At 43.0% G+C, this 144,179-nt stretch overlaps 1 protein-coding gene across 1 annotated transcript; it reads left to right on the top strand.

Moving 5' to 3' along the window:
• The first annotated feature begins 47,761 nt into the window (after positions 1 to 47,761).
• Positions 47,762 to 117,746, top strand: CCND2 (cyclin D2). Its single transcript, XM_063928474.1, has 5 exons — positions 47,762 to 48,216; positions 50,267 to 50,482; positions 62,590 to 62,749; positions 87,841 to 87,989; positions 111,656 to 117,746. The coding sequence occupies exons 1-5, from the start codon at positions 48,022 to 48,024 to the stop codon at positions 111,809 to 111,811; spliced, it is 876 nt and encodes a 291-aa protein (XP_063784544.1). The 5' UTR covers positions 47,762 to 48,021; the 3' UTR covers positions 111,812 to 117,746.
• Positions 117,747 to 144,179: the final 26,433 nt, after the last annotated feature.

Consider the following 144,179-nt stretch of genomic DNA (forward strand, 5'->3'; position numbering starts at 1 on the left):
CACAGCAGGTATACAAATGCCCCCACAGCAGTGCTGCAGCTGCTTACCGCTCATGCTGCATCTCTGGCCGGCGCTGAGGGTGTCAGGAGGAGAGCGCAGCTATGTCTGGCGCTGGTGGCGGCGGCGTGTAGGACTTCAAACTAGCCGCCGGTTCGTGAGCCAATCGGAGCTCGCGGACCGGCGGCTCCTGATTGGCTACCGGTCCGCGAGCTCTGATTGGCTCACGAACCGGCGGCTGGTTTGAAGTCCGCTACACGCCGCCATATAGCCGCGCTATCCTCCTGACAGCTGAGATACGCTGCCGCCGGACTGAGCGGCAGTGTGTCTCAGTGACACAAGCGGGGGGGAACGGACGGGGCCACAAATGACAGGGGGGGCATGGGCCCGAGTGCCCCCCCCCCCTGGATCCGCCACTGTTGGCCTGCATGCATAAGCGACGGGGCACCAACGATTAACGAGCACGGGGCCGCGCATTATTAATCGTTGGTGCCTACACACTGCAGGATATGAACAAGTTCTCGTTCATTAATGAACGAGAATGTTCATATCGTGTAGTATTATCTGCCAGTGTATAGGGCCCTTAACTCTTTCTGCAAATGTTATGCAGTATCTGCCACACCTGCAGTGCACATGGTTTTGCCCAAAGCAAAAGTGGTTCACAGCTAATTTGTTCAATTTACTATAAATATGTAATTCATTTTTAAGTCAAATTTTTTTATTTTTTTATTCAGTTAGTCAGAAAATCTCAGGACCAGGGCTGTTTCTAGACAATTCGGATCCCAGTGCGAACAGTAAAATAAAAAGCATTCCCGGCGAGGGGGTGTGGCCTCACTAAATGACTACATAGGTGTGGTCTCACTATGTAAATGATCGTGGCCTCACAGGAAAAGACAAACTTACACCCCAGTTTTTGACAATGCACCAACAGACCTTGGCTACTACAGGAAAGAAAAAATTCCACCATATTAAGCCCAACACAGTAATGCACCATATTATGCCCCCTGCACCATATTATGCCACACCGCAATGCACGTGATGCATTATACCCTACAGTTAGGCTTCTAATTACTTTTAAATTACCTGCTCTTTGCCAGGGGTTTCATGCTTTGGCCCTGGGTGCCATGCTCATTCCCAGAGGTTAGTAATGCTCGTTGCCAGGGGTTCCATGCTTGTTACTACGGGTTTCATGCTCTGGCTCTGGGTGTCATGCTTGTTCCCAGAGGTTAGTAATGCTCTTTGCCAGGGGTTCCATGCTTGTTGCTAGGGGTTTCATGCTCTGGCTCTGGGTGTCATGCTTGTTCCCAGAGGTTAGTAATGCTCTTTGCCAGGGGTTCCATGCTTGTTGCTAGGGGTTTCATGCTCTGGCTCTGGGTGTCATGCTTGTTCCCAGGGGTGTATAATGCTCTTTGCCAGGGGTTCCATGCTTGTTGCTAGGGGTTTCATGCTCTGGCTCTGGGTGTCATGCTTGTTCCCAGAGGTTAGTAATGCTCTTTGCCAGGGGTTCCATGCTTGTTGCTAGGGGTTTCATGCTCTGGCTCTGGGTGTCATGCTTGTTCCCAGGGGTGTATAATGCTCTTTGCCAGGGGTTCCATGCTTGTTGCTACGGGTTTCATGCTCTGGCTCTGGGTGTCATGCTCGTTCCCAGGGGTGTGTAATGCTCGTTCCAGGGGTTTTTATCCTGTGAGTGTAATGCCCGTTGCCAGGGGTTTCATAGTATGGGAATCATGCTCGTTGCTAGGGGTGTATAGTTGCTGGCGCCAGGCCACTAGCACTACTCTCCTGCTCCCCCTCCTGCTGCCCATAGTAGTCTGGTCGGGGGGGGGGGCGGAATTTAGCGAAATTACTTACTATGGGAGGATGGGGAGCAAGATAGGAGCCAGCAGGTGCCGCGGTGGGCGCCCTGTGTGATCGCAATGCTCGCCCGCTGTTAGAAACGGCACTGCTCAGAACATATACAGTATGATTTTGCAGTACTCGAACGTATTACTGACATGATGGCAAAGACCTGGTGGCATGTAGATGTGGTGACAGCCAAGGTCTCTGGGAGGGCCACTGTGATACCAGTAATCATAGGGGGCTTCAGTGCTGCTTGTTTCTTTTGTACGTTTTGTGATCGTGAAGCCTCCAGCACTGCCTCTTTAGCAGTTCTAAGAAGTTTTCTAAACCTGGAGGACAGTGATGCCAGTACAGGCTAGGCACTGGGGAGGGGCATGCACAGGTACGGGCTGCAAGTTAAACTACCTCATGGAGTGGGGAGCTAGAGTAAGAAGTCAAGGGAATGAAAGTTAGACAACTACACTTCAAGAGATGAGCTTGGACGAAGCGAGGAGATAAGTTCCAGACACTTCTATGAGCAGCAAGTATGATATGAGAGAGGCTAATGAAGACCTGGAGGAATGCAGTCAGCAACTGTAATACCTAATTTGACATCCAAGAGAGTGGTAAAAGACTAAGATGTTTCTTATGTAAGTTCAAGTTTTGAGTTAGCAGTGACCTGGCAGGATCGTTGATCGTAGGGATGAGTTAAAGGAGAGCTGATGACCAATGGGCAGAAGTTCAGTTGCCCAGGCAAAGCTGCCAGGAGGCTAAACTATACACGCAATATAATTATCTGGCAGACCATCTGTCCAATCTGACTGGTTGGAATGAAAATCTGCTAATTTATGAGAGAAAATAATAATTGACCATTTGCTCCCAAACACTGGAAAATGGAAAACGGTCAAATTGTCTAAATCACAAACTTAACTCTTTTATTTAAACAACCATTTCTGTCCATTTGACAGTGTTTGGGAGCAAATGGTCGATTATCATTTGCTCCCATACATTACCAGATTTTCATTTCAACCAGCCATATTGGACAGACGTAATTGTATAGCATGTACCCAGCTTAAGTGACTGTTAGTGTGGGCACAGAGACTTTGGGCTTGATCCAGAGTTAACAGCAATATTAACCCAAAGGCATTTCGGATGCAGTGGCTTTGAGCTTTGGTACATTTAGCAAGCAAATGCAGTGACGCTCTCTCCACGATCCTGGTGTGTGTGTGTGTGTGTGTGTGTGTGTGTGTGTGTGTGTGTGTGTGTGTGTGTGTGTGTGTGTTAACAGACAAACGGGCATATTTATCGATATTATTTTTACTAAAATAGTGTGAAAAGGGCTGTTTTTTACAACCTTTTCACATTATTTTTTTTAATATCACCTAAATGTACTAGAGGGCAATTGGTGCAGTAGCCGGCAGCGATGCATGTGCGGTTACACTCTCATGGTATTTTTCTTGAAAAATACCATGAGAAGTTCAGGGAGAGATTCGTAGAGTCAAAGCTTTTTCCCAAGCTCTGTCTCTGCATGTGATATTGCAATGTATTAAATTATCGCAATTTGAATTTGAACAAATTTATCACATTCCATCCTCATCTGAGATGCAGATTGTGATAAATATGCCCCAGAGAGTATTAATAACTGGTAACAATTAGTAGATGAATATGTAATAAATGTGCATACCAAAAACAAAACAGGCTAATGATCTGTTTGTATGGTGACTATATCCACAGACTGAGTCAGGATACGGTCCTATTACTTCCAAGTACCTTATAAATGCTGAAACAATCGGAAAAGTCGATATAGTGTAGTATTATTATAAGATGTGAAACTGTAGTTGTATACTGCGCACCAGTTTATGGACATTCAAACACATAGCAACATAATCATTCTTATGTACCCTCTGGTGATCATTGGTAGAAGTAACCTTGGTCCCGTATGAGGGAAAGAAATAATTCCCCATCCGTGATATCTGCAGACAGAGATTTTTACTCCAAACGATACAATACAGAACACAATAAACAAAAAGGAATATAAAAAAGCTTCTCTCAGTGTAATGGCTGAGCAGTCCATGCATATAAGAGTCGACTTTAAGAGAAACCAGGATGAGGGCTAACGCATTTCGTCTTTGAAGAAGTCTGCTCCCGGTTTCTCTTAAAGTGGACTCTTATTTGCATGGACTGCCATCATACTGTTATAAGCCTTTCTTTTATATTCCAGGCTAGTTCTTGCTTTGCTTGAAATGGGCAATTCATGGTGGGAGCTAGATGGCAACAAAATGATTGCACTGAACCAGGAGCGTTTTAACAGAGGTGTACTCTATGGGGCAGTAGACTCTGGCATTGTGTTACATCTACTGTGCATGTGCAGGTCTCCAGAAATATGGTGGCCGCCATATTCCACCCAGTAATTATTACTGCGCATGCGCAGCGGCTGTTTTGCCAGTGATTTTTGCCATGGCTGTAGCACTGCTGTGGGACTCCTGGAAGGGAATTAGACATGGGTGTAATGTGGGTCACCCTGGACACCACACACACTGCGCACATTATAGATACAATGCACTGAACTCTTATCATGTGGAAGTGTCCTGGTACTATTGATGATGGCTGCGGCTGTGAATGGAAAAATCAGTGGATGGTTGGCATTAGCCCAACAGAAACTCGCATCAGCTTCAAGCAGACACAGCCACCTTGTATCCAACTGAAAATCAGCCAATACAGTATGTGTGAGATTAAATATTCAGCTTATGACAAAAATATTAATGGGTCCTATTTAGCCTTGGTGCCTACTGGTGGATCCAAGCCTGGCTTTAAGTTTAATGCTGTTTAAATTCAAGAAAAAGAAAAAAAAATCCAGCCCCATGAGTTGTAGAATGGTTGGTTAGAGAAAGTTGGTTATTTCTTTTCCAGGAAAAAAAACAACTCTTTGCTTACCTTTATTTTGCAATTTGAACTTTCCTGCACCCACGCAGTTGGTGTCAGTTGCAGGCGCCATCTAATCTGGGTTCCTTCTAGTCCAAAATGTACAGTGTGATCATACCCTTCTGAAAATCAAAGTTTGGTTTCATGTAGCAAACTCTTAGCCGTGTGATTAAAGCGGAATCTCACTGATGTTGCAGTCACAAGGATGTCACTGGTTTGTTTTTGATGTTTACAGACCTTTAAACTATACCTAGTTTCACAATAATCTGAGGAAGGGTTATAGTAAAATAGCAATAATATAGGACAGCTAATTCCATTTTGTATTGCCCTTCTTGTGTGTGTGTGTGTGTGTGTGTGTGTGTGTGTGTGTGTGTATAGATAGATAGATAGATATAGATATATATATATATATATATACATACATACAGGATGGTCCATAAGTGTGAAAACTAATATTAATCCAGTGTCTACACATATGGTATGAGTGGGGTAGACTTTTTAGGGTATGTCACCAGTATGGCTTGCTCATTTCCTTTTTAAAAGGGTGTTTTCACATTCTAGGACCACCCTGTATATATAAAATCACACTTTACTGCTCATTTCTGTAGAACCTGCTATCTCCTGTAGTGAACATGTAAAGAAAATATTACAAGATAGACCGGACTCACTCACCGAATGAAACTTAAATAATGAAATAGCCACCTGGTCCTTTCTTTCTCCATTTTATTACGTACTCATCCCTTGGGAAATGTTCTCTTCCATCCATCCTGATACCTGGCAAATAAAAAACCCTGATAAATGTCACTGTACTGCTTCCAATATAATGGGAGTGCTCCCTCACTCTGACCAATCAGAGTGCTGTGACTCCTTTCAGTGGCAGAGTGAGAGAGACACCTGTCATTTACGACAGGCCAAAGCATCACTGGCGATTGATGGTAATTTCTAAGGTGTGGTTTCTCAGCAGGATTGTGGCAGTCTTACCTTTGGTAAATTGGGCTTATTGCAACCCCGCAGGGAAATCACCAGATTTTCAATCCTGCCACTTAGTAAATTGCCCTCCCTGAGTAGAATATCTGATTGTATGTGAACCAACAACAAACACTTTTTACACAGTGACAAAGTGGAAAATAAGCCACATCCCTTTCTGTTTTGTGACATCATACGCTTGTTTTTGAGATTTCATACTGCAACTTATCATGCAGCCCATCTGAACAAATGGTGGCTATGCCCCTAGGTGCAAGGTAAAATTGCGCAATTGCGTTTTTTTTTTTAATTGGTTCCCAGTTTCAGTTATACCAATCATGTTAACCACGTAACAAAAGTGGGGGTTTAGAAGATAAAAAAAAAGGCAGCGGGGAGCTGGAAGTCAGAATCCAAATCCATGCGATACATAGAGATAATGAGCATCACAGACATCCACTCCCCCCACCCCCCTGAATAATATTAAACACAAATACAGTAATTAGCATGGCAGTCAGTACATATATGACAAAGAGCTGACAACGCTCTCTGTACAATCAATCAGTTTCAAGGAGTAACATTGCACCCTCCCCAATTGTAGTGAACTCATGCCAACTAAACCATTTGGTAAGGAGGGAGCATACATTAAAAAAATAGGGTATTCCCAGAGTCTTCATTTGGTAAGTATAGTGGATTTTGTGGATAATTTTATGGCGGATAGGAGGAGAGGAACATTTCTAGTTTTGCTCAACGGCCGCCCTAGTTGCAATAAATTTTAGACCGAATACATAACCATCTGGCTTTGAGAGATCTGTTGGGTATATATGGAATAGGGCTAATGAGGGAGGCTCTTGAAATCTAATTCTAAAAACATTGGATCAAATGCATTAAGCCTTAAAAAGTGATAAGGTGGAGACGGATAAAGTGTGATAAATAGCCAGCCAATCAGCTCCTGTCATTTTTCAAACAGCCTGCGACATGGCAGTGAGGAAGCTGATTGGCTGGTACTTTATCACTCTTTATCCGTCTCCACTTCATCACTTTTTAAGGCTTAATACATTTGGGCAAACTGGGAGCAAGGTCAAAGGACTTCCCTCCATAACATGCGAATCACAGTCCAGAACACATGAGCAATGTCATCGATCTCCAGACAGTTCCTCCAACAAGATTTCAATTATGTGGGCCAAATTTTATGAAGTTTGGCAGGTGTGCTATAAAGCCTATGTGGTAATTAAAATTGCATTTCTAAATGGTTGTTGCATTTAGATAAACTATGGGCCCTATTCAGCTTCAGTGGCAGTTTTGCTATTTTATCATCGCGTTTCTGATGGCACGCACCCGCAATGCCGACTCGATGTCCCAGCAATGCTGTGTTGCCGCCCCTCGAATGCCTCTACCTGTCAATTAGGCAGAGGCGCTCGCTTAAGTGAGATGCAATCGCATCTCACTGTGCGCACGCGCAGTACGGCTCCTGCACACTCGGCATATAGACTTCAGTATGCGATCGCCGTACTGAATAAGGCCTTATGTGCTGTAAGGTAATTTGACTCCCATTGCTGATGTGTAAATGTAAGCTGTAAATCTGCCGGCCACTGTAACTGCACGGGTAACTTACCCCCCATCTCATTACCGTGAGCCAAGATATACGAAAACTTTATAGAACCTCTGGCATTACCAAACGATATCTTTCCTTGTGAAAATGAAGTATTCTGGCAGCCGCAAGAAATCTCCCCCATGTAAAAAGTATTGCAGTTGACGCATAATCCCATCCTCACAGCGTCCAAAGTAAGAACGTGTGTGGTTTAATACACGGTTCCTGGCGCCACTTCCGTTAATTTATTACAAAATCTTTGACACAGCAAGTAGCTGATATAAAGGCTCAATTCAATGTGTCAAACACCATCACGCTAAAAAACAAAGGTCAGCCATGCAGAGCCGGCTGGGATGTACAGCTTCCTTTTCTGGTCGGAAAACGGGTCGCCGCAGTTATGTGCCCATTTGCTTGTTTAGAAACCCCCCCCCAGAAAAAATAGCAGATAGTAGGAAGTGTGGGCAAGGCGCTGTTGGCTGTCTCATAATGAGTAACATGGTGTTAAGTAGCACTTAGCAGATTTCCCTATACTAGGGCCAGCAAATAGAGTGTAACTTGTGAGAATTCTGTGGCTGATTTGCAACTAAAAGCTTGTGAATCTAGTTAATAAAAGCCCCTTTGTGCGAAAAGAAAAAATATAATAAAACCCGAGTCCATTACGCCAAAGTCTACAAAGGTGATGTAAATCTCAAATGATTAGGTGCATATGTGCTGGCCGCATAAATCATATAAGCCTCAGAGCAAATATATGTGTAGATTTTTATTGTCTGTAGGGTTAAGTGTGCCCCCATAATGAAAATATGCTTGTTTCAGCGCAAATCGAACACCTCCCTGAGACCACGTGTCTGTGCCATTCAGCCTTTTAAACCATAAACTTGTTTTTTTTTGCTGACAGAAACGTATTAGTAACAATCACTGTACTTGCTTCTCACATCCTATAGCGCAGCGGTTCTCTACACTCGGTTCACAGGACGCCACACAATTCATGTTTTCCATGTCACTTAGCTGGGTACAGGTGTATGACCAACTGTCACTTTTCAAAGATCCACAGGTGACCTGGAAAACATGATCTGTGCGGGTTCCTAAGGACCTAGTTTGAGGGAAGTGCAGGATGCCGGACAATTTTGGATGGCTTTTTAAAGGGTCAATCACTTACAAGGCAAAACCATGCCTTGTAAAAAATTGCCCCTTTTAAAAAAACATCCGAGATCGGCTGGCATTCCGCACCTCTGGCGATCTTGGACTACGTTACATCCCAACGATTATTGCTGATGTCAGATGTGTAGTAATGGCTGATGATGTCAAAAACTGATGTTAAAGGAAATTATGGCTAAAAAGCTCAGGACGGAAAACAAACAAAACTATTCCTAATATTTACAAATACTGATCCTGATTAGGATGTGAAGCAGCAGCAGTGCCTTGTGCTAATGCTACTAATTTAGGGTCTATTTATTAAATATTTCTCTATTGCAGCTGAACATTTTGGCCCACATTTATCAAGCCTTGGAGAGTGATAAATAGCACGGTGATAAAGTACCAACCAATCAGCTCCTAACTGTCATGTCACAGGCTGTGTTTGAATAATGACAGTTAGGAGCTAGTTGGCTGGTACATTATCACCGTGTAATTTATCACTCTCCGAGACTTAATAAATCTGGACCATTATTTGGTATCGCAGTGATACAGAATGAAGAGCCGCTGTAATTTCTCTCATACATACACTTTGTGGTGTCTCCACATGTCCTGCACAAACCTGGTCCCCTGCAAAGTTCTCACAGGCCCACGTTGGCAGTGTAATGCTCCTGTTTAGGGTTTTTCTCCCATCCTGGAGTATATTCCTATATAGCGCATGCACAGGCCAGAGAAACCGTGCATGTACAATAAACATAAGCTGCACTTGTCTCCGTACTGGGCACGTGTAAGCTGATAAGGTCTTGCATGTCCTGTAAATATTGAATCTTTCATCTGTACGTTGCATGCACAAAACGTAAATTGCATGTGCACAGTACTATTTCTGATAGGGTTAGGCTGCAGGGAGGGAAAGTAAGGGTTAGGCAACCACTGGGAGGGTTAGGTTTAGGCTGCCGGGAGGGGGGGTTAGGTTTAGGCACCCCCGCAGGGAGGTTAGGGTTAGGCACTATAGGGGGGAGGTTAGGGTTACGCTGCGGAAGGGAGGGTTAGGGAACAGGGGATAACAGCCCCAAATCACCCCTTTCGGCACATACACCATCGGGATCCCGGTGTCGGTATTCTGACCGCCGGGATCCCAGCTGCCGGCATTTCATACTGATTCCCAGTGCAGGGATGCTGGAATCATTGTGCTTTGCAAGTAATCACAGGTCTCTCTGGATGTAAGTGAAATACGTGTGTCTTCCACTGTGATGCTCTGATACAGTAAAAAAGACAAGATGGGCCCTGCACATGCTCAGTAGTGACCTCAGTGGCCATCTTGGGTTTAAAGCCTCCCTGGGGGACAGAAAGACTGGAATCCACACAGTAGCGAACTCCCCAAAATTTTTGACATGTGAAAAGCTCAGCTTACTGCAGTGTCATAAATTGACAATAGTAATGTGATTACAGGAGCCATTCCAGAAATCAATAACTTCGCTGTGGTAAATTGCAGTGTGAAAATATGACACACTGGATAGTAAATGTATAGTATTTTTAATAGTTTTATATGCAAATGGCAAACTAGAGATTCAAACTGAAATACAGCAATGTTTCTATTCGAATAAAATAAAAAAAGAAAATTCTTTCAAATGCAGCCTTTAAATCTTGATGGCAACATTTCATAGCTTATTTTCACATCTTTTATTTTTTTAACTTCATGAACTGAAACTTTGCATAATGAACGTCACACAATGTCAGTTCAAATCAATACTGTTCTTTGAGCACATTTGAGTCCCTTAAACCAGCTACATTTCATATAATCTGTGGCTCTGATAAGATCCCGTCCTCACACCTCCCAACTTTGAAAACTCCAGAGGAAGGACATATGCGCGTGCTTGGAATTAGGGGGCGGCTATTCACCGCTACTCTGCTAAGTGAGTAACAGGGGGTCTCCCAACTGCCCCCCCCCCCCCCCCCCCCACTGCGGGAAACTGTGGCTCGCAAGTGGGACAGCGGGACTGTGCCCAAATAACTGGACTGTCCCTCCAAAATTGGGACAGTTGGGAGGTATGCGTCCTGGCGAAGAGCTGGAAACAGTGTCATAGCGCAATCACACTGCATCCTGATGTGGGTTTCCTGTATTAAAGCATCTTTATAGTGATTTTTAAAGAGTGTATCTCCAAGTTTGTAAAAAGTTTGAAAAAAAAAAACACTTGCAAATTTCCTGCCAATACAACACCTTAACATACATGCCCCACATCATTACACCCGTTTCCTGCAACTACCACACCTCAATATACATGTCCCACATCATTACACCCGTTTCCTGCAACTACCACACCTCAATATACATGTCCCACATCATTACACCCGTTTCCTGCAACTACCACACCTCAATATACATGTCCCACATCATTACACCCATTTCCTGCAACTACCACACCTCAATATACATGTCCCACATCATTACACCCGTTTCCTGCAACTACCACACCTCAATATACATGTTCCACATCATTACACCCGTTTCCTGCAACTGCCACACCTCAATATACATGTCCCACATCATTCAAACCTCAACATACATGTCAAACATCATTCAAACCTCAACATACATGTCCCACATCATTACACCTGTTTCCTGCAACTACCATACCTCAATATACATGTCCCACATCATTACACCCATTTCCTGCAACTACCACACCTTAACATACATGTCCCACATCATTACACCCGTTTCCTGCAACTACCACTCCTCAATATACATGTGTCACATCATTACCCCCATTTCCTGCAACTGCCACACCTCAACATACATGTCCCACATCATTACACCCGTTTCCTGCAACTACCACACCTCAATATACATGTCCCACATCATTACACCCGTTTCCTGCAACTACCACACCTTAACATACATGTCCCACATCATTACACCCATTTCCTGCAACTGCCACACCTCAACATACATGTCCCACATCATTATACCCATTTCCTGCCAATACGAAACCTCAACATACATGTCCCACATCATTACACCCATTTCCTGCTACTGCCACACCTCAACATACATGTCCCACATCATTATACCCATTTCCTGCCAATACCAAACCTCAACATACATGTCCCACATCATTACACCCATTCCCGCCAATACGAAACCTCAACATATATGTACCACATCATTACACCCATTTCCTGCCAATACCAAACCTCAACATACATGTCTCACATCATTACACCCATTTCCTGCAACTACCACGCCTCAACATACATGTCCCACATCATTACACCCATTTCCTGTAACTACCACACCTCAACATGTCCCACATCATTACACCCGTTTCCTGCAACTACCACACCTTAACATACATGTCCCACATCATTACACCCATTTCCTGCAACTGCCACACCTCAACATACATGTCCCACATCATTATACCCATTTCCTGCCAATACGAAACCTCAACATATATGTCCCACATCATTACACCCATTTCCTGCCAATACCAAACCTCAACATACATGTCCCACATCATTACACCCATTCCCCGCCAATACGAAACCTCAACATATATGTCCCACATCATTACACCCATTTCCTGCCAATACCAAACATCAACATACATGTCCCACATCATTACACCCATTTCCTGCAACTACCACGCCTCAACATATATGTCCCACATCATTACACCCATTTCCTGTAACTACCACACCTCAACATACATGCCCCACATCATTACACCCGTTTCCTGCAACTACCACACCTCAACATACATGTCCCACATCATTACACCCATTTCCTGCAACTACCACGCCTCAACATACATGTCCCACATCATTACACCCATTTCCTGCAACTACCAAGACTCAACATACATGTCCCACATCATTACACCCATTTCCTGTAAACTACCACACCTCAACATACATGTCCCACATCATTACACCCATTTCCTGTAACTACCACACCTCAACATACATGCCCCACATCATTACACCTGTTTCCTGCAACTACAAAACCTTAACATTCATGTCCCACATCATTACACCTATTTCCTGCCAATACAACACTTCAACATACATGTCCCACATCATTACACCCATTTCCTGCCAATACAACACTTCAACATACATGTCCCACATCGTTACACCCATTTCCTGCCAATACCAAACCTCAACATACGTGTCCCACATCATTAGACCCATTCCCCGCCAATACAACACCTCAACATATATGTCCCACACAGGGGTGTATCTAGGGGTCCGAGCGCCCCTGGCAAAGTCAGGGGCTGCCCCCCCCACACACACACACATATTTGAAATAAGGGGGGTCGTGTCTAAAAAGGAATGTGGCCTTGTGGGGAAGGGGCGTGGCCACACAACAGTACTTCCAATTCAAATGATGCCACACAGTATCACATTACACCGCACAGTAGTGTATCTTATTCACGTTACGCCACACAGTCATACCCCTATAGAAAACACAGTCTATACAGGGAATATGGGGAATGCAAATAGAAAATGGAAATGTGGACCAGTGCTAATAAATATATTCCTAAACCACATTTGCCATTAGTATATCTGATCCTGCCCATAGGCACACACATATACACTTACATACATACAGTAGTCACTCACAAAACACATACATATGATATACAGTGCAGTCACATGCACATATACAAATACAGTCACATACATACTGTACATAGTTACACACTTATTCACATACATAGTCACACACTAAAACACACAAAAATGCAGTAGATAATTATACACACACAAACATACATACATACATAGTCACACACATACATAAATGCAGTCACAGACACACATACAGACAGACTATATAGTATCCCCCCCACATTACAGACAGGGTACGCTGACTGCATGTACTTTAGTAGTTCATTGTCCTCTCTCCCTCTCCTCCATGCTGCTGGGATGCCCGGCAGTGAGTGTCGTGTAGTCCCACCCCCGTGCTTCCACTCCGTCCACAGCCCTAGCCTAATACAGGGCAGTGCAGTCTTCTGCCTTGACCCCCCCCCCCCTCCCCACATAATCTGGCTACCACTGTACCTGGTGACTGTCTGTCACTGCCGGCGCCAGTGTCCAGCCGCACTGCTCAGCACTAGTGATCAATCAGACTCAAAGTAAACTACAGCTCCTAGCAGGGCTGCTGGGAGCTGTAGTTTATGTTGAGTCTGATTACAAGCGAGGTGCAGTGCACTGCTGCCGGACAATGCTGCCGGCACTAACAGACAGTCACAAAGTATAACAGTACCACTTGGTTCTACCACCTGGCCATGGATGGCACAGCCGGACGGCGCCCCCTCCTTGCCTGGCGCCCCTGGCGAGTGCAATCCTGGCCAATAGGTAGATACACCCCTGGTCCCACATCATTACACCCATTTCCTGCAACTACCACGCCTTCAGCATACATGTTCCACATCATTACACCCATTTCCTGTAACTACCACGCCTCAACATACATGCCCCACATCATTACACCTGTTTCCTGCAACTACCAAACCTTAACATTCATGTCCCACATCATTAAACCCATTTCATGCCAATACAACACTTCAACATACATGTCCCACATCATTACACCCATTTCCTGCCAATACCAAACCATAACATGCGTGTCCCACATCATTACACCCATTTCCTGCCAATGCCACACCTCAACATACGTGTCCCACATCATTACACCCATTCCCCACCAATACAACACCTCAACATATATGTCCCACATCATTACACCCATTTCCTGCAACTACCACGCCTTCAACATACATGTTCCACATCATTACACCCATTTCCTGCCAATGCCAAACCTCAGCATACATGTCCCACATCATTACACCCATTTCCTGCAACTACCATGCCTCAACATACATGTCCCACATCATTACACCCATTTCTCTGACGTCCTAGTGGATGCTGGGACTCCGTCAGGACCATGGGGATTAGCGGCTCCGCAGGAGACAGGGCACAAAAATAAAAGCTTTAGGACTAAGTGGTGTGCACTGGCTCCTCCCCCTATGACCCTCCTCCAAGCCTCAGTTAGGTTTTTGTGCCCGTCCGAGCAGGGTGCAATCTAGGTGGCTCTCCTAAAGAGCTGCTTAGAAAAAGTTATTAGGTTTTTTATTTTCAGTGAGTCCTGCTGGCAACAGGCTCACTGCAACGAGGGACTTAGGGGAGAAGAAGTGAACTCACCTGCGTGCAGGATGGATTGGCTTCTTAGGCTACTGGACACGATTAGCTCCAGAGGGATCGAACACAGGCCCAGCCATGGAGTCCGGTCCCGGAGCCGCGCCGCCGACCCCCTTGCAGATGCCGAAAAGTGAAGAGGTCCAGAAACCGGCGGCAGAAGACTTTTCAGTCTTCATGAGGTAGCGCACAGCACTGCAGCTGTGCGCCATTGTTGTCAGCACACTTCACACCAGCGGTCACTGAGGGTGCAGGGCGCTGGGGGGGGGGGCGCCCTGGGCAGCAATGATAATACCTTGTTCTGGCTAAAAATACATCACATATAGCCCCTGGGGCTATATGGATGTATTTAACCCCTGCCAGGTCTCACAAACACCGGGAGAAGAGCCCGCCGAAATAGGGGGCGGGGCCTATCTCCTCAGCACACAGCGCCATTTTCCTGCACAGCTCCGCTGCGAGGAAGGCTCCCAGGACTCTCCCCTGCACTGCACTACAGAAACAGGGTAAAAAAACAGAGAGGGGGGGCACTTTTTTGGCGATATTGATATATTAAGCTGCTATAAAGGAAACAACACTTCTGTAGGGTTGTTCCTATATATTTATAGCGCTTGGGTGTGTGCTGGCAAACTCTCCCTCTGTCTCCCCAAAGGGCTAGTGGGGTCCTGTCTTCGATAAGAGCATTCCCTGTGTGTCTGCTGTGTGTCGGTACGTGTGTGTCGACATGTATGAGGACGATGTTGGTGTGGAGGCGGAGCAATTGCCGGTAATGGTGATGTCACCCCCTAGGGAGTCGACACCGGAATGGATGGCTTTGTTTATGGAATTACGTGATAATGTCAGCACGTTACAAAAATCAGTTGACGACATGAGACGGCCGGCAAACCAGTTAGTACCTGTCCAGGCGTCTCAGACACCGTCAGGGGCTGTAAAACGCCCTTTACCTAAGTCGGTCGACACAGACCCAGACACGGACACCGAATCTAGTGTCGACGGTGAAGAAACAAACGTATTTTCCAGTAGGGCCACACGTTATATGATCACGGCAATGAAGGAGGCTTTGCATATCTCTGATACTGCAAGTACCACAAAAAGGGGTATTATGTGGGGTCTGAAAAAACTACCTGTAGTTTTTCCTGAATCAGAGGAATTGAATGAAGTGTGTGATGAAGCGTGGGTTAACCCCGATAGAAAACTGCTAATTTCAAAGAAGTTATTGGCATTATATCCTTTCCCGTCAGAGGTTAGGGCGCGCTGGGAAACACCCCCTAGGGTGGATAAGGCACTCACACGCTTATCAAAACAAGTGGCGTTACCGTCTCCTGAAACGGCCGCCCTCAAGGATCCAGCTGATAGGAGGCTGGAAACTACCCTGAAAAGTATAATCACTCATACTGGTGTTATACTGCGACCAGCCATCGCCTCAGCATGGATGTGCAGTGCTGGGGTGGTTTGGTCGGATTCCCTGACTGAAAATATTGATACCCTGGATAGGGACAGTATTTTATTGACTATAGAGCAATTAAAGGATGCTTTTCTTTATATGCGAGATGCTCAGAGGGATATTTGCACTCTGGCATCGAGAGTAAGTGCGATGTCCATATCTGCCAGAAGAAGTTTATGGACGCGACAGTGGTCAGGTGATGCGGATTCCAAACGGCATATGGAAGTATTGCCGTATAAAGGGGAGGAATTATTTGGGGTCGGTCTATCGGATTTGGTGGCCACGGCAACAGCCGGGAAATCCACCTTTTTACCTCAGGTCCCCTCCCAACAGAAAAAGACACCGTCTTTTCAGCCGCAGTCCTTTCGTTCCTATAAGAACAAGCGGGCAAAAGGACAGTCATATCTGCCCCGAGGCAAAGGAAAGGGTAAGAGAGTGCACCAAGCAGCTCCCTCCCAGGAGCAGAAGCCCTCCCCGGCTTCTGCAAAGCCCTCAGCATGACGTTGGGGCTTTACAAGCGGACTCAGGGGCGGTGGGGGGTCGACTCAAGAATTTCAGCGCACAGTGGGCTCACTCACAGGTGGACCCCTGGATCCTGCAGGTAGTATCTCAGGGTTACAGGTTGGAATTCGAGAAGTCTCCCCCTCGCCGGTTCCTAAAGTCTGCTCTGCCAACGTCTCCCTCAGACAGGGCGACGGTATTGGAAGCCATTCACAAGCTGTATTCTCAGCAGGTGATAGTCAAGGTACCCCTCCTACAACAGGGAAAGGGGTATTATTCCACACTATTTGTGGTACCGAAGCCGGACGGCTCGGTAAGACCTATTCTAAATCTGAAATCTTTGAACCTGTACATACAAAAATTCAAGTTCAAGATGGAGTCACTCAGAGCAGTGATAGCGAATCTGGAAGAAGGGGACTTTATGGTGTCCCTGGACATCAAGGATGCTTACCTGCATGTCCCAATTTGCCCTTCACATCAAGGGTACCTCAGGTTCGTGGTGCAAAACTGTCATTATCAGTTTCAGACGCTGCCGTTTGGATTGTCCACGGCACCTCGGGTCTTTACCAAGGTAATGGCCGAAATGATGTATCTTCTGCGAAGAAAAGGCATATTAATTATCCCTTACTTGGACGATCTCCTGATAAGGGCAAGGTCCAGAGAACAGCTGGAGGACGTAGTAGCACTAACCCAAGTAGTGCTGCAACAGCACGGGTGGATTCTGAATTTTCCAAAATCTCAATTGACCCCGACGACACGTCTGCTGTTCCTGGGAATGATTCTGGACACGGTTCAGAAAAAGGTGTTTCTTCCGGAGGAGAAAGCCAGGGAGTTATCCGAACTTGTCAGGAACCTCCTAAAACCAGGAAAAGTGTCTGTGCATCAATGCACAAGAGTCCTGGGAAAAATGGTGGCTTCTTACGAAGCGATTCCATTCGGCAGATTCCACGCACGAACTTTTCAGTGGGATCTGCTGGACAAATGGTCCGGATCGCATCTGCAGATGCATCAGCGGATAACTTTGTCTCCACGGACAAGGGTGTCTCTTCTGTGGTGGTTGCAGAGTGCTCATCTGTTAGAGGGCCGCAGATTCGGCATACAGGACTGGGTCCTGGTGACCACGGATGCCAGTCTGAGAGGCTGGGGAGCGGTCACACAGGGAAGAAACTTCCAGGGAGTGTGGTCAAGCCTGGAGATGTCTCTTCACATAAATATACTGGAGCTAAGAGCGATTTACAATGCTCTAAGCCTGGCAAAACCCCTGCTTCAGGGTCAGCCGGTGTTGATCCAGTCGGACAACATCACGGCAGTCGCCCACGTAAACAGACAGGGCGGCACAAGAAGCAGGAGGGCAATGGCAGAAGCTGCAAGGATTCTTCGCTGGGCGGAAGATCATGTGATAGCACTGTCAGCAGTGTTCATTCCGGGAGTGGACAACTGGGAAGCGGACTTCCTCAGCAGACACGATCTACACCCGGGAGAGTGGGGACTTCATCCAGAAGTCTTCCACATGATTGTGAACCGTTGGGAAAAACCAAAGGTGGATATGATGGCGTCCCGCCTCAACAAAAAACTGGACAGGTATTGCGCCAGGTCAAGAGACCCTCAGGCAATAGCTGTGGACGCTCTGGTAACACCGTGGGTGTTCCAGTCAGTGTATGTGTTTCCTCCTCTGCCTCTCATACCAAAAGTACTGAGAATTATACGGCAAAGGGGAGTAAGAACGATACTCGTGGCTCCGGATTGGCCAAGAAGAACTTGGTACCCGGAACTTCAGGAGATGCTCACGGAAGATCCGTGGCCTCTACCTCTAAGACGGGACCTGCTTCAGCAGGGACCGTGTCTATTCCAAGACTTACCGCGGCTGCGTTTGACGGCATGGCGGTTGAACGCCGAATTCTAAGGGAAAAAGGCATTCCGGAAGAGGTCACCCTACCCTGGTAAAAGCCAGGAAGGAGGTGACTGCACAACATTATCACCGCATTTGGAGAAAATATGTTGCGTGGTGTGAGGCCAGGAAGGCCCCGACGGAGGAATTTCAACTGGGTCGATTCCTACATTTCCTGCAAACAGGATTGTCTATGGGCCTCAAATTAGGGTCCATTAAGGTTCAAATTTCGGCCCTGTCGATCTTCTTCCAGAAAGAATTGGCTTCAGTTCCTGAAGTCCAGACTTTTGTAAAAGGAGTACTACATATACAGCCCCCGGTTGTGCCCCCAGTGGCTCCGTGGGATCTTAATGTAGTTTTGGATTTTCTCAAATCCCATTGGTTTGAGCCACTCAAATCGGTGGATTTGAAATATCTTACATGGAAAGTAACCATGCTACTGGCCCTGGCTTCAGCCAGGAGAGTGTCAGAATTGGCGGCTTTATCGTATAAAAGCCCATATCTGATTTTCCATTCGGACAGGGCAGAACTGCGGACGCGTCCTCAGTTTCTGCCTAAGGTGGTTTCAGCGTTTCACCTGAACCAGCCTATTGTGGTGCCTGCGGCTACTAGCGATTTGGAGGATTCCAAGTTGCTGGACGTTGTCAGGGCATTGAAAATATATATTTCAAGGACGGCTGGAGTCAGAAAATCTGACTCGCTGTTTATACTGTATGCACCCAACAAGCTGGGTGCTCCTGCTTCTAAGCAGACTATTGCTCGTTGGATTTGTAGCACAATTCAACTTGCACATTCTGTGGCAGGCCTGCCACAGCCTAAATCTATCAGGGCCCATTCCACAAGGAAGGTGGGCTCATCTTGGGCGGCTGCCCGAGGGGTCTCGGCATTACAACTCTGCCGAGCAGCTACGTGGTCGGGGGAGAACACGTTTGTAAATTGATACCCTGGCTAAAGAGGACCTGGAGTTCTCTCATTCGGTGCTGCAGAGTCATCCGCACTATCCCGCCCATTTGGGAGCTTTGGTATAATCCCCATGGTCCTGACGGAGTCCCAGCATCCACTAGGACGTCAGAGAAAATAAGATTTTACTTACCGATAAATCTATTTCTTGTAGTCCGTAGTGGATGCTGGGCGCCCATCCCAAGTGCGGATTGTCTGCAATACTTGTACATAGTTATTGTTACAAAAAAATCGGGTTGTTATTGTTGTGAGCCGTCTGTTCAGAGGCTCCTACGTTTGTCATACTGTTAACTGGGTTCAGATCACAGGTTGTACGGTGTGATTGGTGTGGCTGGTATGAGTCTTACCCGGGATTCAAAATCCTTCCTTATTGTGTACGCTCGTCCGGGCACAGTATCCTAACTGAGGCTTGGAGGAGGGTCATAGGGGGAGGAGCCAGTGCACACCACCTAGTCCTAAAGCTTTTATTTTTGTGCCCTGTCTCCTGCGGAGCCGCTATATCCCCATGGTCCTGACGGAGTCCCAGCATCCACTACAGACTACGAGAAAAAGATTTATCGGTAAGTAAAATCTTATTTTCTGCCAATACCACACATCAACATACGTGTCCAACATAATTACACCCATTTCCCACTTATATAACGCCTCATCATACATGTCCCACATCATTACACCTATTTCTCACCAATACCACACCTCAACATACAGGGTGTCTAAAAACTTCACCTATTCCAAGCAGTCTACAGCAAAAACTACTCATTGGAATGTTGCCAAATTTTCAGTATATCTTACTGAGGCCATGGGAAGGAAATTCACAGCAAAAAAAAAAAAAAAAGAGTTAAAAAAAATCACCACCAGCAGTCCTATATCACCGCAAAGCTTCTGGTGCTGAATTTGTGTTTTGGTAAGACAATTTTACCATTAGCGCTCGTGTTCGTAAATTTAACGTTATTTTAAATTTAAAACAAAATGAGAATGAAAAAGATTGTGAGGCTGTTGTTTACAGTAAATAGTGATAAGAGAGATGGTGTGCTTAAGGAAGTTTGCATACATGTTACTTTACACACGGAAAACGCCCCTGGTGGTGATTTTATAACTGTTTTTTTTGCACTGACTTTCCTTCTCATGGCCTCATTAAGGGGATCCGGTCTGAAGATCGACAGTGTCTAGGTCGACAATGTTTAGGTCGACAGTCACTAGGTCGACAGGGTCGGAAGGTCGACATGTTCTAGGTCGACAGGTCAAAAGGTCGACATGAGTTTTTAAAAAAAAAAAAAATTTAATTTTGTAACTTTTTCATACTTAACGATCCACATGGACTACGATTGGAACGGTAATCTGTGCCGAGCTAAGTGGTAGCGGAGCAAGGTACCTTGGCCGAAGCATGGCGAGCGAACACGGTGCACTAATTGGGGTTCCCGGTCACTCTACGAAGAAAACGACACCAAAAAAACATAAAAAACTCATGTCGACCTTTTGACCTGTTGACCTAGAGCATGTCGACCGTCTGACCCTGTCGACCTTCTGACCCTGTCGACCTAGTGACTGTCGACCTATAGTGGTCGACCTAGAGACTGTCGATCTAATGATCCACACCCCTCATTAAGACGTACTGAAAATTAGGAAACATTTTTGATGTAGACTGCTTGTATAAGGTGAACTTAATTATAAATACCCTGTATATATCCCACATCATTACACCCATTTCCTGCCAATACAACACCTCACCATACATGTTCCACATCACTACACCCAATTCCCGCCTGTACAACACCTTACCATACATGTCTCATTTTCACGCTGTCACCTGGCCAGGCAGCTCAATTTGGACTTATCATCCAAAGCTGCACGGACAGCCTGGATGCGGCATGATGCATACGCCCACGATGGGCAGCCCAGGCCGAGAGGGGGACACACTACGCGATGTAGCTCATTGAGCACATAGCCTTGTGCATAGCCAGATTAAAGGGAGGATGCAGGTCATATTGTACCCCGGGGCCCCCTTTGTCATGTGGCCCCCCGGCCAGAGCACACTGATATCAATAGCTATACCTCTTAAACATAGATAGAGACACACACAGAGATTCCTCCTGAGTCCTGTCCCAGTGTGTAAGTAGTACTGCTATTCTTGCATGTGACAAGATAAATTTGTGTTTTTTAAGGTTAAGTTGTCTTTGTTCCACTTCAAGAAAAGTTTATAAAATAGTTGTCTTTCAATTAGGTGGAGCTATAAACAGTACTCAGGCATTATTAAACTATTAGTTAAAACTAATATACACCATTGGTTTAAATTTAATATACACAATCCATATCTCCCAACATGATCCATTCCAGGAGGGACAAAATGCTCTCTCACTGGACTTCCTTCTTAATTTATGATTGCAGTCATCTGTGTTGAAGTACCTTTCTTATCAATTAAATAGTTCAACACAGGTAGAGAGCATTTTGTCCCTCCTGGAATGGGACATGTTGTGAGCAGGGCCGGCCCTAACCAATATGATGCCCTAGGCAAGATTTTGGCTGGTGCCCCCTAGCACCACCACTGGTTGCACCTCTTTCCCAGCACCATCACCCCTCACCCAAAGCAGTCCTTATTTTGGTGTTTGTACCCCCTATATTTTAAATAGGAACAGTTCGCACATTTGGCGCACAGCCCTAAAAGGTTGTGTTTTTGCTGGCAAGGGGCATGGCCACACAATAGTACCCCCAATTCCAATTACGCCTCACAGTAGTGCAACTTTATTCACATTTGATCATGCAATAGTGTCCATAATTCATATTACATCCCACAGTAGTATTACTTTACCTTATAAACATTACTCCTCACAGTAGAGCCCCTTATTCACATAACATCACATTGAATTGCTCCTTATTCACATTACACCACACCCTATTGCTCTTTATTCATATTAGATGACACAGTAGTGCCCTTTCTATACGCAACGCCACATAGTAGAGCACCCTATACACATAATGCCACGCATTAGTAATGCATTTATACACATAATTCCACACAGTAATGCCCCTTACACATTATTAATGTCCTTATAAACATAATGTGCCTTACACATTATGACAACCTTTATTAATGCCCTTTTACACATAATGTCCCTTACATATATGCAGCACATTATTAATGCCCTTCTACACATAATGACACATAGTGCCCCCTACACATTTGCTGCACATTATTAGTGCCCCTATACACATAATGACACACATACAGTAGTACCCTGTTACACATATGCCACACATTATTAATGCCCTTATACACATAATGACACACATAGTGCCCCTTACACATGTGTTGCACATTATTAATGCATTTTTACATTACACACATAATGCTCCTTACACATATTCTGAACACTACTGCACAACCAACCCACTCACATGCACACAGCACTCACACTTCCACTAACAGTGTGACCTCTGCTTGGATACAGATGTGTCCTCATAAATCTTGCCTCAATGCTAACGTCGGGCACCTTTTTTTATGAAAATGCATCTTATTTGCATTGCTATGTGGCTAGGGTGCACAAGCAGATTCTGCTGATTAAAATGATATGCAGCATGTCTATATACTGTGTGAGAGTGTGGCTGTATCTGCATATGAAATGCTATACAGAATATAGGCATGCCGCAAATCATTTTAATCAGCAGAAGCTGCAGATGCCCCTAGGCATATCAAATGCCCTAGGCAATTGCCTAGTTTGCCTATAGCTATGGCCGGCTCTGGTTGTGAGGTATGCACGATTTAATATACATCTCCCACCTTTCATCGGGGGCCCCCTGTCCTAAGTACCCCGGGATCCCCCAGGGCTTAATCCGGCCCTGCCCTTGGGTGTACCCACCTTTAGAGGCTAATTCAAGCAAGTCCATTTTGCAGAAGGATTTTGCGATTTTATGTTTTTTTGGTCCTGCGAATGCACCGTAGTTAAGTGTATGCATCTATTTGTGATTTGGAGTTGTACATACATATCTCAGTTGCAACTTCACTTGGACATAGCCTACATGCGAACACACTGCTACCACCCAGTTAAGTTGGGTGAGGGCATCTGATGGGCTTGTAGAAGAAATTGCGGCCTTTGCACAGCTGTTATAGAACTGATGCAAGTGCGTGCTGATAATGATGGACGATGTGGCCACATAGAGCCGTGCAACTCGGCATATGGGCATTTGGTTCCGAGCATGCGTTACGAGTGCAGTTGCAGCCCACTTGCAGGTAACTGATTCGGATCCATCATTTTTAACTGTTTCCCTTGCTCGACTCTTAAGTTTTTTTTCTTTTTTAATAACAAGGTGCGAGACATTAAAGCATATGAACATTAGAGCCAGTTCCACAAAGCGGTCTGAGAGCCACTTTGAAATAAACCGCAGAGGGGGGGGGGGGGGGGGTTGAAAACCAAATCCCCTAATGTTAGCAGGCTTAATTTATTTTTACAATGCCTTGCTCATTTATCAGTATCCTTTAAAACAAACAAAAAAAACACTGTTCACAAGCATTGTGGTGGGTGAGGACAGAAAAATTCAACTGTGGTATCAGCTAGCAGCTGGTCTGTGACACAAGAACTCAAACCCTATCAGCAGGAACATGAGAGAGGATGAAGACACATCGACAGATGCTTGACAAGAATGTGCTGTTTTCTTGAATGTGAGAAAGCAAAAAATGTGAGAGCAACCGTAAAGGAACAAATTCCGTTAAGAAATGTGCCTAGACCCCGATCCCTAGCGCATACGACAACTGAGTGTGGTATACACATATGAAACAGGTGGAGGCTCAGATGACTAATTATATGAGTCACAATCATTATTTGCATGTTCAGAAAAAAATGCTATTAGTGTTTTCTAAAAAATGTGGCTGTCAAGAGCTGACTTGCTTGAACTGTGTAGGAAGAGATATATGTCCGCTAATAGCTGTGATCTGGTGAATGGGATTAATCCTCACTGATGACATAAAAATTTGGCCTGAAGTGTACATGTTAATGTCTTAAAAGGGGATATAACTGTAATTCCGCAAATCACTTTAATTCCCTCTGTTTTTTCATCTTGCTCATGATCAAAAAATAGCACCCATTATAAGTGGAATTGACTAGTATGCATACATGTCAAGATAACGCGTTACTACTACTTGCACTATAAAGTAGATTAGAATTTGTCGCACTTTCTCGGCAGTGGGAATACAGCTTTGAATCCTTGTGCAGAGTAACTCCATTTTGTTCCAGAAGCTTCCAGATTCTTTTAATGGATTAATAGATGAGGGTTGTGGTAATGGGGCTGATGCAGTGTTGAGAGGGAGTCGGTCTCAATTGCTCTTGCGTTCTGTGCACGGAATTCAGTATTTATATTCTGCTGTACGCTGAGTTATACGCAGCACTGTGGCTGATGTCACTGGTGACTGTGACACCCATTGGGTCAATTATTACTCATCCACGAGCCCAAAAAGGTAGCGTGGCCTTGTGAGGAAGTTTTGTGGCCTTACGGGATGTCCCATTTTTGCCTCTCTTGGGGCGTGCCCAGCACTTTTGGAGATGGAGACTTTTCCTGCACTACCGCCTCCCCCTCAGTTGCAGGCTCCCAGTCACTAAGGAGTTGCCAGCATTTTGGTGTCACCCCCCTGTGTGGTGACAGCCGTTGCCCCCCCCCAGTGACGCCACTGTCCCTATCTGTATGATTTGCTTTATAATCCCCATCGTTATCAGTGCGCACTTACAACTGCACTGCCCTGGGGCAAAAGATGCACTGTGGCAAAATATGCATCTGGACACGCCCGTAAATAAGAGTGGCTGAGCGGTGCCACCACCCAAGAACAGAGCCTAGGGTGTGGCACCATCCCCAGTTGCACCAGCATTTGGATTGCATGGTGCCTGGAACAATTCTGAATGAGCCGCACGGACACTCTGGACACTCAGCTCCTTCTCGGTACCGGCAGCCTGCCCCGTTGTAATGACGTCATATTTCTGGCCGGGGCCAGCACAGGGTGGGATATCACTCTGCTACAGCCCTGTACATATATACAACTCTGTATACTCCGCAATTCCATCAACGTGCTCTCTCTAAACTTTGAAGAACTTGGCAGTCTACTCTGCATCGAACCCAATGTATTGGTTAGTAAATGATAGATATAATTGTTCAGGACCCTGAGTCTCAGGAAGGACAGTAATATACTACATATTTTCCTGATGTTTCCAAAATATGTGCACGGGAAGGTAGGGCCCTGGTTGAAATAGAAGGGAGTGGTATATTTTGTTGACAGTCAAAATGTTGACATATCCTGAATGTTGGTATTCAGCATGTTGACATTATGAATATCAACAGTCAACATGCTGACAACTGGATTTCCCATTCACTGTTAATCTAACCTAACCCTAAGGGATGCCTAACTCTAACCCTAAAATGGTGTGTCAGCATTCTGGCTGTCAACATTGTGAATGTCTACAATATGCATACTGGGGGTGGTCTTCAGTTTGCCGGCTGTCGGGATCCCGGTGCACAGTATACCGGCGCCGGAATCCCGACAGCCGGCATACCGACACTTTTTCTCCCTCTTGGGGGTCCACGACCCCCCTGGAGGGAGAATAGATAGCGTAGCGCGCCACCGTGCCCGCAGCGTGGCGAGCGCAGCGAGGCCGCAAGGGTCTCATTTGCGCTCGCCCAGCTGTAGGTATGCCGGCGGTCGGGATTCCGCCGCCGGTATGCTGGTTGCCGGGAGCCCGGATGCCAGCATACACTACTACACCCCATACTGGAATAGGCATGGCCCCAGCAGTCCTAACCATTGTGCCATTGGCTGGGAGGGACACACCTTCCTGATTACATGATACTCAGCCAACAATGGACATACACGCTAATTATAGAGTTTTGACTGCAGAAACTTGGCCCATCTAGTTTGCCCTAAACACATGTACACACACACACTAGGGTTAATTTTTTTTGTTCAGAGCCAACTAACCTACCAGTATATTTTTGGGTTGTCGGAGGAAACCGGAGTACCCGGAGGAAATCCACGCAAGCACAGTTAGGGCCATGGTGGGAATCGAGTGCAGTGCGGCAGTAAATTTTTTTTTTTTTTTTTTTTTGGTGGGGGGGGGTCACGTTTTCTCAACATATGGGCCCTCATTCCGAGTTGATCGGTCGCAAGGCGAATTTAGCAGAGTTACACACGCTAAGCCGCCGCCTACTGGGAGTGTATCTTAGCATCTTAAAATTGCGACCGATGTATTCGCAATATTGCGATCACAAACTACTTAGCAGTTTTAGAGTAGCTCCACACTTACTCTGCCTGTGCGATCAGTTCAGTGCTTGTCGTTCCTGGTTTGACGTCACAAACACACCCAGCGTTCGCCCAACCACTCCCCCGTTTCTCCGGCCACTCCTGCGTTTTTTCCGGAAACGGTAGCGTTTTCATCCACACGCCCATAAAACGCCGTGTTTCCGCCCAGTAACACCCATTTCCTGTCAATCACATTACGATCGCCGGAGCGAAGAAAAAGCCGTGAGTAAAAATACTATCTTCATAGCAAAGATACTTGGCGCAGTCGCAGTGCGAATATTGCGCATGCGCACTAAGCGGAATTTCACTGCGATGCGATGAAAAATACAGAGCGAACGACTCGGAATGAGGGCCATGCTTGCTTTACTGTCCATGTGGACATCTATTGGAAATAGTAATCTGAAGTGTGGCAAGCAATGCGAGGCCACAAGGGTCTACGTTTGTACTGATGTTGGTCACAAAATATGAAATACAGTATACAAGATTTGGCCTAAAAATAAAAATGTGTTTTGTGTTGACCATTGTCGTGTCGACCTTAAACACTGTTGACATTTTTTTCTGTTGACCTTTTGTACCTGTCAAACTAATGCATGTCAACCATATGCTGTCGACCTGTTGTAGATCTATTCTACAACCCCCAAAAAATTTCTGCAAATGCACCAAGACATTGGGGGTAATTCAGAGTTGATCGCAGCAGCAAATTTGTTAGTAGTTGGGCAAAACCATGTGCACTGCAGGGGGGCAGATATATCATTTGCAGAGAGTTAGATTTGGGTGGGTTATATTGTTTCTGTGCAGGGTGAGTACCAGTGTCGGACTGGGGCATGAAGGGCCCACCGGGGGAATGCAGTTATAGGGGCCCATACTTAGGGGTGTGGCCAGCCTACAAAGGGGGTGCATCCAGCCTCCACAGAGGCTTGAAATACACAATAGTTTAGTGCAGTGTAATGCAACATATCTACTGTAGAGCAATTTAAACATGCTTGGGATAGGCATATGAATATCCTTACAAAGAATTAAGGTTCAAAAAGGGTTGAGATTACCTAAAGGATAAAAAAAAAGGGGCAGACTAGATGGGCCAAGTGGTTCTTATCTGCCGTCAAATTCTATGTTTCTATGTTTACCATGTATAATACAAGTGCACAGTCTGGAACCTGATCCCTAGAGGAAGTTGTGGGCTCTCAGGCAGTGGGGCCTACCGGTGGTTTCCCTGGTACCCCAGTGGGCCAGTCCGACCCTGGTGAGTACTGGCTGCTTTATTTTTACACTGCAATTTAGATTTCAGTTTGAACACACTTACCCAAATCTAACTGTCTCTGCACATGTTACATCTGGCCCCCCTGCAGTGCACATGGTTTTATGCATTTATGGGTGTCAACTGACTGTTTTCAGGGAGTGGTTGGAAAAACGCAGGCATGCCCAAGCGTTTGCAGGGCGGGTGTCTGACGTCAGTTACGGGATCGGACGGCTAAAGTGATCGCAGCGGCTGAGTCAGTTCAGCCCTACTCAGAAACTGCACAAAACTTTTTTGTACCGCTCAGATGCACAAGCGTTCGCACACTTGCAAAGCGAAAATACACTCTCCCATAGGCGGCGACTATTTGATCGCAGCGCTGCAAAAAATAGCTAGCGTGCGATCAGGTGGGAATGACCCCCCATGTGCAGTGCAGGTGGGGCAGATATAACATTTGCAGAGAGAGTTAGATTTGGGTGGGTTATTTTGTTTCTGTGCAGGGTAAATATTGGCTGCTTTATTTTTACACTGCAATTTAGATTTCAGTTTGAACACACCCCACCCAAATCTAACTCTCTCTGCACATGTTATATCTTCCCCTCCTGCAGTGCACATGGTTTTGCCCAACTGCTAACAAATTTGCTGCTGCGATCAACTCTGAATTAGGCCCATTGTGCTTTATTAGCTTGGCCAATCTGGGACTTTCTATACAGCTACAGTAAACCACTGGAACTGGAAATTCAGGGCTTCATTCAGAGACCCCATGGTTTGTGTACATCTCTGGGTGGATGCGTATTGCACCGGACTCGTCCTGCGTGAGTACAGCAGTGCCCCCTAAGCCACAGCTTGATTGACAGGCTGACGGCATTTGGGGGGTGGTCAGAGCTGGTGAGCGTCCAAGCTTGTGAGCGTGTTGCCCCCATTTTCTTGGAGTGCCGAGGCCATGGTCTAGTCTTCCAATGCAGATTTCCTGTCCCGGCTGAGCAGTTCCAGCGATAATTCTGATGGTCACGATGGTGATCAGATGCCGTTGAAGGACTTAGTAACATCTTTTATAATTGGCCCAAGTTTCAAGTTCCCTCATTGGGAAATGATAACTCAGGAAAGTTATTATTACCTCTCAAGGTATAAAAAGGTATAAACATCCTTCCTTAAGTATATATTTGGCTATTTTCCATATTCTAAAGGTTTGCTATAGAACAGTATTAGGGAATTGCTGTGCCCTTAAAAATTCTTATAGACTAATGGGCCCTACGCACTTAGCGATTACACTAAAAGATATGAACGATCTCGTTCATTAATGAACGAGATATCGTTCATATCTTTCAGTGTGTATGCACCAACGATGAACGATGCGCGGCCCCGCCCTCGTTCATTGTTGGTGTCGGCTCGTTTATACATACATGCCAGTATGGACAATCTCGTCCATATTAGCATGCAGGGCTATGGGGCCGGGAAACGGGGGGAGTGAAGAAACGTCGGGCACCTCGGCGGAAAATGCCCATTGTGTAGGGCCCATAAGGAACTCATGTAGAGCGAACCAAACTTCACCGTAAAGAGTCACGTGCATAGAAAAAATAAAAATCACATTACTGCACATGTATATATTTGGTCACATACATCTCACAATGCGTCCAGCTCTATAAACACTGGCATAACTGTTATATCAGGTAAAATGTGACTTGACAGTTTTGGTAATAAACGCGTAAATTCTTTACTGTATTTGTACACCATGTGCCAGATGTAATGATGCCGGAGGTGAGTGATGCTGGCTGAACTCAGACGTTTTTTTAAAGGGGCAATCACTTACAAGGCATCGGCATGGGTGAAAATTGTGCCAAAACTGGGCGAAAGCGCCCGCAAATTTGCCAAAACATGTGTATCAGTGGCCAATTCGCCAATACACATGGTTTTCGCCAGTGCCGGATTTTTCGACCAGTCAAAAAACGGCACGGACATTGAATAGGGCGAATGTAAATTCAACCTAAAAAGGGGCGAAAAAGTGCAGTTTTTTCGACTGGTCAAAAAAACAGCACTAATGGAATACCCCTCATAGGGGTATATTTACTAAAGTTCGTATTTTCCCGTTTGAGGTCAAAGTTCAATCACGAATGACATCGAAAGTGTAAATATGCAACTTTTTGATTTAGTACGACTAATTTACTAAGCTGCTGTATTCTGCATTTTCGGTTTTACTGATGTCGATGTCATTCGTTTTTTTAGGCAGTGTTTTACGTGAGTGACTTGTAAAACACTGCCGACTTTAATACAATGAATCTCGGCCGGATCTGAGAGATCCGTGCTGGGCTTCATTGTGCACTTTAAAAAAAAAAAAAAATCAGTGTTAAATTTAAAAAAAAAATTGCGTGGGGTCCCCGCTCCTAAGCAAAACCAGCCTCGGGCTCTTTGAGCCGGTCCTGGTTGCAAAAATATGGGGAAAAAAATGATAGAGGTTCCCCCATATTTAAACAACCAGCACCGGGCTCTGCGCCTGGTCCTGGTTCCAAAAATACGGGGGACAAAAAGCGTAGGGGTCCCCCGTATTTCTGAAACCAGCACCGGGCTCCACTAGCCAGATTCATAATGCCACAGCCGGGGGACACTTTTATATAGCTCCCGGCGGCCCTGGTATTACATAACCAACTAGTCACCCCTGGCCGGGGTACTCTGGAGGAGTGGGGACCCCTTCAATCAAGGGGTCCCCCCCCTCCAGCCACCCAAGGACCAGGGGTGAAGCCCGAGGCTGTCCCCCCCATCCAAGGGCTGCGGATGGGAGGCTGATAGCCGTTTGGAAAAAAAATGAATATTGTTTTTAGTAGCAGTACTACAAGTCCCAGCAAGCCTCCCCCGCAAGCTGGTACTTGGAGAACCACAAGTACCAGCATGCGGAGGAAAACCGGGCCCGCTGGTACCTGTAGTAAAACTACTAAAAAAATACCCCAATAAAAACATAAGACACACACCTTGAAAGTATAACTTTAATGCATACATACACACCTCCATATACACATACTTACCTTATGTTCACACGATGGTCGGTCCTCTTCTCCATGTAGAATCCATGGTGTACCTGTGGAAAAAATTATACTCACAAAATCCAGTGTAGAAGACTCTTCTTCTTTAAATCCAGTTGTAATCCAGGTACTTGTCAAAATAAAAAAACGGACACCCGACCTCGCACTGAAAGGGGCCCCATGTTTTCACATGGGACCCCTTTCCCCGAATGCCAGGAACCCCCTCTGACTTATGTCTAAGTGGGTTCCATCAGCCAATCAGGGAACGCCACGTTGTGGCATCCTCCTGATCGGCTGTGTGCTCCTGTACTGTATGACAGGCGGCACACGGCAGTGTTACAATGTAGCGCCTATGCGCTCCATTATAACCAATGGTGGGAACTTTGTGGTCAGCGGGTGACCGAAAGTAACCTCACCGCTGACCACAAAGTTCCGACCATTGGTTACAATGGAGCGCATAGGCGCTACATTGTAACACTGCCGTGTGCCGCCTGTCATACAGTACAGGAGCACACAGCCAATCAGGAGGGTGCCACAACGTGGCGCTCCCTGATTGGCTGAAGAAACCCTCTTAGACATAAGTCAGAGGGGGTTTCTGGCATTCGGGGAAAGGGGTCCCATGTGAAAACATGGGGCCCCTTTCAGTGCGAGGTCGGGTGTCCGTTTTTTTATTTTGACAAGTACCTGGATTACAAGAAGAAGAGGCTTCTACACTGGAGTATGTGAGTATAATTTTTTCCACAGGTACACCATGGATTCTACATGGAGAAGAGGACCGACCCTTGTGTGAACATAAGGTAAGTATGTGTATATGGAGGTGTGTATGTATGTATTAAAGTTATACTTTCAAGGTGTGTGTCTTATGTTTTTATTGGGGTATTTTTTTAGTAGTAGTACTACAGGTACCAGCGGGCCCCGTTTTCCTCCGCATGCTGGTACTTGTGGTTCTCCAAGTACCAGCTTGCGGGGGAGGCTTGCTGGGACTTGTAGTACTGCTACTAAAAACAATATTCATTTTTTTACACAATGGCTATCAGCCTCCCATCCGCAGCCCTTGGATGGGGGGGACAGCGTCGGGCTTCACCCCTGGTCCTTGGGTGGTTGGAGGGGGGGACCCCTTGATTGAAGGGGTCCCCACTCCTCCAGGGTACCCCGGCCAGGGGTGACTAGTTGGTTATGTAATGCCAGGGCCACCGGGAGCTATATAAAAGTGTCCCCCGGCTGTGGCATTATGTATCTGGCTAGTGGCGCCCGGTGCTGGTTTCAGAAATACGGGGGACCCCTATGCTTTTTGTCCCCCGTATTTTTGGAACCAGGACCAGGCGCAGAGCCCGGTGCTGGTTGTTTAAATATGGGGGAACCTCTATCATTTTTCCCCCCATATTTTTGCAACCAGGACCGGCTCAAAGAGCCCGAGGCTGGTTTTGCTTAGGAGCGGGGACCCCACGCAATTTTTTTTCCAAAAAATAAACACTTTCCCATCCCCTTCCCACTGATATACATGCACGGATCTCATGGATCCCTGCATGCCTATCCAAACACGGGATAAAAAAGCAGGTCTGTTTTTTTTTAGCACTTTTTCACGAATTGTATTTCTGCACGGCAGTGTTTGGCTATTGTCGGCAGTATTTGTGATTTGCACTTTTTAGTAAATTACCGATTTCTACCAAATTGCAGGCGTATTTGACCGATGGTGTATTGATTCGTGATTTTTTCCTAGGACTTCCAAAATATTACGAATGCCCTCATCACTGCCGAGATTTTTGCTTAGTAAATTACCGAAATGACACTTTGAAGAAAAAACGGCATCTCGGTCAAAATCGGGACCTTAGTAAATATACCCCATAGTCTCTTCCCCAAATATTAGGTATATCACAGCAATTATAACCCCCATGCAGCTGGGATTTATGAGTGATCAGACTCTCTATTACATGTCAGAGGACGGAAGCATCAGATTTACAAAGTCTTGGTCACTTGCTCAAATAGACCTCAAAGTCTCTATTGCCTTCCACAATAAAATAGGGTTGGCTTCCAGTAAATGCAAGAGGAGTAGAAGTGACACTCAGAGACGTATAAAGCAGTATAAATGCAATCCAGAGTTTTTATCCTGACGTTTTAATGGACATCAGCTATTGTCATCCGTGGTCAAAGTGATCCTGTAACACAACTGTATAATATTGCATCTCTTTTCTCCATCTTTCTATTTAACTAACCAGTTGGTAATCGGTTGTCTCACCAGTTTCAGGTCAGAGCTCAGTGACAATAGGAGTGGTGTTTAATGATGCAGGCTAAGCTCTGGAGTCAGCTTTAGATATGAAGTAGGTGGTGAAGTTAAGGGCAGAGAATGAGAAGGGAATAAAAGTGGCAAAGAAATGACAAGGGGTGTGTGTGAAAGAGTGGGAGGAGGTAAGGGTCTTGAACACCGGAGTATCTAAAATGGGTGAAAGGTGTGCGGTGGGTCCAGGGGGGCTCACACAGCACACCCTGCACCCATTTAATTATTCTCAACTGCAATTATCACTGGAAAAATGGCCGCCGTGCCCATTTTCCCGTGATTCACACATGCACAATAGAGATGTCACCGGGAATGCGGCGCATGTGCCATGTTCCCGGAGATCTGCCCATGTGCAGTAGACTTGGGCACATTTCCAGACTCTACTGCACCGCCGGAGAGGAGGGGGCTCAATCGGCTCCTCTCTTAAAGTGCCTTTGGTGTTGAAATATGTGTGTTTATAGAGGGAGAGGGCAGTGGTGAAGGAGAAGAGCATACATATAAAATGGAGGAAGTCTACATGGGAGCACTGGTGGTTTGTGACCACAATTTTGCAGAGACATATATGATGCCATGTGTGATGACATATATGATGGCTTTTGCAGAGACATATATGATGAGATATTTTGCAGAGTATATGATGCCTTTGGAATGCCAAGGTTGAGGAGTGGCACTGCGGTGGTGAGTAGTGACCGCCAAAGCAAGAGAGTCAAGAGCAGAAGTAAGGGAGACATTGTATAGGGAAACAACTTGTTCTGGGCAGGAGAGAGAGAGACAATGGGGGAGATAAGTGGGTAGATGATGATGATGATGATGATGATGATAATAATAATAAAAAATTACATCAATAGCATTCTCAAATTACATTTATGAGATCCTCAGGTATTGGGAGGCATTATTATTATTATTATTATTATTATCTTTTATTTATACGTGAATGACTGTAGAAGAGAACAGTTTGGAAATTACAGCAGAAGCTACCTTGGCTGCTTTTCAGCTGGTTGACTCCTTGCTTTTAAGTCAGAATAAATACAAATACATTTATGTGAGGCCTGTATTCCTCATCCGTCAGAGGACAATGGACCCTCTGCACTTTGGAGGACCTACACGGTCACTATCACTTCTCTTTTTACCATTATTATACATCTGTAAGAAGAGATTAGTCATCATATCCTCAAGTATGGAAACATCACTTTCAGCTACAGCCGCTCTCACCTAGATAGACTGCAGGTCCTGGCGCAGTAAGGAGAAATGACCCTTGACCTCCTCTGTATTAGAGGTGTGGCGGGATCAATAAGCTCATGTAACATCTAGAATAAATAAGGTATACGTTTTCCTTCTTGTTGGTGCCATAAACATTATTAATAATGGTAAACCTAGTTTAGTACAAATTACTATTACATGACTGACCGCTATCATAATGCAGAGGAGCTTACACATTGTATGTATACTTCTCATCATTGGTCACTTCCTTGACATGGTCTTCTCTCCTCTCTGTACTGTTTTCAACTTATCAATCGGGATGTAATTGCCATCCCGACGTATGGATTAGGCTGCAAAGGGGGGAGGGTTTAGGGCTAGGCTACGGAGGGGGGAGGGTTGGGGTTAGGCTGGGAGGGTTAGGGTTAGGCTGCAGGACGGAAGGGCTAGGGTTAGTTTAGTTGCGGGCAACTGTGGAGATTTTGGCAGTCAGGATGCCGGTGTCTGTAGTCTGACTGCTGGCATCCTCACTACCGGTATCCTGTACCAAACCCTTTAAATCTACACCCTTCCTGTCTCTCTTATCACCACCAAGCCTCCTTCAGCAATACCCTTCCCCTGTCTCATTACCATCCCTTGAGAGGAGGAATCTTGACGTCCTTGACCACAGTAGTTTCTCCACTCTAGACTCTCTTCTCTTTACTATTACTTACTACCCTCATTTTTCCTGACCAAGGTGTCTCCAGTGAACATGCCCTCTCTGCCACCCTTGGCTCTGCTACCCCAGCTGTTACCGTCAGTTTTTACCAGTCCCCTTCCAAACCATGGCACTCTACACTGACCCGCTTACTCCAAAAGTGCTAAAACAACACATACATAAAAAAGTACTTTCAAGTATTCCTACTGTACATGATAGAAAACAAAACCTGTTTGCTATAAATGCACAGTATGCTATTGGTTCTCAGGGGGTCTGTATACCATGTACCGCACATTGACCTAATAAAATACTGACATTGCTGCTGGTTGGGGCATTTGCTGGCATAGGGTTTGTCACAGTATTTAACATCTTCACTTCTTCATCTGGGAAAAAAACTGTCCTTGTGCGTCTTAGGGTCAACAATGTGATTGCTAGCATGCACATGTGCACTATATAATGTGTTATAGGGTCTGTGTATGCCTAGAATTGCCCTGGGGGCAGAAACTGCACTAAGCAATGATGACCACAGGGACACGTAGTATTTATTTATTATTTATTAACAGTTTCTTATATAGCGCAGCATATTCTGTTGCGCTTTACAATTACAACAACAGTAATAGAACACAACTTGATAAAAACAGACAAACATAGAGGTAGGAAGGCCCTGCTCGCAAGCTTACAATCTATAGGGAAATAGACATTGATACACAAGGATAGGTGCTACCTATTGCATAATGGTTCACCAGATTGTTAGGTTCTTAATGGGTTGAATGATATGATCACCCAGCAATGTTGGCAGATGGTCAGGAAGGTGTGAGAGTAAAGAAAGACAAGATATGTGATGTTATGTGGACTGTACAGAGAGGATGTAATTAGATAGGGAAGCATTGAAGGTTATGTGGGTGGGTCTGGAATTTGATAGGCTTGTCTGAAGAGGTGAGCTTTCATGGAACGTTTAAAGGTTTGGAGACTAGAGGTGCGTCTTATTGTGCGTGGGAGGGCATTCCACAGAGTGGTTGAAGCCCGGATAAAGTCCTGTAATTTTGAGTGGGAACAAGTAATACGTCTGGATGAGAGACATAGATCTTCTGCAGAGCGGAGAGGTCGGGTAGGGAGATATTTTGAGATGAGTGAAGAGATGTATGTTGGTGCAGTTTGGTTAATAGCCTTGTATGTAACTAAAAGTATTTTATATTGAGTACGGTAGAATACCTGTAACCAGTGGAGGGACTGACAGAGCAGATCTGCAGACGATGAACGTCTAGTGAGGAAGATTAGCCTTGCAGCTGCATTCAAAATGGATTGTAGTGGTGAGAGCCTATGTTTGGGAAGATCAGTCAGGAGACTGTTACAATAATCAACGCAGGAGATAATGAGAGCATGGATTAGAGTTTTTGTGTAAGATATGGTCGTATTTTGGTTATCTTTCTTAGATGTATGTAACATTACAATACAACCAATGCACCCCAGGGGGAATAGTTGCAAAATGTGTTCTTAAACGGGTTTTTTCTTGGGAGGGGGGGGGGGGGGGAATGAACAATAGTTAAAATATTTAAACATTTGAGCAGTGATCAACATTATATTTAAGCATTTTGGTATATTGTGTTAATTAATCACTTTTCAGCAGTTTGCTTGACTGACTCTAAAGTTCTTTTGAGCATTATTACATGTGTCTGGATTGGTGATAAAAATGCAGCAATTTGTTTTTAGTTATTTTACATGCAATATATTTGTCATTAAATGTTACATGCAGTAGTTTAGTATTTTGGCTTCAGACACTCCTTATTGTACTTTAGGATGTTTTCACATTCACTATTGATATCGGTGCTAGGTCTTTTTTACTACAATATAACAGTATAATGTTGTTTATGGCTTTTATGTATATAGTATCTAGAGACTTCATATATATAGTTTCCTCTAGAGGTCATTTTGACTTAATATCTGGACACGGAACTGGTTCTTGGATAAGCTTCTGACCAAGGGGAGATGTAGCAAACCTTTTACAGACCTTTCAGCTACTGCCATTTATCTAGCACAGAGGGCTATTTACTAAGCCTTGGAGAGAGATAAAGTTGCTGGAGATTAAGTACCAGCCAATCAGATCCTGTCATTTTTCAAACACAGCCTGTAACATGGCATTTATGAGCATATTGGCTGGTACGTTATCTCTCTTCATTGTAGCTCTCTCCAAGGCTTTGTACATAGACCCTACAGTCTATAAAATGACAGTGAGAAGCTGATTCTTTGCTATGGGCATCTTCTCAAAGGTTTAATACTTCTCCTCCCCTCCCGCCAGATCACATGTCAGGGGGATGAACCGTGGGATCTAAATCTGACCAGCTACTAGTTATCTTCAGTGATATAGGGGCAGATGTATTAACCTGGAGAAGGTATAAGGAAGTGAGAAACCAGTGATAAAGCGGTGATATGTGCAAGGTGAAAACGCACCAGCCAATCAGCTCCTAACTGCTAATTTACATGTGGGAGCTGATTGGCTGTTGCGTTTATCACCTTGCTGGTTTATCACTTCCTTATGCCTTCTCCAGGTTAATACATCTGACCCATTATGTCTTATAAACTGCACCTGTCGTTTCATGTTGTAATCATATATCCTGTCTATGGTGTGGGTGCTGCTGAAATATTGGTGTGAAGCAACATAAATATTTGCAAAAGGGAGGCTAGAGGGCTGGCTGCGTGGTTGCAATGGGAGCAGACACTTGGTAGCTTTAACAAATATATTAACATATGAAATGTGATTCCTCAATGATGTCACTTGTTTGTAATGTATTGATAGGCTTCACGGGGACGCAGTTAATTTGCCGGTAGTCAGGACCCTGGCAGTCAGGATACTGATGCAGGATTCCAACTGCTGACAATCCCGACTCGCAGGGGCTATTCCCACTCGTGGTTGTCCACAACACCCATACAGTGGGAATAGAACCTGTGGCGCGAGCAGCAAGCCACCGAGCCGCAAAATAGTGTAGCTTAATCATGGAGAATTTAGTATAACTACATAACTTTGATATTGTGGAGGAGATGTATCAAACCTTGGAGAGTAATAAAGTACCAACCAATCAGCATCTGTAATTTTACAGGTTTTGTTAGAAAAATGACAGAAGCTGATTGGTAAGTTATCTCTCTCTAAAGTTTGAGATATCTCCCGCTTCGTCTCTTGCTCCAATCATACAGCAAATAATGAAAGCTTTTCATTTACTGAGTCGGGAGTAATTTTGCATTTGTGGCACTTAATATTATGTCACAAAGTTTTATGTTCTATAGTAATTTCAGTGTAGGTACAAAGACTTAATTCAGATTTGTTTGCATGTAGTTCTTTTGCAGAAGATGATCAGGTGTAAAGACCTAAATTATTAGGGTCAGATGACTGGGTGAGAATAACTGTCATTTTTCAAACCTGTAATAACAGGCTGGTGCGTTATCACCTTCCACATATCACTGCTTTATCACTTCTCCAGGCTTAATACATCTGCCCCACTGTTTACAAAACTTTTGGGGAACCATTTTTATTTGTATGAAAGAGCATAATTCAGAGTAATTTCCAATTATTCCAGCAACTAATTGGATGTAAGGCTTTAGGGAAGTCAGTTTGATATAAAAATTCTTATTTGAGTAGCATCATTTCATGGGAAATAATAACTTCATTTATATGGTATTTCAGCTTATACGAACAATTAATTTACACTGGATATGGGCGTGAAACACATTTTCTGTGATCATTTTCATCTATTAGCAATACATATGCTAATAACATTCTGCAAGATGGCTAACAAAAGAAGCACCCCCAATTTATGAAAAGTAAATAGAACTTTGCAGAAGTATGTGTATGTATATATGTATATATATATATATATATATGTGATTCAAAAGACCAATAAACTACAATACAAGTGCCTTATATAAGAGTGACTAATAACATTTTGGTGTATGATTGTAGGAAATATCTTACTACCAACAGCAGACATCCTGTCACTAATCCCATTAAAGGACTCTGCAGCCCACCATTTGAAGAATGTTGTTGATAACAGATAGCAATAGCTACACCTCATAGCAAATCTAAAGAAATTGTCAAGTGGTTTCAAGGTATGGGACCTTTTTATTACGTATCTGGGTACGTTATTAGTAGATCTGTTATAAAAGTGAACTAGGATTTTAGTTTTGATGTACTTTAACTAACTACACTCTAAAACAATATTTGAAATAAATTGTATAAAACCATAATGGATGATATAATGAGGAAGCATATTAGTACGTATAGCTAATTATATTACATAAGGCTGATATACACAAAGAAATTGTTTCCTTTAACATAAATTCCCTTTGACTGCTAATTAGATTTAACATCTTCAATATGGTTAACACAGTGTGTCTGTCTTAATAGTATTTTAATTATTTTAAGATAACAGGTACCAATTTGTGTTATTTCATTTAAAAAAATAAATCACTAGATTTTTATGCAAACTATTTTCCTCAGAGTGAGACTGACACAATATGTGATAAATATCATATACCGCAACAAGAATCATTTAACACAGCTAAAAGACAGTGATAGTTTATTTAATATATAATTTATTATACTGAATTTTCTCTGTTATACTTATAACTCTCTATGAGGTAAATTTACTAAGATGGAAGTTCTATTTAAGATGGGATGTTGACCCTAGAAACAAACCAGATTCTACTTCTCATTTATCTAGCACCTTCTAGAAGATAATACCTGGAATCTGATTGGTTGCTATGGGCAACATCCCATCTTAAATAGAACTCCCATCTTAGTACATATACTCCAAAGTTGGATGACATCTAATGATGTGACCTATTTCATAAATAACATAAAATGTCCCATTGGAAGATACCTAAAAGTGAGATAAGGGGCTTATAAAATGACATGTTGCAAAGAGCAAATCAATATGCTGTTACTAATGGCATCCAATCAACAATCAAATAACAGTCTGATGTGGTCACACTAATAATAGCTAATATTTGATTGGTTGCTTTAGGATATAGCCTATGTTTTACTTGTACTTTAAAATAAAATAAACTGTTGAGTCATAATATATTTAACATTATTTGATGTATTGACAGATGATCAGTACTACTTAAGTTACCCTCATGGTGAAAACATATTCAATACCCATCTGAGCATCAATCAGTTTCCCCTATTTTCTACATTTAAATTAAGTGTTAACGTCCAAGCATAAAAACAAGCAAAGTGCACTGGCTATTTCTTGGTTGAGTAGTTGTGAATTAATTTACACATCTACAGTTTTATTTCTTTAGTAAAAGAATACCCAACTAGTAGGAGTAAGGGAGTATCTCATTGTCTGTGGAATGTAAAGGGATGATTTTAGTCAAACAAAAAAAAAAGAGAGAGAGAGTGCCCATTAAGGTATTTATTTATTAAGTTACTTAAATAGCGCTTGCCTATTGTGTTCCAAAGTTTCTGTATAAATCAGATATTCTGATTTCCCTTTCTAGGTGTATTATATGCCTACAAACAAATACATTTGCAGGTGTGAATGTTTTCTCGTTATCAAACTCACAAAATGCCCTTCATGATATTTTTTAAGACCACTAGGAACTTAAGTGTCCACTTAGCACAATCATTATGTTTTTTTTGCCCATTTTATATCATTGGAATCTAAGAACTTGTTTTCTGCAGGTGGTTTTTTTGCATAGATAACATTCTCGGAGCATGCTCACCTGTTCTACTTCATTTTCCAAAGACTGTTTTAAGGAACGTGATGATAAGGCTTTATTGTCTCATCTGTTGTACAGCATTCTGTTACTGTGTATACAGACACTTACTAGTGACTCTTTTATGTTAGCATTGATATAATTCCTTTTAGATGTGTACTTAATACAATTTGTATTAGATTTGCCTTAATGTTGGTATAATAGTGAATTCTTCGTTACATAATGACCTCTACATGGCACATCTAAAATACTTGAAATAAGGTGTAAAACAGGTATGATTGGATGGCTTCAGCTTGTTTGTTTTTGTATTTTGTTCATTATCAAATCTTTTTCATTTGCTGGTGATTTTTGTATGTATTTGAAAATGGAGATTAATACCCCCAATACCAATCGTTCCAAGCAAGACCGCTATAGTGCTTTATTGAGCATCTATGGGTTTCCTTTGTATATTGATTTTTTTCATGTATGTAAGAAGATAAATGGTAGCTACACTTTTAAGATGTTTCCATAAGAAAATTATAAGAAAATAAATGTTTTGATTTGTTGCATTAATTAGAGAAATTATACTAGTAATTATTAGAAAAATGGCACTTAAAATGTTTTGTTCTAAAATGTTAGTTTTTTAAATCATGTTACCAATAGAGAATGGAATAGATTTTAAGTGGAATCAAAACATAGATACAATGATGTTCCCTTACTGCTGTGTATAAGAGGGCACCAAGCACTATAAATTAGAATTGGCAGCCATTTTTGATGATAAGGACTAAAATGTACATTATTTTGTTTTTATGTTACGGTCAGGAAAATATCACTTAATACAGTATAAACAACAGCAGAGAGGTACAAAACCAAAATGATTCAATCTAAACCAATATATACGTGTCACACACACACACACACACACACACACACACACACACACACACACACACACACACACACACACATATATATGTGTGTGTATGTATATATTAATATATATATATATATATATATATACATAGAATATATACTGGATGTTTTTGTTTGGATTGCAACATTTTGCTTTGCTGTGTATATAGGAGTAAAAGAAGGAGAGGAAGTAGGTTGTGTTTGTTTTGTACTGAGTTTTGTTCAGATACACCTGATTATATTAGATACAGTTATTAAAAATCTTGGGCTACAGATACCACAAACATTGGAAAAGCATTTATTTAGAAGTCTTCTTTTGTACAATTTGACCCATTTTGTTGAATTTGCATTTCAAGGTTTAGTGCATGACTATTGGCATATATTGGTGCTTTTATCTGTTTAGTGTGAATGTGTATATTTTTAATTCATTATTCCCATTATTTTTTTTATATTGTATAGTTACTATAAACCCAGTAATGTAGTGTCATTTTTACCAGCTGAAAAAATGTTTTTAGTTTGGAATTTTGTTAAAAAACATTGCTAGATAGGCAAACATCTCAGTTACAGGAAAAGTAAAAAATGGTTTGTAAGGTTAAAAGTTCATTTTTCAAGTTCCTTAACAGGAAGTTTAGAGTGCGGTCCTAATGACCTCTCCTCACATTGGGGCCTTAAGGAATGGCCAATGAAATGTTTAAAAATCTTAATACAAAACATGATTTCAAATCAGTTTTTTTAAACAAAACTCAATGCACAGCACAGAATTTCCTTTTCCATCTTATAAGATAATTGTTTATTTTATTGTAACTCTGTCCTTGGTATGTTTACAGTTTTATTGAATTATACATTGAATATGGGATGTTTTTGCAGTAAAATGCTGTCATCACCTAGGGTGTGATCAGAATGTACCCTGATTAATCTACTTGCAAAATTGGTGTAGAAAGATATGCTAAAAGTGTATCTTATTGTGAACATACACACAGCAACCAGGTCTTATCCAGAAGTATTTATTATTTTATATTAAATTTTCCATTGCAAATACATTTGTTTAAAACTTAGGAAACATGACAACTTTCTACCACCTTTTATGTTTTGTAAAACATCACACTACTGTTGCAAAAGAATGATAACATTAATAAAATAAAATAAAGTTGTGTTTTTAGATATAAAAATATGGAAAGCAAAATGTAGTTCTAAATTAAGGGAATATTGGGCATTTTTTACACACAATTTCATGACATCACATACTTGAAAAAAAAATAAAACGTATGATGACAAAAATGTACAATTTCTATTCAGCAGAAAACAAGTGATAGAAGGTTAATGGTTATTTCTAGTTTACACATTATTCTTTTATTGAACATTTAAAATTAATTCAATAAATCTAGTTAAGAAAATGTAATCTAGATATTAAACATAAAAAATACTTGATGTAATCTAACAAATATTAGCAGGAAAGGTGTGTCATTTAAATTGAAATACAGATGTGTTAGAGAATTTAGTTTTATATTGAAATAAACACTCTCATTGCAGTTGATTTATGACAATAGTTCAATAATTTGTTCATAAAAATTAAATGTTTACAAGCAAACATAAAAGAGGAAATTACAATACAGCTAAAAATAAAAAAAAGTGTTTTTTTTTTAAAGAACTAAACGAATGTCATTTGGCACAGCCATTCTTCATTCAATGAACAGAAATTTCTAAAATATCACTAAAGGACAACTAATATAATCAATACAAACCAAAACCAGTGTTTTTACAGGTGTTATTATCAGTAAATGAACTTATTTAATCTTTGATAAAGAACCCTGATTGCTTATGTGTTAAATAAAATAGCCCCATAAGGCAGGAAGTAGAGAGTGTGTGTGTGTGTGTGTGTGTGTGTGTGTGTGTGTGTGTGTGTGTGTGTGTGTGTGTGTGTGTGTGTGTGTGTGTGTGTGTGGAGGGGGGGGGGGGGGTAATAGGAACCTGGTTTGTGTTAATGTAGGAGAGGTGATGGAAATGGTAAAATGCATCTTTCCTGAAGTTCGCCTGGTGGTATTGTCGCGGCACATTAAGAGTTAAGGGCTGTGGGGGAAGTTGCACAAAGTGAAAGTTTGCGATTAAAGGAAGGAAATAAAAGGCTTGCTTGCTGCAGTGTACTTTTAGAGGGTTGAATCTCCTTCAAACAGACCTCATTAAAGTGCCTGCCTCTTTATGTTTGTTTGTTATTTCTCTCCTTTCCCAGGGGTGAACAACCCATGAAAATTAAGTACCTTACATAGGACCACCACATTTTAACCCTTTTCTTTTTAAAACACAAATGTTATTAGCTTTGTAATTAAACAGTGGATAATACATGTGCAGCAGCTCTGTATCTACACATATAGCAGCACAGCTGTAAGTTTAATAAGTTATTTTCTGCAAGTAAAGTTAATTTTCAGTGGGTATGTGTATATATATATATATATATATATATATATATATATATATACCCAGAGAGAGAGAGAGAAATATAAGTCATATGCAGGCAATTAAAGGACCAGTCGCAAATTATCTTAGGTAAACACTAATTGTCATAAAGGCAACTGATGTTCTGCATGTAATAAGGTAGCATTTGGCAGTAAGCAATCATAGACTTCAAACACATATCTTGAAGTCCTATTCAGTTGCAAAAGATTTAAATTATAATTAAGGCCTTAGGGAGATAGAGGAAAAGGTTTGTGTGTTTATTCAGCAATGAGATAATATGGGATCTCCCAGTTATTCAGGGTCACCGGACATCTTGTTGTTAATTTGGCAAAAGACTTTGGTTCTAGAAAATCCGTGGAGAGACTTTTTTGCCACCCAGACAGCCTTGTAATCATACCCAGGAAGGGGAAGCTAGGGAATGAGTTTTGCTGGAATAAAGATGAATTTGTCCTTTGTTATATAAAACAAGGCACAAAAAAAGCATCATGTATACAAGTCTCTAAGTCATCATTCATTCATATATAATACAGTAAGACGAGCATCTTTGATAATGAATTTACCACAGAATTTTTCAGGCCTAGGAGTGAATTAATGAATCTTAAAAAGATTCTTTTTTTTTTTAACATCTGGAGGATGAGACACTGGGAAAATCCAATAACACATCTGTCGCCTGCATCTTTCCCTATTAATCACCTTTCTTACACATGGCACATGGGTGGCTTATTTATTATTCATAACCCACTTGTTGCGCCGTTATCATGAACAAACATCTACAAGCTCTCATAAAGTCATTAACACCTGTAAGCGCATCGCTAATATAAATATTCCTATAACTTTTTTTTTTTTTTTTACATTTTTTTTTCCATAATATGAAAAAACAAAAATTACTGGCTGGTACTGTACATGGTGTCTTATTTTTTTTTTTTTTTAGTCATTTACTGTAATAACTAGATCTCAAATTTTAAATTTCCATAAATCTCCATTATACAATTACTTTTCTTTTTTTTTTTAAGAAATACATGTAAAATTAGAATAATGAAAGAGAGTAAAAAAAAAAAAAAAGCACCCAACACTCATAGCTGCAATTCAATACAATAGTGTTTCTGCATTGAAGTGTTAAACAACCCACTCCTTGTATATAGGATCAGTGAGGCAATAGGAAAAAGGAAATGAATTGGGAACTTGAGAGCAGTTTAGAAAAAAGGAGCATGCTGTTTGAATAGGTCTAAGTTCATTGCATTTTGTTCATAAATGCAGACTCGGGGAAGGGTGGAGGCGTGGATGGTAGATTCCATATTCTTAACGATTAGACACATATATATCCCTTGTGGGCTGAGGAGGGGTTAACAAATACTTTAGATGGAGTTCTGCTATGAGAAGTATGTCTTGCAATCCTTGTTAACCACATGATGTGAAGCAAAAAGGATTGAACTCCTATGAGACTTTTTCTTCTGCTTTTATTGATTTCTTTTAAATAACTTAAAATAAAATAAAAACATTTTATGGTAAATTCAATAACAGATATACAGGTATCCCCTTAAATTATATGTTTATATATGACTAACGCATGTGAGTCTGCATATGCCCATGGGGGGGGGGGGGGGGGGGGGGGGTGTTTAGGACATTCGGTTACTGATCCCAGGAGTCTATTAAGTATCGGGGAAAAGTAAAGAATGGGGGATCCTATACACTTGGAACAGCCTAACATTTAACGTGAGTGGATGTCTTGCATTCGGCTACAGCTATCCATTGTTGCCCTTACCATATTCCTTGTATTTAAAATCTGTAATGCTGTGCCTAATTGATAGCAAGTTTTCTTTTTTTCCGTCTTAGTTACTGATGAGAGAAAGCTTTCTCCCAAAAAAAAAAAAAAAAAAAAAAATTCTGCCCAGTAACAATCATCGCGCAGTAGCAAGCACACTACAACTATTGGCTATGCAAATACAGAAGGGGGAGCGGACTGCAGCCCAAGCTGTTTCTCACACTCAAAGTGATATTTTCAGTTTTGCTCCCTTAGATTGTGCATTGCAGAGTGCTGCTGGGAGTTGAATATTGTCCCCCTTTTTTTTTTTTTCTTCAAGAAGTGGGATTTGCTTTCAGGAAAAGTTTAACTGGACTTTCAGTCATTTAGCATTAAAAAAAAAATTCAATGTGTAGGTTGAGCTCAGCAGGCATTATGTGAGACGTGTTTAGACCTAACAAATTCTACACACCCGCTGTACAAATATGCAGTGAGCACTGATAATTCAGGGTGTCACAGATCTGCTGTGCTCATTCACAGAATGTTGTCAGTGAGATTTCAGATTTTAACAATTTAAGCTGCAGAATAAAAAAAAGCACAAGAGAAAAGGCAACTCTTACACATCTATCTATCTATCTATCTATCTATCTATCTATCTATCTATCTATCTATCTATCTATCAAGTATTTATATATATATATATATATATATATATATATATATTAGAATAGTTTCTTAAAGTAGAACGCCAATAGGGTGTGACCTGACGTGAAGATGTAGAGCTATATCATAGTGAAAATCGCCACAAATTTCCTTGAATTCTCTATCAGCCTGACCATGCACTGCAATAAAAGATAGTGGCTGCTGACAGTCACGTCAAAATATTCTAAACATTATCGCTTGCAACCACCAGACCTGGTCTTATGGTGAAAGTTAGTCTGTTGTCTATGGAGAGAGAAAAAATGACTGCTAGTTATTTGAAACCAATGGGTTGTTTTTTTTGTTTTTGTTGTTTTGTTTTGTTTTTTGTTTTTGTTTTGTTTTTTTTTGGGGGGGGGGGGTGCTGTATTTATTTTGCCATCCATTGACTCAGAGATGGTGCTGTCACAGAGTGCACTTGAAATAAGATATTTCCAGATTTTTTTTTATTTATTTTTTTCATTTAAGCTCTAGCCAGGATATTTCTAGACTTAGTATTTATTAATGTGGAATGCACAGAGCCATGCACTTGGTCAGTATTGGCATTATAACATGGTGTTTAGGATAATATTTCTCAAGGCAGCTGAGACACACACACACACACACACACACACACACACACACACACACACACACACACACACACATATATATTGTGTGTGTACAGTATATGGTACTCCTCTGTAAAGTGTTCTGCAGTGGTGGTTAAGGTCTTCCAGCTCCACAGGCTGCAGTTTGTCCCATCCCATATATTTAGTCTATTCAGTGCCAACAGTCAGACCACCCACTCCTCAGATGAATAATGTGCATTATGCATCTCTAACCTATACCGAAGTGCAGTACACTGCATGAACCAGAAGTAAGAAACCAACTCAGCCCAAAGCAATGCTAGCATGTGGGGTGACTGTACAAACATTTCATTCTGCATTACGTCCCAAAAAAACCCACTTTCTGCCACATCCCACCCTCTACTTGTACAGACTTTTACTTTTTATGCATTGTACCCAGCAGCACCTCTGACCAGGAGGATCTCTCTCTTTCTTTTACCCCTGCCCATGATAACACCTCTACAGTGACTTAATTACCTTTTTTTTTTCTCTCTCTCTCCCTCTCTGTGCCTGAGGTGGGCGGGCTTAAAAAAAAAAAAAAAAAGAGAGAGAGAGAGTAGAGACTGTAGAGAAGCTGTCATGTGTGCCCTATTCTAGGGCCTCCTGCTTTCTTGCTAGCTAGGAGTGGGGACTGGAGGGAGAGGAGGAAAAAAAAACTTTAAAAAAGTCAGTCCAGCTGCTGTGCTCCATAATAGCAGCAGCCGCAGCAGCAGCAGCAGTAAGTGCCCGGGCTAGCCCTAGTGCAGCAGCCGCACAGCCTGGGACACACACAACCCCTCCGGCCGCTGGAAGTGGGTACAGTACTGGGCGGCCGGCATGGAGCTGCTGTGCTCCGAGGTGGAGACTGTCCGCAGGGCTCAGACTGACCCGACGCTGCTGTTTGACGACCGGGTGCTGCAGAACCTGCTCACCGTGGAGGAGAGGTATCTGCCCCAGTGCTCCTACTTCAAATGCGTCCAGAAGGACATCCAGCCCTTCATGCGGAGGATGGTGGCCACCTGGATGCTGGAGGTTGGTGGATTGGGAGATTGGAAATTACCCCCCCCCAAGTTTCCAGCTGCTGAGTAGGCACTCACCCGGGCTGACACTCACACTACATATACAAAGATTGCACACTCCTCTGCCTTATTGTGTGTCACATAGGCATTAGTGTGTGTGTGTGTGTGTGTGTGTAATCTATAGATCACACTATTGCAGAGTCATGGAAGGAAGGGAGTGTGTGCAGTGTACAGTGTGTCCCTGTGTATGGGGGTAGGGTACATGACTGCGTGTGAGTTCTGGCTGGGTACATGTATGTTAGCATTGCTGTGTGTGCATGTGTCAGGGTATATACATGCTTCCAGCCATTATATAATGAGCACTTATTACATGCTGATATGGACACGTGTTGCAGCGCTTTATGGAACTCCTGATAGAAAGTTTGCTGGTGGGTGGGGGGAGTGCACAGTACATAGTGCCCCCATAAATAGAGGGGGTGTCAGCCTTTGCCCCCTGGTCCGGTCGCCCCCACTGCCAGTGCCCACGTATACAGCAGCACCCCCATGCTTGCCCTTTTTGCGCCATGTTTTTTTTTTTGTTCTAGAGGTTCCAGTCTCACCTACCCCCCTTCATCCCACCCGGCTGGGGTAATAATGGGTGGGTGGGGGGCTCTCCCGGTGGTCATCCCTGTTGCCCGGGGGGTCTGGCAAGAGGTGGTGGGGGGCAGTACTTCTCTGCAGGGTAATTTAACTCTATGAATCCCGATGGGGGGGGAGGGGGGGGCATTGGAGTTTGGTGCTGATGGGGACAATGCACCCCGATTTATGGACTGGGATCCCTGCTCTGTGCTGCAGGGGCTGCTGTGCTTCTGCATGGCCACATGTGCCCAGGGGTGTTTCTGATAATAGCATTGTGGGGGTGCTATACAACATGGGGGCTGGGGTGTGAGCTGCTAAAGTCGGGGTGTCCTCAGTTATATGTTATTTATACACACCTATGTATCTATGTATGTGCTGTGCCCTGTGTGGCCGGGAGGAGTATTATATGTATATAATGTACAGCTGCTATGTATCTCTGTATGTGGAGTGCAGAAATATGGTGGGGTAATTGGGGCAGGCACCCCATGTGTATCCCCATATCCCAGTGCACCCTATATGTGCTCGGAGGCTCCCTCTGTCCCCCCTTCCCCACATTAGCAGCCCCAGACCTATCTCCCCCACCCCCCCTCCTCCCCTCGGCAGCCATGCTCTCACAGACTCTGCACCACCCGCACCGACTTTTTCGATGGTTTTACCCCCCAAAACCTGTACCCCGGTCCCCCACAATTGTCGGGAAAGATGCAGGGGGGTCTCCTCTACGGGTCCCCGCAAAAACCGCGCGGCTAGCCATTTTTTAAGTATTTTTAAATATTTTTTGAAAATATGACGAAATCAGAAATTGGTCCCAATGTCTGGGGTGGAGGAGTGTGACCTGGCTGAGCCTCTGTCTCTCCCCCTTCCCGGGGAGCTGGGACTCTGCTGTCCTTGCTATTATATATATAGATATATATTGTGCTATGTATAGTCGCCCCCATTCAGGCATGTTATATCATAAATAATGCTATTTACATAAACTTAAGAACATTATTTAACTATGTCCCTTCTCTCTCTCTCTCTCTCTCTCTCTCTCTCTTTCCTCATTCTCTCTCCTCTCTTTCTCCTTCCTAATTTCTAATTTCCTCAACTTTTCTGCAAACCTCCCACTCCCTCTACCTCTGTTATTTTATTATATATCCTATTATTTTTTTTGTTAATATTATTTAATTTCATCCTTTTTGCTGCTTTGTTTCCTCCATTCTGCTTGCATCGTGCACTACTTTTTTTTTTAACTACATGATGCATGTGTGTTTGCACCAATATTTTATTCCTATTTATTTTGCCATCGATTTTATTTGATCATACTTTATTCCCCAAATCTGCACCCTTTTCCTCCTAATTGGTTTTGTGTTGCATTTTACCCCACTTTGCCTGCATACATCTTGCCCCTTCCTCTCCCATATCCCTTCTCCCCTATTATCCCTGCTTTTCCCCTTTTTTTTCTTCAGGTCTGTGAAGAACAGAAGTGTGAGGAGGAAGTGTTCCCATTGGCTATGAACTACCTGGATAGGTTTTTAGCTGTGATCCCCACTAGAAAATGCCATCTGCAGCTCCTGGGAGCTGTCTGTATGTTTCTTGCCTCCAAACTGAAAGAGACAATTCCATTAACTGCAGAAAAACTTTGCATATATACTGACAATTCAATCAAACCCCAAGAGCTGCTGGTAAGCAGCCCCTGTTTCCTAAACTAAAAATGTACAGCCTTTTTTTTTTTCTTGTTCTTCCATGGGAAAAGTATTTCTGTATTAACTCCTTTCTTTTTCAATGTTGGCTTCTTAATTGGGTTTTTTTTTTCCTGCCACATAATTGTGTGCAAGTTTACAAAATTTTCTTGCACATCTGCTTTTAGTACGTGTGTATGAATGAGAAAATATTTTTGGTGTGTGTATGTATGCGTGTGTATATATATATATATATATATATATATATATAATTATTTTCATTTGTTTGTAATATTTACTTTTTTGTGTCTGGTTAATTGAAGTGTTCCAGACAATTGATGCACAGTAAAGAAAGAAAAAAAAGTTTTTGCAGGGCTTTTAATTAATTATATATAACTTAAATTAAAACTCAGTCAATATATACAGTAGATTTATATATAGATACAGCTTAAAAATATGAAAAATGAAAACAACTCTGTGATATGGCTGGCGTCTTCTGGTGCTTTTGTAGTATATACTGCCACCAAGTGGTGGATATAATGTGGCCTCAAGTAGTTCTTGCCTGCTCTCCAATAACTGGTAGTTTTATTTTTTATATAATCCAAGTAGTGATTATTATCTCGTAACATTAATTTTATAGATGTATGGATAACAACGCGCAACGGAATTGGAAATGTAATAATATTATGAATTGATGAATGTGCATTGAACTGATTTCTCTTTATGGTGTGAGATTATATATATATATATATATATATATATATATATATATAATTATTTTTAAAGGGGAAACTGAAGTATTAAAAAGGTATGTACACTGAAATAAAAAAAAAAAATTCACGTTAGCTCTAGGATATTTTCATGCTTCAAAACCTTACCTTATGGGGTAAATGTAATAAGGTCAGAGTGGCCGGAAGTGCAGGACTTCAGGCGAGAATGCCCATATTTTTAAAGCGGCAATCATTTGCAAGTCAAAACCAGGTTGGTTTTGCCTTGTACATGATTGCCGCTTTAAAAATATGGCCATTCTCACCTGAAGTCCTGCACTTCTGGCCACTCTGACCTTATTACATTTACCCCTTAATTTGCTTGAGTTTTTTCAATTCTGAAAGTCTTAATGGCACAGTATCTAGCTGCCAACTATGACAAACCATATAAAATGATAATGTAGAAACTCGTGACAACAGGAAAAATATTTCAGCATTTTGCATATATAAAACAAATGGCTGTTCATTGGATACATGCCAAAAATGTCACAATATAGAATCTTTTAGGACTAGTTCATACATCAACTGCTTACGAGGTATGTGCAATAAGTTTCCGACAAAAAGTAGTATATTTACAAAGTGAAAGTTAAATTTTTTCAAAGTATTTGCCGGAGGAGTCTATGCAAAGTTGCATGTGCTCAAACCACTTGGTGAAGCAGCTGGACTAGTCTGAAGCAGATATATCTTCTACATGTGGGGTGAAGGTCTCCACTGCAGCTTCCAGTGTCTCAAAATTAATTCCATGAATCTTCCGCCGGATTTTTGGGAACACGAAGAAGTTGTAGGGGGCCAGGTCTGGACTGTACGGCATATGACCAAGCTCCTGGATGTCTTCATGGGCCAAGGAATCCACCCCTTTCCTGGACTTGTAGGCAGGTGCATTGTTGTGATGGAGAAGGGCATCACGAGCGCAAGTTCTTGGACGGCGCCTGGAAATGGCTTCCAGTACTTGCTTCAAGCATTGGTTGGAGTACCAGTCCCCAGTTATGGTGAGCTTCTGCACAAGTGGTACAGAAGCTACATGACTAGTCTTGACCACAAAAACAGCCACCATCTGTTTGGCCATGCTGCGCCCACGTCAGAACCTCTATGGTGGCGCACCTCCAACAGGGGTCCACTGGGCTGACTACTGTTTGGTCTCGTGGTCGAAACTGTAGAGCCAGGTTTCACCGCCACTGATGATCTCCCAGACAGAGTTTGAGCGATCGGGCACCCAGCACGCAGAAACCTTGCTCAGACCAAGCTTTTCATGGAGTATCAAGTGGATGGATCCCGATGAGATGCCGATCTCCTTCCCTGACTGGGCCACGGTCACCCTGGCATACACTTCAACTGTGGCCCACACAGCAGCAACGTTGTCCTCAATGATGGTGGATACCTGTACGCAACAGCACTCATCTTCCAGAGACCGTCTCTCAGACAAAAGTTCTGCAAACCACTTACACAGTGGTTCGGATGGTGCTTTCTCCCCAAAAGCAGCTTGCAGTCGGTAAAAACCAGAGCCGTATCAGCACTGACCAGGACATCCGGGGGATTTCTGCAGAGACTGCAGGGTGCCTTCCAGGAGCGCTCCAGCTGGTACTGCAGCAAAGATCCTGGCACCCGGCTAGCCAAATGCAGGGGTCATGGGGGTAGTGACAGTGTCGCTCGCAGCAAGGCTCGCTCACCCAAAGTTACAGCCCTGGTCAAAACTCTCCTGCTGTCACAGACCACTCTTGTAGTTGTAGAAGATCATGACTCTCAGTGGCTTCTGTTGAGCTCCATAATGAATTAGTGTAGGAAATTAATATGCTGACTTCTTTCGTGTGCAGTGCTGCTTAACATTTCTCAAGAACTTTAGTCAGAGATTACAGTTCACAACCAGATTGATTGTGTCTACTCAACCTATGCACTGCACATCTGGAAACTTATTGCACACTGCTTGTAAAGTAGAGATATACCTTGTTCTCTATAGTAACTATATACAAATTGTGTGGACTTCACACAAGCAGTAAAGAACATACTAAAAATGAGCATACTCTTTAACGTATGTAGTAGAACCTTCATATGTTTTTAATAAGGTTCCTATAATGCAAGCCTGGCCAACCTGTGAATCTCCAGCTGTTGTGAAACTACTCATCCCAGCATGCTCTTCCACAGTTTTAGCATTTCCTGATAGCAAGAGTGTAGCAGGGCATGCTGGGACTTGTAGTTTCACATCAGCTGAAGAGCCACAGATAGGCCAGGCCTGCAATAATAATTGATGATCCCAATGGATGTGCCTATGGCAGGCTTCAGCTGTGTGGCAAATGTATGTAAAATGCAAGGCTCATGTTAACAAGTTTTTAAAGAAGTGCCATTATTAGGCTAACAGCAATAACTAACATAGAAACTAGATCTATGCTTGGCTGCTTAGTCTGGTGTAAGTTATACTAACATCAGAAACAATCTGATTTTTATCTAATTGATATGCTTACTTTTATTGTGCATTTTTTGTAAGATCTTAGCGACAAGTTAAGCTAAACTAGCAATACTTTGTGGCCAACTACAGTAAGTTACACCTGCCTTTTGTAGCTAGCTGCACGAAAGTTACAGCTGCCTTTTGTAGCTAGCTGCAGGAAGTTAGAGCTGACTTTTTAGTTAGCTGCAGGAAGTTAGAGCTGACTTGTGTAGCTAGCTGCAGGAAGTAATAGTTGCCTTTTGCAGCTAGATGCAGGAAGTTACAGTTGCCTTTTGTAGCTAGATGCAGAAAGTTACAGTTGCCTTTTGTAACTAACTGCAGGAAGTTACAGTTGCCTTTTGTAGCTAGATGCAGGAAGTTACAGTTGCCTTTTGTAACTAACTGCAGGAAGTTACAGTTGCCTTTTGTAGCTAGATGCAGGAAGTTACAGCTGCCTTTTGCAACTAGTTGCAGCTGCCTTTGGTAACTAGCTACAGGAGGTTACAGCTGCCTTTTGTAGCTAACTGCAGGAAGTTACAGCTGCCTTTTGTAACTAGATGCAGGACGTTACAGCTGCCTTTTGTAACTAGTTGCAGGACGTTACAGCTGCCTTTTGTAGCTAACTATAGGAAGTTACAGTTGCCTTTTGTAGCTAGCTGCAAGTAGTTGCAGCTACCTTTTGTAGCTAGCTGCAGAAAGTTGTAGCTACCTTTTGTAACTAGTTGCAGTAAGTTGCTGTTGCCTTTTGTAACTAGCTACAGTAGGTTACAGCTGCTTTTTGTAACTAGATGCAGGAAGTTACAGTTGCCTTTTGTAACTAGCTGCAGGACGTTACAGCTGCCTTTTGTAGCTAGATGCATGAAGTTACAGCTGCCTTTTGTAACTAACTACAGGAAGTTGCAGATGCCTTTTGTAACTAGCTACAGGAAGTTACAGCTGCCTTTTGTAGATAGCTACAGGAAGTTACAGTTGCCTTTTGTAGCTAGATGCAGGAAGTTACAGCTGCCTTTTGCAATTAGTTGCAGGGAGTTGCAGCTGCCTTTTGTAACTAGCTACAGGAGGTTACAGCTGCCTTTTGTAGCTAACTGCAGGAAGTTACAGCTGCCTTTTGTAACTAGTTGCAGAACGTTACAGCTGCCTTTTGTAGCTAGTTGCAGGAAATTACAGCTGCCTTTTGTAGCTAGATGCAGGAGGTTACAGCTGCCTTTTGTAACTAGCTAGAGGAAGTTACAGCTGCCTTTTGTAGCTAACTGCAGGAAGTTACAGCTACCTTTTGTAGCTAGATGTAGGAAGTTGCTGTTGCCTTTTGTAACTAGTTGCAGTAAGTTGCTGTTGCCTTTTGTAACTAGTTGCAGTAAGTTGCTGTTGCCTTTTGTAACTAGCTACAGGAGGTTACAGCTGCCTTTTGTAACTAGATGCAGGAAGTTACAGCTGACTTTTGTAAGTAGATGCAAGAAGTTACAGATGCCTTTTGTAGCTAGATGCAGGAAGTTGCAGCTCCATTTTGTAACTAGCTACAGGAAGTTACAGCTGCCTTTTGTAGCTAACTGCAGGAAGTTACAACTGCCTTTTATAGCTAGATGCAGGAAGTTACAGCTTCCTTTTGTACCTAGATGCAGGAGGTTACAGCTGCCTTTTGTACAGCTGCCTTTTGTAGCTAACTGCAGGAAGTTACAGCTGCCTTTTGTAGCTAGATGCAGGAGGTTACAGCTGCCTTTTGTAACTAGCTACAGGACGTTACAGCTGCCTTTTGTAGCTAACTGCAGGAAGTTACAGTTGCCTTTTATAGCTAGATGCAGGAAGTTGCTGTTGCCTTTTGTAACTAGTTGCAGGAAGTTGCTGTTGCCTTTTGTAACTAGCTACAGGAGGTTACAGCTGCCTTTTGTAACTAGATGCAGGAAGTTACGGCTGACTTTTGTAACTAGATGCAGGAAGTTACAGATGCCTTTTGTAGCTAGATGCAGGAAGTTACAGCTGACTTTTGTAGATAGATGCAGGAAGTTACAGCTGCCTTTTGCAATTAGTTGCAGGGAGTTGCAGCTGCCTTTTGTAACTAGCTACAGGAGGTTACAGCTGCCTTTTGTAGCTAACTGCAGGAAGTTACAGCTGCCTTTTGTAGCTAACTGCAGGAAGTTACAGATGCCTTTTGTAACTAGATGCAGGAAGTTACAGCTGCCTTTTGTAGCTAGATGCAGGAGGTTACAGCTGCCTTTTGTAACTAGCTAGAGGAAGTTACAGCTGCCTTTTGTAGCTAACTGCAGGAAGTTACAGCTACCTTTTGTAGCTAGATGTAGGAAGTTGCTGTTGCCTTTTGTAACTAGTTGCAGTAAGTTGCTGTTGCCTTTTGTAACTAGTTGCAGTAAGTTGCTGTTGCCTTTTGTAACTAGTTGCAGTAAGTTGCTGTTGCCTTTTGTAACTAGCTACAGGAGGTTACAGCTGCCTTTTGTAACTAGATGCAGGAAGTTACAGCTGACTTTTGTAAGTAGATGCAAGAAGTTACAGATGCCTTTTGTAGCTAGATGCAGGAAGTTACAGTTGACTTTTGTAACTAGATGCAGGAAGTTACATATGCCTTTTGTAGCTAGATGCAGGAAGTTGCAGCTCCCTTTTGTAACTAGCTACAGGAAGTTACAGCTGCCTTTTGTAGCTAACTGCAGGAAGTTACAACTGCCTTTTATAGCTAGATGCAGGAAGTTACAGCTTCCTTTTGTACCTAGATGCAGGAGGTTACAGCTGCCATTTGTAACTAGCTACAGGAAGTTACAGCTGCCTTTTGTAGCTAACTGCAGGAAGTTACAGCTGCCTTTTGTAGCTATGTACAGGAAGTTACAGCTGCCTTTTGTAGCTAACTGCAGGAAGTTGCAGCTACCTTTTGTAGCTAGCTGCAGGAAGTTACAGCTGCCTTTTGTAACTAGTTGCAGGAAGTTACAGCTGCCTTTTGTAACTAGCTACAGGACGTTACAGCTGCCTTTTGTAGCTAGATGCATGAAGTTACAGCTGCCTTTTGTAACAGGCTACAGGAAGTTGCAGATGCCTTTTGTAACTAGCTACAGGAAGTTACAGCTGCCTTTTGTAGATAGCTACAGGAAGTCACAGCTGCCTTTTGTAGCTAGATGCATGAAGTTACAGCTGCCTTTTGTAACTAACTACAGGAAGTTACAGCTGCCTTTTGTAACTAACTACAGGAAGTTACAGCTGCCTTTTGTAACCAACTACAGGAAGTTACAGCTGCCTTTTGTAACTAACTACAGGAAGTTGCAGATGCCTTTTGTAACTAGCTACAGGAAGTTACAGCTGCCTTTTGTAGATAGCTACAGGAAGTTACAGTTGCCTTTTGTAGCTAGATGCAGGAAGTTACAGCTGCCTTTTGCAACTAGTTGCAGGGAGTTGCAGCTGCCTTTTGTAACTAGCTACAGGAGGTTACATCTGCCTTTTGTAGCTAACTGCAGGAAGTTACAGCTGCCTTTTGTAGCTAACTGCAGGCAGTTACAGCTGCCTTTTGTAACTAGATGCAGAATGTTACAGCTGCCTTTTGTAATTAGTTGCAGAACGTTACAGCTGCCTTTTGTAGCTATATGCAGGAAGTTACAGCTGCCTTTTGTAATTAGTTGCAGAACGTTACAGCTGCCTTTTGTAGCTAGATGCAGGAAGTTACAGCTGCCTTTTGTAGCTAGATGCAGGAGGTTACAGCTGCCTTTTGTAACTAGCTACAGGACGTTACAGCTGCCTTTTGTAGCTAACTGCAGGAAGTTACAGTTGCCTTTTATAGCTAGATGCAGGAAGTTGCTGTTGCCTTTTGTAACTAGTTGCAGTAAGTTGCTGTTGCCTTTTGTAACTAGTTGCAGTAAGTTGCTGTTGCCTTTTGTAACTAGTTGCAGTAAGTTGCTGTTGCCTTTTGTAACTAGCTACAGGAGGTTACAGCTGCCTTTTGTAACTAGATGCAGGAAGTTACAGCTGACTTTTGTAAGTAGATGCAAGAAGTTACAGATGCCTTTTGTAGCTAGATGCAGGAAGTTACAGTTGACTTTTGTAACTAGATGCAGGAAGTTACATATGCCTTTTGTAGCTAGATGCAGGAAGTTGCAGCTCCCTTTTGTAACTAGCTACAGGAAGTTACAGCTGCCTTTTGTAGCTAACTGCAGGAAGTTACAACTGCCTTTTATAGCTAGATGCAGGAAGTTACAGCTTCCTTTTGTACCTAGATGCAGGAGGTTACAGCTGCCATTTGTAACTAGCTACAGGAAGTTACAGCTGCCTTTTGTAGCTAACTGCAGGAAGTTACAGCTGCCTTTTGTAGCTATGTACAGGAAGTTACAGCTGCCTTTTGTAGCTAACTGCAGGAAGTTGCAGCTACCTTTTGTAGCTAGCTGCAGGAAGTTACAGCTGCCTTTTGTAACTAGTTGCAGGAAGTTACAGCTGCCTTTTGTAACTAGCTACAGGACGTTACAGCTGCCTTTTGTAGCTAGATGCATGAAGTTACAGCTGCCTTTTGTAACAGGCTACAGGAAGTTGCAGATGCCTTTTGTAACTAGCTACAGGAAGTTACAGCTGCCTTTTGTAGATAGCTACAGGAAGTCACAGCTGCCTTTTGTAGCTAGATGCATGAAGTTACAGCTGCCTTTTGTAACTAACTACAGGAAGTTACAGCTGCCTTTTGTAACTAACTACAGGAAGTTACAGCTGCCTTTTGTAACCAACTACAGGAAGTTACAGCTGCCTTTTGTAACTAACTACAGGAAGTTGCAGATGCCTTTTGTAACTAGCTACAGGAAGTTACAGCTGCCTTTTGTAGATAGCTACAGGAAGTTACAGTTGCCTTTTGTAGCTAGATGCAGGAAGTTACAGCTGCCTTTTGCAACTAGTTTCAGGGAGTTGCAGCTGCCTTTTGTAACTAGCTACAGGAGGTTACATCTGCCTTTTGTAGCTAACTGCAGGAAGTTACAGCTGCCTTTTGTAGCTAACTGCAGGCAGTTACAGCTGCCTTTTGTAACTAGATGCAGAATGTTACAGCTGCCTTTTGTAATTAGTTGCAGAACGTTACAGCTGCCTTTTGTAGCTATATGCAGGAAGTTACAGCTGCCTTTTGTAATTAGTTGCAGAACGTTACAGCTGCCTTTTGTAGCTAGATGCAGGAAGTTACAGCTGCCTTTTGTAGCTAGATGCAGGAGGTTACAGCTGCCTTTTGTAACTAGCTACAGGACGTTACAGCTGCCTTTTGTAGCTAACTGCAGGAAGTTACAGTTGCCTTTTATAGCTAGATGCAGGAAGTTGCTGTTGCCTTTTGTAACTAGTTGCAGTAAGTTGCTGTTGCCTTTTGTAACTAGTTGCAGTAAGTTGCTGTTGCCTTTTGTAACTAGTTGCAGTAAGTTGCTGTTGCCTTTTGTAACTAGTTGCAGTAAGTTGCTGTTGCCTTTTGTAACTAGCTACAGGAGGTTACAGCTGCCTTTTGTAACTAGATGCAGGAAGTTACAGCTGACTTTTGTAAGTAGATGCAAGAAGTTACAGATGCCTTTTGTAGCTAGATGCAGGAAGTTACAGTTGACTTTTGTAACTAGATGCAGGAAGTTACATATGCCTTTTGTAGCTAGATGCAGGAAGTTGCAGCTCCCTTTTGTAACTAGCTACAGGAAGTTACAGCTGCCTTTTGTAGCTAACTGCAGGAAGTTACAACTGCCTTTTATAGCTAGATGCAGGAAGTTACAGCTTCCTTTTGTACCTAGATGCAGGAGGTTACAGCTGCCATTTGTAACTAGCTACAGGAAGTTACAGCTGCCTTTTGTAGCTAACTGCAGGAAGTTACAGCTGCCTTTTGTAGCTATGTACAGGAAGTTACAGCTGCCTTTTGTAGCTAACTGCAGGAAGTTGCAGCTACCTTTTGTAGCTAGCTGCAGGAAGTTACAGCTGCCTTTTGTAACTAGTTGCAGGAAGTTACAGCTGCCTTTTGTAACTAGCTACAGGACGTTACAGCTGCCTTTTGTAGCTAGATGCATGAAGTTACAGCTGCCTTTTGTAACAGGCTACAGGAAGTTGCAGATGCCTTTTGTAACCAACTACAGGAAGTTACAGCTGCCTTTTGTAACTAACTACAGGAAGTTGCAGATGCCTTTTGTAACTAGCTACAGGAAGTTACAGCTGCCTTTTGTAGATAGCTACAGGAAGTTACAGTTGCCTTTTGTAGCTAGATGCAGGAAGTTACAGCTGCCTTTTGCAACTAGTTGCAGGGAGTTGCAGCTGCCTTTTGTAACTAGCTACAGGAGGTTACATCTGCCTTTTGTAGCTAACTGCAGGAAGTTACAGCTGCCTTTTGTAGCTAACTGCAGGCAGTTACAGCTGCCTTTTGTAACTAGATGCAGAATGTTACAGCTGCCTTTTGTAATTAGTTGCAGAACGTTACAGCTGCCTTTTGTAGCTATATGCAGGAAGTTACAGCTGCCTTTTGTAATTAGTTGCAGAACGTTACAGCTGCCTTTTGTAGCTAGATGCAGGAAGTTACAGCTGCCTTTTGTAGCTAGATGCAGGAGGTTACAGCTGCCTTTTGTAACTAGCTACAGGACGTTACAGCTGCCTTTTGTAGCTAACTGCAGGAAGTTACAGTTGCCTTTTATAGCTAGATGCAGGAAGTTGCTGTTGCCTTTTGTAACTAGTTGCAGGAAGTTGCTGTTGCCTTTTGTAACTAGCTACAGGAGGTTACAGCTGCCTTTTGTAACTAGATGCAGGAAGTTACAGCTGACTTTTGTAACTAGATGCAAGATGTTACAGATGCCTTTTGTAGCTAGATGCAGGAAGTTACAGCTGACTTTTGTAACTAGATGCAGGAAGTTACAGATGCCTTTTGCAGCTAGATGCAGGAAGTTGCAGCTCCCTTTTGTAACTAGCTACAGGAAGTTACAGCTGCCTTTTGTAGCTAACTGCAGGAAGTTACAGCTGCCTTTTATAGCTAGATGCAGGAAGTTACAGCTTCCTTTTGTACCTAGATGCAGGAGGTTACAGCTGCCTTTTGTAACTAGCTGCAGGAAGTTACAGCTGCCTTTTGTAGCTAGCTGCAGGAAGTTACAGCTGCCTTTTGTAGCTAGCTGCAGGAAGTTACAGCTGCCTTTTGTAGCTAGCTGCAGGAAGTTACAGCTGCCTTTTGTAGCTAGCTGCAGGAAGTTACAGCTGCCTTTTGTAGCTAGCTGCAGGAAGTTACAGCTGCCTTTTGTAGCTAGCTGCAGGAAGTTACAGCTGCCTTTTGTAGCTAGCTGCAGGAAGTTACAGCTGCCTTTTGTAGCTAGCTGCAGGAAGTTACAGCTGCCTTTTGTAGCTAGCTGCAGGAAGTTACAGCTGCCTTTTGTAGCAGCTGCAGGAAGTTACACCTGCCTTTTGTAGCTAGCTGCAGGAAGTTACACCTGCCTTTTGTAGCTAGCTGCAGGAAGTTTCAGCTGCCTTTTGTAGCTAGCTGCAGGAAGTTGCAGCTACCTTTTGTAGCTAGCTGCTGGAAGTTACAGCTGCCTTTTGTAACTAGTTGCAGGAAGTTACAGCTGCCTTTTGTAACCAGTTGCAGGAAGTTACAGCTGCCTTTTGTAACTAGCTACAGGAAGTTGCAGATGCCTTTTGTAGATAGCTACAGGAAGTTACAGCTGCCTTTTGTAGCTAGATGCATGAAGTTACAGCTGCCTTTTGTAACTAGCAACAGGAAGTTGCAGCTATCTTTTGTAGATAGCTACAGGAAGTTACAGCTGCCTTTTGTAGCTAGCTATAGGGCTGATAATGACTTCTGTTTAGTAAGTAGGGAAATCTTCCCTACAGATATAAACATAGGAACTCTTTTCACCAAGAAATCACAATGCATCACTTATTTCAAGCTATTCATGCTGGGACACAGAATTCTGTGAGGTTGGGTTTAAGTCCCTTCTACCCACATGGACATGTGCTTATTTTAAAGTGCCAGTGGGAACAGATCACTACCATAATATATAAAAGAAAATGGTCTCATGTATAAACGAATTGCATTTTCATTTGCAAATCCCTTTTCAGTATTGGCCTCCTTAATGCCTGCTGATTAAGGATTATTTTCTTGCACAATGAATAAGGTTTTAATACTAACCTACTTTGGTATATTTATTTCACTATAACAACTTTTTGGTTTATTATTTGCATATTGTTATGCAGCTGCATTTAAGCCGGGTACACACTAGACCAGAGTTTCCCAAAAGGTTTTAAGACTATCCATGCTTGAGTCTAGATGGTTAAATCATATTAGTTGAGGTATTAATTAAATCACTTGTACTTAAGCATGGATAGCCTTAAAACCTGGACTGTAATGGCAGAGTTTGGGAAATTCTCTACTAGACGATAGTGCATGCCGTTCCGATGAATGCTCCAATCCGATGAATCGATTATCAAATAGGAGCACATGTGTACACTCTGAATAAATTGTTGCTTAGTGTGTTATATCCTTTCTCACTATGGAATAGTAAGATCAGGAGCGATACATTGTGTGCAGTATGCACTATATCTATCGTTCACCCAAACAGGAGCGTTTTCAGCATTTATTGGTTAAAAACGCTAACGCTCCTGCATAACGTATATAGCCAATCAGCCAATTAGCGACCTAATCATTGGATAGTGTGTACCTAGCTTTAATTACAATCATCAGTTTGCCTTCACTTGTTAAACCATAGAAATCAACTACATCTATTATAGCGGTTGTGAATTCAGCTAGTAGCACGGCATGCACACAGTTGTGTTACTTAGGGACTGTTTTAAAGTATTTTATGATTACAGACGTGTGACATTTCCAGGCTAGAGAGAAAGAGTAGACCTCCTCAGTTGCCATTCACTCACAACTAAAGACGTATGTTTCAGTGCTGGAAAATAGTGATGTCAAATTATGACGCAGGATGGGAACCGGCCCTAGCTGAGCTTTCAATCTCCTTTGTTTCCAGGAGTGGGAGCTGGTGGTTTTGGGAAAGTTGAAGTGGAACCTTGCTGCGGTGACACCACATGACTTTATTGAACATATATTACGAAAGCTGCCTTTACCTAAAGAGAAGTTGCTCCTGGTGCGGAAGCATGCTCAGACGTTTATTGCGCTCTGTGCCACAGGTATGTAGTCATCCTCTGTATAGATCACCTCTATGTACGTTCTGCTTTTGCCGTGTCATTCTACGCTTTATTTGTAGATTTGGATTTTGCAGAATTTATACTCTGTGAGTAGAGCTGGATCGACTATAGCCCATTTATTCTGCTTTGTGTTGTGGTTGTTATAGGGATTGGGACCGGCCAGAACTTGCAGTATAGGCAGCCATATTGTGTACGTAACCAGTGTCGAACCTGTCATTTCACTATGAACTAGTGGCATCATGGAGGCATCAGGTCAATTCATGCCATCGTGATGTCACCAGCTCACAGTGAATGAAGTATTGGTTTCACAATATGGCTGAATCCACAGTATGTGTAGGTGACAGGTTTACTATGGAAGCCTGGAGCTGATTGGTTTCACGATTGCATAGACAAGTAAACGAAATAAGTAAAGTTATTGTTTCCGATGATAACAGATAAATTAGTTCCAACAAAGTTTATGAGAAGGAATAGGTGTGGCAGCGAGTCTGTGCATTTTTCTGTACCACACCTAGACTACTAATCCACATTTGAAGTTCAGAATAGCTCTTCTTCATACTTAACTCTGATCTTGCTGGGCAAACTGAACAAACATGTCTTCCAGGAAAGGATTAGGTTGTTTGAGCCTTCCATTGTTATAAAGTCCAGCAAGCTCTTTCAGTTGTTGTATTTTTAAAGTTAATGTTGACAGAAATTTGCCACTAGAACAGATGTCCACATCATAACAGTGTTTGCCCAAGAGCAGGTTCCGGTGAGTATTGTGACTAGCATACTAATTGGTCTAATTAATATTCTAATTGCTTCATCTCCTTACCATCGAAATTCACCTCCTCTGGCTGACAGAGGATAGAGTAATCTCTATCCACCTTCCCTGGCTGATGTAGGGCATGGAGCCATCACTCTCCACCTCTGCTGGCTGGTGCAGGGCGTGGGGCCTTCCCTCTCCACCACTGCTGGCTGATGTAGGACATAGAGCCATCCTTCTCCACCTCCGCTGGCTGATGTAGGGCATGGGGCCTTCCCTCTCCACATCTGCTGACTGATGTAGGGCATGGAGCCTTTCCTTTCCACCACTGCTGGCTGATATAGGGCATGGAGCTATCTCTGTCCTCCACTGGCTGATGTAGGGCAAGGAGCAATCTCTATCCACCTCCACCGGCTGATATAGGGCATGGAGCCATCAATCTCCACCTCTGCCGGCTGATGTAGGGCAGGGAGCCTCACTCTCCACATCTGCTGGCTGACATAGGGCATGGAGACTCATTCTTCACCTCTGCTGGCTGGTGTAGGGCATGGAGCCATCTTTCGCCACCTCCGCTGCATGATGTAGGGCATGGAGCCATCTCTCTCCACCTTCGCTGGCTGATTTATGGCAGGGAGCCATCTTTCTCCACCTCAGCTGGCTTTAGGGCATGGAGACATCACCATCTGCCTCCGCGGACTGATATAGGGCGTGAAGCCATCTCTCTCCCCCTCCACTGGCTGATTTAGAGCATGGAGACATCACCATCTGCCTCCGCGGACTGATATAGGGCATGAAGTCATCTCTGTCTCGCCTCCACTGGCTGATTTAGGGCATGGAGCGGTGTCCATCTGCTGCTGACGTAGGGTATTGAGCTTGGCGATGCAGACAGATTACTGGGTGCAATATTTTCCAGATCCTCACATGGGAAAACCCTTGCAAGGCAGAATCCATACTTAACCTGGTAAACACAACCCATGGCCACTGCTTGTGGGTAACCCATTTCCTCACTCATCCAACATGGGCTCCAGCGTGTTTGTACTCCTCTGTCACATATCTTATGCTATGATAATTACATCTTAGTAATAGCTGTACTATAATGTGGTATCAGAGTAAACATATTATAAGCAGACTCTAAAATAGAATTTAAACACATTAATATATATAGCTGAAAGGCAGCCTTCTTAATGGTACTTATTGTGAAGTGAAAATAAAAAGCATTCAATCTATTCTTATACTTGGGTAATGGTTATATATTTCTTTTTACAGTAATCTGATCGGGAGAATAAAGAGTCAAAGCAATATACATGAGGGGTTGTAAAGTACTATGTGTGTATAAGTTGCACGATGAGTGTTCAACTTTGGTCATAATCTAGGTATGAAGGTTTGCAGTGCAGGTTCACAGAAACACAGACCACATCTGCAATGTCTGCAAGCCGTGGTGGAGCCCAAATACCACGTAGTCCCTCAGAATGTTACACACTGAGGCCAGAACATGTTTTTGTCATCTTGTAACTGGGATAAATTTGACTTCCATTTTCCGGTATTTCTAAATCCTTCATTAGTAACAACGTACCCTCCAACTTTTTATGGTCTGTACCGATTTTTGGCTCTCCAAACTTCCATTGTAAGTATAGGAACCTTTTCGAATTTGTACCGGTTTTTATGTGTAAAATGTTGGAGGGTATGTAACAATAGTACTTGTCTATTATATAGGGGTATGGATCATAGGGTCGACAGTAACTAGGTCAACCACTGCTGGTCGACAGTGACTAGGTCGACACCTTAAATAGGTCGACACGGTCATTAGGTCAACATGGAAAAGAGTCGATTATGAGTTTTTTATATTTTTGGTGTCGTTTTCTTCGTAAATTGACCGGATATCCCAATTAGTGCACCGTGTCACCTCACATGCTTCGGGCAAGGTTACTATTCCCAATCATAGTCCACATGGATCGTAAAGTATGAAAAAGTTAAAAACTTATGTCGACCTTTTCATGTGACGACCTTTGCCATGTGGTCTTAGTGACCATGTTGACCAGTAGTGGTCGACCTAATAAGTGTCGACCTAAGTGCTGTCGATCTAAAGACCGGATACCATTGTATAGTGTATTGTATTAGTAATTCTGGCTATGCATTACTTGCTGTATTAGAGGACAGGGTGCAGGAGACATTAGGAGGAGCGTAGGGGTTACCACATTTTTATGCTGCATGTACCTGGTACTCATAAGGAGACGGATACAATGGGGGAGATTCAAGTGTTTGAAAAGTCAGTTGGGTGTCTGTTTTTTCCTATCTAATAGAAACCCAACCAACTTTTCAAACAATTGAATTCCCCTCAGTGCATCACGTTTGGTTGTACAATAAAATAGTGGCAGCAGTTATGGTGCCCATACACTTGTGCGATGCCCCACGACGCGACATCGCTGGGCATCGCACTGGCAGTTCAGGTGCGATGAACTTGCACCTGAACTGCCAAAGTGATTACCATGCGATCATGCGATAGATCGCATGGTAATCATGTGATGGGCACGTCACCGCCGAGTGGGAGCGGCCTCTAGCCACTCCCGACGGGTACCCATCGCACGTCGCAGTGCGATATATAGCATGTGTTTTTAAAACTACATGCGATCGCACTGCGATTCAATAAATATTAAGTGCAGCTCATACTATCCTGAGACGTGAGATTCATCGCGTCGAAAGGTACCTAAAATGTGCATACAATCCTTCGATTTCTCACAGATACGGTCGAAATCGAAGGTTAGCACCGATTATCTCACAAGTGTATGGGCACCATTACAATAACTAAGGGGAGATTTATCAAACCTTGTAAAGAGGAACAGTGGAGATATTGCCTATGGGGAAAAGGAGGGAATATTCCTGCACAACCAATTATAAAAAGTAAGTCAACGGTATCACAATGTGTATGTTAGACCAGCAATAAGGAAAGTAGTTAATGGAGATAATCCAGATTTAATCAATCTGCTGGTGGTGCTCCCCGAGGTAAATGACAAATAAATCACTGAAACAGATTGTTCCTTGAAAGGGATCAGGGAACAGAGAAGTAAACCTCTTTGTGGGGGCACTCTTTAAATATAAATATAATTATCGTTTAAAACGTAACTTTTATTAATTTTCAAATAAAATATGATATTTATCCTTTCTTTAACAGGGTTTTTATGTGATTTTTTTTAGATATTTTTATGTATTTTTATTTATTAACAAATAATAAAGAAAATAAATCAAAAAGCAAAAGGTAAGTATTTTGATTCCCTTACAGTAGAAGTTTTATATTTTAATAATTCAGACCTCTATATGCGGGTTTACCCACGGGTGAAAATATAATGGACTGTGTAACGAATAGGTAATTCACAGCAAAATAATAGAAAAAAAGTTTTTGTTAAAAAAGTGGTCAGAAAATAATCTTATGACCACAATGGCACTGTAGTAATCCAAACGGAGCTGCTTGCCTACAACATGTTTTCCAAAGTATAAACAGAGAAGATTATCTTATTTATACCTAAACAGTGGGAGAACTAAGTACACCAGTTGCTGTTAATATCAAATTATCAATCACGTTTTAGTTTCCAACATACTCAGTGGACATTGTTATGTGAGCATTTAGCAAGTAATATATCTGTTTCCTATTGGGAAGAGAAAGGAAGGAAGAAAAAAGCTCTACATAGATAACAGCACTTGTTTTTTGGCCACAAATGTATCAAGAATTTTTCTTCTGTAACCTAGAAAATAACTTTTTGTTCATTTGAAACATGACATTTGTTGCAAAAACAAATCAGGTGCCTGAGTGAGCTCAATCCCCCTGTAAATGAAAATAATCTATTGTACAGAACGTGTCGCTTGTAACTTGATGGTCTGGTTCCTTGGAAATATGACACAATTGTTATAAACTGAGACGTCACATTAGGCTCAATCCTCCTGTAAATAAATTAACCTAAGGCACAGACATATTACTAATGGCTGAGAATTCTCATATTATAAGCCAATGATAATTTGGTGCAATAGTGATCATAGAGTTATGTTTTAACATTTGTAATTTTCAAGAATACTCTGTAGACAGTAAGTAGCCCGTCCCATGTGTCTGCCTAACTTCTGCTGCCTTCCCATGTGCGTGCTGGCACACAGTGAATGGGAGGTGAGAGAGTTAACCAAACGGCGGCGGGCTGAAGAAAGAAAGAAGTGATTCTGCAGTCGTCCGCTACGGCACCCTGCAGCCCTGTTAACAAGATGTCATCGCAGGGCTTGGCAGGTACCGCCGTGCAGGCGATGAGAGCACACTGAATACCTAACGGGGAGAGAGTGTCCCCGTATGAAGCAGCCGTGGCAAGCGTCTCCGTCAGTGCCGATGGTCCGGTCCCAGTGACGTGTGGCGGGATTTCCGGAAATAGCGTCACATGACGCTCAGGAACAGGTACTGGACGTACGTTTCACCCTCCACAGGGGTGAGGGTGAAACGTATGTCCAGTACCTGTTCCTGAGCGTCATGTGACGCTATTTACGGAAATCCCGCCACACGTCACTGGGACCGGACCATCGGCACTGACGGAGACGCTTGCCACGGCTGCTTCATACGGGGACACTCTCTCCCCGTTAGGTATTCAGTGTGCTCTCATCGCCTGCACGGCGGTACCTGCCAAGCCCTGCGATGACATCTTGTTAACAGGGCTGCAGGGTGCCGTAGCGGACGACTGCAGAATCACTTCTTTCTTTCTTCAGCCCGCCGCCGTTTGGTTAACTCTCTCACCTCCCATTCACTGTGTGCCAGCACGCACATGGGAAGGCAGCAGAAGTTAGGCAGACACATGGGACGGGCTACTTACTGTCTACAGAGTATTCTTGAAAATTACAAATGTTAAAACATAACTCTATGATCACTATTGCACCAAATTATCATTGGCTTATAATATGAGAATTCTCAGCCATTAGTAATATGTCTGTGCCTTAGGTTAATTTATTTACAGGAGGATTGAGCCTAATGTGACGTCTCAGTTTATAACAATTGTGTCATATTTCCAAGGAACCAGACCATCAAGTTACAAGCGACACGTTCTGTACAATAGATTATTTTCATTTACAGGGGGATTGAGCTCACTCAGGCACCTGATTTGTTTTTGCAACAAATGTTATGTTTCAAATTAACAAAAAGTTATTTTCTAGGTTACAGAAGAAAAATTCTTGATACATTTGTGGCCAAAAAACAAGTGCTGTTATCTATGTAGAGCTTTTTTCTTCCTTCCTTTCTCTTCCCAATAGGAAACAGATATATTACTTGCTAACTGCTCACATAACAATGTCCACTGAGTATGTTGGAAACTAAGACGTGATTGATAATTTGATATTAACAGCAACTGGTGTACTTAGTTCTCCCACTGTTTAGGTATAAATAAGATAATCTTCTCTGTTTATACTTTAGAAAACATGTTGTAGGCAAGCAGCTCCGTTTGGATTACTACAGTGCCATTGTGGTCATAAGATTATTTTCTGACCACTTTTTTAACAAAAACTTTTTTTCTATTATTTTGCTGTGAATTACCTATTCGTTACACAGTCCATTATATTTTCACCCGTGGGTAAACCCGCATATAGAGGTCTGAATTATTAAAATATAAAACTTCTACTGTAAGGGAATCAAAATACTTACCTTTTGCTTTTTGATTTATTTTCTTTATTATTTGTTAATAAATAAAAATACATAAAAATATCTAAAAAAAATCACATAAAAACCCTGTTAAAGAAAGGATAAATATCATATTTTATTTGAAAATGAATAAAAGTTACGTTTTAAACGATAATTATATTTATATTTAAAGAGTGCCCCCACAAAGAGGTTTACTTCTCTGTTCCCTGATCCCTTTCAAGGAACAATCTGTTTCAGTGAGATATTGCCTATAGATCAGGCCTGGCCAACCTGTGGCTCTCCAGCTGTTGTAAAACTACAAGTCCCATCATGCCTTGCCACAGTTTTGCTGTTAGGGAATGCTAAAACTGTGGCAAGGCATGCTGGGATGTGTAGTTTCACTACATCTGGAGAGCCACAGGTTGGCCAGGCCTGCTATAGATGATAGATTGATAGCAAGAATCTGGTTGCTATGGGTAAAACCACCTCTGGTCCTCTTTAGAAAGTTTGATTAACTCCCCATTAGTATCTCATAGGTCCATTAAAAATAAAATGTGAATAACTTTATATTAAATGGTAAATGATCCTGGTGGCTAGTACATACATATGCATGCAAACTAACTTGCTCTTTAGGTGCATTGTGTATTGATGCATTTGCATGCCCTTTTGATGCATTGCACTCTACCATTGCAATCCATTGTCTTGATAACCCGCATTAATGCATGAGAAAGATAGACTGAATAACTTTCATTGTACTATCCTAAAAATCATGACCTCATTTCAGCTTATTTTTGGAGGATGCAAATTTGACCTGCCAGTCACACACAGGCTGACAACTCTCAGCCTGCCATGAGATGACAGAGGTGTGAAAGTAGGGTTCACATGGGGAAATGCAGACAGAGCTCAAAGAATGTTCCATTATCTCATCGAGAGCCATGTGACTGTGGTTGCCATGGTACTTGACTAACACCGTGCTGAACTATAATTCTATAATAGCAACAAACTAAGGAAAAATGGTAATTCCCAAGATTTTTGTAGGTTGCCACAATGATTTTCTCAGCTCATCTGTTAAACAACCGTTTAGCCATTTTGGAAAAATAAAACCACATTTCTTGTTGTTAAATCCACATTGCTGAAAGTGGCCAATGTATCACCGCCAATGAATAAAGAAATGACCCCTACCATCACCCCTCCTTCCCCCACCAACAAATTGTAACCCATGGCATCAATTAGGTGTTGTCTTTCATTTTCCATATTGCTAAAAAAAAAAAAAAAAAAGGGACAGTTAGGGGTAAATTTACTAAGGTGGGACTTTTTTTTAGAACTGGTAATGTTACCCATAGCAACCAATCAGAATCAGTTATATTCTAGGAGCAGGTAGATAAATGTTATGTAGAATCTGATTGGTTGCTATGAGCAACATCACCAGTTATAAAAAAAATGTCAATTTACCCTTAGACTCTAACTGGTTGCTACTGGCTAAAGCAATTTTTATTTGCACCCGGTTTAAAAAAAAACTAAAATAGGGTGGAGGAGCTGTCTGGCCAGCTTGTCAGGAGCTATACAAGCCTTATGAATGTGTCTGCTTGATTCCATATCTCATGTAAAGAGCATGCTGCCATTTCACATCAGCTGATTTACTGTCAACAAGCCGTGTTTTTTCCACTTATGGTTTTCGTGGTTTCATAAAACAAATATGGACTGGGAGATTTGTCTTCTACTGGGAAATATGCCCACTGGAAAGGAGTATTGCCTTCCAGGAGAATATCTGCTGACAAGGCCTCTATTAAGGTAACATTATGGGCACTCATAAGATTAACCGGTTGAGTGCCCAAGTGACGTCCAGTCACGTCACTAAGACCAATGGTCTGGAGGCCCGAGTGGTGTTTACTGAATGCAATCACTGTGCTGCTTGTTTCCAAAAACAGGTTCTCTGTAGATGTTAAAGTGATTTATATGAAACAAGAGTGTGATATGATATGTTGAGTCTTGTTGTCGGTACAGAGAGAGCAGCTATCATTGGGCTGTGGAATGTCAAAGGCTGAGGCATTGTGAGTCTTATTTAAATGGCCCTACACAAAAACGTGACACAAATAAATAATGTATTATTTGCTATCTCTGTGCATATCCGTAGCACTCGCATACACCCGCTGTCCATTCAAGAGCTGTAGTCCTCTTCGCACTTTGTTTCCACGCAGCATAGTGAATATCGTCTAGCTATGTACGGCCCCCCCGGATAATTTTTTACAATTTAGTGGAGAAATTATTTAACACTGGAACGGCTTAGTAACATGGGGCCTAGATCAGAGTTGGACGCAGTTTGCACAGCGACAGAGCTGCAGTGCAATAATATGGAGGCGTTTTGTGTAAAAAGCCGCCTCCTGGCCACTACTGTGATCCGCTGCTAGCATGGGATCATGTGTGTGAACATCAGTCATCTAAGTAACCCTTGAGTCACTCAGGATGACCGAGGAATTCAGGTCACTCAAGCTGTGCTTAAGGACACAGCCACTGGCTTCAGCACGCCTAGAAAACATGGGCAGCACACCGCCCCTGACAAGCAGCCCACAGACGGCAGCAGCGTGTCAGTCATGTTACAGCGTTTGGAGCACTGAGAGTGACATTGCAGCCCCATATCTGCATATGTACAGTGTGCATGCGCATACCCTCCAACATTCTACACATAAAAACAGGTAAAATTAGGAAAGTGGGCGTGGCCACAGGTGAAGGCCACGCCCCCTTTCCTGTACTTTCAATGGACATTTGGAAAGTCAAAAATCAGTAAAGACCATAAAAAAAGGTACTGTACCTGCCAAAAAGGTACAGTTGGAGGGTATGCATGCGCAGAACCAAAAACATCAGAGATGTGTGCAAACATTGGGTTTATGTACAACTCCAAATTAGGCCCAGTGTGCACAAAGGTGCTATAACTGACAGAACCACTCCTACACAGATATTCCAAGCACATTGCTCCAAACTGCGCCAGACTGTTAAGTGTGCCACTGATTGAACTATTTATTTATATTGTACATGAGGCCAGCAAACTGACCTGGACATGTTTTGTGAAGTAATGTTAAGCATGGATAGATCTATAAAATATTACAGGCCTCAGGAGTCCCCGCACTAACTAAACAATATTTCTCTATGTATTCATAGCCAAGAAACAGAGATATTTTAATCTGGGCATCATGAGTCACCATGTATTTTTTTTTTTTAACCATTGGGTCACATTTTCAATAGTGAAGAGAGAGTGTGTGTGTATATATAAATTATTATATTGCTGCAAATATTTAATCAGCCAATCACGTCGCTCTCACCAAACAACAGGATGGGGAAGAAATGTGGTCTGAGTGTCGTTACCCGCCGTGGAATGGTTGTTAGTGACAGACCTGGTGATTTGAGAATCTCAGAAACTGCTGACCATCTGGGATTCGCAAGCTTAGCAGTATGTAGATTTTTAAAAACAGTGAAGCACAAAATAAAAAATTATCCACCGAGTGGAAGTTTTGTGCTCAAATACTCCTTGATAATGAGAGATGTTGGAGGAGAGTGGCCGGACTGGCCCAAGCTGAGCTGAAGGCGACAGTAGGTCACATGACCTGGTGTTATAACAGTAGTAAGCAGAAGAGCATCTATGATCATGTGAAAGCACTTTGAACCTTGGAGTGGATGGTAATATGGCAGCATAAGACCAAACCTGGATAGCCGCCTGGTCTGATGAATCTCGATTTCTGCTATGACTTTCATGTAGTAGGGTCAGAACTTGATGGAATCATCCTGTGTGAGTAGTTCATTCTGGTAGTTGTGGTGGTGTATTAGTGTATGGAATGTTTTATAGACACACAGTCTCCTTAATACCAACAGAGCATTGTTTAAGTGCCACAGCCTACCCGAGTATTGGTGCTGACCATGTACATCCCTTTATGGCTACAGCCCAGGGCCGTCAACAGACATTTTGGGGCCCGGTACAGTGATATCTCTGGGGCCCCCTCAGAGCAACGGAATTTGCTGCGCTATATCTACAGTATACAGATATTTAAATATTTATCTCTCTCCTTCCTCCCCCACACACACCACAGTCGGTCTCTCCCCAATAACTCCATAATGATTCCCTGCTCACATCCCTGCCGGACACTATGAGGCATATACTTGGGGCCCCTCTGATCCTTGGGGCCCGGTACAGGTGTCCCCTTTGACCCCCCTGTCGCCGGCCCTGCTACAGCCTACCACCTTCTGATGACGTTCAGCAGGATAATGCACCATGTCACAAAGTACACGTTCTGTCAAGCTGCATCCGCCAGCATGACAATGAGTTCAGTGGCCAGATCTCACGTAAACTTAGAGTTTCTGTGCTGGGGAACAGGAGATTTACAACATGAATGTGCAGCCAACTAATCTACAGCAACTGTGTGACAACATGGGCCAGAGTCTCTCTCTCTCTATCTATCTATCTATCTATCTATCTATCTATCTATCTATCTATCTATCTATATATATATATATATATATATATATATATATATATAAATAAAATATCTTTTTTTTTTTTGCACTAGGGGGTGCAGTGTTCCAGCGTTATGACATGTTTTGGTAGTCACGGTCCTCTGTTCTGTTCCTAGCCCATGAGTTCCAAGACTTGTAATGATTTGAATAAGAGCACACGATGTTGCATGTCCCTATCTACATCATGTGCTTGTAAAGCTGGGTACACTCTTGCATGATTGCCCAGACTGGCAAGACAAATCTGCTGTATCATGCAGTGTGTACAGCTGATTGCGCACTCCCAAGGGTCACATGACATGTCGTGTGATTGTCCGTGCTGCACTTCCAATCGCATGCAGTGCACTGAATATTAATGAGGGACAGAACAGTGATTGTTCCAACACTCATTAATATCTGTTGCGTCCCGGCAGTCTCCCGATGCGCCGGGCAAAGGATATTCGCCTGGCACATTGGAGTGATTACTTGTCGCACTAGTAGTGTGTAACCAGTCTAATTGTTTGCTTTATGAGAAAGTGGTGGTTTGTCATGAATGAGTCGTTTTTTTTTTTTTTTTTAAATCTAACTTCCACTCCTGGGGGTAAATTTACTAAGATGGGAGTTCCATTTAAGATGGGATGTTGCCCATAGCAACCAATCAGATTCCAGGTATTATCTTCTAGAAGGAGCTAGATAAATCCGAAGTAGAATCTGATTGATTGCTATGGGCAACATCCCATCTTAAATAGAACTCCCATCTTAGTAAATTTACCCCTTAGTGTTATTATTAAGGGCGATATCCTATTAGCTGCGGTGTATTACTCAGGCACGTGAAGCAGAATCCCCGATAAGCAGCCCCAGGAGACCTGTTTTCAGATGGTAGCACATGGGGCCGCAAACTTATCATGAATCCAATGTGTTATCGCCCGATAATGGGTGATTTGCTGCATGGTAAAAATGGATTGTAATTGGGTAGCCCAGTAGTATTAAAGGGCTAAAAAGCCCATAATTACCGTGTGGTAAATCACCGCATGTAATAGGATACCGCCCTAGAACTTTTTTTGTTTTTGTTTATGGCCTGGATCCTTGCTTTAATACAGCAAAGCATTTGGTGATGTGATAAAGGGCCTAATCAGACCCGATCACAGAAAAATTGTTCTCTAATGGACAAAACCATGGGGGTAATTGCTAGAGATGTGCACCGGAAATTTTTCGGGTTTTGTGTTTTGGTTTTGGGTTCGGTTCCGTGGCCGTGTTTTGGGTTCGAACGCGTTTTGGCAAAACCTCACCGAATTTTTTTTGTCGGATTCGGGTGTGTTTTGGATTTGGGTGTTTTTTTCAAAAAACCCTAAAAAACAGCTTAAATCATAGAATTTGGGGGTCATTTTGATCCCAAAGTATTATTAACCTCAATAACCATAATTTCCACTCATTTTTCAGTCTATTCTGAACACCTCACACCTCACAATATTATTTTTAGTCCTAAAATTTGCACCGAGGTCGCTGGATGACTAAGCTCAGCGACCCAAGTGGCCGACACAAACACCTGGCCCATCTAGGAGTGTAACTGCAGTGTCACGCAGGATGGCCCTTCCAAAAAACACCCCCCAAACAGCACATGACGCAAAGAAAAAAAGAGGCGCAATGAGGTAGCTGTGTGAGTAAGCTAAGCGACCCTAGTGGCCGACACAAACACCTGGCCCATCTAGGAGTGGCACTGCAGTGTCAGGCCGGATGGCCCTTCCAAAAAATACTCCCCAAACAGCACATGACGCAAAGAAGAAAAAAAAGAGGCGCAATGAGGTAGCTGTGTGACTAAGATAAGCGACCCTAGTGGCCGACACAAACACCTGGCCCATCTAGGAGTGGCACTGCAGTGTCACGCAGGATGGCCCTTCCAAAAAACACTCCCCAAACAGCACATGACGCAAAGAAAAATGAAAGAAAAAAGAGGTGCAAGATGGAATTGTCCTTGGGCCCTCCCACCCACCCTTATGTTGTATAAACAGGACATGCACACTTTAACCAACCCATCATTTCAGTGACAGGGTCTGCCACACGACTGTGACTGAAATGACGGGTTGGTTTGGACCCCCACCAAAAAAGAAGCAATTAATCTCTCCTTGCACAAACTGGCTCTACAGAGGCAAGATGTCCACCTCATCATCATCATCCTCTGATTCATCACCGTGTACATCCCCCTCCTCACAGATTATCAATTCGTCCCCACTGGAATCCACCATCTCAGCTCCCTGTGTACTTTGTGGAGGCAATTGCTGCTGGTGAATGTCTCCACGGAGGAATTGATTATAATTCATTTTAATGAACATCATCTTCTCCACATTTTCTGGAAGTAACCTCGTACGCCGATTGCTGACAAGGTGAGCGGCGGCACTAAACACTCTTTCGGAGTACACACTTGTGGGAGGGCAACTTAGGTAGAATAAAGCCAGTTTGTGCAAGGGCCTCCAAATTGCCTCTTTTTCCTGCCAGTATACGTACGGACTGTCTGACGTGCCTACTTGGATGCGGTCACTCATATAATCCTCCACCATTCTTTCAATGGTGAGAGAATCATATGCAGTGACAGTAGACGACATGTCCGTAATCGTTGGCAGGTCCTTCAGTCCGGACCAGATGTCAGCATCAGCAGTCGCTCCAGACTGCCCTGCATCACCGCCAGCGGGTGGGCTCGGAATTCTGAGCCTTTTCCTCGCACCCCCAGTTGCGGGAGAATGTGAAGGAGGAGATGTTGACAGGTCGCGTTCCGCTTGACTTGACAATTTTCTTACCAGCAGTTCTTTGAACCCCTGCAGACTTGTGTCTGCCGAAAAGAGAGATACAACGTAGGTTTTAAATCTAGGATCGAGCACGGTGGCCAAAATGTAGTGCTCTGATTTCAACAGATTGACCACCCGTGAATCCTTGTTAAGCGAATTAAGGGCTCCATCCACAAGTCCCACATGCCTAGCGGAATCGCTCTGTGTTAGCTCCTCCTTCAATGTCTCCAGCTTCTTCTGCAAAAGCCTGATGAGGGGAATGACCTGACTCAGGCTGGCAGTGTCTGAACTGACTTCACGTGTGGCAAGTTCAAAAGGTTGCAGAACCTTGCACAACGTTGAAATCATTCTCCACTGCGCTTGAGACAGGTGCATTCCACCTCCTATATCGTGGTCAGTTGTATAGGCTTGAATGGCCTTTTGCTGCTCCTCCAACCTCTGAAGCATATAGAGGGTTGAATTCCACCTCGTTACCACTTCTTGCTTCAGATGATGGCAGGGCAGGTTCAGGCGTTTTTGGTGTTGCTCCAGTCTTCTGTACGTGGTGCCTGTACGCCGAAAGTGTCCCGCAATTCTTCTGGCCACCGACAGCATCTCTTGCACGCCCCTGTCGTTTTTTAAATAATTCTGCACCACCAAATTCAAGGTATGTGCAAAACATGGGACGTGCTGGAATTTGCCCAGATTTAATGCACACACAATATTGCTGGCGTTGTCCGATGCCACAAATCCACAGGAGAGTCCAATTGGGGTAAGCCATTCTGCGATGATCTTCCGCAGTTGCCGTAAGAGGTTTTCAGCTGTGTGCGTATTCTGGAAAGCGGTGATACAAAGCGTAGCCTGCCTAGGAAAGAGTTGGCGTTTGCGAGATGCTGCTACTGGTGCCGCCGCTGCTGTTCTTGCGGCGGGAGTCAATACATCTACCCAGTGGGCTGTCACAGTCATATAGTCCTGAGTCTGCCCTGCTCCTCTTGTCCACATGTCCGTGGTTAAGTGGACATTGGGTACAACTGCATTTTTTAGGACACTGGTGAGTCTTTTTCTGAGGTCTGTGTACATTTTCGGTATCGCCTGCCTAGAGAAATGGAACCTAGATGGTATTTGGTACCGGGGACACAGTACCTCAAACAAGTCTATAGTTGGCTCTGCAGTAATGATGGATACCGGAACCACGTTTCTCACCGCCCAGGATGCCAAGGCCTCAGTTATCCGCTTTGCAGCAGGATGACTGCTGTGATATTTCATCTTCCTCGCAAAGGACTGTTGGACAGTCAATTGCTTGGTGGAAGTAGTAAAAGTGGTCTTACGACTTCCCCTCTGGGATGACCATCGACTCCCAGCAGCAACAACAGCAGCGCCAGCAGCAGTAGGCGTTACACTCAAGGATGCATCGGAGGAATCCCAGGCAGGAGAGGACTCGTCAGAATTGCCAGTGACATGGCCTTCAGGACTATTGGCATTCCTGGGGAAGGAGGAAATTGACACTGAAGGAGTTGGTGGGGTGGTTTGCGTGAGCTTGGTTACAAGAGGAAGGGATTTACTGGTCAGTGGACTGCTTCCGCTGTCGCCCAAAGTTTTTGAACTTGTCACTGACTTATGATGAATGCGCTGCAGGTGACGTATAAGGGAGGATGTTCCGAGGTGGTTAACGTCCTTACCCCTACTTATTACAGCTTGACAAAGGCAACACACGGCTTGACACCTGTTGTCCGCATTTCTGTTGAAATACTTCCACACCGAAGAGCTGATTTTTTGGGTATTTTCACCAGGCATGTCAATGGCCATATTCCTCCCACGGACAACAGGTGTCTCCCCGGGTGCCTGACTTAAACAAACCCACCTCACCATCAGAATCCTCCTTGTCAATTTCCTCCCCAGCGCCAGCAACACCCATATCCTCCTCATCCTGGTGTACTTCAACACTGACATCTTCAATCTGACTATCAGGAACTGGACTGCGGGTGCTCCTTCCAGCACTTGCAGGGGGCGTGCAAATGGTGGAAGGCGCATGCTCTTCACGTCCAGTGTTGGGAAGGTCAGGCATCGCAACCGACACAATTGGACTCTCCTTGTGGATTTGTGATTTCGAAGACGCACAGTTCTTTGCTGTGCTTTTGCCAGCTTAAGTCTTTTCATTTTTCTAGCGAGAGGCTGAGTGCTTCCATCCTCATGTGAAGCTGAACCACTAGCCATGAACATAGGCCAGGGCCTCAGCCGTTCCTTGCCACTCCGTGTGGTAAATGGCATATTGGCAAGTTTACGCTTCTCCTCCGACGATTTTATTTTAGATTTTTGAGTCCTTTTTTTACTGATATTTTGTGTTTTGGATTTTACATGCTCTGTACTATGACATTGGGCATCGACCTTGGCAGACGACGTTGATGGAATTTCATCGTCTCGGCCATGACTAGTGGCAGCAGCTTCAGCACGAGGTGGAAGTGGATCTTGATCTTTCCCTATTTTTGGAACCTCAACATTTTTGTTCTCCATATTTTAATAGGCACAACTAAAAGGCACCCCAGGTAAACAATGGAGATGGATGGATACTAGTATACTTATGTATGACGAGTGACTGACGACACAGAGGTAGCTACAGCCGTGGACTACCGTACTGCGTCTGCTAGTATAGAGATGATAATGATATAAAAAATATATATATATCACTACTGCAGGTATATATAATATAATGACGGACCTGCTGGACACTGTCAGCAGACTCCTACTACTAGTATGAAGAAGATAGAAAAAAAAACCCCACCACAGGTAGGTATACAATTATGGACGAGCACTGACGACACAGAGGTAGCTACAGCCGTGGACTACCGTACTGCGTCTGCTAGTATAGAGATGATAATGATATAAAAAATATATATATATATCACTACTGCAGGTATGTATAATATAATGACGGACCTGCTGGACACTGTCAGCAGACTCCTAAACTACTAGTATGAAGAAGATAGAAAAAAAAAACCCCACCACAGGTAGGTATACAATTATGGACGAGCACTGACGACACAGAGGTAGCTACAGCCGTGGATTACCGTACTGCGTCTGCTAGTATAGAGATGATAATGATATAAAAAATATATATATATCACTACTGCAGGTATATATAATATAATGACGGACCTGCTGGACACTGTCAGCAGACTCCTAAACTACTAGTATGAAGAAGATAGAAAAAAAAACCCACCACAGGTAGGTATACAATTATGGACGAGCACTGACGACCCAGAGGTAGCTACAGCCGTGGACTACCGTACTGCGTCTGCTAGTATAGAGATGATAATGATATAAAAAATATATATATATATCACTACTGCAGGTATATATAATATAATGACGGACCTGCTGGACACTGTCAGCAGACTCCTAAACTACTAGTATGAAGAAGATAGAAAAAAAACCCCCACCACAGGTAGGTATACAACTATGGACGAGCACTGACGACACAGAGGTAGCTACAGCCGTGGACTACCATACTGCGTCTGCTAGTATAGAGATGATAATGATATAAAAAATATATATATATCACTACTGCAGGTATATATAATATAATGACGGACCTGCTGGACACTGTCAGCAGACTCCTAAACTACTAGTATGAAGAAGATAGAAAAAAAAACCCCACCACAGGTAGGTATACAATTTTGGACGAGCACTGACGACACAGAGGTAGCCACAGCCGTGGACTACCGTACTGCGTCTGCTAATATAGAGATGATAAAGATGATAGAGATGAACAAAAAAAATATAACACTACTGCAGGTAAATATTTATATAATATAATGAATGACGGACCTGCTGGACACTGTCAGCAGAATGCGTTTATAGAATTAAAAAAAAAACACCACAGGAGTGTTTAACTTTTTCAGGCAGACAATATACTGGTGGTCACTGGTCAGTCACACTGGCAGCAAAAGTGTGCACTGTACTCCTGCTATAACTGCACCCCAGTCTCCCCCACAATTCAGCTGTGTGAGCAGTGAGCACTCAGCACAGTCAGATATACATATAGATGATATTATCATGCAGCACACTGAGGCTGAGCACAGATATGGTATGTGACTGTGTATCGTTTTTTTTCAGGCAGAGAACGGATTATATTAAATAATAAATAAAACTGGTGGTGGTCACTAGTAACTATCAGCAAAACTCTGCACTCTGAGTACTCCTAATGCTCCCCAAAATTACTAAGTTAGTAGTAAATCAACTCAAGTGTCTCTATCTATTCTAACGGAGAGGACGCCAGCCACGTCCTCTCCCTATCAATCTCAATGCACGTGTGAAAATGGCGGCGACGCGCGGCTCCTTATATAGAATCCGAGTCTCGCGATAGAATCCGAGCCTCGCGAGAATCCGACAGCGGGATGATGACGTTCGGGCGCGCTCGGGTTAACCGAGCAAGGCGGGAAGATCCGAGTCTGCCTCGGACCCGTGTAAAAAGGCTGAAGTTCGGGGGGTTTCGGATTCCGAGGAACCGAACCCGCTCATCTCTAGGTAATTCCAAGTTGATCGCAGCAGGAAATTTTTTTGCAGTTGGGCAAAACCATGTGCACTGCAGGGGAGGCAGATATAACATGTGCAGAGAGAGATAGATTTGGGTGTGGTGAGTTATTATTATTATCCTTTATTTATATGGCGCCACAAGGGTTCCGCAGCGCCCAATTACAGAGTACATAAACAAATAATCAAACAGGAAAACAGAGTTAAATCTGCAATCTAAATTGCAGTGTAAACGTAAAGCAGCCAGTATTTTCCCTGCACAGAAATAAAATAACCCACCCAAATCTAACTCTCTCTGCACATGTTATATCTGCCTCCCCTGCAGTGCACATGGTTTTGCCCAACTGCTAAAAAATTTCCTGCTGCGATCAACTTGGAATTACCCCCTATGTGCACTGCAGGTGGGGCAGATATAACATGTGCAGAGAGAGTTAAGGGGGGTACACACGGAGCGATAATCTAAGGAATCTGACTAGATTGCTTAGATTTTCAGCAAAATCGCTCCGTGTGTAGCCCTAACAGCGATAGCGATGCGCAGCCCCGCGCATCGCTATCGCTGCTGCTAGATTGGCCTGCATGCAGGCCAATCTAGCGGGTCGCTCACTTCACCCGCTGGGTGAAGTGAGCGGCCCCCCCGTCTCCCCCCGCACGCTCAGCACAGATCGCGCTGTGCTGAGCGCCGGGAGAGATGTGTGCTGAGCGGTTCGCTCAGCACACATCTCTCCAGCATCGGGCCGTGAGTACTGGCCTTTAGATTTGGGTGAGGTGTGTTTACACTGAAATCTAAATTGCAGTGTAAAAATAAAGCAGCCAGTATTTACCCTGCACAGAAACAATATAACCCACCCAAATCTAAAGGGCCCCATACACTACAACGATATGTCTGAGGCTGAAGTCGGGTGTAATTTCCCTTGAACTCCCCCGGGACCTTCCCGGAAGTGATTCCATACGATTTGGTACTTTTGTGCTATTTTTTGCATAAGATTTATCGCATGCGATTGATGAAGCCGCTATACATCGCATGCAATATATTGTACGGCATACAAGTGTACCATGAGATATATGTGATGGGCTGGATAGAGGGCTACGGGGGCTGGGAGTGTCCTGAGAATGCCAGTCAAACTTCCCTGTGATACATTGCATGCGATATATCACATGCACAAAAAAACACACTTTTTTAATCCGATGCCATCCAATTCCGATATATCATTAGTGCAGCACCAACGACCTAGGAGACCTATCCGACAGCCACGGAGACGTGCATTAGATTGGATACGATCTAAAACACATACGATTGTACTCAATTTCATACAATATATCAGACGGATATATCGGAATTGTATGAAATCGTGTAAAATCGTCCTAGTGTATGGGGCCCTTAACTCTCTCTGCAAATTATATATCTGCCCCCCCCCCTGCACTGCAAGGGTGTGGTATGGAGGGTAAACAGTGTCTAGGTCGACAGTAACTAGGTCGACAGGGTCTTGAGGTCGACATGGTTTAGGTCAAAAGGTAGACATGAGCTTTTTTAATGTTTTCTGGTGTCGTTTTCTCCGTACTGTATACCCTCGCATGGCGGGCGAGCTTCGGGCAAGATGCCTCGCCCCGCTACCATTGCACTCGGCACAGGTTAGTATTATGGCACTTTGGCACTGAGCACCTTATTCTTCCTGTCTGCACCCACTTTCCTTTGCCCTGGCCTTTTGGCTAGGGCAAGGATAATTTTTTATTTATTTATTTATTCACGTGTTTTGCACTTTTTTGCACTACACTTTTTTTGTGTTTTTCATGTGTTTGTCACGTTTTTGGTGGGGTTTAGGTGAGACCCTTATGGGCCACCCTCTCCCCCAGTTGTCAAGGCCCTCTCCTTTTGGGGAGGGCTGGAGACCGTTTCGTTCCCCAGGGGGAAGCTTCAGCCAACCCTGGGGATACTCGAGGGTCCCTCTGCGCTTTGGCAAGGAGGGACCCACAGACCCTTTTTCCCCTCAGTAGGCCTTTTGGCTCTGAGGGGTTGGGGAGTAACGGGGCCCTTCTCCTTTTGGAGAGGGTCCAAGGTCCTACGCCCCCAGCACATTTTGCACAAGACACTGGGTGATGAAGCCACACACCTCGGGCTTCAAAAAACACACACCAAAAAACAGGTTACTATTCCCAATCGTAGTCCGCGTGGATCGTTAAGTATGAAAAAGTTCAAAAAAAGAAAAAACATGTCACATGCAGCCTCTGCGACCCAGAACGTGGTGGGTAGCCGCCTGCCAGTGCAGCAAGGCTGCTACTTGGCTGGGCGTCCCCCCCACCCCCGCATGTCAGAGAAACTGATCGTATATGTGCTAAATTTAGCACATCTACGATCAGCTCTGAATCACCCCCTTGGCTTTGCCCATTAGAGAACAATTTTGCTGCTGCAATCAGGTTTGAATTAGGCCCAAAATCATTCCATTAATGTGAAGTGGAGTGCTGCTGCTTGTGTCTTCTGGAGCTCCAGCAAAGGCTTTCTGGTCCTGGGCAAGATGATTTGGAATGTGCTGCTAATTTAACGTATCTTTTCTAATAACATATGTTTATAATTTTTTCTTTAGTGAGTGAATCCAACTAGTAGTGAAACCTATTCCTTGCTTGCATACCAGGTTCTTATTCTACGCGGTATATTTAGTAACCAAGGGATGGTCAACACCATCAGCGACAGCTTTGACTGCTAGATTTAAAACAGCAATACAAATGAATACTCAATCAGGCACTTGTTTCTATAAAATGCTGTACAAAAGTATGGTAATGCTGCAGGCGGTGTCTTGTGCCAATAGACACCCCCGCCAGCCTCTGTGACACGCTGCCGCATCCAAATACGCAACAGCCAATCATTTGCGTGGACATTGGCCATCTGAGTGTCGGCACATGCAGAAATCGGAGCCGACACGCCCCAGTCTTCTGAAATGCTGGCTGTGCACGCCCCTTCCCTGACCCTCAAATGGCTTAGGGGGCACTGCGAACGTTGGCGCAGGCCCAGATCAGCCCATACGCAGTACAGCTCCTGCCCATTGGGTTTGCTTAAATATCTGAATTAGATAATCGGTCAAAGCCAACCGATGATCAGCGACTTTGAAAACTCGCTGGTTAGTAAATATACCCCTAATTCTTTGGAGTTTATTTGCCAATTGGTTTTCTGGAATTTTGTCAGTGTCTTTACCGCGTATAAGCTATACAAACATATTTAGCACATAAACCCCTCTGGTTATCAGTAACATCACAGTGCAGCTTCCTTTGTGTTACAGGCTACTTTTGTTCTTGTTTGTTTGTGTTGCTTTTAAGGGCATCTATGGTGGCAGCTCGTGTTGGTGTTCCATGCAAACGGGCCCACAGCAGATAACTGTAGTGTTCCAGACCTTCCACTGATGCTTTTTGCATACAGAAAACTTGCATCTGATCGTCTTTGTCTGGTCTATTGTTATGACATTTGGTACATTTCCTCCAGGAGGAAAGGTGCGGCTAAGCGTTAACCAAGCAGTTTGCTTCATTCTTTGTATCACTCACCCTGCTGAGTAAAAAGCAGAGAGCGATGTGCATTAGTCAGAGCTTTTTCCTGGAATACTGCAAAATATCTCACATACAACCTCAAACTGCTCACCAACAAATGTGTTCTTATGCGCTACTGCATGACTGGTATATGTACTCTAGAACACAACTGAGTTATGCCCTTCTACAAATGATTAATACATTGAATTTACCATAGGAAATGTTAGCTCTCCGCATTTGTTATAGATGGGCCGCTATAGTTGAACAAAGTTGTACACCGTTATGAAAACTATGGGGTGGTCATCCCTTCCTCATGTGAAGAATGTGGACTGCCCACAAACTATATGGGGGAACTGATGCACTTTGCAAACGGTTTAATAATTAATGCAAAGGTGGGAGTGTTATAGAAGAAACAACATGGGATATTTATTTAAAAAAAAATACATTTGGCCTGACTCAGAGACGCATGCAATTTTGTATGTGCCCACATTAAGCCATTTGTATGCGTACGCATCTTTGCAACAGATGCATAATTCAGTGTCACGCGCCTCTCAGCCGCTATCGGGGCCGTTTGTGGTTGGCAACAGTATGATCGCATGTAAGAGAACCGTTTTGATGCGCTATGCATTATGGACACCAAATACAGATCGATCTCTGGCGCCTAGCGTGGGGTAGGTGTAAGTGTCCACGATTATGATGACAGCTGCTTGCTTGTATGGCAGAATATCGGGGAGGTGCGATCTCAATGATGTTTACAAATAGGACGTGCTTATAGTCGCGCTTAGTATTCAGAATGTGGTCACATTCGCACCTGCGCAGGATTCAGAATCAGGCCTTTTTATCTGGCCCTAAATTAGATCTTTTTGCTTGTTGTATGCCAGCCCTGACCCTTCGTAGGGCACATGCCTTAACACTCAGTTAAGCTCCAACATTGTAAACCTCTTGATGTTGTTTTACAGATGTCACCCTCCGTTAATATGCAGTTACTTGTCCCCTTGCCGTCATTCTTTTGTACAATTGTTAAGTTTTTATACATCAATTAAAACATATCGTTGCAAGCATACCTTATATGACATGTCTTAATTATTTGTTTTGTGTCATGATGAGAGAAATAAGACTTTGTGCTGAGTTGTGTGCAAATGGGGCTCATGTTCATTGCATATTACGTGTATATACAGCCACTGTGAATGTGTTCCTGACATTGTATACTGTGAATTTACTAGGGACCAGTGATATTACTGAGCCACAGAAACCGTCTTTGTGCCTTTACATCATGGAAGCTGGCCATACAGCTTATGATTTTCTGTCCAATTTACAGTACTAACCAGTTCGCTGGTTGGAATGAAAATCTGTTAATGGATGGGAGCAAATGAGAATCGACCATTTGCTCCCAAACACCGGAAAACAGACAAGATAGGTCATTTAGACAAATTGGTTAAATCAAATATTTAACCAATTTGTCTGAACGACTGTTCTTGTCCATTTTCCAGTGTTTGGGAGCATATGGTCGACTGTCATTTGCTCCCATCCATTAACAGATTTTTGTTCCAACCAGCGAATTGGTTTGTTTGATTGAACAGAAAATCTTTTACGCTGGATACACACTATAAGATTATCTGTCCAATCTTTCTGGTTAGAGCGAAAATCTGGCAATGCATGGGAGCAAATCACAATTGACCCTTTGCTCCCAAACTCTGGAAAACAGACAAATACTGTATGGACGTTCAGACAAATTGGTTAAATCCGTTAGATTTAATCAATTTATCCAAACATCCATTTTTGCCCATTTTCAGGCTCTTGGGAGCAAATGATTGTCATTTGCTCCTATTAACAGATTTTTACTCCAAATAGAAAGATTGGACAGATAATTTTACAGTGTCTATCCAACTTTTAAAGGAGCCAGCGGCTCGTACGATATATCGGGTGCACATCGGACAGTGTGTACCCAGCCTAAGACTTATAAGTGTCCTACAGATGGCGCAGACTCTTGCATACCGTAAGTCTTTATCTCTGGTACCCAAATTGTAGTGTGAGCTTTTTGTGATATTGATTTCAGATCAGTAGTAGGTGTATGTGTGTGTGCGGGGAGTTGGGTACCTTAGAGCTAGAAGTAGATGGAGCGTTTGATGGTACTTGATGATCTCATGCCAAGGTCTGCTTGAAATGTACAAGATTTGAAGCTTTAATTTGAAGCGTCTACTTAGTAGAAACTTGAACTCTACCTTGCAGACCACAAATAAATACCCACAGTCTGCCAGTTTTTGTGACCGGAGTCATTTCAAAATATTCATATATTTAACATGGGCATGAGCCTAAAGCCATAATATTAAAATAAATAAAATAAAAAATAAAAAAGATTTGTGGTACTATGTAAATACCCATAAAAAAGTTTGTTATTTGAAGCGGCAAAGAGGGGCTTCTCTGCTGGCTGGTCAGAATTTGTCCTGTGCGAATGGCTGTAAGGCATATTATCTATCTTCTGTATAAATTGTATTTTCAGTGGTCATTGTGCCCACTGAATATGGATATATGGTAATGGGGAGTCTTTATGAGGCAGCCGTTTTTTTTGTTCCTATTCAGACTCCTAGGTGGCCTTTCCTAATGTTCCTTTCCCCTTCACCGCCTACTCCTTTCCACAAAAATAAGGCACGGCTGATTTGGAAACTCATGTGCAGAAATTCGGCGTAATGCCCCCCTCTCCCTTGTCTTTTTGTGGGCACGTCAGGTTGAATTCTTATCAGCGAGGAGGTCGCTGACATGACTTTCAATAGCTAGAAATGAGGAGGAGACATCACACAATGGGGCACTCGGGAGGCACTTGCCGCACCATTTGCAGCAGTTAATTAATATGCTAAAAATAGAAACCACCGATACAAATTGCAGCCTGTTGTCCAACAAAGCGGAGGCATGTTGTAGCTTTTGATAGCCAAGTTTATGACGCTTGCTAGGAAGGTTAGCGACACGAGAGCAGGAACTTTTTTTGGATGCTGATCCCTAGTCGCTCTGGGCCCCAAGCCATTTACTAGCTGTCTAATTTGCATTATGAATGACATTAAGGCAGCTAACGAGGTTATTGGACATAGCAGTGGTCTCATGTGACCACACGTATAGTGGGACCTACAGCATTGCTGGCTGGCATAGGCACTGTGGCTCTTTATGCAGCATCGGAATCTGTGCGATTCTATGAATTACATGTACTACACAAGAACTGCATTAGCCTAGGCAGTACAGGAGGCTTGTGCACAATGGCTTGTGCGGTTGGGACGTCAGTGTCAGCATAAACAAGATAAAACAAAAGTATTTATGCAAGTAAAGTATTGTCCCCTCCAGCCCAGGTCAGACCCACTGCGGTTCATGCATGTCTTGGAACAGCGCAATCATTTCCTGCCTTCTCCTGACTGTCTGTCCTTGTTCTTTGCAGACTTTAACTTTGCCCTGTACCCGCCGTCTATGATAGCGACTGGAAGTGTGGGAGCCGCGATCTGTGGGCTGCAGTTGGACGACGCAGAAAGCGCTCTCTCTGGTGATGGCCTGACGGAGCACTTAGCCAAGATCACTAGCACAGATGTGGTGAGTATCCTGTTCATCTCTCGCTGGTTTTTTTTTTTTTAATCTTCCTTTCCCATGATAATTTTGAGTGTTAACAGCATCCATGGAAAAATAAGGTAACACAGGCATCTCTGTAAAATAAATAAATAAATATTAAACTGGAATTCCCCCTAAGTTCTAGATCTGCGTATGGTATTGCAGCTGTCTACAGGAATTGCTTTTGCTGATGTCATTGTGAGGTGGGGTTTTTTATAGTTTGAAAAAAAAAAAGTTTTGTTTCGTTGCAGAATTTCTTAGTGCAGAATCTAATGTCCTTAAAAGTGCATTTGTCATTTAGCAAAGAGCTGCCGGCTTTAAACCCCTGCCTAGCAGAGACGAGGCCCAGTGCTCAAAGGGAAACCCTGGCCGAGCTACAAGCTGCGTGTACATAACAGCTACAATGTCATAGTTTCTGTTCTCAACTGAGATATTTGTACTTGTAAATGTGTGTTTCCAAGATGCATTGAGAAGTCATTTTACCCTACACGGTTCCCATTCTGAACAAGCAGTTACTCGTTGGGGCTTATTTTATAACAGTGCAATTTGTACAGGTATACCGTAACCCAATGCAGCCAGATTGTAACTGCACAAAGGGGGTAATTCCAAGTTGATCGCAGCAGGAATTTTGTTAGCAGTTGGGCAAAACCATGTGCACTGCAGGTGCGGCAGATATAACATGTGCAGAGAGGGTTAGATTTGGGTGGGTTATTTTGTTTCTGTGCAGGGTAAATACTGGCTGCTTTATTTTTACACTGCAAATTAGATTGCAGATTGAACACACCACACCCAAATCTAACTCTCTCTGCACATGTTAAATCTGCCTCCCCTGCAGTGCACATGGTTTTGCCCAACTGCTAACAAAATTCCTGCTGCGATCAACTTGGAATTACCCCCAAACTTATTAAATAAAGACCCATAAGTACTCTGGAAGATATCCTTGCATGGGTTTAAAACACGTTCTTTTCACATAAATTAACATTGTCAGCTATAGCAGTCCGTTGTTACATGATGATTTTTTTATGCCAACCGTTCATCACATACAGGGCCATAATTAGGGTGGGGAAACATGTGGCAAGGCAGGGGGCGCTGTTCTGCAGCAGCTGTCAGTTTCAAAATACTCTCGTACTTCCCATACAGAAGCAAATAGCTCTATGAGTAAGGTATCTGACTGCAAAGTGGAAGGTCATGGGTTTGGATCAATCTTTTGAAATGTGCAGTTTAAATCAAGGAGGATGTGACTGAGGGGCAGATGAATTAAGCCTGGAGACGTGATAAAGTAGTGATAAGTGGAAGGTGATAATGCACCAGCCAATCATGTCCTAACTGTCAATTTACATATTGGAGCTGATTGGCTGGTGCGTTATCACCTTGCACTTATCACTGGTTTATCACTTCACCAGGTTTCATACATCTGCCCCTGAATGTCCTAGGGTATGACTGCTAAGCAATGTATGATTTAGAATAAAGGCTAATGTAACTAAATGACAAAGTGCTCTCAAATGAAGTGCATAAATGATGTTATAAGAGTATTGCACACTCGCATCAATTTATGAAATCAATTGTGGGGGGTACCCAGTAGATGCCACTGTTGCCAGTGGGTCCACAAATATACACATACAGTTCCAATATTATGGAGGGGCACTCTCCTTAAATACAAAATAGTCCAGAAAAACATTTCAATCTTACAGATTCATGGCTTTAACCAGTCGACATTTCGATTTATCGGAGTGAATCTTTTTCAGGACAAGCCTTAATAACAATCGATTGTGGTAAATCCAGAATACAACGGAGAATAATGGTACTATGGGGGTAATTCAGACCTGATCGCAGCAGCATATTTGTTAGCAGTTGCGCAAAACTATGTGCACTGCAGGGGGTGGGGGAGGGGCAGATGTAACATATGCAGAGAGAGTTAGATTTGGGTGGGGTGTGTTCAAACTGAAATCTAAATTGCGGTGTAAAAATAAAGCAGACAGTATTTACCCTGCACAGAAACAAAATAACCCACCCAAATCTAACTCTCTCTGCATGTGTTATATCTGCTCCACCTGCAGTGCAACATGGTTTTGCCCAACTGCTAATAAATTTGCTGCTAAGATCAAGTCCTTATTGCCCCCTATATCAGAGCTCCTCGACACATGGGGCAAACTTCAAAGAGATCGCCACATAAAAATATCAGTAAAGTGGGCAATAATCCAAAGGCAGTATATACCATCAAGTTTACAACAGGATTTATAGATCACAAAGAGTAGATGTACCACCATGTCAACATTGCAGGAGCCATGCTACACCCCTTCCTGACATCCATGGCAGGTTCAGGACCTTTTTTTTTTTTTAATGGTCTGTACCGATTTTTGGCTCTCCAAATCTCCATTGAAAGTATAGGAAAAGGGGTGTGGCCACGCCCCCTTTTTGAATTTGTACCGATTTTTATGTGTAAAATGTTGGAGGGTATGTGATTAAAACTCTTTTGCATTTTGGAATGTTTTACAAACAGGAATTAGCCTGCAACCACATGACACCCCCAGCGCCGCCCATTCCCCACTGTGAAATCTCTGACAACCTCTGAACAGTAACCTCTTGCTTCCCACAATGCAGTTTGTTTACAGCAGTTCCTAATTTTAGATGACCCTTTCTCACTAAAATGCCAAACCCGTTCTTTTTAGAAAAGTTCAAATAAATGGAACTAGGTCATTAACTTGCCGGACAAGTGTTTCCTGTTTTAAAAAAATAAACAAAATAAGTAATGGAGTGAGTTTCAGGAATGTCACTTGTAGCTTTTACCCAATCTGAATATTATGCTTTATTCTACCTGTAAGGTCACCTGTGCACCTACGCTGTATCACGCCTTGTGTCATAGGCTGTTACCCATTATCCAGCATGCTGCTGCTGCTGAGCTTTGTGTGAATCACAGCACACACTGTAGGGGAAAACTTGAGTTAAAAAGTTGTGATTCAGACATAGCAAAAATATATATATTTATAACAAAGCACCCGCGAGCAGATGATTCATGATCTGGACATTCCCCACAAATTACTGTGTTTCCTGTGACAGAGACACCAAAAATTGACCAAGTGTAAACCTAACGTTTCCTTTAGGATTGATGGTTCCAAAGATCAGTAAACATGGATCGTTACATGTGGGTTTTGGGGACAAATAGTACTGACTTTCTTCTGTGTGAACATTTTATATGCATTGTATAGGAAAAGCGCACAGCAAGGTCTTTACCACAATATGTACAGCTACCTCACTGCTGCTTACACACACACACACACACACACACACACACACACACACACACACACACACACACACACACACACACACACACACACACACACACACTATAACCCAGCGCTGTATGTCACTGAGCCCTAGGCGCAGCCTTTACCATCTTTTTGCTCATTCATGCACCAAACTCCCTCTTTACTCGGAAATCTGATTAGAAGAGTGGCTGCAATGCATGTCTGCAATACTGTATAGGCGACTGAGTTTTATTAAGGACATTTATGTAATTAAATGCACAAAATTGGTTGTTTTGGGTATTGCTATATGCTGTCATTATATGTTTATGGGATTGTGTAGGCGAGAAATATGTTCCTATAAAGAAGTGTACATGGAGCAGCATAGGCTCTGGATGGATGGATAGATAGATAGATAGATAGATAGATAGATAGATAGATAGATAGATAGATAGATAGATACTGGACACACAGATTATAATATATATATATATATATATATATATACACACACACACACACACACACACAAACGCGCACACACGCAGTGCCTTTATAAAGTATTCACCCCCTTTGCATTTTTCATATTTTGTTGCCTCACACCCTAGAATTAAAATGGATTGTTTGAAGGTTTGCATCATTTCATTCACAATACATGTCTACAACTTTGAAGATGTTTTTTTTTTATTGTGAAGCAAACAACAAATAGGACAAAATAACAGAAAACTTCAGCGTCCATAACTGTTCACCCCCCTAAAGTCAGTACTTTGTAGAGCCACCTTTTGCTGCAATTATAGCTGCAAGTCGCTTTGGCTAAATTACTTTGAGCTTGCCACATCTTGCCACTGGGACTTTTGCCCATTCTTCAAGGCAAAACTGCTCCAGCTCCTTCATGTTGGATGGCTTCCGCTTGTGAACAGCAATCTTCAATTCTGACCACAGATTCTCAATTGGATTGAAATCTGGGCTTTGACTAAGGCCATTCCAACACATTTAAATGTGTCCCCTTAAACCACTCGAGTGTTGATTTAGCAGTATGCTTCGGGTCATTGTCCTGCTGGAAGGTGAACCTCGGTCCCTGTCTCAAATCACAGGCAGAGTGAAACAGGTTTTGCTCAAGAATATCCCTGTATTTAGCACCATCCATCTTTCCCTCGACTCAAACAGTTTCCCAGTCCCTGCTGCTGAAAAACATCCCCACAGCATGATGTTGCCACCACCACGTTTCACTGTGGGGATGGTGTTGTTGGGGTGATGGGATGTGTTGAATTTGCGCCAGACATAGCGTTTTCCTTGGTGGCAGAAAAGTTCAATTTTAGTCTCATCTGACCAGAGCAGTTGTCCCCAAATGTATGGCAAGCTCAAAACGTGCCTTCTTATTTTTAACACTAAGTAATGGCTTTTTTCTGGCCACTCTTCCATAAAGCCCAGCTCTATGGAGTGTACGGCTTATTGTGGTCACATGCACAGATACACCAGTCTCTGCTGTGGAACTCTGCAGCTCCTTCAGGGTTACCTTTGGTCTCTGTGCTGCCTCTCTGATTAATGTCCTCCTTGCCCGGTCTGTGAGTTTTGGTGGCCGGCCCTCTCTTGGCAGGTTTGCTGTGGTACCATGTTCTTTCCATTTGAAGATTATGGATTTGATGGTGCTCCGGGGGATCATCAAAGATTTGGATAGTTTTTTATAACCCAACACTGACTTGTATTTCTGAACAACTTTGTCCCTGACTTGTTTGGAGAGATCCTTCATAGCAAAGGGGGTGAATACATATGCACATGCCAATTTTCACATTTTTATTTATAAAAATTATTTTTTATATTAATTTTTCTCATTTTACTTCACCAACTTAGACTATTTTGTGCAGATCCATCACATAAAATTCAATTCAAAAAAATTAAATTACAGGTTGCAATGTAACAAAATAGGTAAAAAGCCAAGGGGTGTAAATACTTTAGCAAGGCTCTGTATGTATATTCTCCCATATGCAGAGCCCACTTAGTTAAATAGTCCTCTTCGTTAAATAGTCATCCTCCTCATCACTTGCAGCAACCTGTGCTGGGTGGAAAAATTCCATTGACACACTCTACCTGAGCTTAGCCTACATGACAAGGCCCCATTACAGGCCAGTTACACCCCTTAAAGTGTAGATACGATTGCAAAGTTTTTATATGGAATTCAGGCATGAAGAATGAAAGAAAAAAAATAATTGCCAGTTATTTTCAGGAGACATTAGCAAAAAACAAATATGTTGGGCATGGCAGAGACTGGCATTTAGAAAAAAAAATCAAGAAACTAAAATCCCATTAAAGCGATCCCAGCAGCCGATCACTGCAAAACATTGAATTCTAATCATTCTTGGAACAAGCTGAATTTTTAGTTGGCAAAAATTGTATTATTCCTATTTTTAAAATACTGTATCTGTCATAGGGCTATGAAGGCAGCAGAGTTTATGTGAGGTAAATATCTGACTGTAGGGGTATGACAAGGCTGGAAGCTAGTACACAGAACTGTTCCTCTTCTGGCTTTTGTTATCAAGGTTCTCCTGACTTTCAAAAAGTCCTTCAAATTTTTCTCAAGCGCTTGATGACAGCTGGGAATAGAACTCGCTTAACACTCTAGAAAAATGGTACAAAACTTGATTATACTGCTGTAATATGTTGCAGGAAGGTGGACTTGACTGTCCAAGTTAGGACAGAATGAAAGATTAGGTCTTTTGGGGGTTATTCAGAGATGAACGCAGACTGCTGCGTGTGCAGCCAGATCCGCGTTCATCTGGAGGTCGCCCAGCATGTGTGATGGGCCGCTCCCCTATGCATCCACAATTTAATTCCGGATGCATCAGAACTAATGTTGACAGGCTGCGTGGTCAGCCGCCATTTTTTTCCTGGAGCGGCTGCTTTGGTGTCACGCAGCCGCCTCGAAAACGTTCCAAGTCCGCCCCCATTCGCTTCGCCAACACCTCGTCGCTGCCTCACAAATATCCGCCGCTGTCAATCACATTGGGGTCGCATCCATCGGGGATGCAATCGCAATGTGTGTGCCCACGCAGCCGCTGTGCGGCAGCTGCGCATGTGCAGTTTGACGCCATTGGCAAACTGCGCTGCGGGCCGCTGATGTGGCCGAGTCTGAATGACCCCCTTTTTACCTATACATTCAGAAGGTACTCACTGTACGCTGTCATATTTGTTTGTAAGACTGTCCCACGTTACAGGTGACTGACCTTTGGAAATCAATAAGCTGTCCTTATTGTTGAAACAAATCATGTTTGTTTTTTTGTTTGTTAGGATAAATCCGTTAAATCATGATAGAATGTTGTACTGTATATGCCCGTTATGTATATCAGTTTTACTGCTGACTTCAAGACAAATCGTTGTGGCAGCTCCCACTCTGACTGTAGGAATGAATTCGGTCACTGCTGTGGAGTTTATTATAGTCATATATTTAAATGTCAATTACTTACTCTCCCGTTAGGTGTGATTGTTGGGCTTACCGATACCATCTCTAGCACATACGCATATAATATAAGCCACGCCTACCTGCGATATCAGGAGATAATTGCCTGTATACAGGGATGGACACGGTAATAGTGCAGATATAAGTCTTGGCCTTTTAATCCTGACGCGCGTGGGCAAGAGCCACGTGTGAATGTTAGGGCAGAAAAAAGTATATCATCTCTGTGTATATATATATATATATATATATATATATATATATATAAAACATTCACATTCTTAGCTACTTTTTCCAGTGCCCGCTCTTTTGAAGCGTGATACGCATTTACGCTGTTAAAGGACGGATGGGTATATTACATGTAATTTGTATTTGGAAGATTTGTTGTTGTTTTTTTTAAGCTTATCAATTTTAATGATAAAATGTGCACAGCCCATTGTCTCTGGCTGTCTCTTGTACGAATTTTGCTTCCGTCTTCAGCAACTGCTGCCAGAATGCGCTGTAGGGGGGGTCCCCGACTCCTGGAAATTCTGGCCTGTCATAGCGGCCTGCTGCATTACACTTCTGGGTTTTTTCATTTCTATCTTCTTTCCATTTTTGCACATAATAGAGCTAGATAGAATGATCAGTGTGTGGGCAGCATCTTCCTGTCAGTGACTCATTGAAAATGGACAAGTTAAGGTTACAGCATGCTGCAAGCTCAATGTTTACCGGCACAAGTGGTTAACCCCTCAGCCACCAGTGAAGAAATTAGGTTATGCGATCTAGGAATTACTGTGAGGCGGCGCATCTGTTTTTTTTGTATCCTGAATATCAAGCATCGTAGTGATAATTTGGTGCAGATATACTTATGCTGCACAACAGGCTCCATTTTATTGGAGCAGAACAGCATACTGTACTACTGACTCATTGGACTCCTAAATAAAGTCAGCTGTTGATGTTACTGGTGACTCCATTCCCTTCCACAAGAGGAAAACAATAAAAAAAAGAAAAAAGCAAGTACTTTAACTGTATCACTGCTGTTCAGTGGTGCTGGATCTCAGATGGGTATGAAGTAGTACGTTGCCCTCCAGCTGTTGAACTAAGATTCCCAGCAAGCTTGTAGCTCCATGGCAGCTATCCATGCTAATATGTTACAAACATATTTCACAATAATGTGCCAGAAGCATTTGTGGTGGAAGAACGATGTTTAGATATCCACAGAGATGAAGTTTGACAGTGTAAGCTGGGTACACACCTTTGGTGCGTCCAAGCAACGCAGCGATGCAATGTAACAGTACATTGCACCGCTGTACACATTAAATGATCCGCTGTACTGCCACGCAATGCATACCTCCCAACTGTCCCGATTTTCAGCGGGACAGTCCCGCTATTTGGACACTGTCCTGCCGTACCTCCGCAGGCTTCGCAGGCAGAGGAGGGGGAGGGGGGAGGCAGTTGGGAGAACCAGTGATCACCGCTGCTCGGGGAGAAGAGGAAGGGGCTGCAGAAATCACACAATTAATTGTTTGGAGTCAACCTCTATTCAATTAATGTGTTTAAAAATAAATACGCCTGTCTGTAAAAGTGGGTACATATTATACGCTATTTTAGATTATCTTGCAATCCACGATGGATCATCATATAAAGTGTACCCACAAATCCACTCAATTTATCAAATGATGTGCTAAACTTCAGATGCCACCAACAACGTGGTGTTGTTACATTAAGCATGCGACCATATATTGCGTTGTTGCACAGCGGCTTGTGTAGTGCGATGCACTATGGGGGTCATTCCGAGTTGATCACTCGCTTGCTACTTCTTGCAGCCGTGCAAACACATAGTTGCCGCCCACAGGGGAGTGCATTTTTGCTTTGCAAGTGTGCGAACGCGTGTGCAGTCGAGCGGGACGAAAATGTTTTTTGCAGTTTGTGAGTAGCTCTGGACTTACTCTGCCCTTGCGATCATTTCAGTCTTTTTGGTGCCGGAATTTACGCCAGACCCCAGCCCTGCGAACGCCTGGACACCTGCGTTTTTCCAAACACACCCAGAAAACGGTCAATTGACACCCACAAACGCCCTGTTCCTGTCAATCTCCTTGTGATCGGCTGTGCAAATGGATTCTTCATTAAATCCATTGCCCAGCTATGATCCGCTTTGTACCCGTACGACGCGCGTGCGCATTGTGGTGTATACGCATGCGCAGTAGTAACCTGATCGCTGCGCTGCGAAAAATGGCAGCAGGCGATCAATTCGGAATGACCCCCTATATCATTACGTCGTATTGGTACCACAGTTGCTTGATATAGTTCTGAACAATTGCTTCATCGTGAAGCTCAGAGAACATTCAAAGGCAGTGTAAGAAAATTGTATTGAAAATCACCAAACAGAAGAAGACTATAAGAACATTTCAAAGACGTTTAATATCCCACTTGCATCTATTATAAAGAAATGCAGGAAAGATGTCACAGATGGGAATTCCAAAATAGAAGATACTGTAGCAGAGATGGAAGAAGCTATTTGACAACAATAGCCCAAACATTGGGGGTAATTCCAAGTTGATCGCAGCAGGAAATTTTTTAGCAGTTGGGCAAAACCATGTGCACTGCAGGGGAGGCAGATATAAAATGTGCAGAGAGAGTTAGATTTGGGTGGGTTATTTTGTTTCTGTGCAGGGTAAATACTGGCTGCTTTATTTTTACACTGCATTTTAGATTGCAGATTGAACTCACCACACCCAAATCTATCTCTCTCTGCACATGTTATATCTGCCTCCCCTGCAGTGCACATGGTTTTGCCCAACTGCTAACAAAGTTCCTGCTGCGATCAACTCAGAATTACCCCCATTGTACCGGGAAGGGGGCAGATACAAAACCCAGCAACAGTTTGCTCAAAAGTAACTGAAAGACTTACATACGTGGAAGCACTTCACTTACCTGATATTTCTATAGCCCGATGCGATCGAGACTGAACATTTAAGTCTCAATGCTAGGCGCTGTTTAAATGTAATAAAAATGCCAAAGTTGGTGAATATAGATAGAAATATGTTGAAAGTAGAGAAAAAATAAATAAAGCCAAAGCAATCATGACTGCACGTGCATAGTCTGTGTCCCTGTTGCTGAAGTCCTGCTTGTATACATGTATGCGCGTTGCCTCAGCGAGCTGCCATTTTTAAAAACAGGACAGGTTGTGACTGTTTTATCCTTCGCTTGGTGTCAGGTCATATTTTGTATGCAAGGAAACAGAAGACAGAATTGCTTGGAGAGAAAGGGATAATGAGATAGTTTCCTAAGTTGTCTTTGCCTGATTTGGCAGCTGCTCCAAGTTCATTCAGCTTTTTGTTTGTGTGTGTGTGTGTTTTGCGTGTGTGGTTACAATGGGGTGATGCAGATACACTGCAGTCTAGTGCTGGAGTTCCGTCGTCTCATTCATGAGTATAGAGAAGGGTGCAGCGCTTGTGAAGGAGCCAACTAGCAGAGGAAGTAAGGGCCCCAGCTAATGAGCTGCACTATACATACTTTTCTTTCCGCCTCATGATCTACTCAGCACACTACAATCATCGGGTTTGATGCTTGTCCCTATGACAAGCGCAGCAGATGCCTTCTCTCTTAGCTGACAAAGAGCATTTATTACAAGCAGCAGAGATTTGTATCCAGATAAATTTAGTTTATTTTTAGCATAATTAGCTTTTTGGCAAGAGCTAAATACAGGACCCCAGATGGCTCAGTTCAAGTAATCTGAGTGTTTAATTAATCATCTGAAAGATGTATTTAGACTTATATAGGCTTTCTAGGCCTCAGCGCTTCACACTAATAAATACAAATATCTCCGGCATATGCACATATAGAGCGGCCCCAGAGGAAGTGGTTTTATTGTACTAACATGCCATTTCTCTACCAAATGTATTTGGTTTTACTTTTGTTATCATTTTAAGTGTTAGGGTGTGTACACACGGTGAGATCCCTGCTATGTTCGATTTTGACTATGCGATTTCCCTTGAACTCCCCCCACAGCCCAGATAGCACAGATTGTACAGATTTTGACTATCTGTGCTTGAGATTTTGTCTATGTACGATTTTGACTAAGTGCCAATTTTGACTATACTTTGTACTAGATAGTACACTAGATAGTCAATATTGACTTGCCTGCACAGTCTGTCTAGCCTTACGATACCGACCCCACGGAAGCACGCATCGGGATCGAATCTGTATCACAAGCTGCCTAACACCTTGAGATGTGCACTGACTTTTCATAAGATTTTGACTATATAGTCAAGATCTCACAGATTTATCTCACCGTGTGTACACACCCTAGTTTTGGAAGAATAAGAAAGATTTTAGAATAATTGTTTTCTGAGCCAAGGCATGGGGGAGGCGGTTCGAAAAATGGCAGTTAGGATTGTATTAGCTGGGACTTTGGGGGTGATTCAGGGGTGTTATATCTGCCCCCCCCCCCCCTGCAGTGCACATGGTTTTACCCAACTGCTAACAAATTTGATGCTACGATCAGGTCTGCACGTCCTTGGTCTGAATTACCCCCTTTATCTCCATCCAAGGCTTAGTAAATAGTCCCCATAGTCACATAGTAATCAATGTAATAGTATTTGCTAGTTGCTGGCATTTGTGTAAGAAAACTGTCCGATGCAACTCTCTGAGATACGTAGGCTTATGGCATTGGGTATGTACACTATGACGTCATTATATCCCCATTGCTGCTGGGTGTGGGTCCTGTGGCCAAGTTTATAATCCACAAACAGCTGTATAACCTGTGGCTTGATGGTTAGGCTTAGAGCTTATATTAAAATGAAGGGGGGGGGAAAGGGTAATAAATCAATGTTTTCAATATCTTTCTGAGAGCCAGTGCTTAAAGTGGTCCTAGAGAGGTGGTGGAACTCACCCCCCTCCCCATGGTGCCCATGTAATAAAGGTATTGCGCGCGCCGTAGGCGCGCGCAGCAAAAAGGGGGTGTGGCCTCAAAAAGAAAGGGGTGTGGTCACACAATAGTAATAATGCCCACAGTAGTACCCAAGTGGAAATTTTGAAGTGGGGGTATGGAAAAGTGAAGGGTGCAATTATGTGCGCGCCGAAGGCGCGCGCACTCCTGACAAGGGGGCGTGGCCACGCAAAAGGGGACGTGCCCTTCAGTGTAGTTTACCACACCATATACCCCTTATACACATTATGCACCACAATAGTAGGACCCCTTTCACATTATACCTCACAGTATGAGCCGAAATTCACATTTATACCACACAGTATGAGCCACATTCATATTACACCACACAGTATGAGCCAAATTCACATTACACCACACAGTATGAGCCAAATTCACATTACACCACACAGTATGAGCCAAATTCACATTACACCACACAGTATGAGCCGAAATTCACATTATAGCACACGGTATGAGCCGAAATTCACATTATAGCACACGGTATGAGCCGAAATTCACATTATAGCACACGGTATGAGCCGAACTTCACATTATAGCACACGGTATGAGCCGAAATTCACATTACACCACACAGTATGAGCCGAAATTCACATTATAGCACACGGTATGAGCCGAAATTCACATTATAGCACACGGTATGAGCCGAAATTCACATTATAGCACACGGTATGAGCCGAAATTCACATTATAGCACACGGTATGAGCCGAAATTCACATTACACCACACGGTATGAGCCGAAATTCACATTACACCACACAGTATGAGCCGAAATTCACATTATAGCACACGGTATGAGCCGAAATTCACATTACACCACACGGTATGAGCCGAAATTCACATTATAGCACACGGTATGAGCCGAAATTCACATTATAGCACACGGTATGAGCCGAAATTCACATTATAGAGTGACAGAGTGACAGGGAGAGTGACAGCAGGGACATGGAAAGTGACAGCAGGGACATGGAAAGTGACAGCAAGGGAATACAGTAGGGACTAGGGAGAGAGAAAGGCAGCAGGTTAGATTACCTGTTTAGCAGCGGCGGTGGTCTGCGGTGCTGTGGATGAGTAGGCTGTGGTAGGCGTGACGTGAAGGAGGCTGTGGGCCTCGGAGATAGTGCGGAGGAGGAGGCTGTGGGTGCGCAGAGGTCCGAGGGCGGGGCGGCAGAAGAGGCTGAGGGCGGCTGCAGTGGATCTGGAACCAGGCTGGCTTTATTATCCCTGCCGCCGCATCGAGCTCCTGTGACCACGGCGCTAATATTTCAAAACTGCTGCGGACCGGCAGCCAATCAGCGACAGATTTGAACTAGTAGCGCCGCGGTAACAGGAGCTCGATGCAGCGGCAGGGATAATAAAGCCGGCCTGGTCCCAGATCCGCTGCAGCTGGGAGTCTGGAACCTGGGCTTCCAGTGCGGCGGCGATGGTAGGGGTGGAGCGACGGAGGGCGGACAGGGAACGCAGCTTCTTTGTCGGCCCATACAGTAATGCCCCCAGCAGTAGCACCCCTTATACAATGCCCCCAACAGTAGTGCCCCTTATGAAGTGCCCCCTTTACAATGCTCTCATTAACTGTGCACCCCATCAGTAATGCCCTTAATGGTAATGCCCCTGTGTAGTATTGCCCCTAGTCGTTTAGCCCCAGCAGTCATGCCCACACTGGTAATGCCCCTGCAGTTATGACCCCAGCAATTTACTCCCCCCCCCCCTTTAGTTTAGCGTCTGAGTGGTAATGCCCCCAGTAGTTTTGCCCTCATGTAGTTTGCCCCATGTAGTTTATCCCCCAGTGGTAATGCCCCCTGCAGTTGTGCCCCCAGTTGTTTAGCCCCTGTAGTTTAGCCCCCATGTAGTTTGCCAAAGTTAGTAATGTCCCCAGTAGTTTGCCCCCTTGTAGTTATACCCCCAGTAGTTTAGCTCCTGTAATTATGCCCCCTTGTAGTTTAGCCCCCAGTAGTAATGCTGCCAGTAGTTTACCCCTTGTAGTAATGCCCCCAGTAGTTTGCCCCTTGTAGTTTGCCCCAGCAGTAAAGCCCCCCAGTAGTTTGCCCCCAGTACTAAAGCCCCCAAGTAGTTTGCCCCTCTGTAGTTTGCCCCAGTAGTAAAGCCCCCCAGTAGTTTGCCCCTCTGTAGTTTGCCCCAGTAGTAAAGCCCCCCAGTAGTTTGCCCCTCTGTAGTTTGCCCCAGTAGTAAAGCCCCCCAGTAGTTTTGCCCCTCTGTAGTTTGCCCCAGTAGTAAAGCCCCCCAGTAGTTTTGCCCCTCTGTAGTTTGCCCCAGTAGTAAAGCCCCCCAGTAGTAAAAGCCCCCCAGTAACTAGCCCCCAGTAGAAACACCGCTAGTGGTACACATATAGGAGGGGGGGGGGAGCACCATACTTACCAAGCCCCGCTCCCGCCGCAGTCCTCTCTCGCCACCCGCTCCTCGGCACTATGGGAGAGACGTCATGACGTCTCTCCCATAGCGCGCACTGACAGAGCCGGAAGCCGGAGCTCAGTACTGAGCTCCGGCTGCCGCTGCGGAGAGGGAGACGGGCGCCCGCTGGTAACGCGATCTCAGCGGGCGCCCGGCATCTCCCTGCAGCGCCGGCCGGGACATCGGGTTAGGTGAGCCGGGGGAGGCGGAACTGCGTTCCGTCTCCTGGTGGAACTGACGGGACGCAGTTCCGCCCCGTTCCGGCTCACTTTAACCCCTGCTGAGAGCGTTTTATCTTTCACTGGATTGCCACTGCCTTTGTCTCTGTCACCCAACTTTAACACTGTCCAAGATCTTCATGTCCTTTCTATGTGAATAGGATAATCCTCCTGCAATACTGTAGCTTGGGTGCATGACCTGGGGGTGTGGGTGACCAGCTCAGAGGTCTGAAAATTATACAAAATGAAGACGGAGGAGAGGTGGATAACTCCCTACATTGGGGGTCATTCCGAGATGATCGTAGGCACAGCTACGATCATTCACATTGACATGCGGGGGGACGCCCAGCACAGGGCTATCCCGCCCCTGCAGGTCAGTGCCCCCCCCCCCCCTTCACAGAGGTGCTACGGCATCGCACAGCGGCGATGCATTTGTACTTCAAGAATGGCATGCGCAGTTCTGACCCGATCGCACCGCTGCGATAAACTGCAGCGTGCGATCGGGTCAGAATGACCCCCATTATTCTTACACCAATCTGTGGTGGACACGGTTTGAGGGTAGCCTGTCTTTACTGAGGAACGCCTTACAAGAAGTATAGTGTGTGTAATACCCCTTTTACACCGCCAGCATATAACATGGGTTATTGCACATGAGCGTACATAACCCATGTTGCTGGTTGGTGTAAAAGGGTCAAGTTGGAATAATCCGGGTTGGGTGACCCGGTATTCCAACTCGGGTAGTTTGCAGTGTTGTACACGTGTTCAACCCGGCAGACTCTGCTGTGTAAACTGTAGCGACCCTGCGTTCCGTTTACAGTGAATGTACGGCGCTTGGAGATCATGTGATCTCTAAGCGCCACCCCCGCCGCATCATCAGCAACGTCACCAACCCGGCAATAAGCCAGTTTGGCAAATGTGGTATGAAAGGGGCCTGATGCGGGTCCCAGCTGGGTAGCACCCGTGACAGGCTCCCGGCTGTGACCTGCGAAATTTGGTCTAAAAGATGTATAATTTGGAAAAGAGGAATCAATGAAAATAACAGATTAATTGGTAATCAGCCACACACAATACTTAATTTGAAAATGCAATAATTTTGTGATTACTGTCATTGCCACCCCTTCATACCCCTGTACCATCTGCAGCTAGCTGCAGTGTAGCCACCATGGGGGATATTTATCAAAACTTGGTGACAGATAAAGTGGAAAGACTTAAAGTACCAGCCCATCAGCTCCTGTCATTTTTGTAGCACAACCTGTGTTTAAAAAAAGATAGATGCTGATTGATTAGTACTTTATCTCTTTCCACGTTATCTCTCTCCAAGCTTTGATAAACTTCCGCTTGTGGCCCAGATTTATCAAGCCTTGGAGAGTGATATATAGCACGGTGATAAAGTACCAACCAATCAGCTCATAACTGTTATTTTTCAAACACATGCCCTTATTTATCAATGAGTGATAAATTTCACTGTGAGTGATAAATTGCACCAGCCAATCAGCTCCTACCTGCCATGTTACAGACTGTGTTTGAAAAATGACAGCTAGGAGCGGATTGGCTGGTGCAATTTATCACTCAGTGTAATTTATCACTCATTGATAAATAAGGGCAACAGTCTATGGGGGTCATTCCGAGTTGATCGCACGCTACAACTTTTTGCAGCCCGTGCGATCAGATAGTCGCCGCCTATGGGGGAATATATTTTAGCTGTGCAAGTGTGTGAAGCTTGTGCAGGGGAGTTGTACAAAAACATTTTGTGCAGTTTCTGAGTAGCTCTGAACTTACTCAGCCACTGCGATCACTTCAGCCTGTCAGGTTCCGGAATTGGCGTCAGACACCCGCCCTGCAAACGCCTGGACACGCCTGCGTTTTCCTCTCCACTCCCAGAAAACGGTCAGTTGCCACCCCGGAACGCCTTCCTGCTGTCAGTCACCTTGCAATCACCGCTGCGATCGAAATCTTCGTTAGAACATTTGCTGCCCGGTGTTACCCGTCGCCGCGCATGCGCATTCCGGACCTGATCGCACGGCTGCGAAAAACTGCAGCGTGCGATCGGGTCAGAATGACCCCCTATAACATGGCAGTTAGGAGCTGATTGGCTGGTTCCGTGCTATTTTTCACTCTCCAAGGCTTGATAATTGGGGGCCTGATAAGTATTTTCATTAACGGTAACGTATCACCTATATGACCATCTGTAGGTGAACAACACTCAGCTCATATAACCTCCTAATGAACCAGCTATATCACAGTGCCTCAGTGCTGTCACCGGCTCCCTGGGAAATGAGTGATTATGGTACCGCCCACAACTATATGCAGGTGAAGGGTGCATGTGAAAGCCATTTCTGTGCCGCAAACCTTCAGCTGTATCAGAAAGTTGGATTCCTCTTTATATAAAAGAAATTAGACTTGGCAGTGAATTTGTTGAATCCGAGCAGTGATGATGAGCGTAATAAACTGGAGAAAAAAACAGTGAATGCTGTTAGCACTTCAGAGCCTCTGCGATACGGTGAAATAATGGAGCACTTAGCCGTAATTTGAGAATGTCAGGAGAAAGCAAATCACATTCCTGCCGCATGGTTTCCTTGTCATCTTAGAACAGGATATTGAAGCCTGGTAGCATTTCCCATGCACTTAGTTTAACCCTCTTGTCTGCCATGGAGGAAGACAGAACGCTGCAGACGCGGCTAGGCCAGCCAAGAGGTTGTACAGCTTGAATACAATGAGGCCCACCCACTTTTAATGCTATAACCACACACACACACACATACACATATCCCTGGCCAGCTTAGTACAAGATCAAGGTCTAAAAATATACTATTGGGAATGTAAGAGAAATATTGAATAGACCCACGTGATTACCATAAGAGTAGTACAGCCAATTGTGTCCTTCATGTCTGTGGCAAACAGGACAGATGTGTTTTGTTGGTGTTTTCCAGCATCCTTTGGGTGTGTATGATGAATGTATACAGTGTTTTCTGAACTGCTTGTAGTTTACAAGAAATTACAGTATTTTGTATGAGTTGGTGTTAGAGGTGAAGGAGGGGGGGGACTTATTTTTGCTGTGCACACCAGATTTCCTGTCAGTACATAATATAGGACTCTGCTGGGAATAGGTGCCAACTTTTTTAATATGATACAGAAGCCCCTTCTCATATGCCATGCATAGACATGGTTAGTGTCAACACAAATATTGGGGGCACTCTAGCACCTGCAGACCCGATTCCCTTTACTTCAGAGAGCCGTTCAGAGGCTGAAACTGCTCGCACATGGCTTTACAACAATGTAAGTGCCGTGTTGAATTGTGGTTGAACTGTGGCAGACCGGTAACTGGGTACACCGTGGTACTTTTCTTTTGCTTGTGTTGAACTGTGACAGTCCCGTAACTTGGTGCACCATGGTACTTTCCTTTGCCTGTGCATGCAGCCGATGGTGCTCCAGGCATATCATAGTTTCAGTGATGTCACAGCAGCTGTAATTACTGCACTCTCACTTTTTATGTATGTTCCAGATTATATTACAACACTGTCATAAATAATGTCTGTAAGAAAATAGGAAGATGATACTTTAAAGCTAAAGTGGAATGCCTGGCTAACTGGGAGCAATGTACTTTACTCATTGTTCATTTATAAAAATATAGAATGTAGATGTTTAGTGGTTATTTAAGGGGAAATGATATCAATAGTCTGCAGGACTTTACATAGTGTCTGGAGTGTGAGAATGTTCTACAACCAACACATGGGTGTTTTTGGCTTAAAAATGAAGATCATACCACAACCACATAAAGCATGTCAGAAAAACCACTGGCATGTGACAAGGAAATGAGTCAGTCGGGAATGGCATTTACGGTATGAGCCACGGGTGCTGTGTGCTACAGTACAGCTCATGGATGGAGCTAATCACTCCGATTAATGTGTGTGGTTTAAATTAAAAGTTTGGCATCCAGCAAATGACCAGCGCCTACTCACTTCCCAACCATCTAACCAGAGACCCTACAGGACTGATCATGCTGACTGCCAATGACCACCCCTGGTGATCGGCCATTAAAAAATTGGCAGCAGGCTGTAGACATTTTACTCCTTGTACAGCTCATGATGATGATGATTTCCTGTCTTCTCAAAAGGAAATTCCTAATGGAAAACTTCAAAGTTAGTTTCTCTTCACCACGGAAACAATGGGTCACGCCATTTTATTTCAGTTCTATTTATTTTTAATCAGAATTAATGAACGAAGTGTATAATGACTACATTACCAATCTGGTCATTCACAAGAACTGCTATACATGACTCTAAGCATGCATTTATCATAAGCAGGTTCATGTGAGCACACACATATGAGAAGCCGGCTCTTACATAGAGACACAAGAAACCACCAGGTTTCTGAGTTTTCCATCCCCTTGGTTCCTAATCTTTGTTAAACTAGCAGTCTGGCGAGCGCAGCACACAGGTCCGTTCCCACGCTAGTTCACAAGATCCATTCTAGTTGCAAATAATGCTGAAGAATCTCTGGAATCCCATTTATCTTGTACCATGAAAGTTGATGCAAAACATGTCAGATGCTTAACCCTTTGAGGACCAGGGCTATCCAGGGCCAAGCAGCACAATGCCTTGCAGGCCCTGCTGGAACCAACAGAGTTAGGTATTGGGGTGGGTGGCAGATTGCAGATTTTTCTGCACGTCTAAGGGACCAAATTTGAAAAACAATTTCGTCTTATTGTTCAGTCAAAAGACAGAAAAAAAATAATTACAAAATAAGAGACAGTTGGCAAAGGCAGGTAAGGTGAGTCTTGTTTCATGGAGTGAGGCGAACAAGCCGTAAAATGTAACATAAAACAAGCGAGAGCTGAACACGGTGGACACAAGGTATAATGTGATTGTGCTTGAACTAAGTGTCTGTTCCTTAGGAGGGCACTCTGCAGGAAGAGTCTGCTTATGCGGAGTCTCAATTGATTATCAAGCATTTTGTCAGGCGCACAATACCTAATCCCTAGTGTTCGGATCAGCAATAACTGAACGCAGGGTGGATTATGCTCTATTGTTGGATTTTACTTCCTAAGCAGGCTAATTTATCTTAAATGAACTGATTATTTGCTTTAGATGTTTGAGTGCAGGTGGATTTAAATGGCCCAAATTCAATTTATTATTAATCCAGGAATATGTAAAATAAATGGAACTGATTAACAGCTGCATTAAATATAGTTTGAAATCTGTACAACACTTCAAGAATGATATATTGGCCAACTAAGAATAGTAGCGATAAAAGTATAGTTTATACTGCCAGTGTGACTATAGAAATCCGTGCGGTCACATCCCTGAGTTTAGAACATATAAGAGAAGTTCTTATATCCAGAAGGACATGTGCAAAACTAGATATAACCGTATTCTGTCCCAAATATGAAAATGGAATAGGAGTTGGCTATGGTAAAACATCATTGCACCTGGGAATTTCTACCAATTCAGATATTCCCACAGTAGTCATAGCACGTGCCCAGCAAAGCCAGCACTCCACATAGATAGATAAGTGTTTTCAGATCAGACATTATAGATTTACTAAGGGGTATATTCAATTAGGGTTGAAAACTGCCATCTGTCGAAAAGACGGCAGTTTTCAGCTTTTTAAGGTAGAATCGTGATTCGACCTATTCAATCCCTGCAGTTTTTATCCGACAAGTCGTGGAATTCGACTTGTCGTATAGTACGTGAATCGGCAGTATAGCTGCCGATTCACGTACTTTTGAGTGAAACAGGGCCAAGTTCAACAGGATTTGACCCCGTTTCCGACCATCTCAGTCCGACAGGAGGAGAGGGGGGGGGGGCCGCGAGGAGACGGGGGACAGCTGCGGCATACAGGGGAGAGCAGCACTACAGCACAGCGCTGCAGCAGGATGTCTCACAGCCGCGCCGCTCACGGCAGCGTCCACCCGGCTCCAGCAAGTGAGGTCACGCTTGCTGGAGCCGGGTGGACACTGCTGTGAGGTCTGGCGGCTGGTTGACATCCTCCTGCAGCGCTGCTCTCCTCAGTCTGCCCGCGGCTGTCCCCGCTGGTCTCCCCCCTCTCCTCCTCTGGGTCCCTCATCTCAATTCGACTTTTTTAAAGTCGAATTGAGATGAGATTGAATAGGGGTTATCGGATCCATTCCGACAAATGCATGTCGGAATGGATCAGACCCTAATTGAATATACCCCTAAAACTTCTTAAATAGAAAAATGGAAATATTGCCCATAACAACCAAACACGTTCTAGCAATCAATGTATAAAATAACTGGATCTGATTGGTTGCTGTAGTCAATACCTCCACTTTTCTGTTTTTGGGAAGTTTCAGAAACTAAAATACACCTGTTGTGTAAAAAAGCAATTTTTTTTTTTATAGGAAGATAATCTATCGCATGCAGTATTAACATGTCTGTACAGGAACAGGTTTACCCTTATGTCCACCTACCTGCTCTAATATCATTTTAATGGTAATATAGGACGGCATTTGTATTTTTTTTATATTTTAAACAATAGTAAAGTAGTAGAATATACTGGAGAATAAAAGTTATGAAAACTATTGTATTAAATGAGTTGAGATTAAAGGAAACATATTGTGTAATAGTCATTGCATACCTCCCAACTTTTACTATTTTAGATCAGGCATTCCCAACCTTGGTCCTCAATGCACACTGGGGGGTACATTAACTAAGATGGGAGTTCTGTTTAAGATGGGATGTTGCCCATAGCAACCATTCAGATTCTACTTCTCATTTATCTAGCATCTTCTAGAAGATAATATATTTAATCTGATTGGTTGCTATGGGCAACATCCCATCTCCAGGTTTTAGGGATATCTAGGCTTCAGCATAGATGGTTAAATCAAGATAACTAAGGTACTAATAAAGTCACCTGTGCTTAAGCATGGATATCACTAAAACCTGGACTGTTACTGTGCCTTGAGGACTGAGGTTGGGAATGCCAGGGTTGGTTAATCAAGATTTGTGAACCTTAAAAGGGGTGCGCACATCCACATCCACCAACCGTGGGTGGTCCCTCACACTATGGTTCAAGTCCAGGCACAGGACCCTTCCTCCCAAGTCATCAGAGGCCAACATCCCCAAGGAATTACATTAATAAGAGGTTAAAGTGATAATAGGTGTTCAGTAAGAAGCAGCAGCTATGTGTTGAGAGTGTTACATAGGTGAGAGGTAATAATTACAATGTTCAAATGTTGTACATTGCTAGAAAATGAATTAGGTGCTAAAAAGGTGCAAGATGAAGTACAGGTTGAGTATCCCATATCCAAATATTCCGAAATACAGACTTTTTTGAGTGAGAGTGAGATATTGAAACCTTTGTTTTCTGATAGCTTAATGTACACAAACTTTGTTTAATACACAAAGTTATTAAAATATTGTATTAAATGACCTTCAGGCTGTGTGTATAAGGTGTATATGAAACATAAATGAATTGTGTGAATGTAGACACACTTTGTTTAATGCACAAAGTTATAAAAAAATATTGGCTAAAATGACCTTCAGGCTGTGTGTATAAGGTGTATATGTGACATAAATGCATTCTGTGCTTAGATTTAGGTCCCATCACCATGATATCTCATTATGGTATGCAATTATTCCAAAATATGGAAAAATCCCATATCCAAAATACCTCTGGTCCCAAGCATTTTGGATAAGGGAGACTCAACCTGTATTACAATGTGATGACCCTAACCAGCTAGACTACACCAACCCAGGGACCCTGCCCCCAAACGTATCCCTAAAACTGACAAATGATATACATTTTATTTTACTTCTGTCCAAACACTCATTATATAAGTGCTATAAGTTGGAAGTGGTTAATATAAATCCATATACAGTTGCCTTATTGATTGTAATTTTGAATAAGCACAGTTCAGTATAAATCTGTCTCCTGACGGTATATATACTAAGGTGTGGGTTTATAGACATGGAGATGTTTCCCATACCATCCAATCAGGTTTCAGCTTTTATCTTCTAAAAGATGCTAGATAAATGATAAGTAGAATCTGATTGGTTGCTATGGGCAATATCTCCACTTCTGTAAACCTGCACTTTAGTAAATATACCCCTAGTCAGGGCAAAGCATTGTTAGTTATAAGGAGCATCTCAACACCTACAGTTTAACCACTTGCCTGGCACTGCCGCATGTGATGTGACCGGAGCCACGTGTATGTTACCTGGCCAGGTTGCATCACATGCGTCGCGGTGTCCCCGTTGTGTTGATTAGGAGATCCAGAACGGATCTCCTCTGGCTCCCTATGGGGGTGTGGGGAAACCTCCAAGCGGGGGATTAATAACAACTGGGGTGGGGGAGGGGGACTTTAAAGCAATGGATGCTAGAGCGGGGAGGAGTAAAATAATAATGAAAAAAACATTGGACACAGGATGGGTGGGGTTGCAAAAATTATTAGGATTTAAGAACACTAGGGGGGTGGTCTATTGCCAATTTAGGGGTGGGAAGTTATTTTATAATGGGGACCTATGTACACGAAGGGATTGGGGGGGGGGGGGGGTTTACACCATGTATATTTTTAAATAAAATATTTTTATATATTATTAAAAATACTTTTTAAACTTTAATACATAATAAATAAAAAAACAATTTCTGAACGGTTTTGTGGGGGAAAATATAGTCGGTGAAGAGGTTAAAGGGCTTAACATGCAGCATAAGGTTACAGTAGGAGAGATCTATCACCGGGATCCGGTCTTTAGGTTGACAGTAAGTAGGTTGACTGTCTAGGTCGACAGGGACTCTAGGTCGACATGACAAAAGGTCAACATGAGTTTAAAAAAAATATTTTTTTTTTTACTTTTTCATACTTTACGATCCACGTGGACTACAGTTGGGAACGGTAACCGGTAGTGGAGCGAGGTTACTATCCATGCAAGGGGACACGGTGCACTAATTGGGGGTTCCCGGTCACTGAACGGAGAAAACGACACCAAAAAAGTAAAAAAAAACTCATGTCGACCTTTCTCATGTTGACATAGAGTCCCTGACGACCTAGAAATCATGTCAACTTACTGTCAACCAATAGTGGTCGACCTAAGTCTAATTTACCTAACATACCACACCCCTGTCGCCAAAACACGCAGATTCAGTATTTTTGTACAGAAAGGTATATTACAGTATGTCCTATGCTTGCAGTTAATTTCTCAGCACCTGCAGACCATTATCAAATTCACCCCGCTTACTTGTAACAGAAATAAATATTAGGTTCTATTGTTAAGCAGATGCGGGTAGCCTGCAACTCTCCAAGTTTCACAGGACATTCTAGGCTTTGTAGGGTTGAAGAGTCATAGGCTTATCCTAAAGCATTGCAGAAATGAATCCACTAGATTCTATTCGAGTATATCAGGACATTTATTTACAATGGTTATTGTTTTTGCAGGATTGCCTTAAAGCTTGTCAAGAACAGATTGAGTCTGTGCTGGTCAGCAGCCTTCGGCAAAACAGACAGCAGGCACAACAGAGGAACTCTGCCAAGTCCGTCGACGAACTGGATCAGGCCAGCACTCCTACAGACGTGCGAGACATCAACCTGTGAGGAGTTCTGCAGCAAGAGAGTCTTTTCCTTGTTCTGTATTTTTAGAACAAACCCGTTTATATCTGCTCCCACTTAGAAAAAAAAATATTTAAAAACTATTTTAAATACAAAAAAAAAGGAAAAAAAAAACTGAATTATTAAGTGTTTGGTGCCTGTGATGTCCTTTTAGAAGGGAATCCCACAATATATTTGATAATTGCTGTTATTATATATTGTTAAATTTAAGTGCTTATATAAGCATAAACTAGCTAGAATATTTGTAAGCCTGCGTTTGTGGGATGACACTTAGATATACTTTTTTTTTTTTACATTGTAGTCGCTTACACCTCTTGATAGATGTCAAAGGGGCGTGAGTGCGATATTTGTGGTTTTCATTTTGTAGATTGCAAAGCAAAAGACTAATGGATTCTAGAGGGCAAAGTAAGCAGCGATCCCTATAGAAGATTGAAGCATTTTTCGGGATGCTCAATGATCACGTGGGATCGCTTTTAGTCTTATTGTTATCTAAAGAGAGGCGCTTTCTGGATCTTCTATTTAGTTCTGTTTACTTTTGCTGTCTATGGTAGCTGCTACCGAAAAAAAAGATGCTTTATTTTTGCAAGCCTAAGGCAGGTGTTTTTTTAATGTGTAGTTTTTTAAATTCCCATTTTCTTTCAACATAGTGTTTTTTGTTTTTTTAGAGAACGTTCTGGTTTAGAGGGGGGGCTCACGTAGCCAACTGTGGACACGTGAAATACAAGGACTTCAATACTGGATTGGATTTAAAGGATAAAAGATGTATTTTGTCCCAACAAAAGTGGAAGGTACTCATTTACTCCTTGACATTTCACTAGAAATTGGAACTCCTTCCTTTTATTAGGAACCCTCCTCTCCACAGATTAAAAGGGGATATCAAACTAAAATTTTCAATGACTTTTTTAGCTAATAAATTTATTTATTAATTTTTTTTTTTTTTAAACATGGTTGCAAAAACCATACCATTTTGACCTTACAGTCCGCTTTCCACTATAGGTGCCTAAATCCAATGGTTATTTAAAGTGGCATTCAACCCACATGATTCTTTTCTTAACTAAAGGATATTACAAAACAGAAATAATATTTTGGGTGGATATCCCCTTAGAGGGAAAAAAAAAAAAACTTTTTTCTCTAACTCCGCTGGTATTTTATATGGTTGGTCTGCCGCTAGCATCATTGTAAACCATTTCATTCGAAAAAGCACTTTGAAAATTGTTCCTAAGGGATAAATGAGATGGTTTATGAAAATTGTGCCGACCCTATCGCGTCATTTTAGACTGCCTCCATGCACCCCACTGCCGAATACATCTTACGGTGTTGCTGGATTTTTCGACACCTGCCTTAGATGACATTCCTTTAACAACATTCCGGATACACAAGAAACTAAAGTATTGTTGATGTTCTCTGATGACCTTGAAAGAGGTTAGCCATTTTGGTTGCCTTTTGTTACTAGTTCCCAAGGGCGGCAGGGTCAGCTAATTATTTTAGACATTTTTAATGAAATATCTGGCAACAAATGGTCAACACCTACAAATTTGTTGCATAAAAAAAAATGTGTACCAATGTACTTGAATTGTATTTTTTTTCTCTCCTTCCTTATTGTAGTTGCTCCAGCAAATCAGCATCTTTTTATTTTTTTATTTTACTTTCCATATGCTGGTGCAATTTTTTTCTGTTATTATTATTATTATTAATGTTATTATCTTTTTTTTTTATGCACAATGGTATGACACAGTTGACAAAGCTGTTGCTTAAAAAAAAAGTTTGCTAATTTAGTCGGAAAAAGAAATTTGATTGGTTTAAAGAAAGACCATTAAAGGATGGGGTTTGTCATGTGTTGGCTACAAGTGCTGGTATGAGGAGTGAGTAAATATATATATTTTTTTTTATTTGTTTTTTGCGCTGCTAAGGAGCTATGATTTGTTTCATTCTTATTCACATTAACAGTACTTAGCTGTATTGTTTCACTGAGTGTGCTGCTATTTTATAAACATTTTTATAATATATTATTTTACTGCTTAAAATTTCCAATCCTGAAGTAAGTAGATGGTTAAATAGACAAAAGAGGAATTCTGATTACTGGAAATGCCTTTGTACAGCTTTTTTTTCCCTACTAAAAGAGTGTTAATGACATTTTTTTGCTGATCACACCCTATTAAGGTGGTATACTTACCTCAGGTTTACTGGATACAAAATGGTTCCTTTTTTTTTTTTTCACTCAATAACATTACCTCACACTTTTACAGTTTTCCTCTGGGAGCCTAGTGCAATGGTGCTAATGCAGCAGGGATCTGTGCTTGCACTGGAGACCTTGCTACTCATTTCCCTATTAGTTTATAAGAATAATAGAGTGGAGTTGTGGGGGAGGGGGGATTGCAGTTTTCCAGTTTTGGGGCACACAAGATAAATATGCTGTGATGACTAGTAATAACGTGTGACTGTGCTGCCTTGACTAGCAATTGTACATAACTCCAAATTCCACCTTCCCCCAATAACCCCATCCTACCCATATAAGTTATGTAATTAGAACTGGTAATATGTTAACCTGCTGCCAATTTAACGTTTATCAGGCAGTTACACAAAACAAAGGCAGACACTGATGTTCCTCAAAGCACAGCTTACCAATTCACTCCATGCATGTGATATAGCGGCGGCATGAGGCATTTTTATATTCCCGGTTCCTTTGTACCTCATGTTACAGTGATTTGAGTAGTTCCCACCTAATGAATGGGCTGTATTTTCAGTAATATTAATATTGATATGACAAAATAGCTGCATCCCCCCCCCCCCACCCCAAAGAAACACCAAACAAACCCCAAAACTACAGTTTTAGCACTGGTATTTACACACCAAAAAGACCAAAATCATTCAAAGAATTTAAGCAAATAAAGTTAATCTATATGTTACAGCATATTTCATTTTTAGTTGTGTTACTGTTAAACAGGTTATTGTGCCTGCCTGCTCCACCCATCTCAAATTTGAAAGTTAAAGGCACTTTGATATGTGGCGTTTGGTTTGACGTGATCACAACTCGCGCTGCTTTAAATACAATGGCGGCATAAGTCTCCCCTATTGGTTTTCCTCTGTAAATGGATTGAGAAGCAGCCTATGCTTTCCAGAACTATTATTTTTTTTTCTTTCTCATTTATCATCATTTTTAGGGCTCAAAAGGTCAGTAAATTGTCATTGGCACCTTTTTAGGGGGTAAAAAAACAAACAACTTTTATATTCTAGTTTTAGGAGTTAAGGGAATGGCATACCATGTATATAAAAGCATGAAGATATTCAAAATCTCACGCTCCGATTGGTATATGGCATTTTCACAAACCGCTTAGGTGAGCATAGCGTCAGCTAGAAGATTTTTACAGTAATGATCGATAAAATGTAAAAAATAGACCTTACTTTACAGTTTGCATTTCTGGTTTGGAAGAAACTTTTAGTTACATACTCAAGTGAAGTATGTAGCTATCAAACAGCTGCTAGACGACCCAGAATCCAATCTCGCTATGTGAACTCTAGAGAGGTGTTAACATGTACATTCTAGGCATTGCAAATTGCCTCAGCGACAATGTGATGTCGGGCAAATCACTCTTGTAAGTCACTTTTCCCGCTTAGGTTACTGTACCTAGACGAGACCATGATTTCTTACTAGTCATGGCAATTTACACAGCACTCTTTGTGATAACTAGGATATAGTGACCTGGGATTTAAAGTGATAAGTGAACTGTGTAACTTTTCTGGATTGATAATGATTCACACGAATGAGACATTGTACTTAATTTAATTTGTTCTGTTAATGACACCAGCACGATAACCTTGTGTCTTGGCTTGAAGCCGACATGTAACAAGGTATTTTCTCTCACATTTCTTGAGTTTTGTGACCTTTTAACGATTGGATGTAACAGAAAGTGCATTTAGGGCAGAAGTAGGGAGCCTGTGTCTTTCTAGCTGTTGACGAACTACAAGTTCCAGTGACTTTTTGCCAATCAGTAACAGCAGCTGGAAAGTTCTCGGGGCGGTCTAAGTCTAATTTAGGAAGTTATAAATGTGCTAGTCATATGTGGTAATTGTGTAGATGTTGAAACATGTTTAATTTAAAAGTTGGGAAAAAAAAATTCAATATCGGAATGTTTTTTTGTTTTTTTTTGTTTAAGTATTACGTTAAGGCATACGTGTCACACTTACACACAGGGGGTGAAGCCATTTTGTGGACTGAAACAATACTCTGAGGTCGTGTCACTATCTGAAAATGAATAAGTGAATTGATAGGTTGCACTTTCATGAATATTTGTTTGGAAAACAAAATGGCAGCCCTCACTGTCTGTAGGCAATGGGAACACGTTAAAGTTTGCCAAAGCCTGACCTCCTGAATTGTTGCTGTTTTGAGGGCTGAAATAAGACTGCCAATGTGTGCTGCTGCTTCTGATGGGGAATAAAATAAATATTTCCAAGAGGCTAATTGCATTTCATTTGGAGCAAAAGAAAAACAAATTATTTACTAGTGTTGGAGAAGTTTTCTGCACATTTTCTTCATGGAGGGTGAAATTCCAAAGTTTATGCACAAAAAAGCAGTCGGGGATGTGTTGGATGGAAGGGGGGTGTTAAAAATAAAAAACTGTAAAAAATGATAAAATCTTCATGGGATATGATGCTATTTATTGATAACTCTGGGGGGAGGGGGGCGTAATACCAAAATTCATGCACTTTCAGGAAAAACTAAGCTGCCGGCCCCAGAAAACAGCCCAGATATAGGACATGAGATGGGGCAATTCAGTACACAGTATTCTCCTTTGCTGTTCCATTTTGAAAGTTTTTGAAAATGTGTCGAGTCAATTCCCAACGCGACTGTTATCCAAAGTACATGTTGTTCGCCATAAGCGAAGTATTTGCAGTTTGTGCCGTTTGTTTTGGGGTAGCGCTTGATTTTTGCAGTCCGATGGCTGGTGGAGAGCTGGCTTCATGTTGTAATGGGCGGAACATTTTGTCCTGGAGAGCAGTAAAGCAGTATGTGGAGAAATTCACACGCCCCAACAAGTCTAGCGAAAGTTCATCTCTACGTTTGCCCTGTGTCAGCCAACCGTATCCTTTTGCATTTACTTGTAAAAAAAAATACATACCAGAAACCTCAGCAGTTGATGCCCCCAACGGAGATTTTAATCAAGGGATCCCAAACTCATAAACGTCCGTCTCCTGCTGACGCCCATTAAAGTAAATTCTGTAGAGGTTGTCTTGCATCCTGGTTCACAGCACAAAATGGCTGCTTCCACTGTGTGTGGATGACAGATACATTTTAAGCATCCTTCATATCCCTGAGCGTAGGACCATTCAGCTCTGGCCATGTTCATTACGGTAAAATAAATAACCAAATGTCGTGATAAAGATATTGCTGCTGGCCCTGTATAGTTCGGTTTTATTTTTTTTCAATATAATTGCTTATTTTTTATTTTTTTTCAGTCCTCAAGTCTCCCCTTCCTTTTATTGGCCAGTGGAATTTTGATTTTCCACCATGTACCTCAATCACTCTGCACAATCGTCTCATTTGTTGTTTTTTTTTTTTTTTTTGCTTTATTGAAATGTGATGCCATATCAAGTCAATGTTATTCTCTCACAATGTACTTTAAGATAATACAAAAAGAAGGTGTGGACAGTTATATGGTCAGGGAAAGATAGAAAGTGTAGACTTAAATTAAATAATGTTAAAAATGAATTTTTAGCAAGTACGTGAGATTTCATATGGTGGATAAGACTCATATTGTGTAGGTTTTTTTTTCAATTACATATTGAAAAGGTCTTGTCTGTTCAGTGTTAAAGTCGTTTTTTTATGTTAATTGACTAGTTAAAAAAAAAACGATCGATTAATGAAATGTGTTTTGGGGGAATAAGAATGCTGTTTGGGCAATAAATTCACCTTGACCTAAAATGACTCGTTTTGCTTCCATTATTCAATTTGTTGCTATAAAAGGCCCTCTTACTTCAGCAAATAAAAGAACTTATCTCAACAAAAGGGTTTTGGCAGCATTCAAGCGATCGTCTGATGGATATCCCAAAAGGGAAGATAGATAAATACTTTCATATTACATCACCTAACAGTGAAGGAATGCGCCAGGCACTCTCAGGGACGGAGGAGTCCTCTGCTTCCTCTCCTTCTACAGATTAGGCTTCTTCTAAAATGTCAACGAGGGGGCACACTGACACAGCTATTGGTCAGCTTACACCCATATTTATACATGTTGTGTGTGAATGCCAAGTATTTAGAACATACATTTTGTTCCCTACCTAGGGTGACTAAATTTTTTAAAGGGCTCTACCAGCTTCATCTCCTTTGTTATAGAGGGAGAGAGACACACATACTACATGACCAAAAGCATGTGAATGTTTGTTCTAATTATTGCGTTTGGGAATTTCAGCCACACCCATTGCTAATTTGTACATGCAATCAAGCATACATGTATGCCTATCCATAGTCAGATTTTAGCCACAGGATGGGTTGCAATGAAGGGAATACATACGTTTTACCGGCAGCTGGGATCCCGGCTGTCCTGATTCCAACATCGGGATCCCAGCCACCAGTATGCAAGCCCCTTACGGGCACGGTGTTTCGCTGTGCTCGCCACAGGTTATATTCTCCCTCTATGAGTGTCGTGGACACCCGCAGAGGGAGAAAAGCCTGTGGCGCCGGTATTCTGGCTGCGGCATTTTACCGCCTGTCGGGATTCCAGGGTCGGCATTGTGACCGCAGAGATCTCGTGATTGTCTCCCCAATGAAGAGTACCATCTTGGGATGCCAACATTAGAGCAAAAGTTCAAATTTCTGCGCTGCTAGAGCTACTGCAGTCAACAGTGAGTGCTGTTATTGTGGAGGGGAAACAACTAGATACAGGAGGATCCATAAGCCGATATAACAGGGGCAGCAGGGTGCTGTAGCACATGAAAATCACATAAGTTCAGTTGCAACACTCACTACCGAGTTCCAAACTGCCTTTGAAGGCAAGGTCAGCGCAAGAACGAGCTTCTTGGATTGGGTTTCTAAGGCTGAGCAGCCGCATACAAGCCTCATACCACCATGAGCAATGACAAATGTTGGCTGATGTGATGTTGTGTATATAAATATATGCACGAGAGTACGGGTCGTTGTGTCGACTCAACATAGGTCGACAGGTGAAAAGGTTGACATGAGTTTTTGGACTTTTTTTTGTGTCGTTTTCTTCGTAAAGTGATGGGGTACCCCAATTAGTGCACTGGCTTCACTCGCCATGCTTACTATTCCCAATTGTAGTCCACGTGGATCGTGAAGTATGAAAAAGTCCAAAAATTGAAAAAAAAAGTGAAAAACTCATGTCGACCTATTGACCATGTCGATCTTCCGAGGTCAAACTAATTGACTATCGACCTAAGCTGTGTCGACCTAACGACTGTATCCCATGCACGATTATTGTGCTCCCACAAATATTTATGCTAAATTTAAAAAAAATAGGGTGCACAAGATGTCTAACCACATTGTACAAATAAAAAACACATGATTCTCACCACTCGCCTGAGACATTAATACTATTTTAAGGTGCACTCTATACAAAAAGCTATTTTACTAAAATAATGTGAAAAGGGTGTTTTCACACTTTTTTCACACTATTTTAGTATAACCAGAATGTACAGACGTGTCCTCTTACTACTTTGCTCCATGCGCTACAAGTAGCATTACACATAATGCGTGAGTACCGTGTGACTCGGTAGCGCGGAACGCCCTTTTAGGTATTTTGCCACAAAAATATGTCTTAGACGCAGTGTATTGTAATACAGGTTGAGTATCCCCTATCCAAAATCACATATATATGTATATTATATTATATTATATATCTATATAATATATCTAGATATACACATAATACATAATATATATGTCTTTATCTCAGTAGGGGACCCAAAAATTTGGGATTTTGGATAAGGGATACTCAACCTGTAGTAAAAACAAGCAGCTTGCAGCATTCCTAACCTGCACAAGGCTTTGTAGCGTTCTCCCCCCCCCCCCCCCCCCTTCCCGAGCTGGCATTCTAAACATCGGGATCCCGGCGTCAGTATGGTGAATGGCGGTATTCCAACTGCCGGTCAGCCATATGCACAGTAAGCTGGCCAATTTATGGCAAAAGCGCAGAGCTATAATTAAAGTTATGAAGTACAGGTGGAAATATGTTCATTTATCTGCTTTATCAGTTTTGCCTCCTATTTTTTAGCAAACGCTTAGAGCTGAGCTGTATTATGTTTACAATCAACAAAAATAATGGCGTCAGTGATTAGAAATAAGAGTTGTTGAAAAGAGCCAACAATATAATGCAATGCATAGGTAACAGAGCCGACAACTACACCGCAAAGGTGGAGAACACGTTGGGGTAAATTTACTGATCAGTGCTTTTCAAAGCCGTCACATCTTTGGCAGTTTCCACCGTTGGATTTAAAGGGGCAATAATTTAAATTAAACACACACCTGCTTTTGTTGTTAAAATGAATGCCCCTTAAAATCCTGCAGCCCAAACTGAAAACATTTTCAATATGTAACTGAGAAAAAACCCAGCTGGGTTCATAAGCGCAGCTAAGTAAATTTACCCCTTTAGCTGGAAGGCCAAACACAATTACAGCTGGGATGACCTCACACTGTGCTGTGCATTTTTATACTTTTTTACTTGCAGCTCTGGAAATAAACTGCTCCTCTGTTTATACCACCACATAACATACCAGCAATGCTATTAAATGCAAATGAAAATGTATACATGTCATTATATGTCACCCTCATCACAATGCCAATTTAGGCCGGTATTCTAAGATTGTGGTGTACTTTTAATGAAATCATGGTAGATGCAGCTATTCATCAGTGCAAAAGTTTGAGGAGATTAATCAAATCTTGGAGAGAGAGAAAGTGCCAACCAATCAGCTCCTAACTGCCATATTACAGGCTATGCTAGAAAAATGACAGGAGCCGATTGGTTGGAGAACTCTCACCAAGCTTTGATAAATCTCCCTCTGAGTAATTTACTTTAATCAATGTTTTGTTTCTTTCTCGGCTCAGCTCTTGCTAATAGGCATCTGTCATGATGACCTGAATGTTCATCTTGAGTTGACCTATAAAAGGAACTTTTATTTTTCTTTGGAAAAGCCTTAAAACGGTCAGTTCTGAGTAGGCTGCACGGATTTTAAGGCTTATTTTTATACAAGCTCTATGCAAAATGATTAGCTCAAAAGTGACCAAACCTTTTTGAAATCTTTCATCTGCAATATACCTAGTTAAGTCAAATTTACCACAATAAAAGCCTTATTCTGAAAAATGTTAATACCTCTGTGAAAGGGGCCTATTGCCTTCCCTTTCACCCCCCCAATCATTACATGAATGCATTGGTACTGAAAAAAATCCCCTTTGAATTCTCACATTACCAGCTTTCTCACAAGCATAAGAATGAATGACAGCTGAATAGCCAATAGAAACTTTGATGTTTAGGGGCTTTTAGACTGGTCAGATGCAATTTACACGTTACTCGGCCTGTTTTCAGTACAATGTGAGTGGTGTGCCCTAACCCACAGCAGCTGATTATCAATAAGCTTTGCTCAATATAGTGCAAGTTAGACAGAATTTGCAGGCGGTAGATCAGTATATTTTAGTTGGGCTTCCAGACAACAGAGTTATAATCTTGTATGAGTATGGTCATCCAGACATCAAACATTACTGTACCTGCATGGGTTCAGGTCAGGTCGGGTGTGATTGGGGAAGCACTGATGGGACAACTGCCTATTTATGCAGGAGTTGAGCCATAGATGAATAGATTAATAAAAACAGTTCGGATGTGGGTCAGGAGAACACATACTTTAGGCAGAGGTGGATTTAGTCCTCATGGGGCGCTAAGCAAGATACCAATTTGGGGCAGGACTGGAGACACAGGAGTGTGCTGGATATGGCACCCAACTGCTGTCTCATCACTGGCAGCCTGCTGTAAGTATTCAGCCAGCCTAGTGCTCTGACATTTTCATTGGAGGTTGCGGTCCACAGGAAATATCCACCATACAGCCTTAACACCCAGCCTCCCTGGTACCCACAGGGTCCCCTGAGGCCCACAGGGCCCTAAGCAGCCACCTTGGTTGGTTTGTGGTAAATCCTCCTCTGACTGTAGGATACACCTTTCAAAGCCAACAGTCAGTTCCTATTATTAGAGATTTTAACCACTTGACTAGCTAATATTTTTTTCAATTTTTTTTAAAATTAATATAAAATTATGTGAATATTAATTTATCATCTATTAAACATTGTTTTACATATGCAGCAAATTACATTGTAAATATGTAAAGAATACATATTTGAACTGATTTTGCATAATTTATTAATAAATATGCACTCTGTTAATACAGTTATACTAAACCAGGGGAAAATGGGTAATATTTACATAATACAGGTTGAGTATCCAATATCCAAATATTCCGAAATACGGAATATTCCGAAATACGGACTTTTTTGAGTGAGAGTGAGATAGTAAAACCTTTGTTTTTTGATGGCTCAATGTACACAAACTTTATTTAATACATAAAGTTATTAATAATATTGTATTAAATGACCTTCAGGCTGTGTGTATAAGGTGTATATGAAACATAAATGAATTGTGTGAATGTAGACACACTTTGTTTAATGCACAAAGTTATAAAAAATATTGGCTAAAATGACCTTCAGGCTGTGTGTATAAGGTGTATATGAAACATAAATGCATTCTGTGCTTAGACTTAGGTCCCATCACCATGATATCTCTTTATGGTATCTATTTATTCCAAAATACGGAAAAATCCAATATCCAAAATACCTCTGGTCCCAAGCATTTTGGATAAGGGATACTCAACCTGTATGAGCATGTAAAAAAAATCCACAATTTTTGGGACTTTTTTTTGTAAAAAGAGAACGAAGAAAACAGTTTTATAGAGTAGAAATGTGTGTGTGTGTGTATATATATATATATATATATATATATGTATATATACAGTATATATATATATATATATACATACATATACACACACATATATATACATACATACACACACATACACACATATTCTCTAAATTATTTTTTCTTCCAGCTATATGGCAGCAGTTGGGAGTTCCCAAGGATCGGCCATTGCTCCCTACTGCTGGCTGGGAGGAGGAGCAGGGGGGGTGAGCCACTGCAATGCAGACAGCCCAGACTGATGGGCGATTCCTATTAGATCGTCTCTCGCAGTCACCAGAGCCATAACTACGTGTGTGCCAGGTGTGCCTGGCACACAGCGCAGTCGCCCTGATGGTGCAACGGCCAGCGGCTTGTAAATTGACTCATTACAAGCTGCCTGTGCTGTGCTATGTGCACCGCGCTGGAGAAGAGGAGAGGAGCAGCTCCGGAGGCAGGGGAGGAGGAGGAGGGAGGGGGACTGGAGCCACAGCAGCGCTATGTAATTGGTGGTGGCGCCGCTGCAGCAGTCCCTCTCCTTCCGCATTGGCTGCCCGGCGCTGCTGTGAATGCTGGGATGCGCTTCCCTCATCCCAGCATTCACAGCGGTGTCTGCCAGCCAATGCGGAAGGAGAGGGACTGCTGCAGCGGTGCCACCACCAATTACACTGCGCTGCTGCAGCTCCAGTCCCCCTCCCTCCTCCTCCCCTGCCTGGGATCTGCTGCATGAAGCCTGCACCGAGAAGCCTGTGCCAGCGGGGAGAGATGGTAAGTGTCTGTCTGTCTATCTCTCTATCTATTCTGTCTTTCACAATGTGTAAAAAGGGGGATGCTGTCTGCCGTAAAGTGTAAAAAGGGGGACGCTGTCTGCCGTAATGTGTAAAAAGGGGGATGCTGTCTGCCGTAATGTGTAAAAAGGGGACGCTGTCTGCCGTAATGTGTAAAAAGGGGACGCTGTCTGCCGTAATGTGTAAAAAGGGGACGCTGTCTGCCGTAATGTGTAAAAAAGGAGGTGCTGTCAGCAGTAATGTGTAAAAAGGGGGACGCTGTCTGCTGTACAGTGTAAAAAGGGGACGCTGTCTGCCGTAATGTGTAAAAAGGGGATGCTGTCTGCTGTAATGTGTAAAAAGGGGGACGCTGTCTGTCGTAATGTGTAAAAAGGGGGACGCTGTCTGCCGTAATATGTAAAAAGGGGGGCGCTGTCTGCCGTAATGTGTAAAAAGGAGGTGCTGTCTGCAGTAATGTGTAAAAAGGGGACGCTGTCTGCCATACAGTGTAAAAAGGAGACCTGCTGTACAGTGTAAAAAGGGGACGCTGTCTGCCGTAATGTGTAAAAAGGAGGATGCTGTCTGCTGTAATTGTTAGGCGCGGCGGTCTTCGGCCGTGCCCTGACTGAGCAGCGGTCACGGCCGCCGCGCCTCTCTCCTTCCCTGTCCCCCGCACGGCGCCTAGCAACGCCAGGACGCCGTGCGCACGATAGCTGCCTGGTCCCTGGCAACGCAGGACGCCGTGCGTGCAGGGCCGCCGGGTGCATAGCAACGGGGACGCCACAGGTGGACCGCGTTCCCCGTTGCTAAGAATAGTTAATTAGGTTGCTCATGCAGCAGGGCAGCTGCACGGCAACTAGTAATTAGGGTCTGGGGGCTGGTCCTGCTGGCCCTCCTGTTATTGGCCAGCAGGGCCTTTTTATGTGAGCCAGCACACTGCAGCCCCGCCGGTGATAGCTTCTTGTATGCTGTTCCTGCCTTGCAGAACTCTGTTCCTGTCAGCCGTGTTTGGTGGATCTTGCTCCCTGCCCTTTGGTACTTTGGAGGTCCGAAGCCGGTCCTGGGAATCCTTCTAGTCCTTGTGAACCTGTTTGTCATCTGGGGTTCTCGCCCGGTTTCGTTAGTAGCGGCTTCTGCCGCGTGTTGCGGCCTATGCCGCTTAGTGTTTACTTTACTGTGAATTGGTGCATTTGCGGAGGTTTCCGCTTTCACTGTCCTCCCCGGAACTCGGCGGTGCCGTGTAGGGGAGTGGACAGTGGTTTCTTTGTAGTTCTTTTTCCTTTGGCGGCGTGCCGCACATACGTTTAGTTTTTAGGTAGTTTATAGCCCCTAGCGTGGTTGTTTCAGTTAGAGGTCCCCTTGTTATTACCCTGTCTCAGTTCACGCCTTGTCTCTCTTTAAGACCTGAGGGGGCATCGGAGTTGGGCAGACCTAATCCGCCCTTCAAACGCGGCTGCCATGGGCCCAAGAAACCATAGTCGTTCAGGCGTGAATTGATAACACGGGTAAGACAACGGAGGTAGGGTGCTAGGGGCTATTTCCTTCCCATTTCCCAATCCCAGCATTCCGTCTTGGTGCTCAGGACTCACTACATAAGATCTCCCCTGTCCTGAGCATCAGGATCGTAACAGTAATGTGTAAAAAGGGGGACGCTGTCTGCCTTAATGTGTAAAAAGGGGGACGCTGTCTGCCGTATTGTGTAAAAAGGGCACGCTGTCTGCCGTAATGTGTAAAAAGGGGGACGCTGTCTGCCGTAATGTGTTAAAAGGGTGCGCTGTCTGCCGTAATGTGTAAAAAGGAGGTGCTGTCTGCCGTAATGTGTAAAAAGGAGGCGCTGTCTGCTGCAATGTGTAAAAAGGGGACGCTGTCTGCTGTACAGTGTAAAAAGGGGGACTGTCTGCCGTAATGTGTAAATGGGGGCTCTACCTGGTGTAGTGGCGCTACTGTGCGGCGTAATTTGAATAATGGAGACTACTGTGCACCGTAGTATGAATTGGTATTATTTTTGTGGCTACACCCCTTCCCCATGAAGCCACGCTCCTATATATTTTTTGCGCGCCTACGGTGCGCACTGTCCCTATCTTGCATGGGAGGGGGGGGCGCCAATGCTGTTTCCTGCACACAGTGCTAAAATGCCTGGTTACGGCACTGGCAGTCACCCCCCCCCCATGCCCCCTGGCAGTGCTTGTTGCCAGGGGAGAGAAGGGATGCCGCAGGTTCCTTGATCTCCCTAAGCCAGGGCTGCAGAAAGACTGTCTTCAGTATTAACTATACTTGGTTTTTGACTGTCATTTAAAATCTGCTGATGCCCATCAGTTTTGAAGTCCTTATCCTGCAATAAATTCAATGAATCAGCAATGGATATCAAGCACCAAACAGATCAATAGGATCTGTGCAGGATTTGATGTATAATGTGTAAAAACTGTCTACTTACAAAAAAATAAAATAATAATAATAATAATAATAATAATAATCAGCTCCAGGCTTCTTTTCCTAGGATGGTAGTGAGTATTGAATAATAGAGTGGGAAAAATGGCATGGAGCCCCCCTATTACTAGGCTGAACCAGCTAGGGCTGGAAACACTAAAGTAATGTGGGGGGTTCCCGTGCCATAGTGGCAGCCAGCTCCATAGCTCGGAGAAGCCGGTCCAAAATGTATTTGCCCACACTACCCCTGATATGATACCACCTATGTTTACCTGTGTGCAGAATTCAACACATGTTGCCCTGCGCCCGTTCCCTATCTGTGCGCTTGGTTTGCTGCTCATCATAATCCTCAATGCACACATGCACCAGTCTATACTAGGTGCAATAGATACACCTGGAAATAGGCTTAGCCCTAAATCTGCATGGCCTGCAGTTGCGTCGACATATGCTCACTGAACTTTGTCGTCGTGAGAACGTTACAGCCCAGTTTTGCCATTAAGGCGTAAGCAGAGATGCGTTCAAAATGCACTCAGCTCAGTATGGCCTGCACTTGAGTATGCTTGGCTCCGGAGGATGCACAGTGCAAAAAGATGTAAGATGCTCTCTGCCAACAGGCATACCTTCATCTCTGCATCAGCCTCTGCGTGGTCACATCAGTCACAGACATCTATCCATAACAACGGGGGGAAAAATGACCCTGCCAGACAAACCCTTTTCACCTGCATACATTGGGCAGATCATGGGGTTTCCCGACACTGACAGCACTGGCTAACACAAGCTGCCAATCGTGTGAATTGCTCCTTTTGTGTGTTTGGCATTTATGAACGAGTCAGTCGCCAAACTGCATTTCAAAGTGCATTTTTTATCTAACATCCATGACTACAAGTCACAGTGGTTAATTATCCAAATTGTTTTAGCTAAAAGCAATAGGAACAACAAAGGTTTAACCAACAATCACGGCGCGTAAAGCCTGCTTTTTACCAGAAGTGCTTTTACGAAAAATGTCATCTTATTCATGTGCCTTACTTTTCCCTTTAGAATTATGGACCTCTGTGTTTGTGACCCTTTACCAGCAGGAAAGGCTTTAAGGTGCTTTCAAATGAAGCCAAAGTTTTATGTTAATTTTTTAATTTATCAAAAAATAAATTGTCAAAAAGTAAATTGATTTAGGTGGTCATTCCAAGTTGATCGCTCGCTAGCAGTTTTTAGCAGCCGTGCAAACGCTATGCCGCCGCCCACTGGGAGTGTATTTTAGTTTAGCAGAAGAGCGAACTAATGGATCGTAGAGCGGCTACAAAAAATTTTTTGTGCAGTTTCAGAGTAGCTCAAAACCTACTCAGCGCTTGCGATCACTGCAGACTGTTCAGTTCCTGTTTTGACGTCACAAACCCGCCCAGCGTTCGCCCAGCCACGCCTGCGTTTTTCTGAACACTCCCTGAAAACGGTCAGTTGACACCCAGAAACGCCCACTTCATGTCAATCACACTGCGGCCACCAGTGCGACTGAAATGCTTTGCTAGACCCTGTGCAAAACTACATCGTTCGTTGTGCTCGTACGATGCGCGTGCGCATTGCGCCGCATAGGCATGCGCAGAACAGCCGTTTTTTAGCCTGATCACTGCGGTGTGAACAACTGCAGCTAGCGATCAACTCGGAATGACTGCCTTAGTACGAACATATAATACAGATTTGAATCTGGTCATTGGCAAATGGAAAAAATATACAAATGTATGTAAACAGCATAAACACCAAGGGCTAAATGTAACAGCCTCTGAGTTGCCGGGGTGCGGGACTTTGCTGCTTTACAAAAAAAGCGAGCAGACTCGCACAATCATTTTCAAGGCAAAACCAACCTGGTTTTGACTTGTAAATGATTGCTGCTTTAACAATACCGGCAGTCTCACACAAAGTCCTGCAACTCATGGGCTATTACATGTAGGGGGTCTATTTACTAAGCCTTGAATGGAGGCAGGGCTTCCAACAGAAATGATGGGGCCAGGGACTGACCCTCACAAGGCAGGGCCCTCCTCCCCCCACTGTCCCCCCGTTCGGTTCGGCCACGCTTGCGTTGGCCGGACCGGGCCCACAAAACGGGTAGCACAGCTACGATCAACTTGGAATGACCCCCATTGTTTTCCCATGTGCCCATGAATTTCACATACGAGGACGGGACTCCATACAGTAGGTTAAAAATGCCTAAACATCAACATGACCAAGTTAATTAATGATCTGACATTTCTCCACATAAAGAAACAACAGCCACCCAGCCCACACTGCCGTAATGTTCTGGCTATCAACAAATAAGGGCATATCGGCACTTCATGCCCTCTCTGGGGTCAATGCAAGGTTGAAACGTTAGCCGGTCTATGAAGTGCATCTTGCGTGTTGCACATGCTCCAGAACCAAGTGTATGGGTGATGAAGAGCTATATGCAACTAAATTGGGCGTAACTGTCTGGCCGCTCCCACTTAGGCCATGTTTACTGAGGGTATGTAGACGGAATTATGGGTTACACATGGTTTCCAGGTGGATCTTTTGCGCCTAGAATAGGGCTAGTGCAAGTATGCGCCAATATTGATGATGATGATGATGGGTATCAAAATTAGCATACAGATGTAGGCAGTGTTGATGTACAGAGATGTTCAAGTCTTCCTACAGGGGAATAGAAACATTTAATTCCATAAACACGCGGGGGAGCAAAGATGTTCATCTTGTGCTCTGTATTGGACCCTCCTTGTTATGTCACTTGCTCATGGTCTCCACCCAAATATATCCGCCCCTGTACACCTGAAAGCTCCCTTTGTCTTGACTGCACACCAAGTGTAAACCTCCCACAACTTTTCACCAATAATCGGCACCTCCTGAGTTTTCCACTTCCACCTTAAAACTGAATACTTACGCTAATTCGACAGAGACTAGTACGACACAAGAAAACACAATGTATTGTTTATGAACACAAATCTATTTTAACTTTTGCTGTTTGTTTTGTGGTGTTAAGTTTCCTGGTTCTACTTTTTCTTGATTTAAGTATACAAAAAAAAAACCTTGCTCTCATAACACGGCCCTATTAGTCAAATTTTGGAGAGTGCTGTTGGAAATTATGTTACCACAATACAGACTAGCTTTATCATCTAAAACTACAGTGATAGGGTTTTTCAAAGTTTCCTGGCGTAGAAAACAGGATATATTGTTAAATAAGCTGGTGCCTTTTCCTGTGTCGATGTTTCAGATCCTCCACTAATTTAAACACCTTTTGAGGCTCCAAATTGGCACGTGGCTGTTTCAGACAGGGCTGGACTGTTATTCATCATAAGACCTGGCTTAATATTTCCTGTCCCAAAATCTATGGAAATAAATACTCTGCCCAAAATACAAGGTATATAACACAATTATACTTGTCTTTAAAATGGGATCCATAATGGAGATTCCTGGCTTTTCTTCACTTGTAAAATTCACACTAAAGCACAATACAATTTGTACTACACTGAGCAGGCACCAAAACTGCTATATCTAATTACAATGATTTCAATTCTTCCAAATAAAACAGAACTTTAGAGGTTTTTTTTTGTATATTGTTGTTATGCATTTACTGTAAATTATAGAGACACTGGCGGGAGATTTATCAAAACCTGCAGAGAGTTAAAGTATCAACCAGTCATCTGTTATTTTTCAAACACAGCCTGTAACATAACAGTTAGGAGCTGATTGGTTGGTACTATCTCTCTCTCCAAGCTTTGATAAATTTCCCCCTCTGTATTGAAATATCACAGGCAATCCTTATTTCCCGACAATCACTAATAAAAAGAAAAAGTTGAGTAAACGACAAATACAAAGTATACTGTAGGTTGGAGCTACCATACAGATGGAGTTTCTCCGTTATATATGCAGTATAAAGCTTGCCAAGGGGGCCTAATTCAGACCTGATCGTAGCCCTACGATCAGGCACACTGACATGCGGGGGGACACCCAGCACAGGGCTAGTCCGCCCCGCATGTCAGGCCCGCCCCCCTTCCCCCCCCCCCCACAGAAGTACAAAAGCATCGCACAGCTTTTGCACTTCAGGAGTAGCTCCCAGCCAGCGCTGCTTTTGCGTGCTGGCCGGGAGCTACTCGTCGCTGCCAGGGTCGAACACCCAGCCGCCGAGGCCCACCCCCCACATGGTCCGGCCATGCCTGCGTTGGCCGGACTGCCCCTTCCCACCCAGCGACCGCCTCTGCCTGTCAATCAGGCAGAGGTGATTGCTAGGCAATGACAGCCGTCGGCTGTCAGCCATGCGTCGGCGCACTGCGGTGCATGCGCACTTCTGACCTGATTGCTGCACTGCGATGAACGGCAGTGTGCGATAAGGTCAGAATGACCCCCATTGTCCAGTGTTTGCTCTACTACAACTAGAAGAAGAGACATCAACAATTAATTTATGTGGGAGATAAATCTTCTCAAATGAGCATCACATAACTACTCTATCTGCAGGGTGTCCTACCCAGTGGTGCAAGTATGCGGGTACGCTCTGGTATGGAGTACCCTTAAGAATTTGACAGTAGGTACCCAGTACCACCCACTGCACAATTTGCACCCATGACTGCCATTACCGCAATTATAATACGCTGCCAAGCAACAAGACCATGGTGTTCGGCAGCACGACGGCGCCTCTCACTTTGTCAGGGCTACAGGGAAGCGCGACTGTGACATAATGATATCACACCACGCTTCCTCTCCTGGTGTCCGCAGCTGGCGCGAAAAGAGGAACCTGGGGTCTGGGCTGAGGCCTTTTCCAGCAGTGTCTGGCTGTTCCCTTCACTCGGCTCGTGTGACGCATCGGCACTGAGCGGCTTTTGTTCTTCACAGGCCGGACTGCCGGGCATGTCTTTGGCTTCACTGTGTGGGGTCATTAATGTTTCTATTTAATGTGGACACAACTCTATATTTCTATTATGAGGGCAATACTATATATTTGTATTATACCATGGGCACTACTACAGTATATATTCCTGTTATAATAGTGGCATTACTATATAATGTTATTAAATTGGAGACATTACTATATAGTTCTGTTATGGGGCATTACTATATATTTCTATTGTAATGTGGGACACTACTATATATTTCTATTATTATGGGGCATTACTGGGTGTAGTATGGTATGCCGGCGGCCGGGCTCCCGGCGACCAGCATACCGGCGCCGGAATCCTTACCGCCGGCATACCGACAGCGGGGCGAGCGCAAATGAGTCCCTTGCGGGCTCGCTGCATTTGCCACGCTGCGGGCACAGTGAGCTATCTATTCTCCCTCCAGGGGGGTCGTGGACCCCAAAGAGGGAGAAAAGATGTCGGTATGCTGGCGGTCGGGATTCCGGCGCCGGTATGCTGGTCGTCGGGAGCCCGGCTGCCGGCTTACAGAAGACCACCCGACATTACTATATATTTCTATTATTATGGGGGCAATACTATGTATGTCTATTGTAATGTGTACACTACTATATATGTCAATTATTATGGGTCGATACTATATATTTCTATTGTAATATGGACACTACCATATATTTCTATTATTATGGGGCATTACTATATATTTCTATTATTATTGGGGCATTACTATATATTTCTATTATTATTGGGGCATTACTATATATTTCTATTATGGGGGCATTACTATGTATGTCTTTTGTAATGTGGGACACAACTATATATGTCTATTATTATAGGGGCATTACTATATATTTCTATTATTATGGGGGCATTACTATATAATTCTATTATTATGGGGGCATTACTATGTATGTCTCTTGTAATGTGGGACACTACTATATATGTCTATTATTATAGGAGCGTTGCTATATATTTCTATTATTATGGGGGCATTATTATGTTTTTCTATTGTAATGTGGTCACTACTATATATTTCTATTATTATGGGTCATTGCTATATATTTCTATTGTAATGTGGACACTACTATATATGTCTTTTATTATGGGGGCATTATTATGTTTTTCAATTGTAATGTGGTCACTACTATATATTTCTATTATTATGGGTCATTGCTATATATTTCTATTGTAATGTGGACACTACTATATATGTCTTTTATTATGGGGGCATTATTATGTTTTTCTATTGTAATGTGGGACACTACCATATATGTCTATTATTATGGGGGCATTACTATATATTTATATAGTAATGTGGACACTACTATATATTTCTATTATTATGGGGCATTACTATGTTTTTCTATTGTAATGTGGGACACTACTATATACGTCTATTATTATGGGGGCATTACTATGTTTTTCTATTGTAATGTGGGACACTACCATATATGTCTATTATTATGGGTCATTGCTATATATTTATATTGTAATGTGGACACTACTATATATGTCTATTATTATGGGGGCATTACTATGTTTTTCTATTGTAATGTGGAACACTACTATATATGTCTATTATTATGGGGCATTACTATATATTTCTATTATTATGGGGGCATTACTATGTTTTTTCTGTTGTAATGTGGGATACTACTATATATGTCTATTATTAATAATTTATTATGGGGCATTACTATATATTTCTATTGTAATGTGGACACTACTATATATTTATATTATACCGGGGGCACTAATACAGTATATATTCCTGTTATAATTGTGGCATTACAATGTATTTTTATTAAATTGGGGGCATTACAATATATTTCTATTATAATGGAGGCAGTACTATGTACTATATTTCTATTATAATCGAGGCAGTACTATATACTATATTTCTATTATACTGGAGGCAGTACTATATATTTCTAGCCTTGGCTCCAGAGTGCAAAAATAAGGGATTATGCTGTGTGGCCACACCCCTAGTGTAATGTAGCCACTCCCCCTAGTGTCATGTGGTCATGCCCCCCTCATGACACATGGCCCCGCCCATTTTTTGGCACACTCCTACCCCAGCCCACTTCACTTCCTGCTCATATGTCTGTCCCCATAGCTGAAGAATGGATGCAAAAGGCAATCTGACCCTAATCAAATGCAACTAAATACTGAATGTGAAATACAGTTTAAGGACGTCTTAATCTAGGATCAGGCAGTTCATTGTGGCCATACGCCCTATTAAAGACATTTTCTCTCAGTGTATCCTTTATTGTGGTCCTTATCTATAGTCTATATTTACATTTTATGGATCTCATTTCTACCTCACAGGCATTTATTTAGTTATGGGAAAACTAACACTTAAGATAAGCCAAGTATGAATTACTGGTGTATGCAGTTGTTCCTATGACAATGATATCATGTGCTCATTCTGAGCCAATGAAAGACATGCAGAAAACTGGCAGATTGATGATGTCACAGAAGGTTTGTGAGGAGCACACCGAGCAAGCTCCTGCCAGTACATGGCATGGCTACACTGTCACCAGCATGTGTTATACCTGCCACACCGAGCTATGTCACACCGATGGCTATCTTCCTGCATGTGTAAAAATGGATTTAGAAGTTAATCATATGGCTGAAACACGCACACTAACAAATTATTTATTTATATGCTGTCAGCTCAGCTCAGATATTTATTTTCCCTGTAATTGTGTGTAGGGTCAGGTGAAGAGTCCCTTACAAAATGTGTTTTACAAGAGAACTTTCCCACACTTCTAGTATGACTGCCTTGACATCTTATGGGGACTGCACATGCCTCAAAAAAAAAAAAAAAAAAAAAAAGTAACGCCCATGTAAGTATGCAAATTTGGCACTTGCTCCACCTTGTGCTTAGAGAGATGAAATGCGGGAATATATGGGCATGCAGATGCACACAGAGCGCAGTAAAAATGTGCCCGCTTAACTGCAAACAGATCCAGTCGCACACAGAGACGTACCTTCATCTGTCTTTAGCCGTATACACTGCTGTCACCAGCATTATATACTCCATTTTTAAAAAGATGATTGTGGGTTCACCTCTAAATTTCATAGATGCCATCGTCATTGGTCATACCTATATTATAAGATTTGTGAACAGAATTTAATTTAGTTTTTTTGTTGCTTTCATAGTAAAGTAATATTAATTCTGCACTATTATAGAGTGGTTCTTTATTCTTTTATTTAAATCAAACCAAAAAAGTACATTTGTATATTGGAGGTCATTCAAGTGTTAAAAAACAAATGTTGTGGGTTGACCTTTTTGGATGTAAGTGTACCTAAGTGTAAGCAAGCCATAGCATATACCTGTCACAATGCGTGCGACTCAGCATAAAGATGTTCTATACGTGCTTATTGTTACCTCTGTCATCTTAGAGTGTAGGCCTACCGTACGTTTTGCAAGCATATGCAGCCAATTCACCATCAGCCCTATGTCATACAGAACGTAAACCACGCTGATTATATCGCCCAGCATCTCTCATCAAAGTATTACAGCGATCCCATATCAATTGTTTTTCAGCACAGATTGCTGCTCCAGTGTACTAATACTCTGCTGGGTCTCCAGGCAAAATATGGTTTGCGAATTAAGGGCCATTGCCAATTCTCCCTCCAGCAAAACAGGAAAGTGTTCCAAACTGTCGAGGAAAATCATGCACTTGGTACTGTTTCAGCTGGCAGAAAGCAGAAGAATATACTGGAATTAAGCAAAATCATTCTTTAAAGAATGATGACCCCTTCAGTCTGAAAAACACATTTAAACATGTCTACTTCTGGTCTAGTATTTTAAAGGGGAACTTCACTAGTGTAAAAACATGGGGCAGATGTATTAAGCCTGGAGAAGTGATAAAGCAGTGATAAGTGCAAGGTGATGATGCACCAGCTAATCTGCTCCTAACTGTAAATGTACATATTGGAGCTGATTGGCTGGTGCATTATCACCTTGCACTTATCACTGCTTTATCACTTCTCCAGGCTTAATACATCTGCCCCATAGTTACCTGAACTTGTTGCCTTTCCAAGTGAAATAGTCTCTCAACATGTTTATTGAAATATGTCTAATGTGAGAATAATATATATGGAAAAAGGAACAGCGGCACTCCAGGATTTAGAAAAGATGCAAAAAACTTTTACATTCAAATTCTCACGTAAAGAACCGACGTTCCGGGGCCCGTAGCCCCTTTGTCAAGGTGTAGAACAGTGCAAGAAAGAAACCTCTTACCTTATAAAGCTAGTGATCCCCACTTGTGGAAAGTAGCATAGTCCGCGCCATCAGCCCCGCTGGACGCCGGAGGACTTCCGGCGGCTCACTGAGATGACATCACGTGAGGTCTGTGACCCGGTTACCTTGGCAACCAATGCCGCTTCCCTCCGCGCATGCGCCCGGACTCTCCTGAAAAAATGAAAACGAGTGTGCAGAATATCATAGAATAATGTATATTGCATACATCAACTATTTTTAATGTGATCTATTTACGTATGTGTTGGTACAAAATTAAAATGTAATGCCCAGCAAACTGTATGATCGATGGAGTATGTAACATGTATGTTGTAATATATATGAAAAACCTAATTTATGGATATGATTACAAGCAGGGTTATGGGTGTAGCACAAAACTAAATGCTATATGGATACAGAGACTCGGGGTCATGTATACTCTGTGCCCCTGGGCATTGAAAAAACTGGTATAGGGCTAAAATGTAGTGTGTTGTCACATACAAGAGAGCTCTGTTGAAGACCCCTCACCGAGTTTGTGAACAGGTAAAGAGAGAGAGGTGTTGAAGGATCGGAAGGAAGAATGGAAATGGAGTACTAAATTAGTAAGGGAGACTGGTGGTGGAATCAATACCCTTGAACACACTGTTATGTGTCATGGACGTGTGCAGCCTATATACCAGCATCCCCCACAGGGAGGGTCTGGCAGCCATGAGAAGATTCCTGGTGGATGAAAACATGCAAGCGATAGATCTGGAATTCTTCATGCTGCTATTAGAATTTACACTAAATATAAAATATTTTTTGTTTGACGGGAGGTTCTACCTCCAATGTGACGGCTGTGCAATGGGCAGTAGCATAGCACCATCTTACGCTAATGTGTTTGACAATGCCGTTTTATATGCAGGAATGAAAGCTATACCTTAAACACACCTTAAATACACTTTACCATGGAGCCGCTGCGGCCGCTGTACTTAATACACACTCTACGTACTTTGTACGCTATTAGCGTACAACGTCCCGTGCTGAGTACGGACTTAGCGTACAAACGCCGCGCTGACGGTACAAAGTACACACAGCGCGTACACACCCAATGAACCCAAGGAATGTAACAAAATTTGCAAAAAAGAAATAAGAGCGGCTAAAGTAGAAACTGAAAAACTAGTAGCAAAGGAAAGCAAAGCGAATCCCAAAAAATTCTTTAAATACATTAATAGCAAGAGATTAAAGAAGGAGAGTATAGGCCCTTTAAAAGACAAGTTGGGAGTCTTAAGCAAAAATGATAATGACATAGCGGACACACTAAATGAGTTTTTTTCAACAGTATTCACTCGTGAGGACCCAATTCAGGGACTAACGCACAATCTCAATAATGAGAATATCACACTGATAGGTACTTATTTAAGCGAGGAAGTAGTCTGTGACCGATTAAAACATTTAAAGATTAATAAATCACCAGGGCCCGATGGTATTCATCCAAGGGTTCTAATGGAGCTTCACTCTGAACTGGCAAAACCGCTATCTTTGATCTTTAAGGATTCAGTTATATCAGGTATGGTTCCCAAAGACTGGCGTATAGCGGACGTAGTGCCTATATTCAAAAAGGGAAGTAAAGCTGAACCAGGTAATTATAGACCAGTTAGTCTTACATCTATAGTGGGGAAAGTATTGGAAGGTATTCTAAGAGATAGTATTCAGAAGTTCCTTGAAACCAATAAGGTCATTAAAAGGAATCAACATGGGTTTATGAAGGACAGATCCTGTCAAACCAACTTACTTGGCTTTTATGAAACAGTAAGCGCAAACCTAGATCAGGGTAAAGACGTGGATGTAATCTTTTTAGACTTTGCCAAAGCGTTCGATACTGTACCACACATGAGACTTATCTACAAGCTACAAGAATCAGGGCTAGGAAGCACAATATGCACTTGGGTCAAAAACTGGTTAGATAATAGGAAGCAGCGCGTTGTGGTTAATGGATCTTTTTCAACTTGGACTGAAGTGCTAAGTGGTGTGCCGCAAGGCTCAGTATTAGGACCGCTATTGTTCAATATTTTCATTAACAACCTAACAGAAGGTCTAGAGAGCATGGTGTCAATTTTTGCAGATGATACCAAATTGTGTAAGGCTATAAATACAGAGGAGGATGCCGAGTCTCTTCAGAAAGACTTAGTTAAATTAGAAGCATGGGCAGCCAAATGGAGAATGCGCTTCAACACAGACAAGTGTAAGGTAATGCACTGTGGTAACAAGAACATAAATTACACCTACCTACTAAATGGGGTAAAATTAGGGGATTCTGTACTGGAAAAGGACTTAGGTGTCCTCATAGATAGCAAGCTAAGCAGTAGTACCCAACGTAGGACTGCAGCAAAGAAGGCTAATAAGATATTAGCATGCATAAAACGGGGTATTGATGCTAGGGACGAGAGTATTATACTCCCGTTATATAAATCACTAGTGAGGCCACACCTTGAATACTGTGTACAATTCTGGGCACCGTACTACAAAAAGGATATCCTGGAGCTTGAAAAGGTACAGAGGAGGGCGACCAAACTAATTAAGGGCATGGAGACGATGGAATACAAGGAAAGGCTTGAAAGACTAGGCATGTTTACATTGGAAAAGCGGAGACTAAGAGGGGATATGATCAACATCTACAAATATATAAGGGGACAATACACAGAGCTTGCGCGGGACCTGTTTTTGGTTAGATCAACACAGAGGACTCGTGGACACTCGCTCAGGTTAGAGGAGAGGAGATTCCGCACAATACGGCGTAAAGGCTTTTTCACGGTAAGGACAATACATGTTTGGAATTCCCTGCCCGAGGGAGTTGTAATGGCGGAATCTGTCAACACCTTTAAGAATGGGTTAGATAAATTCCTAATGGATAAGGATATCCAGGGGTATGGTGCATAGTCATGCATTATAGTTACTATAAATAGGGATAAAATGTAACGGCTGACAGCAGCATCAGTCAGAAACTTTAGTCAAATCATCATGCATAGGAGACCACAAATAGGTTGAACTCGATGGACAATTGTCTTTTTTCAACCTCAGATACTATGTTACTATGTTACTATGAACACACTTTAAACCTTATACAGCAATGTGATGCGTTACTAATACACTTTAAACCTTATGCAGCAATGCAGTGTGATGTTATTACACTTTAAACCTTATGCAGCAATGCAGTGTGATGCTATTACACTTTAAACCTTATGCAGCAATGCAGTCTGATGCTATTACACTTTAAACCTTAGCAGGGAAAGAAAGACACGACACCAGTCTGTGGCTAAACCACTGGGTTCCGACACCACAGCGTATTATTGCTGAAAGGGGGTTACAATATAAACAATACAATACAACAGAATAATGGCTACAGTCAATGTTACATACGTGAGTGGATTCGCCGCGCTACCCAGTCTGGTCCTCCGTCATCTGATGGATAACGTTGTGAGTCTTGTGTCTGACCAGGCCTGCTGCAGGCTCTCTTTATACAATTCATCCAAAACATAACACAATGGATACTGTAATCTCTTTGTCCATTGGACACAGGGATGGTCATTTACAGTACAGGAGAGGTCATAGGTCGGTTTGAATAGGTAGGCGATGTCTTTTCCAACTGCTCTTGTGGGTGGTCTCCTCTGGATTCCCATCGCATACATAATGTACAGTAAATACAGTTTATATCTATATTCTGCTCCTGTACATAACTATCCGCAGGAACATGCGATCTTTCTCAAACCAACACCGGAATGTTACCCTTAAAATACCCTTCAGCTGGATACCAAACACCACCGTATAACTTTGTTCTGTCCCCTCCTATCCTGTAAAGGTGAATCCCTTTGTTCTGATAATATTTAAACTGCTGTTACTTTCTGATGTGGTGCAGGGAAACTATGTGTACATTGTGCACTATTTGGATTAAATATGTAATATGTTTTGATAGCCTTCCATGCGCTCACAAACTCTACCGTAAATACTCATACCACGCGCTAATATGCAGGACAGCGGGAGCGACCATACGCAAATTGCGAATATGCGCACGCACAGCAGAGCAAGTACGTTCACGGAGGCCATCTGTGCGTAGTTTGTACGTGATGTGTGTACTGCAATATTTTTCGACTTTGACAGTCCACCCTTTGGCAGTCACCAATAACTGCCACTATCTAATCACTAAACAGAAAAATATCAATACAATATCTACAGGTGATCAGGGAGAGTTGTAGGTGGGAAATGTATAACCTAGTGGGATAGTAAAAAGCATGTATGTATGAGTCCATGTCTGAGGGGCATGTATCATCGTGCCGTATATTTTCTAAATAAGCTTCGAGGTATTGCAAAGTATACATTAAATCCTTCTTATCCCATATTAAGGGTCTGTAAGTGGGCCAACAAACACTACCGAGCTCTTTTCGGCTTCTTGTTCCAACAAATGGGGTGCACATTTAGTTGATGATACATGCAGGGGGAAACATATGTGAGTGCTAGTATATGTGGATATCACCTGTCGATACATTCACATAAACATTTTGGGTAGGGCTGATGTCTTTTTCCGGATGGATGTATCTGAGCAGAGGGGGAGACAAAAGAAAAACGGGTGAACTCATCAATTTTGTGCCGTGCTTGTGCCGCGTCAGAATTCGAACACACCCTTATATCAAACCAATAATTATGACGCCTCCCAGGATACAAAGGAGAAATTTCCCTACACTCATGATGACATTTTGAGCCCACTCTACTAAACCTGAGAACCAATTGCATGGAATCAGTTCCTGCTTGTAAGCTTGTAACTCCCTTCCCGTATACCTGAAGGTGTCGTCATACATCTCAGTGATATTATCTATCAAGTTCGCTAGCGCATGGATATACCTATAATTTATAATTCCTCTGGCAGTACGGGTGATGTCTAATGCGAGAAGGAATTGAATCCCGGTGGATTCGTGGATCAAATCAGAGGCTGCGTGCTCTGTCCTATCTATGAGATGTCTCTTGATGATGTGTTCATAGTGAGTATGAGTATAGGGAGCCTGAGCACTGCGGTGAACGTCTTTCATCTTATCATGGGTTATGGTCATGACCTCTGGCAGTACTCTCCCAATATAACACAATCCCTCTGAGCTCGGGGCAAGCCACTTGTACGCCTTCCTCCCACATATGAAATAGGCATCATCTGGGAGGACATAGGGGCCAAAATATAACATCACCATATTGCAAATTTTCCCATTAAAGAAACCAATCCCTAGTTCTCCCATCTGCTCAGTACAAGTATCGGGCTGGATGATATGGGCACAATACCCTGGCGATACTTTTCCAACCCACATGGTCTTGCTTCCACGAGTATACCTATACCGAAAATACCTCCCACTGTTGGCTATTTGGCGTACAAGTTCAGAGTCTATGGGTATCCTATCAGCTCTGTGTGAAAAGGTCATTGTCTGGTTATTCCACGTCACTTCCCAATTTACGGTTTTCAGTAATTGGAAATATTGAAACACAATAAGGACCTGTCTACATGATATTGGTGGAGCTTCAAACTAGGGGGCCTAGAGATATTGAATTTCTTGTCCACCGGTCTCCCACCCCGTAATTCGAGTACCTCATCTATTGATAAAGGGTATGGTACTAATCCTGACTTGCTCTGACCTTGAGGTACCTGTGAGCACACCCAGCATTCTGTCTGGTTTAAGACCTTACCCACTAGTGAGTGGTAATCACTCAACGGATGACGGTCCATGTCGATATTAAGGTTGGACTGACATCTCTGGATGCACCCATCCTCAACTATATTCTCACAATTCCTACAAATACAATATTCATCAGACAATAACCCCTCACAGTGCCTCCGAGCTCCCGGACTACCAGAGCGCTTACTGATGCCAGCCTTTACTAAAGTGATGCGCTGATCCTGAGATCCTACAAATTCATACTTGCCATCAGAACCCATTCCAGATCCCTGCTCGACCTCTCTGGGACCCTCACCAAAACAAACTGTCCTTGATCAAAACCAGAATTACTAATAGAACCCTAAACGCAGTCTCTTGTGATCGATCCATTTCGTTTAGGGAAAGGTGGAAAATAAGAAGGGGAAAAGACAGGAAAATGCAGGGGGAGGTGAAATAAAAAAAAAAAGAATGATACTACAACCGTTCTAGATCTGTGCTCGGATGCCCTTCAACAGTCCTGCCTCTCAACCTTCCCGGAACAGACACTCCAGTGATACGAGGTTCTCTACACTCTGCTCTTTGTCACGAGTTCTCTGCGGGTCAGCGGCCTTTCTGTAGGGAACATAAATCTTGCATTTCAATGTGTTTAACTGTTGTGTATTATCAGTTGTGTGAAGTAAACCATCCGTGGAAAGTGAAAAGAGAAAGGAAATAATAAAAAGAAAATTTTTCAGATTTGCGTTCACCATCAGGCTGTCACGCCATCATGCATATCGGTGTCTATATACAGTCTCCCTTCACCTGTATTCCCATTCTCCACCCTTTGTGCACACTGATACTGGTGTCCCTATGCTGGTGAGATATACTGGATTTGGGCAGAACTCTGAAAGACCGAGTAGGCCTGTGGCGTCTGAACTGTAACCCTGTCGGTGAACGTAAGAGATGAAGAGAAAGCTTTGAAGACAAACCACATAGAGTTTAGTAACAGATAAGTTGGTAGAGGCAAAGAAGATTTTACAAAGTTTGACATCTGGATTGGGCACTAAGGGGAATGATTCTCTACTCGGTCTGCTCCCCCCAAAAAAAATCTATGTGTGTTATATCTACTGGGACTATCCCAGCCATCAATCCAGTGTCCTGCCCATTCTAAATTCATAGGGAACCCGGTATCTTTGAGATAATTTCCTCTACCTGTGATGGACATGTATCTAGAACAGCGAAATGCAACCTTAGTCTTCGTGGGTATCCAACATAATTCGTACTTCCTGGGTGGGAGCATGCTATATGTATACCATCTCTAACAAAACTTCTGCTAGAGAAATTAGAGGTCACTTCTGCTAGAGAAAGAAGCAGAAGTTTAGAGACCTCCTCCTAACCCCAGTAAGTTCTGTCAAAAGGGTAAAGTTGCATTTATTCCATTCTTCCCATTAACCGAATCTGTGTTTTCTATATGGCTCGTGACTCCTTACTATATGTCCCTTGATCCCGTCTATGGGGTAAATTTACTAAGAATCTTATTTTCCCGTTTTAGGTCAAAGTTCAATCACGAATGACATCGAAAGTGTAAATATGCAACTTTTTGAATTGATTACGACTAATTTACTAAGCTGCCGTATTCTGCATTTTCGGGTTTTCCGATGTCGATGTCATTCGTTTTTTTAGGCAGTGTTTTACGTGAGTGACTTGTAAAACACTGCCGACTTTAATACAATGAATCTCGGCCGGATCTGAGAGATCCGTGCAGGGCTTCATTGTGCACCTTGTAAAAAAAAAAAATGTTTAAACTTAAAAAAAAAATTGCGTGGGGTCACCCCTCCTAAGCCAAACCAGCCTCGGGCTCTTTGAGCCGGCCTTGGTTGCAAAAATATGGGGAAAAAATTGACAGGGGTTCCCCCATATTTAAGCAACCAGCACCGGGCTCTGCGCCTGGTCCTGGTTCCAAAAATACGGGGGACAAAAAGCGTAGGGGTCCCCCGTATTTTTGAAACCAGCACCGGACTCCACTAGCTGGACAGATAATGCCACAGCCGGGGGTCACTTTTATACAGTGCCTTGCGGCCGTAGCATCAAATATCCAACTAGTCACCCCTGGCCGGTGACTAGTTGGATATTTGATGCTACGGGACACCCGACCACGAACTGAAAGGAGCCCCATGTTTTCACATGGGACCCCTTTCCCCGAATGCCAGAAACCCCCTCTGACTGATGTCTAAGTGGGTTTCTTCAGCCAATCAGGGAGCGCCACGTTGTGGCACCCACCTGATCGGCTGTGTGCTCCTGTACTGTCTGACAGGCGGCACACGGCAGTGTTACAATGTAGCGCCTATGCGCTCCATTGTAACCAATGGTGGGAACTTTGTGGTCAGCGGTTGACCGAAAGTGACCTCACCGCTGACCACAAAGTTCCCATTGGTTACAATGGAGCGCATAGGCGCTACATTGTAACACTGCCGTGTGCCGCCTGTCAGACAGTACAGGAGCACACAGCCGATCAGGTGGGTGCCACAACGTGGCGTTCCCTGATTGGCTGATGGAACCCTCTTAGACATAAGTCAGAGGGGGTTTCTGGCATTCGGGGAAAGGGGTCCCATGTGAAAACATGGGGCCCCTTTCAGTTCGTGGTCGGGTGTCCCGTTTTTTTATTTTTACAAGTACGTGGATTACAAATGTATTATCCGAGGAGCCCTCTACACTGGATTTGGTGAGTAGAATTTTTTCAACAGGTACACCATGGATTCTACATGGAGAAGAGGACCGACCCTCGTGTGAACATAAGGTAAGTATGTGTATATGGTGGTGTGTATGTATGTATTAAAGTTATACTTTCAAGGTGTGTGTGTGTAATGTCTTTATTGGGGTATTTTTTTAGTAGTAGTACTACAGGTACCAGCGGGCCCGGTTTACCGCCGCATGCTGGTACTTGTGGTTCTCCAAGTACCAGCTTGCGGGGGAGGCTTGCTGGGACTTGTAGTACTGCTACTAAAAACAATATTCATAACTTTCAACAAAGGCTATCAGCCCCCCATCCGCAGCCCATTGGATGGGGGGGGACAGCCTCGGGCTTCACCCCTGGCCCTTGGGTGGCTGGGGAGGGACCCCTTGATTGAAGGGGTCCCCACTCCCCCAGGGTACCCCGGCCAGGGGTGACTAGTTGGATATTTGATGCCACGGCCGCAAGGCACTGTATAAAAGTGACCCCCGGCTGTGGCATTATCTGTCCAGCTAGTGGAGCCCGGTGCTGGTTTAAAAAATACGGGGGACCCCTACGCTTTTTGTCCCCCGTATTTTTGGAACCAGGACCAGGCGCAGAGCCCGGTGCTGGTTGTTTAAATATGGGGGAACCCCTGTCAATTTTTTCCCCATATTTTTGCAACCAGGGCCGGCTCAAAGAGCCCGAGGCTGGTTTGGTTTAGGAGGGGGGACCCCA

The sequence above is a fragment of the Pseudophryne corroboree genome, chromosome 6, assembly GCF_028390025.1.
Source record: "Pseudophryne corroboree isolate aPseCor3 chromosome 6, aPseCor3.hap2, whole genome shotgun sequence".
NCBI classification, from domain to species: Eukaryota; Metazoa; Chordata; class Amphibia; order Anura; family Myobatrachidae; genus Pseudophryne; species Pseudophryne corroboree.

Bases quoted from the DNA above. Each gene is read 5' to 3' on its own strand.
- CCND2 (XM_063928474.1), top strand. From the start codon at position 48,022: ATGGAGCTGCTGTGCTCCGAGGTGGAGACTGTCCGCAGGGCTCAGACT. The intron at 48,217-50,266 runs GTTGGTGGATTG...TTTTTTCTTCAG, and splicing joins TGGCCACCTGGATGCTGGAG to GTCTGTGAAGAACAGAAGTG. The intron at 50,483-62,589 runs GTAAGCAGCCCC...CTTTGTTTCCAG, and splicing joins TCAAACCCCAAGAGCTGCTG to GAGTGGGAGCTGGTGGTTTT.